The following is a 144179-nucleotide window of genomic DNA, read 5'->3' as shown; positions in this document are numbered from 1 at the left end:
GTGAGAGACCCCGGGGGCAGAAGCAGAGCTCTCTGTTTTTCACACAGGTCCGGACTCACAGGCAGAGCAGCCAAGGGCCACTTCCAGTCAGGAGTCCCTTTGCTCTGCCCAGTGGACATCCCTGCTCTGCCGCCTCGCCTCCCATTTCACTTCTTCCTGTGTCAGGACACGCAAGTCCTTTGTGCAGTACGCCTTCTCCAGGCCATGAGGAGAAAGTGAAAATGAGGTCCATTCTAGAACCAAATCCTGGATGCATGTTATTAGTGGTTACGTCCAGCCTCTTAGCCAAAATTGTCTCGACCTTCCCTTCTTACAGGGAAGCAGAAAAACATGTCCCAGCTTTCAGTGACATTTACATTTCTACACAAGATGGCACCGCATGACTCATTCGATTCTGAGGTTGTTTTCATCGGAAGGGGAATTGCGCTTGGATAGGGTTGCACAGTAACAAGCCAAGGTGCACAGAGGAGACCTTTTCTAGATACGAAGACTCTAGGGCCGCTTGGATGCTCAAACAAGTTTTAGAAATGAAGTTTATGCGTCTTTTCAATCACACAAGGTGGAGCACATTGTCATTTCTTCACCAGTCTTGGGATCACTGCTAGAAGTAGAGGGGAAAAAATGAAGTATCTGTTGAAACTATTTAGTTACTTCATTAGTCTTCCACATGTATAAGGCTGTCCCAATTTTTGCGGTGAAGTAGAAAACAATGGTATCACTAAGTCTGGCTCTAGGATCACACTTTCGTTTGGGCTTGACAGTTCTCCAACCTGGAAATTCACCTCTATTCGGAACCCCTGTCACTTGGTGCTGAGGAGAACATCTGGAGAGTGGGTACCAAAATGCAGCCTGGGTTTTTCTCTATGATTTGAGCAAGAGTTTTTCTGCCTGTTGTTTGAACAGCATGATTCATTAAGAGGAATGAAAATATTTATTTTCTTCTCTAGGAAAGGGAAACTAATACTTTTGCTTCTAAGACTTGGGACTCCAGTGGATGGGGTATTGATTTCTTCCCTTTAACCACATTTATAGTAGTCTCAGTGAGTTGTACATGGTGCTTTCAAATTGTCCTGTCCAAATATACCTACATTATACCTTGACCAGACTCATCCTCTCCATCACTCTCTAGAAAATTCTTCCTAATGGCCGGTAAAGACAAGATTATATACATGGGATTCTCTCTTTCAAGATCTAAAAAGGAAGACAGAAGCCAGGCAATGGCGGGGGGGGGGGGGGGGGGTGGAGAGAGAGAGAGAGAGAGAGAGAGAGAGAGAGAGAGAGAGAGAGAGAGAAGAGTATAATGGGCACTGTTAAGTAGCAAGCTTTCAATTTATTCTAAGGCTGCCACAATAGATTGGGTGGCTTAAATGACAGCACTTTATTTTTCTGAGTTCTGCCAGATCTAGGTGCCTGGGGGCTCTTCCTAATAGGGTAGTAGGGTGTTTCTCTGTCTCACAGGTGGCCGCCTTCTTTCTACTGTGTCTTCACATGCATTTACTCTATCTTGTGCATTCCTGGGCTGCCTCCTTGTCCTCCTCTTCCCACCTCCTCCACTTCTTCCTCTTCCCCTTCTCTTCTTCCTCCTCCTTGTTCCTAAGTGACCATCCCTATTAAATCAGGGCTCCTCCTCTTTCTCCTTCCCCCCTCCTCCTTTTCCTCTTGCTCCTCCTTTCCCTCCTCCTCTTCCTTCTCTTCCTACTTTCCCTCCTCCTCCTTCTTTTTAAGTGACTGTCCCTATTGGATCAGGGCTCCTCTTCTTCCTCCACTCCCTACCTCCTCTGCTTCCTCCTCCTTGTTCCTAAGAGACCACTACTATTGGATCAGGGCTCCTGGCTTAAAGCTTCATTCTGACCTCATTTTCTAAAAGGTCTTATTTCTAATAGTCATACCGGGGATTCGGACGTCAACATGTGATTTGGAGAGGGACCCAATTCTCAGCATGACAGCACTGCAGGAGAAAGCAAGAATCCCAAAGACAGGATCTTCTCACAGTCATTCCCCCAGCTCAGGAAACACCAGGGTCAGCAGGACCAATATGCAAGGCACTGGGTCAAGTGTTCTATGGCGCGGGAGGTAAAGGAGTGTTAGAGGTGACGTCAGCTGTTTGCTGAATGGACAGTATTACCATGATGCCCTTCCACAGCGCAGGCATGGTGCGGGTGGAATCAACTCTGAGTACTCTGGGGTCCTTGTAGGCCAAATCATGTAGGCACCTAGGTTAGATTCCCTGTGTAGAACTGAGGGGCAGTTATGCAGCAATGCTCTGTACCTGTTCCATTATACAGTGACGCTCTGTACCTGTTCCATTATACGATGTTCTCTGTACCTGTTCCGTTATGAAACGATGTTCTCTGTACCTGTTCCGTTAGGCAGCGTGCTCTGTACCTGTTACGTTATGCAGCTATGCTCTGTACCTGTTATGTTATGCAGCTATACTCTGTACCTGAACCATGGAAGCACAAGGCAGAGATGAGGCGTGGGACACTGTGGGGATGGGAGAGGTACTTCTTCAGCTGGGGGAAATGGGAAGGACATCCTTGCATCTTCCACCTGACGTTCTTCCATCCTGGTGTTCCGTGTTCCCCATGGAGCACAGTCGCCTCAGTCTACACAAAATCACTCGCATTAAACTCAAAGAAGAGAGAGTGGGTTTAAGTGCTGAACGTATTTTTGTTCAGGTCCTTAAAAATGCAATCTTTGTGACTAAATTGCAAAATCGTTTAGAAGAATGATCTGTTATTCTGTCATAATTTAGATGTTAGTGGAAATTAGCTCTATAAAATATGTTTTCTAGTGTAGGTACTTTAATATGTGTGTGTTTTTTTGATACATTTCACAATAGCTATGCAGGCTAAACACATTCGGTATTTGCATATATGTTTCATTCCACCTGGTGGCCAATATGAATGACTTTATCTTCTCTAATGGCAGTAACCAGCGGCAATGTTGTAGCCTCTGAAAAGGATAAATTCTGTTTCATTATGCTTGGTTACCACCTCAACCATGGCTCAATCTTCAATGCGTAACACTGAGTCATTAGATCCATAATACCGGTTTGTGATTTCACTTAGAAATCATCTCATATATATATATATATATATATATATATATATATATATATATATATATATATATATATATATATATACACACACACACAAATATTATTCAACCATAAAAAAAAATAACACATTATTTGCACGAAAATATATGCTACTAGACATCATGTTAAGAAAAATGAGCCAGATTCCGAAGGACAAATATCACCTGTTTTCTCTCATATGAAAATTTTTTAGACCTAATAAAAGAATAAAAATAATAAAAAAAAGAATAAAAGAATATAAAGAATAAAAAAGAATATAGTTATGTTTGTGGGAGGGGGGTGGACTAGTGAGAGGAGGAACAGCAAAAATGGTGGACTGTAGAATATAATCAATGTGTTTTATGTACATGTATTACTATAGAATAATGACAGTGTAATGTGTGCATGTGTCAGAATAGAATGGTGGTGCCTATTAAAATTGTATAAAAGGAGATAGAATCTAGATATGTCACAATGAAACTTCATTAAAGAATTATAATATACTAATACTAATACTATACTAATACTATACTAATAATATACTAATAACATAAATGGAGAAAAAAAAGGAAGGAAGGAAGAAGAGGAGAATGAGGAGGAGGAGGTAGAGGAGGAGGAGGAGGAGAAGAAGAGGGAGAAAGGAAAAGAAGAAGAGGAAGAGGAGAGGGAAGAGGAGGAGGAGGAAGTAGAAGAAGAGGAAGAGGGAGAAAGAAAAAGAAGAAGAGGAGAAGAAGGAAGTAGAAGAAGAGGAAGAGGGAGAAGAAGGAAGAAGAAATGCAAGAAGTAAAGAAAGAGAAAAAGAGTGGAGGAGAAAAGATGACTGGCATGGAGAGAATCTAGACAGGTAGGAGTGGACAAAGTCATGCGTGCACCACTTCTGCTGTGGAATTTATCTGAACAGACTTTCGCCTGGTTTCCGTAGATCCAGTAGATGGGCCTTTTCTCTGTGAACCACTGACAGATCCTGTCTCACCAATTTGAGCCCATGAGGCTGAGCAACCACTCTTTGTATCCATGTGCACTCGGTTCTCATCAGGTCTCTCTATCCAGAGCCAGTTACTGTTTGGTTGCTTTGAAACTTAGTGAAGCTACTTGAATTGGCTTGTGATTGAGCCACAACACAGCACAGTGCAAAATGATGAATGTTGAGTACAGAAAGAGCATCACGGTTAAGAAAACGACTTTTAACTTGTTGCAATGCTTCTGTAAAAGTTTAGTACTAAAACGTTTGCCATCAACCAATTATAGTTATGCTGACCGAAGAGTCACCCAGGTTAGAAAGATCTTGCATGAAGTCACTCTCACGAGTGTCTCTGTGACCCTGCTTCACTTTAACGGAATAAAAATGTGCCAGTCGGGGGTGATGTATTACAGGAAGTTCTAAGTCTGCGAAGACACTGAATTTCAACCAGAGGATGGAGATTCAGAAAATAGGTTTGGTCCTGAATTCATGAACTGGAAAGTAAGGATTCATTTGCATGATTTTAGCTAACATGTTTGGAATATGCATGTGTCATTGTCATCTTACAGTTGCCAATCATGACTTAGCAGTGTTTCATCTATATGAAACAGTCTTGTATTTAGTCAGGAGTGAGCATTTGTGTGGTAGAAGACAACTGTATTGTTAGTATGGGCTGATTGATCCAGTCTCCAAACTTAATAAGGTTATAAAATATGGCATGACCATAAAATATTAAAAAAAAGCTTTCTATCTTTCTCTCCCTCCCTCTCTCCCTCCCTCCCTCCCTCTCTTCCTTCCTCCCTCCCTCCCTTCCTCCCTTCCTTCCTTCCTTCCTTCCTTTCCTTCCTTCTCTCTTCTTTCTTTCTTACTTTCTTTCTCCTTCCTTCCTTCCTTTCTTTCTCTCTCTCTCTCCTTCCTTCCTTCCTTCCTTCCTTCCTTCCTTCCTTCCTTCCTTCCTTCCTTCCTTCCTTCCTTTCTTTCTTTCTTTCTTTCTTTCTTTCTTTCCTTCTTTCTTTCCTTCTTTCTTTCTTTCTTTCTTTCTTCCTTCCTTCCTTTCTTTCTTTCCTTTCTTTCTTTCTTTCTTTCTTTCTTTCTTTCTTTCTTTCTTTCTTTCTTTCTTTCTTTCTTTCTTTCTTTCTTTCTTTCTTTCTTTCTTTCTTTCTTTCTGTCCTTCTTTTTCTGCCAGGGAAATGGGATCCTGGGTCCATATGAGTTATGAACTATGAGGTTCAAAGAGTCTCGGGACATAAAAAGTCAGATTGTATTGGCCATGAGTGAGATAATTTATAGATTGTTCTGTAGGAGGTATAGATGATTCAGTAGTAGATAGGTTAAAGACATTCTTCATGAATATTAAAAGGCTGAGTTCAAGTCATCTAAAGAGAATATGAATCCTCCACGAAGGTTGTTTGTGAAAATCAGCTTTCTGATGAGATAGATACTCAGACATTAAATGTTCCAGATCAGTAGTTTTCTGCATAGGTCCCTTTTGATATATTTGTTTCAAAGTAACATTTTAAATAGAGTAATAAACTAGTTCACATTTCAATGAAAAAGAAATAATTTACAGGTGGTTCTGAAAATAATGAAGAAAGGACACCTCTTTGTCATAGCAGTTTATGTATTCCATGGAAAACAGACTATATGAAGGCTTAAAAGGACTTGTGTTTGCTGAGCACATTGTCTATGCCCAGGCACCTGATAGGAAAATACGGGCAGCTTCCATTGATGGTGAACCATTAGGAATGGCTATTACTGCTGTAATTCTTGCTTGAATTCATCATTGATGGAAATGAAAAAGAAGTTGTAATGCAATTCTTTTCCATGAGGTTTTATGGATTTCCTGAATTTTTATCCATTCCTAGGAATTATGAAGGGCTTCTATGATTCAGTGAAATATGCAGAATGTTTTGAGTGACAGTGGCTAATTGTAGGTGTTTAGCAGATTCATTAATGTGGAACTAATCAGATTGCAATGTTCCTCCTAGATTTTAGGGGTCCCTGGGCAGATATATTTATGTTTATGAGAGCTTTCTTTCCCTGTATTCCCAAGTATTGTTATTATTGTCATTATTATTAAAAAGAAAATAATGTGTGCAAAAAATAAAAATATATTTTTGAAGTAGGAGACACACACACACACAGAGAGAGAGAGAGAGAGAGAGAGAGGGTACCTTTTCATCAATAGTGAGCATCATTAACTGGATCACAATATCCCTCACCTACAGAATACTAAATGTGTTTGATCAGATTCTGTTTTGTGGAACTATAAAAGAACTTTTAATGATGTATAAATATTCATTGAGCACTACACTTGAGATTTTTGTACTTTATCTTATGTAGGTTATACCATATTTTTTAAAGTTAAAAATAAACAGACTTTGACATTATTTTGAAATAATTTCATAAGAGAACCACCAGGAGATAGAAATGATGTTACAATGTAAATGAGGGTAGAAAGGGAGGGAGAAGTTTTCTTAGAAGAGCAAATTAATTAGGGGGTCACAGGACTGTTTTGGGGAGGGGCTGATCCGGTGTCATGGAGCAGTGGTTGAAGACCTGGGCACACACACTGCTGTGCAGGCTTGACACTATGCATCCCATTGGTTTTCTGCTAAAAGAATGGTAACATAAACTAACCAGAGATTCATGTTTATTCTTACTTCCCTATTCCAGCACAGAAAGAAAACCATTGCACTTCTTATGGGAATAAGAAGGAGCATGCTCTGCTGTCATCTGTGGTCCTGGTCTGCCTTTCTTAACCACACAATTAGAAGGCTGGAACTCTCCAGCATCTATTCCTCGACCTTGGGCCAGCCAATAACCAAGGGCCAATTGTTCAGTCAATCATCCCTACATACGTCTATAAAGCCCTAAATGATGTTTTGGAAAGCCCCTATGTTGGGGAAGACATCAAAGTCCTGGAAGAGGGGTGGGCTCAGAGGAAGTGGGGAAACCTTTCACCCCTTTCCCACATACCTTCTCCTGTGCATCTCTTCTTCGTTATTTCTGAGTAGTATTTTTCACGATAAACTGCTAATCATAAGGTGAATGTTTTCCTGAGTTCAGGGAGCTACTTATAGGAGATGATCAACTTGAAGACAAGTTTTAGGAGCCCCTGACTTTATGTCAGACATCAGAAGTACGGGGAGTCCAGCCTTGAGATTGGCAATGATAATCAACAACAGAACTGCATCACTGGGTACCAAGATGGCATTCAAAGAGTCAGAGAATTGTTGGTGTGGGAAACTTGATTATATTTGATGTCAGATATGTTGTGAGGATAACCTTGCCAATTATTGAAGGAGAGACAGAGGCTAGGAGCCAGAGTTTTCCCAACATCCTCTCAGAGGTGGAAATTTACTAGCATCCTGGCAGGCTCTAGTTCTTTGGTGACTGGTGTGGGCAGAAGCACGTGCAGGGTACCAGGCCCTGGTTTCCCCAAATCTCCAGTGTAATTTCCTAGTCCCAGGCTGACGTGCAAAAGAACATCTTATGGACACATCTCTGATGCTCAGGCTTATGAAGGAGTCAACAGTGCTTGTCTAAATCTAAACACCTTGTAGACAGTTGTATTTGAACAAGTGTGTGTTAAAATGTGACTATGAAACCAGTCTTTAAATGCTGAAAAAAGTCATTCAGCATCATACATTGAGGAATTGCCCAACATTTGAACATCTAATTTTAATAATTGATTGTAATCCAGTGGTATCCTCAGAATAACCTACAATGCATTTTAACAGAAGACTAGAAATGTTAGATGAATTTTAATGTCAGCAGAGAACTTCCCATATTTTAGGTTGGAGATGCAAAAATTGGGCATCCAGTTGTTTTTTCTTTTTTTTGGTGTACTATGTAGGTGAGTTTTGTCAATCTGTGGAAAAGTCTCTATAATAAAATGTCCAATCAAAGATGGAATTAATTTGTCACCTGAGATGAAACAATTGCCTCAGATTTCTATTGACTTGATGATAGTTCTAGGTATCAACATGATCTACTTGGCTAGACAGTGATAGAAAATAACATACAGCTTTGGATGTTCATTCCTGCCGGTTTTAGTGGTTTGCCCATTCTTCTCCTTAGGTAAGAGCTGGGAACTGTTTCCACAGGCATGCTTAGATGGTATCAACGTCAAGCTGAAGAGTGAGGTCACAATACCAAGAATCCAGGTTTGTCAGATGGGAAATGGCTGGAACGTGGTCCTCTCCTCAGAGGACCAGATTTGCAATGCAATTTGATGTCACCGAGTGACTTGCAAAGTCACAAGCTGGATTCCGACTATAAAAGAGACATCTGATCAGATTGTCACGCTCTGTGTTTAATGGAGTGTTGTAAGGACTTTGACACAAACCATTACCCACTATTTACTTATTCAAAGCAGAAACCTACTGGAAAATCGAGTGAAATTATCCATACTTTTAACAGCTTTGAACAGACTGCCTTATGATCAAAATTTATAAAACATACCCTTCTGGACACATAGGTATTAAATGCTACTGAGTTCTATAGCATTTTAATCATTATGTCTTACAAGGTGGCTTCTATCTAGAGAATATGAAGTAACATTTCCCAGTTGTTGGCGAATTTCATACCAACTCTTGGATCTGCAGCTCCTCAGAGGCTAGTTCTTGGATGGATGCTCATGCACAGAAACTAGGTTAATTGTCACACTTCATCTCTCCACAGTCCTGTTTTCTTTCCAAATTTCCAACACTTGTTCTTAATTTGGGTTTCTTGGACAGAGTTTCACAGTAAACCAAACATGAACTTTTCTGTGTTTGAGGCTAATTGAATGATAGCTTTTCAAATAGGATACAACAGTACTCTGAAATCCAGTGAACTATTGGGTACTATTTTATTTTCTAAATCAGTTGTTGACATTATCTGGGAATGTGTTTTGCCCCTGGCTATTGGTACTATTGATAATTAACTGGAGCTATGAGTAAAAATTATTTTAATACCCTGAACAATTATAATGAACAATTGAAATCAGGGAAAATTAAGAAATATTAGTGTGATGTTGAAAGAGGAGATGTGAAAAAAAAACATATCTGAAATCACTATTTAGCCAAATGAACCGAACTGGTTTATTGATGAATGTTTTATGTTATATTATTCTTTCATTAGTGATTATAATGTAGCAGATTTTTGATGATTTTTTTCCCTAAGTTTTTAAAATTTGATGTATAATTTTCTTGGTGTTAAATTATTTCCAATGAAGAGTTTGAAAGAAGAACCACTTATAAAAGAGAACTTCTGATGATCTAAAATTTATTCACAAATTCCATGATCTTTGTCCCAGAACAATCCTTTGATTCTGGTTTTCTTATTACTTGAAAGGCTGGCACACATTGTAAGACACAACGAATTTTTCATCATATACTCCTGTGACAGCAAGACAGAACCTGAGGTTAATTATATCAGTCAAATACCCAACATGAGAAAAATTCGACTGTAAAGCTCTTCAAATATCAGCAATGACATTTGAAGTAATTGCAAAGCTTGAGCACCAATTTAAATGAAAAGCCACCCCCTCTGCCTGTCCTTTATCCACTGTTGAATATTATAATGTTAAAAGCATCAAAGTACCTGAACATTGAATTAATAATGTGGAATTTTATTGATCGCCTATATATTCATTGACGGATTCTATTTTCAGCTAAGAGATTTATCTGTAAATGCCCATTTCTAAATACATAGCATACAAAGTTCCAAATGCCGTTGCTTAAAAAATAAAATTTCACCCAAAGGACAGTAGATTTTGAAGGGCCCTCATGTCTCATTTGAACCATATATTCTGGTTCTAAAATAATAGTCAAAACAAAATACCTCAGACAATGTCACTGAACAAGTCTTTCTGTGGTCATTATAGCCAGATTGTGATTTCATGATCAAGTAGAGTCTCTCGATAGGTGATAAAGGCCTGATTATGAATAAATAAGAAGGAGCTAATTGAACTATGACTTAATATTGCCACCACAGTAAGATTTTCTTTTCACATGAAACAATTTGATAGTTATGACAGAGACAGGACTTTGGATAAAACTATGACCAAATAAACAACTTTTGTATCTTCATAGTCTTCAGTTAAGAATGGCATATAATTTGATGTATTGTTTTTGTGAGAATAATACACAGATAAAGAAAGAACCATTGGCTTAGAGAAGAAGCAAAACAGGAGGAAGAATGCTTTCAAGCTGAGCTGGGTAAATACGTACCTGTCACCTTCACCATATCTTGCATTCCTATCTTAGTCAGAGCTGGGAAAACACCCTCTCATTTAAGGTCTGCTGAGGCGCCACCTTGTTGTTGGTGCTTGCCTGGTGTTGAAATGATAATGTGAGAACTACTTTTACTTTAGAAATAATGTGTGTCTTATTTTCTGATTAGAAAAGCATCTATGCCGGGAATGGAGGAAAATGAAATTGAATCATAATGGAAACCACCAAGGGTTTTATCATGCAATGATTTACATATGTAAATTTGTGTCAGGTGTTTCTTTCAATAATGTCTTTTGATTTGGGGTTACTGAGAAGTCTCACCTCTCTACAGCAGTAATGGGGCAGGGAAGGAACTTCAGTTCAGGCAGGGGCTTCCCATCTGGTTACTGTGGTCTCTAAAGAGGCAGGAATCCTCTGGAAAATATGGAGCTGCCTTCTATTTACCATACTTGTGCAGGTCTCCTCAGATACAAGCCTGGGTGGAAGAGGACTAAGCAAAGATTATTTCTACAGGTGGAGGGAGCCAGCAGTCATCTCCAGCTTCTCAGTATGTGGAGTCCTGCGACATCACCAGAAACTTCCATAACTGGAGTTCCTGGGAGTGTAGAGGAAATTCTCCTGGGGGGGGGGGGGTTGTGCTCCATCAGGGAGTGATGCTTCCCTGGGAAGGTGCCCCCATAGTCCCTTCTTACATTGATGGGGTACTAATCATCACGTGAAAATGGGCAGCCATACTTGGCTTAGATCACTGTACCCAAGGAGTATTAGGAAACACACTTTTTCTAGCCATTTGAATTTCCTTAAACCAGGGTGAGGGAGGAAAGAGAACTTGACAGAGAACTGGCAGCACCCACCATAGGTTAGAAAATAAAGTACTAAAAAAAAAAATCAGAACACAAAATGCATCATGCAGACAGTGTAGAGTTGTTTGGAGCAGGCCAAGCTTCACATTTCTTAAAAAATTCTTGGCTAGCAATCCCCATGGATGACCACAGAGCACACTCTCTCTGTCCTGGACCTCACCCCAGGTGACAGTCATAGAATTACCATTATTTGAAACCCCTTTCAAGGCAGGTTTAATATTAGTGCCACCGCATCCTCACAATGGGAGCATGTTTGAAAGAGAAACAAAGCCACAAATTCGCCAGGACTAATTGGAGCCATTCTCAGTGATGCATGACCATAAGGGCTCCTCCAGGATAAGATGGTGTCACTTTATTGGGAACAGTGTTCCTTAGTCTGCTACCCTACTCCCCACAATGGCTACAGTCTTTTCATAGAAGTATAGTAATGTCTGCACTGGTGGCTCACACCAGTAGCTATTCGGGAGAGAGAGAACCAGAGGGAAATCATAGAAAGTTCTTAAAATTTCATCTTAATTGATAAAAAGCTGAGGATAGTAGCATGTGGCCTGCCAACCCAGCTTTGTGAGAAACATAAATAGGAGGATCTTGGTTGGGCAAAATCCCAAGAACCTATCTGAAAAGTAACAACAAATACAAAAAAGGGTTGCAAGTATGGTCTAGGTAGTGTGAGACCCTGAGTTCAAAATTCTCTAGAAAGAAAGAAATAAGGAAAGAAAGAAAGAAAGGAAGGAAGGAAGGAAGGAAGGAAGGAAAGAAGGAAGGAAGGAAGGAAGAGGGCTGGGAAGGTGGCTCAGTGGTAGAGTGCTTGTCTTGCATGCATGAGGCCCTGGGTTCGATTCCTCAGCACCACATAAGCAGAAAAAAAAAAGCCGAAAGTGGCGCTGTGGCTCAAGTGGTAGAGCGCTAGCCTTGAGCTGAAGAGCTGAGGGACAGCGCCCAGGCTCAGAGTTCGGCCTCACAACCCAAAAAAAAAAAGAAAGAGAGAGAGAGAGAGAAAAAGAGAGGGAGAGAGGGAGAGAGAGAGGGAGGGAAATGAAGGAAGGAAGGAAGGAAAGAAGGGAAGGAAGGAAGGAAGGAAGGAAAGAAGGGAAGGAAGGAGGGAGGGAAGGAGGGAAAAAAGGAAAAGAAGAAAGGAGGGAAGGAAAAGAGAGAAAAGAAAAGAAAGCAAGTTTTGTCATGAAGGGCCAGATGAGCTTGTCATGCCCGTCAGCTCTTTTCTCTCCCCTTTCTCCTGGCTATGTCTGCTATTCATGGATTCTGCCACAAACCCTACACAGAAACACAGAGCTCAGGGACCACTGGTTAGCCCTTGACATTCATGTTTTGTTTTTTTTAATTTTCTAGCAAGTCATATTCTTGGCCATCTTTTAACATAATCTACCCATTCTTCGTCTTCAGCAACACCATACCCTTTACCTTCTCTCTCTCTCTCCAATCATGTTTTTCCTTAGGTTTATCTTCAAATTCTCACTGGCACTGTTCAACACATCAAAGGGGCAGGACAACCTGGTAGTTAAGACCCCAGATCCAGAGCAGGTCAAGTGTGTCCGATTGTTGACCTTGCCACTGGCTTTCGGGGTCTCCTTGGGCAAAACACATCACTTATCAATTTCTCTGCCTGTCAAACAGGTGCTAAGGTATACCTATCTGATAGGTTTCCTGTGAAGGCTGACAACTGAAAATACAGGAAGCTCAGGTAACTATTAATCTGAGGACCAGACAAGCAAGAGTGTGTGCCTGAGCTCTCGTTCTTTGATGCTATTCTCTGGGATCACTCCTCTCCTGGCTCTTATCCACCACTTACCTAGGCCTCCACAGCTTCGATCCAGCACCTAGCTCTCTCCTCAGCCACAGACGCTTCAAGATGCTTTCTCCACTCATCTTGTTTGCTGTCCATTCAAAATGAGCTCATTGCCTTCCCTGCCAGACCTCTACCCTTTCTTCATTTTTGTGATTGACAAGCTGGAATCCTGGGAGTTCTCATTCTTCCTCCTCCCCAATGGAGTTAGTCAGCAAGCCCTGCCAAGTTTCCTGCCACGAAATCTCTGGTGCCTCTCTCCTCCCTCCACTCCCCTAGCCCCTCCTGAGTGTGAATGGTCACTCTGCTATGCCTGGATCACTCCCCACTTATCTTCTGGAGTCTGATTGCATTCCTCTATGCTCTACTCTTCAAGGAGCTACTGCAGGGATGGGACTCAATCAGATTACTCCCAGACTTCAGGTGATTCATAGATTCCTGGAAGTCTTTGGGATAAAGCCTGAAGCCTTCAGCATGGCTCACCTGATCCTTCAGAATCTCTAGCTCCACTCTTCTCCATAGCTTCAGTGTTCACACTCTTCCACGGTGACGTGCATGCCCAGCTCATGTACATATGGGATTCATAAGTTCTAGCTGCTCAAGCTAACCTGGAGATGAGTGTCTATCAAGGGCATGCTTCTCTTCCGGATACTGCAAACCTACTGCTTGTCTGCATGTTCTTGTAGCTCGATGGAATTGCACAGTTTTATTTTGCACTCTTAAACTTTAATTGAAATAATTTTATGAAGGAATTAGTGTGATAAAAACTGGTTCTTCAGGCTGTTTTTATGTATGTTTGAATTTTTGATTCAATTCAATTTTTGATTACAGGAAATATATATACAATTTCATAAAGCTAAAGATTTTAATTTAGTTTCTTTTCCTTTGATAAAGTTAACATAGTACTCATCTCTTCTATAATTCTGTTATTTTCCTGGAAAAAAATTGGAGATGAAAAGTTTAGCATGCATAGATTTGCTTGTTATAACTTACTTTTTTTATTAATTTACTTTATTGTTATTATAGAGGTGATGTACAGAGGGATTACAATTACATGCATCAGGTAATGAGTACATTTCCTTTCATACAGTGTCTTCTGTTTCCTCCTTCTCTCCCAGTCTCTTTCTCCTGTTTCTACCCACAAGTTGCATAGTTCACTTTTATCAGTGTCCAGTGAGCTCCATTGATGCACTATTTCACCCCTTTTTCCTTGAGTTCCCCCTCGCAACCCTTCTGAAGTTGTACACTAGAATACACCATGCACAAGGTAAAGAAGACAAAATCATCAAAAACTAAAAATTAAAAAAGAAAGGGAGTTCCCTTGTTTCCATATCTTGCAGGTCATATCAGTATGTATATTATTTTATAGAAGTATGAACAGGTTCTTAGGGATTGTGCCCTTGTTTATCTCTCCTAGGAGTATCCTCTTTTGGTCCCACCCTGTGTTAGCATCTAGACTAGTGTACAATTCATCATATCCCAGTTCATTTTAGATCTCATTTCCACATATCGGAGAGAACATACACTTTTTGTCTCTCTGAGCTTTCTTACCTCACTTAATATAATTTGTTCTAGCTCCATCCATGTCCCCACAAATGACATTATTTTATTCTTTCTTGTGGCTGTGTAAAATTCCATTATGTGTAGGTTGCACATTTTTTGGATCCACCCATCTACTGTGAGGAGTCTGGGCTGTTTCCATATTGTAACTTTCAATAGAGTATTATTTCTTTTGATTAGTTCCATGAAAAACCTGATTCCATTCAGATTCATCGTATTCCAGGGAATGTAATAAACAATTATTTCAGGTATTTTAGGATTGTTCAGAAGGGTAAGAATGGTGTATTATGTGGACAATCTCATTTTTTCTTAATTTTTTTCCCCTGTGCTGGGAATTGAACACAGGACCTCTACTACTGAGCCTGAGCCTCATTCCCAGCCTTGACAATCAATTTATCTTGTAGATGTCTTATAGTTTTGCTGATCACATACTTGTAGTCAATGTTTTGGAGTGTTTAAAATGACAGCATCACAGCATAATACTAATCAGAAAGAGTGGTGTGGGATAATGGGCTTAGATGACTGGCCTGGGTGCCTGAACATGTTATGTCCTTGCCATCCCATTTATTCTCATGGAAAACCTGTCTAGTATTCAGGACCCAGTCAAGGGTGGTGAGTGAAACCTAGTTCAAATAAGAGTGAGCAACAACAGATGCTAAAACTCTTTTCTCACAGTATTTGTGAGGAAAATTTCAAGAAATGTTTACAATGGGCTCACCTTGGGTCCTGTGTTCATTCCCGACCAATCCACTGTGGTCTAGATCTTGAGGACTTGTGATTGGCCAGTACACCTCTGAGAGTGGGAAGTGAGAGGGGCAGCTGTGGGGATCTCAGATCAGCTGACAGAGTAAAGAAAAGTCCTGTGCTTGGAATGATGGTAGGAGGGCTGGAGGGAGGGTAACAGTATGTCACATGTGCTGGCCACCACTCTCTCTGGCTCCCCAGACTCCCCCCGCCACCCACCCATTCTCCATGGCTATTAAGTCGAATTCTATGCTTATTTTCAAACTCAATGGTCTCTCATATCAGATAGGTTAATGATGGGGAAAATGTCTTGCTCACTTTGGTTTACCTGACGCTCCAGAGAGCATAAGTCATCAGTAATGTTTGTGGAGCGAGTGAATAAAGTTGGGTTAGTTTTGAAATTCTCTGTTTCATCTTAGTTTATGCCTGATCATGAAATCCTGAAAACATCAACCAACTCCACCTTTTTTTTTTTCATTCCAAGCTTATTTGGTTTATTTGCATTTAAGTTAAAGGCAAATTGTAACCCATATCAAAATGATTTAAGAAAGCCGGAAGAGAAATTTAAAAATAAAGACAAGCCCTACATTTGGTAACTTTTGAGCCTTTGAAAGAAAGTAAGAAAAGCAACAACTGAACAATACTTCCAAGAAGAGAGAACAAGAAATAAGTAATTTTTCTTTCCAGTTACTTGAAACGTTATGTACCATGGGGATATCATCTTTTTGAAAGATAGTCTAGCAAAATGTTAAGTTTGGGAAATGAATAGCGATATGTTATCACCAGGGTTGATAAAATGCAATGATTACCAGCCATGTAGACAGGGGTAGCATTTCTGCAGCCATTTTTAAGTCAGTGCCACACAGGAAGTGAAGCTTTGTATGGAAATCACAGATAAAGGAATAAACCTGCCAGGGTACAAGATTTACTATACTGCCAAGCAAGGAACTCAAAGGTCACTCCTGAATTAAGTTACCTTCGTATGACTTTTCTGTTCTGGGTGTGAAAATACACAGAATGGAGAAATCCATTAAACTGCGGCTGACAGTGAGAAGGGTTCATTAATTCAGAAGTGGGAGTAACTTTGCCTTTCTGCAGACGCCCCGTGGGAATTCTTTGGCATGGTTTGGTTCCTGGAGCCAAATGGAGCATTAAAATAGAAGATGGCTGTGGGAATAAACCAAGACACTAGAACCTCAGCCTAAAAATAGGCAATGCCTGAACAGGCTATGTAGTACCAAGGAGAAACCCCATTTGTCACAAGTTCATGGAGAATGGAACCAGTGACCATGTCCCAGCTCCACGGGAATGAGACCTGGATAAACGAAGCACAGTAGAAACTAGATGATTACCTGCAAGGATGCATGGGATTGAGGAAAGAGTGCCCCAAGCAAAGGGCAGTTCATTCTTCATTAAAGCCAGTGAGTGGATGGCACAAATCCTTCAAAATAGAGGAAGTCTGTCCAGCTTGCCACTCTTTGCTTTGTGTGTGTGTGTTTATCTAAGAGGTTATTAAGGCAATCACAGGTTATTGATTAGCTGCTGGTGTTGACAGTGTTGACTCAGGATGAGGAGACCTTGCTCGTGGGACATAGGCCACCTCAGAGGCAGATGAGGTAATCCTCTGTGCTGGTGGGACAAGCAAAGGGCTTGTCCTCTTCAGGCACCTTGTGAAGATCCAAGTCTCAATGCCTGGTTCTTCATGCACTGGGAGGGAAAGCTCATGTCATTCAGAACTTCACGCTTCTTACTCTGTTGGGATGACCCTGACCCTAGGAAATTGCAATAGGTGTGCTCATGTTCCCTCCCCACCCCTCAATTGCTTGGAGGAGGTAGCTGGAGAAATGGGGCTGGTGAAAACCTATATTCAGTAGGGTGACCAAGGAGACTCATGGGAAGAAGATACTTTAGTTACTTAATGTTTTGTGAATCAGCCAGACCTTTGAGTGGGGAAACTTTATCTGTAAATACACCCTTCAGCCAAGTGTTCCAGTTTCTAGTAGAGGAAGTGAACAAGAACAGAAGTACAAAGCAGTCCCTGTTGGATCTGCAGGGCCTCTGCTGGCCAGGCCTCTCCTCTGGGAGGCTTCTTTCCACAGGCCTTGGGGGCCCCTCCCAGGCCCAGCCAGCTATTCCCTGTAGACCTTGTGTCCTGTCCTCTTTTAATCTGGGCCAACCCCAGTGACTTCAGTACTTCCTGGCTCCTCTGGCTCTTTCTAGTCCAGCACTCAGATAAGTTCCTTACTTATGAAATTCTATCTGCTGCATAAAACGAAACTTCCAGGCTGTTGATACTTTCTTTGCTGACAGCCAGTGTGTGTGTGTGTGTGTATGTGTGTGTGTGTGTGTGTGTGTGTGGTGTTGGGATGTTGGGATGTCTTTTGAAATCCGGGAGGTAATCTTCAATTCTCTGCACACTCTAAAAGATACAAATCATATAAACATACATGCATCCTTTATCTTTCAATATCAAGGTTACTGTATATCCACTAGGCAGTATTTGGAGTGAATCCTTCTGGACTTTTCCTTTTGTTCATATAAACAAATGGATGTAGACATATATAAATGTTCACTTATTAAAAATATATGGAGGGCTGGAAAGGTGGTACAGTGGTACAGTGCTTGCCTTGCATGCATGAGGCCCTGGGTTCTATTCCTCAGCAGAAAAATCCAGAAGGCATTGTGGCTCAAGTGGTAGAGCACTAGCCTTGAGCTGAAGAGAGAGCTGAGGGACAGTACTTGGCTCTGATTTCAAGCCCCATGACTGACTATATATATATATTATATGTGTTATATACATATGGAATATTTTTAGTTGTTCCAATTACAGATGTTTCTTTTCTTCTTCTGGTACTATGGGCAGTGATTCCCAAGATTGCTTGTTCACAGCTGGCGATTAGAGCCATGCCTCTAACCTGGCCTTGTGCTAGTTACTTGGAGATGGAGATTTATGGACTTTTCTGTCTGGATTGGCTTTGAATCACAGTCTTCCAGGTCTCACTTTCCTGAGTACCTAGGATTACTATCATAAACCTGGTTTATAACTCTTTTTACTTTACAGTGAATCACGGATATCTTTCATATTAATAATATATTCTGAATCCCTTAAATAATCATACATATGGATATATCAATATATGTATTTACCAAATACATATGTATATTTACTAATATTGGTCAACAAAGCTGAAGGATCTTTGGAGCTTTATTTCAAATAATATGACATGAACATCTTTGTTTACAGATGTGCGAATATGGGTGTATTTGTGGATATACATAAATGTAAATATTTCTATTGGCCAGAGGCCTAGGGACAAAATGGTTAGCTGAGCAGGCATGTGAGTTAAACTTAGAAATACATGACTTGCTTTCCTTAGAAGTTATACAAGTTTTGTTTTCAGCATTAATTAATAAAGGTATTGATTTTCTCCAACATCCATTGGAAGTGGTAGATCAGTCACTTTAACTTTTGCCAGTTAGATGACAGAAAACAATTGCCTCCGTGTTTCAGTGTGTAACTTGCAAGCATCTTTTACTAGGCTTGCTTGTGGTTTATATCTGAATTTTTCATTTGAATTGTCCCTTGACATGACTGGCACATTATTTTGTTGAGTTTTCTTTTCCTTTAAAAAATTGATTTGTAGCAGCTTTCTATATGTTACTCATATTATTTTTTCTAGTATATAGACATATATATTTGTGTTTACATAGTACATAGGTAAATAGTATTTTCAACAATTTGTTGCTGGGTAGTAATAGCACAATAACACAAAACCAATCTTCAAAATGTCATCTCACACTGTATGAGGATAACTGGGAACCCAGAAGTTTTCTTCCAGTGAGAATCCAGTAGCCAGAACAGAGTTATCTGAAGGCTTCTGTGGGTTGAGTAGAGTTGAGTATACAGCAGGGATGACACGGCAGTGGGTGTGATGTATCTTTGGAAGCTTTTCTAGGATTTCATTGGAACTAGGAAGTTGACATCTCGTTCAGTCTCTCCATGGTAGCTGTTTTCTGAGAATAAGGGCTTCCAGAAACAAGAAACAAGCTCCCACTCTCTACAATCCTGGGTAGGGAAAGTGGCAGCGTATCACTTCTGCTATAATCTATTGCTTTGAGCATCCAAAAAAGTCAACCAGAGTTAATGGAGGAGATAAGAAAAATATGAATTTTTTGGCCTTCTTTAACCCACCCTCTTTAATCTAGCTCCTAACCACAAATTATTTACAGTTTTTTTTTTTACATGCAGCTTTCTACATACAAAATCCACTTGCTTGTTCCTTTTTGCTCTTTTTTATTCCCCACCCATCCCAACTCTCATGCCATTATGGCTTAAAGTTCAAGTTCAAGGTTCCTGGATTTATTATCTAAACCAGCTCCAGGTGTTTCTGAGTCTCCTTGGGTGTGGATAATCTCTGTTTGAAGACCTTGAACCAAAGAAAGAATTTATCCACATACACACACAAACACGTACACACAGTCGACTTACAATATTGGACAGGCATAGAAAAACCACAAATGACATTCCCATTCAAAAATGGAGAAAATGGGAGACACATGGCAGTCATCGGTCCGTGGAAATTATAAAAGTCATCTGGGCACACATTGCCAGTTCTTTGAATTATTCTCTTTCCTGGGAATGGTTCTCCATGGTTCTTGGCTTGGTGCCTTTGTTTCTTATTTCTCTCTTCAAGTCATCTCTCTTTTTACATAAAATATAGACTGCTCCCATCTGAATGTTTCCTCTGCCTACTTATTGCCTGTGGCAATTTGGGAGGTACTAAAACTTTTGTTCATTTTCTAGTATCCCTGATCCTCCAGTTCAAGAAGACATAATTATTTTAAAGACTTCATAAATTCCTTGTGTATCAAACAATCATGTGCTTCTTTAGACAAGAGGCTTACTCCATCTTACTCATATAAAAGTTATTTTGTTGTTGTTGATTTATGATATATGATTGACTGACTTGCTTGCTTTGGGTTTGGTTCTTGAGGTAGTACTGGGGTTTGAATTTAGGTTCTTGTACTTGCTTGGGAAGCATTCTGCTTGATGCACTCTGTCAGATCTTTTGCATTGGTTATAATTAAGATGGAGTCCTGCTTTATGCTGCGGCTGCTGTTGGACCACAATCCTCCTATTGGTGTTTCCAGGAGTTGCTGGTGAAGCATGTTGTTGTGGCCCATGTTCTTTCATAGCTTGGATAACCGGCATTTACCATCACATACAGCCACAGGAAGAGATGAAATCTTGTGGACAATTTTTTAAAAAATTTGTCTTGACTGTCCTTGAATCATGATTTCTCAGCCAGAAAGCTAGGTTTACATACAGGCTTGGACCACTGTAACTAGCCTAATGTAAGTTTTATGATTTGAGCCAAGAGTCAAGGTTCTGTGGAACAATTCCAAACAATCCCCCCAAAGCTTCTTCGTGTAGTTGGAAGTGTCACTGAAGCTTGCATAGGATTCTTAGAGTATTTTTTTCTCTGATCTTTAATGACCTCTGGATTCTAAGTTTTCCTGAGCTTAACACGCTTAAGACTAAAACATTTTTAGGGTTCCTCACATGTTCACACAAGCACGGTCAGTCATTCCCCTGACGCCATTCCTTTTGTTCAATTTTTTGCCTTCTGGAACAAGTAGGTATAAGAAATATTTTTATGTTCTCAGTAAGAATTGCCTTAAATTTCTTCTGAAATTCAACTTTAAAACTAAACGATAATTTTCCCCCTTTGTTTTAGTTTTCTTTACCTCTTCTGTTATTCTCCCCATCTCCCTCAACCCTATTCAACCCCTCAGGTTACCTGGTACAATTTTGACATATGAATATTGAATATTGTAACTGTATTGGCCTATCCTTCCTCTCTCCATTCGTTTGCTCCCTCTTCTCGACCTCCACCTATCTGGATGACTTTGTTTTCCTTTAGAGCTCAACTATCTTTTTCATACACAAATAAATAAGTAAATAAATAAATAAGTTTAAACCAGTTGGCTCATTCAGTGTTTTAACCCTAAATGTCACTGGCCAAAAATCATCCAATCATTAGATTCCTTACTCCTTGCCCCTTCAATTACCATTGGTGATAGTGTTGCTCAACTTTCTGCTTCTGCATAGTAGGGGCCACCTTTCCCTAAGCTTTCAGTAGAATGTTTTCATTCTCAATCAATCATTCAACAACAGTCTCCTCCAAACTCTCCTATCTTCTATCCAGTAGGTCCCAAAGACAATGTGATCTGTTTTTTTTTTTGGGGGGGGGTCCGGTCGTGGGGCCTGAACTCTGGGCCTGGGTGCTGTCCCTCAGCTCTTCAGCTCAAGGCTAGTGCTCTACCACTTGAGCCCCAGCGCCATTTCCGGCTTTTTTCTTTTTGCTTATGTGGTGCTGAGGAATCGAACCCAGGGCCTCAGGCATGCAAGGCAAGAGCTCTACCACTGAGCCAACTTCCCAGCCCGACAATGTGATATGTTTAACAAATTGTTATGGCAGTAACTGGCTTCTATTGGGTCCTATTTATCTTTCCCATTAAAAGAAATCACTTTAAAATTTAGCAATTTAAGACCACATATTACTGTCACAACGCTGTGTGTTGTCTGGGCTCACAAGCCGTGCTCATGGTGGTCTTCCACGAGATTAATGTTGGCAGTGGCTGGACTTGGAGTTATTTGAAGGTCTGACTGTGCTGAATCCTGGGAAATGGCATAAGCCCATGCTGTTGGCTGTTGAAAGTTTTTTTAATAGGAATGTTGGCTAAAGTATGTACAAGTAGCTTCTCTATGTGGCCTGGGTTTCCATAAAGACTATTGGCTTAATTCCAATAGCAGCTGTCCAAAGATACAGGAAGTGGAAGCTGACATTCTTTTAAGGCTTAGACCTAAAACATGGCTTAACACATTCCAGAGTATTCTTTTTCAAAGTAATCACAGAACCTACCTAGACTCACAAAGAGAGAAAAGTGCAAATAACTGTGGTCTTCTTTAATCCACCACAGGTATTAATGTTACTTTAATCTTAGGGGAAATCATCAGAGAAATGACAAAGGATATATGTGCCAGAGTCTACAATGCTAACCTGAGAATAAAAAATAAACATGGAAGTACAAAAGAAGTTAGAGTAAGAAGAATTTGGGGTTAAATGTACTAATGTAACCATTCAAAGTCGACGTTCATTAATAAATTCATTACCCGCTTACAGAAAAAACCCCAAAAATAATAGAAAGGAAAAAAAGAACCATAACTTTATATCCTGACCCATACCTTATATTAATAACTTGATAGTGGTTATTTATTTTCTGATCTGTACACACAAATATATATTTATTGGAAAGACTCATGACCAAAGCTGATTCTTTTTTACTTTTTTTAACCTAAGTTTTACTTAGCATTGTATGGTGTATGTCCTTCTATGTTAATAAAAGTACACTCACATTCCTACCAACATAAACACATCATCATCATCATCATCATCAACATTTTTTATTATAAATTGCAACAATTGCCCTCTTATTTGACTGCCTTCCAACTTCTCATGTTTTGGGTCTGCCTCTGCTGGTCCTTTCGGCTCAGATCAAGCCAGCATGTTTTATTCATCCCTGTCTCCTCCTAAGTCCTGAGGGCCAGGCTTGACACATAATGGATTCCCAGCATTTCCTGCGGCGCGAAGGAGTGAATGGACAGATGAATGAGTGACTCCATCCATCAAAGCCCATTTTACTAAGCACACAGGGACTCCTGGGCCTTACGGACGATCATACATTTCTCTGTGGTTAGTTGTCCATCTGGAAGTTGAGAGTAGTAAATGCCACATCACAGGAAGTTTAAAAGGATGAAAGAGATAATATTTATAAAATACTTAACTTCTTTAGAAGGACAATCCCCGCCAAGTCCAATGTGTATACTATTATCACCGATTCCACCCAGCCCATCAATCACACAGGCTTCCCTGGCTGGAATTTTTTCTCTCTGCAGCTGAGCGTCTAACAGTTCCTCCAGGAAGTGAAGTAGAGTGCTATTCTGTGTGCATGTCACACCATTCTTACAATCCCAGAGTGTTCTATGCTAATTAAAAAGGTGATATTTTTTTAATCCTCTCTGCATCTCTCTGAGATAGGTGAGGGGAGTTATTATTACCCTAAATTGCAGCTGGGGAAACTGACACAGAGACATTCACTCCGTCAGCATTAGATGAAAGATAATGGAGGTAGAACTTGAATTTGAACCTTTTGGTTTCCATCTTGAAAGGTGATGGGCACTCAGGAAGTTGGCTTCAGAGAACAATGAACTTTTCAAGTCTGTGGAAAACAAAAACTTTCCCCCCAAAATGACATTAGGCATTAAAAATAAAATATTGACTATAAAGCTACTGGGCCAAAGAATTCATCAGTGAAATGGTATGGTTATAATGTCTTTTACAGAGAGCACATGGAAGATGAAGGTATAGCATCACCGTTGGGGTTTTTACCTTGGAGTTAAATCTCAAAGCATGTATAAAGCTCATGATTAATATGTAAACCTGTGATCACACAGTTCCAAAGGCTAGTCTGAAAACACTTTTCAACATTGGAAGTAATTTTGCTTTATTTTGCTCAGTGATTGAACCAAATTGCCTATGAAAAACAGACTAATCGGGTAGGCTGAGTTCTCCAGATATTTATTGGATGATGGAAATTCTGAGGCACACAAGAAAAGCTGAGGGCCCTCCTCCACGGAACCAGCCTTGCAGTAAGAATGGAAATGAGCAAATAACAGAAGGGATTGTTAAACACAGCCTCAGATTCCTAGAGTGACCTGTGCCATGAAGACAATGAAGTTGAGTAAGACTCGGGGAGTGACGGCTGGGAGTTAATAGAATAGTTTAGGAAATGGGCTCTTCTTTGGGAGGAGAAACGCCATTCCAGACCTGGGGAGAACATTCTAGGCCTCAGTGGTAAGCCAGGCCATTTCCCCTGCCTGAAGGGCTGTGCTTTTTCTCGTGCATTTTCCCTCCTTGGTGCTCCTTCAAAATGTCCATTCTTTCTCTTCAGTCTAGCCTCGTTTTAATTATTTATTGTGGACCTGTCCAGGCTGAGGGCCCTTCGGCCGCAAGGACCTGCCTGGGCAAGGGTTCAGGGCCTAATCACTGAGTCCATGATTCTTTTCCAGAAGCTGGTACTTATCAGCCACCCAGAAGCTCAAGAACCCACACTCAGATCTGTGGCCGAGCCCTCCACAGGCTTGTGGAGTCTGGAACCCGCTAGGTGCCGTGTGAATGGCTCTGTGATGTTGTGCTTTGGGGCTGGGAACTTCTGACCCAGTCAGGGAGGCTCCTTATCTTGTTTTATTTGCCTCGTTTCTGTTTGGCACCGAGTTGAGAATGGGATCCAGTCGACACCTTACCAAAACAATGATGTCTTCCTGAAACTGATGTCACTGATTTCTGGAACATGCTCTTGGCATCACTGGGGGGTCATTTCAATCCCCGGAGGGAGATAAATCATCTTTTACATCTTTAGGACCTCCCTCCCTCCGCCCCCTTTATGAGGGTCTCAGACAACTGAAAGAACGCGGAAGTTAAATGGTACTTGTCTTGCTGTATTCCACACAAACACCAGCTGCTGAACCACGCAGCCAGCCAGTTCTCCTGGAAGACTGTTTCTAATTTCGCCCCTCCACCTCTCTTTACCCTTCTGGTTTAGTTTGGAAAAGCAAAGAAAGTTTTAAAGTATTCTGAACCCTAGGGTCCCCGTGCCATGCTTGCATCTTCCCTCCTGTTGCTGAAACATTTAACAAGCAGCAACTGGCAATTGTTTGCTTGTGTAAGTCATTCTTTTCTATACATGGGGTGAGATGGTGTATAATCCGACACACCAGCCTTCTCCCAGCTTCTGTCATATTCTTTCTGATGGGAACTGCTTCGGATCGTCACACGAAACACCCATTTAAGCAGAGGCAGTTCAGATGGGTTATCTCAAAAAGGCTGAGAAAAGATGTGGCTGTAATGTGCAAGAGAGACAAGGTACAATTAGAAGCTCGCTCCTGTGCCTCCTACGTCCCTAATAAGGTATTCCTGGTAAATGATAATTAAGTCATGGCTTTGAGGCACTGTGGTGCGGCTCCCCAAACGGACCAACTCGTTTTGTCAAAATCCTATCCAAATGCCTCTTTGATCCCACCTGCAAGCCACACCTGTTGCTCTCTTCCTTCACGGCCTGCCTGGCCTGCCTGGAGCCTTCTTTCCCTCCTGACCTCCTTGTACACAGACACACGTCCACCTGCGGCTTCAGCCCAGGTCCCCTGGCTTTGATCTCGAGGCATTGTGGAAACCATCAGCTGTGACAGAATTTTGGTTAGGCCTCATTGCCTTGGAATTCACGTCGCAAGAGTTCTGCCCCTGGAAATCTGATACCACGTGGGACACATTCCAGGCGGGGAAGCTGGCAGGTTGTGTGGTTTCAAAGACACTCTTCCATGTGGCCATCCTTCTGGGGAACCAGGCAGTGGTAATGAGTAGCCCATAGCTCTAGAGATGGGAGAATCTTCCAGAGAACCGCAGTGCCTCATTCCCATGCTCAGGTGCATTACCTTCTGTATGCACACAGCGTGCATGGCCGCTTGGTGACTCCACCCTTGGGAGGTTCTCTTTCTGAATGCTCACCTCCCTCTCTGCCAGCACATGGGAAGCTCCACACAAGGCTACAGGCCCTGGAAGGGGCTGGAAATATTTGTACAAGAAGAAAAACAACTCAGTGGACCTTACTTAAATTGAATCTCACTTGACGTAGAAGACGACTGCTTTTTAATTTTTTCTAAGGGGCCACCTAAATTGTAAGAGTTGTTTGCCAAAAGCCACATCTGACTCAAATAAGCAAATCTGTGGTATATAGCCTGTGCGTGTAAAACAAAATCCAAATGCAAATATGCAGGCTTTTATGTTTCCACGACAGCAATCGTATCTTATTTGGGTGTATCTTTGATGTGTATTATGTTATATGTCATCTGAAGTGATTACATTGCTTTTATTTAACAAAAGTTTTTTCAAGTTGTTTTAAGTCTCTGAATAAAATGACAAAAGAAAGAAGAAAAAGAAGAAGAGCTGAGTTCTTATTTTCTGCATCTCAGCTTTTATGTTGGAAGCCGTTTATGCTGAAGTTCTTAGTCTAAACAATTTACAGTTTTCTGGATTAAGATCATGTGAGAGAAAGATGAAAATCTTAAGAGCCGCATTATATAAATGTTCTGCTGCTCCTGAGTAAATTAGACATTCGTAAACCCTCACTGCTGGGAGCACAGGAGCTTTCTGAAGTGGGTGGAAGGTGACAGTCTTTTGGGGGAGCTACTAGAGGCAAGAAGATTAAATCTGCTCTTCAAACCTGAATGCCTGCGAATGCAAATAGGACTAGCCACAAAAACACCGAGACAGGGCAAATCTTTCAAGTTGGTGCAGGGAAAACAAACTCGTTTAGTGCCTATCTGCTGATAGAGAAGGTAGGAAGGGCCGGGGTGCTGACCAAGCGGTTCTCCCATGACTTCGACTATTATTTCAGCTTTCTATCTTTTCCTCTTTGGTAGGAAGATATTAAAAAATAAGCTTCTGGCCAAAAGTCCAGAGAAAATAGAGTCTCTGCAATTGCAACTAGTACAAATTCCAAGCCAAAATTCTGTTTTTTTTTTTTTTTAAATTCTTTTGTACTTTTTATCACTGAGTAGTTTGCAGAATCTACTCTCTGTATCTCTAACTCTGTATATACTAGAAATTCTAGACTTTTGTAGAATGTTCAGAAATAGAAGGCTGGGCACTGACAAACCTATGAGATGATTTCTGGGTTTTATGCCTAGAACCAGAGATTGCTGTGCACATCTGAAAGTGATCTTTTGCATTTTATACTAGTTGAGAAATATCAGCATACTGGTAGATATTTCTAGTAGGATTTACAGATTCCCTTCTTGCTTGTTTCCCCCTTCTTTTACAAGTCTCATCTATTAGAAATTGGTTCATTTCCACATGAAGGTAAGTCAACAGTTTACTAACTTGAATTGACATGGTACCACATATTACCACTAAAGAATCACAGTTAAAATTTTCCTCCCACCAAAATGTTCCATAGATCAGGACTTCATTTAGAGTCTGAGGCAGCATACAGAAATGCTGGAGGTGCTCAACAGTCACATTTGCCAGGGGTTAAAATCAGGCATCAGCAGTTCCTACGATGAAACATGATGGATAGAACTATGGCTTGTTGCTTGTGAGGCCTTTGTTTAATCAGCAACATTCAGCCCTTCGAAGTTCTTCCCAGAGTGACAGAAACTGCTTCCTAACAGCTCCTCCTCTTTCATTTAACTGTTCCTTTGAAAACATCTTCAGCCATCATTACTGTGATTTTGTTACAAGCCGTGTCTGGTTAAGGTATATTTTTGAAAGGAGAAAATCTACAGTGATGTCTTGTCCCCAGGCCTCAGGAATAAATTGACTTGGCTGTTTCTGGGAGCTTTATTGAGACCTCCCCACCTGAAGAGTTTTTCCTTCCTGAGTTGCTGCCCCATCCCCCACCTTACTGGACCACTTCAGGAAAGATGCCTGGGACGAGCCTCTTGGCCGCACCGACTCCTCAGGCTCTTTCAGGTCTCAGCCAAGGAGATACTCCATGTCATCCTGCCTGCAGCCAAGGCCCTGCTCCTGCATCCAGGAAGCCATCCCTGACTTCCACCTGGACTGGACCTCTTGCAGAAAGAAGTGCAAGCGCCAGCTTGCTTCTCCAGGCCCTGCACTCCTGTAGAAAGTCGCCAGGAGCAGGGACTAGTGACTTCTGTCATTCATCTCTGGCAGGGGGGCAGAGCAGGGGCTCTGATGAGGAGATGGAGAGATATTTGAATAGAGATATGTGCCTCATCTTTCAAGAATCCGAGTTGTTAACAGTTGTATGCACGTCGTTAAGTCACACATCAAAATAAGGAGCAGGGTGGTTGGCAAGAGCGAAGCCATGTTTGAAATGTGTGCACGCTCATGGGATTCAGCTCCCTCTGCAAGGAGACTGCTGCAGTAATTCTGGGATTGTCTAGGCTCTGAAGGCGGGGGTGGAAGAGGGTCTGTGTAGGGGAACTAGAACGTTCTGTGAAGATTCACACACTGTATCTGCCCTGTGGGGTCTGCACAGGTGGCATGGGAATGGGTGACAGGCCTTACTCTCTTGACTGACTGGGGGCTTAAACTCTGGATCCTGGACGTTTGCTGCAAACCTGCTCTTGAGCGTGTGTGAAGTGTTTGTAAAGTGGGGCTAGACTCTAACAAGATGTCACACATAGAGGTGCCATGAGACCCCCAACGTGTGGGACCCACACAGTAGCTTGCTCTCTGATGCACAGTGAGCACTCAGCAAAGGATGGATGTCACTAGCACTGAAGGTCATCCTTCAGGCACTGCCTTGGAGGGCATGTCTATACCTGGGAGCGTGGAGTGCCTTCTTCACCCATCTCTGATGCTGCCCATCCACCACACCCAGCATGGAGGCCACATGGCCACTTAGCAATGCCAGTTTGGGGTATGGAACATTTTCAATCGTGCTGAGTCAAAGGTAAATGAGAAAAGAATGAGATTAAGTGATGTGATTTGGGGGGCTTTCTACTGAAATATGAATTCAGGCTTTGCTCAGGAGCAAATTGCAGAACTCACAGGCTCAAAAGAAAAAAAAAAGCCAAGTCAGTGTCATAGAGAGTTCTTCTTCTTTTTTTAAATCCATCAACATGTAACCAGCCTGGAAATACTGGAATAAAATCTGAAGTATAAGATTGACCATGGGTTTCCACTCTCATTTTCTCAAGGGTGTATTAATGGTTCTGAGAAGCTCCCACGGGAGACATTCCCCAAGGGGACACCAGATGACACTCCTTGACGAGGCATATTGTTTCCGCAGAAGGCTGACTGCTCTAATGCGCTCCCCACAGGGGTCTCTACATATTGTTGAATTATTCATCAAGGCGGCCAGGCAGAAGCAGAGAGTAAAACAGGACCAGAGTGCATTTGAAGAGGTTCCTTTGGAAGACGTTTCCCCTTCGCCAAGTTCCAGGAAATGTGGTGCGATTAGGTTGCGATTGAGAAAACCAGCTTTGGTTTAGAAGTTTGAAAAGAGAAAGAGCTAGTTGCAGAAATTAGTATGTGTATCTTTTCCAGAACATCGTCCTCAAGTTCTGATGTGGGAAAGTCATAATTGCTCGGGTGACGAGTTTGAATCTTTCCCAGACTAGCGAGGTGCCATGCAATCCCCTGTGTCAGGGGCCACAAGATGGGAAAGGAAGCACTGAGTCTACTGTGGCCCACGGTGCTGAGCTGGGGTGAGCAATGTTAGGCTCATTACATGTGTCTTCTGGCATGTGATATTTTCAGTATGCTATGGGTTTTCCAGAGACTTTTTACTCACAGTGAGCCAAGGAACATCTCTGTGTATATACGACTTAACATGAGATGTGTGTGAGGTTTATACATCTTGATATATGCACTGTCTGTGAGATTTAAAAAGACATGACCGGATACTGAAAGCGGTTCTCAGGACGATACACCTCATTTGTCTCACAGAAACACAAACGCTTAAATGAACCGGAGACGAAGAAGAACACAGTGTGGAAGGAGGTGTCCAGTGGGCAGGAAACAGGAGCAACTGTGGCTATGGCTGCCCATGAGGGTCATAATCCCAGGGGAACCTCATCCACGTTATCTTTGATGACCCAGATGACCCCAACAGGACTGAAGGACAGGTGAGCCAGCGTCTCCACGGAATGCAGGCAAGGGCCAACAGCAACAGTTCGTGGGACGGAGAACCCAGGAACCCCGGGCCCAGGAAAGCAGCGGGAAGAAGCCTTTGGTGCTATATCATTGGAGACTTGCACACGCTGCTCTGTAAACTAATTTATAACCCAGACAGTTCAGTTAGTGGCAGAGAAGACAGTCAGATTTGGAGAGAAGCCTACGCGAACTCAACTGCCCTTCCCACGGAATCCACTTCTTCTCTTAGCAAATATTTATCGAGTCGGTCCCCAATGCCAGGCTCTGAGCTGGTCACTAGGAAACTGACAACGACCCCTTCAGACACTGAGTTTGTGGACCAGTGGGAGACAGGGACTGTGGCGGGTAAAGATTTAGTGCCTGCACGGGATTTTGTCGGGGAGGTCATAAGGCCAAGAGAGTGGCTAGGGATGCTGGCGTTTGCAGCAGGGAAGTGACTGGCACTGGGGAGGGGCAAGGCCAGGGCAGTCAGAACTGAGATTGGGACTTGGTGAGTTGGAAGTGTCTTGGACAGGTGAGAGCTGTGTTTCTGGCAAGCTCAGGGGATGGCCAGCTGGAGTTGGAAACCTAGGACTGTTTGGTGTCTAGGTAGGAAGGGAAGGTGTGCTGGAGAGGAGGGCATGCTGGAAAGCACCGTGGAAGGAGAACAAAGGGGCTTTTGACATTTCACTTCGATATCTAAACTCCATGTTGAAGAAGAAGAATAAAGCAAGAACCAAAACAAGTGTTCAGGGGCTGGGAAGGTGGCTCAGTGGTAGAGCGATTGCCTTGCATGCCTGAGGCCCTGGGTTCGATTCCTCAGCACCACATAAGAAAAAAGCCAGAAGTGACGCTGTGGCTCAAGTGGTAGAGTGCTAGCCTTGAGCTGAAAAGCTGAGGGACAGCGCACAGGCCCAGAGTTCAGGCCCTACGACCGGACCAAACAACAACAACAACAAAAACAAACAAACAAGTGTTCAGAGAAATATATAGAGAGAGGGTGAGGGGGAGAGGGGGATGAAGGCAGGGAGGCCAGGATTATTTCAGAATCCCAGTGGGAAATGTATTCCACAAATGACAGGAAAATTAACACTATTGAAATATAGAAAAGGCTGACCTACTTCATGACAGGAGGCTTTCTGGTCATCTCAGAGAAAACTGTGTGCTATGCTTGGGCTTAGGGGAATGTCAAATTTCTAGAACTCATTACTGTTCTGTCTTGGGATTTCTAGATGACTGAGTGGGCAGGTCAAAGTTCAGAGCACCTGTCCGTGCGGAACATGGTACAGGTGTTGAGCTTAAAGGAAAGGCTAAGTCCACGAATGTGGCTTCCAACTAGTGGTGTACCTAAAACAGTTGTTTTCTATAGAATGATGATGGCTTGGTGTTGCTTTTAACGAAGCTGTTGTTTCAGATGCCTTTGCTTATTCATCTGATCGTAACGTGTTTAATATTTTCTTAGGAGCAAGTAGAAATGTACTATTGTGAGCAGATAGCTTGAATCATCATCCCCTTCCAATTTATAGGTAAAGTATTATGTTGTCTTACAGAAAAATAGCTGCTCCACCATGTATGTGAATAGCAGACATACAAAGCGAGTGAGAGGAAAACCAACAAAATTAACAAAAGATGCTAAATATAAATTAGTTAGGCTGATAATTATTATCGCTTTTCTTCTCTCACTTAAGAAGCTTCTAAAGCTTACCAATCAACCCACAGTCATGACACCTAGAGGTGGGTCCATGGACTCTGGCCTTGTCACCTCTCAAGCCTGTGAGCCTTGGGCAATCTGCTTTCATTTTCTGTGCCTCCATTTCCACATCTATAATAAACTCTCCTAATAAAGCGTATGTTTTAGGATTGTTATTAGGAATAAATGAGATAAGCTACGTGCATTAGGGGAGTTTGCATACAGGGTGTGCATCATAAATATAGATATTAACATTTTTGTCACGATTGTTCTGGTTTCAGTGTATTTTCATACATCTCTGTCGACTTAAATAGATTTCCAGTGATGGAAGCACTAAGTCGAAGGACAAAAGTATCATTTTGTTCTTTGTGGTTTTTGCAACCTACTTTTTTAAACCGAAAGACAATTGAATGGATTTCAGTCCGCATACAGGAAGTCAGCCCTGATCTGCCTCTAAACAGCTCTGTGCTGGCTTATGAGGCCTGTGGCCTTCCTCCGCCAGGGAGCCCTGGACTTTACCCTTCTCGGCCTGTGCAGCCTGTATATGTTCTGATTGGCCAAGGCCACACCAAGTCATTAATTACTTGGATTCTAATATATATTCTGGCCAATAATGACACACTGTTTATTTTTCAGTCAATTGTCAGCAGCGTTGTTTGTCACAATTATCCAAAATGACTCTGCTTATTAGCTAAATAATAGACAGATGTTTTGCCAATCGTTTCTCATTTCTTGGATTATTAGTGAACTGGATATTTGCTTACATAGGTCTACCTATTATTTACATTTTCTTCTTTAGAATATTTATACATGTACTTTGGACTATTTTTTTTCCATGAGAGGTTTTATTTATTTTTTTAATCTAAATGAATAATGTAGAATAAAAAGAATTGAAAATTTTAATTTATTTTTATTGCCATCTAACAAAGTAGTTTATGAATGCAGTGTATCTTGATCAATATCCCCCCTTCCAACATTCTCATCAAGCCTACCCCTCTTGTCACACTTCTTAATTATGTAGGATATACACTGGATCCTTGACTTCATTCTCCTCTTTTTCTTTTCTTCAAATTCAAGACATTAGCCAATTTCATATACACACTGATTGGGAATGTAGATTCTAGTTTCTTTGACTTTTAAATTTTTTGAAAGTTTACTTTAAAATGTCAAAATTTGAAAATGTATGCCATTGCTTTGTGCTAAAAAAGCTTTCCCTTTCTCCGATGGAGGTAAAATACTATGAAATCACGTCTTCTGATGCTTTTTATATTTTCGCTTATGTAGAGTGTGCATGGTCTCCCCAATTCCATTCTTCTTGATGCCTCATTTACTTTACATGGCTTTTGGCTTATAAGTCTACTTTTTTTTTTTTTTTAGGGAAAGGGAGACTGTCCTGTGTTTTTGACTCCCTCCCCATGTTAGAGGGTATTTAGTGTTTCTAGATTGTGAAAATTTGCTAGGTCAATGTCATTGCCGAGCAGATGAGCTGGAGGAAAAGTTCAGGTACAGAATTGTTCTTTTAGAGCTGGATCTGAGCAGAGCTCCTCTGTGCTTTCTGAAATAGCACATTTGGCAGAACTCTGTGTTACAGCCTTTTGAATTGGGACCGGAATACCTTCCTAGAGAAAATGAGGTGAGAAGATTTATTCATCAACTCTGACTTCACAGACATTTTGAAGGACAGAGCCCAATCTGGAGTATAAAATTGTGCTTTTATAAAGTAAATTTACCAAAAAAAAAAGAAAAGGAGTTTATGAATTTTCAAGGATTTATTTTTCATGGGATTCATAAAAGAAAAGACTCTCTGAATGAAAGGGGTTTGGGGATCAAAAAAGAAATTCAATTACTTCTTCAAGCTCTAATGACAGTACTTTTCTGTAATTTTAAAAATACTTTGGGTGAAGGTTCCTTTTTGTTTCAGTACTGAAATGAGTGCAGGTAGCAGAGATAGTCCAGGGGGAGAAACAAGGATTGCTTTGTTTCTTTGTGGACCCCTGAGTAATTCTAGGTTAACCATTTCTACATTTATATGATTCCCTACATCACATCATTCCCTCCGCAGACTGCACCAACCCCAAACTATGTATTAGTATTTACTGATTGTTTAACATATCATCAGACCCTGCAAGGCTCCCATGAAGCCTTTGTCTTCCTCCCCCATCCCAGCATGCCTCTCCAGCTGAGACAGAAGTCATGAGCGTATTTCAAACAAATAGCGGTATTCTTTACCAAAAGAACATGCAAAATCAACGCATACAGAGAGATGTAGAGACTTAATTTCATAACAAGAACCATCCAAACTCATCAGAACTCTGTCTGAATACAATTTATAATTACTTTAAGATTCAATCTCACAGGGTAACACAGTATGTATCAGCTAGATGGAGACTTGGCATGGGTGTCTCAGGAAATTTAAAACACATAAAATCAGTGCATATGAAAATTAAAGATTTCATAAATATCACAAGAACTTTATCACCATGGAACTTGAAGGTACACTAAGGTGACATAATACTTCATATCTCACAAGGTGATGCATTATTAGAACACCCAACATTTTCAGGGCCCAAAGACTCACCCCCCAAAAAATAACCCTTCATTTCCTAAGCTTTTAGTATGAGAAGAATTAATAACGGCTCAGCTCATGACTTATTTCCTACCTTCTGTATATAAAGCTTAACGGAATTTAAATTTCAAACTTTATTTTATCATTGATTGTAAATTATGCTATGCTGTTGACATGTCACAGGTATTTTTTCTTGTAGTATGGTTTTTCTTGGCCTATCATTTTTAAAGACATCTCAAGCAAATAGCATTTACAGCTAATACATAAATCTGCCAGGATCTTTAAAAACTGTTACAGTGTTTCAAAGAGAAAAGCATCATTCTTTACCTTTCTGATAGAGCAATGAAAGTAGTCCAAGTTGATTGAATACATTTCTCCATAGCAGCACTGTCATATCACCAATGCTAAAAAGCCTTTCATTTACATTCTCAGGGAAAAAAATTGTAGGTTTAAGTATCTTTGAGCTAGCAAGACTGTTCATTACAGAAAGTTATTATTTTGACCAGGCTGTTGCTTTCTGAAGTCTCTTGGCAAGAATACAAAAACAGCTTTCCCTTGTTAATAAAGAACAATCTGGAAAAACAAATTAGAAATGTGTTAAGGACAAAATAAACAGACATTTTGTTTTTTAAACTTGGGGGCCTCCAAATTTCACAGACTTCTGGAATCTGGGGAGCTCCACCCAAATGCTGCACATTTTATTACCCTGTTACAGGTTTGGCATGAGAGAACTGATTTTCCAACCGTTCAAACAATGTGGATTCACATTTTTCCAGAAGGGAAAGGAAAAAAAATACCTCTCTATCTTTCATATTAAATTCCAAATAAAGAAACAGTGTCTGTATCACTCTTACAGTTTCATGATGGAATTTGAGAGCTAAGAGAAAAATTACATATATGAAAATGGTATCTCTCTGCATCGTGGAAACTTCCATCTGGTGAAAGGATTTTTAAATCAGTGTAGAAAAGTCAATTCACAGAGCTAAGCCCCCTGTTGTGAAACCCCACTTATAACAGTCACTGGAGGCTGGTCACCTGGGATTTGTTGAAATAACTCCTGTCTACTTCTAACACTTACATATTATCCACGCATTGCTGGCTGCTAAAGAGAGCTTGTGTGGCGTTGCTGAGAAATAGTTCTCTGAATACGTGCTGGGTCTAACAGTTCTTTTCAGGTGATTAGAAATTCATATTGACTTAATTACTATTGCAGCCAAGACACCTGCTTGTGTGTGTGTGTGTGTGTGTGTGTGTGTGTGTGTGTGTGTGTGTGTGTGTGTGTGTGTGTGTGTGGTGGGTTGTTGATGTTCCAGCTTTTTAAAAAGTTAGGAGATTACAATTATTCAGACCAAGGATGATATACATCCCCAAGCAAGCCATGAGCTGGTGGTTTATGCCTGTAATCTTAGCTACTTTGGAGTCTGAGATGATGATGATGGTTCAAAGCCAATCCATTCAGGAAAGTCCTTGAGACTCTTATCTCTAGTTATCTAGTAAAAAGCCAAAAGTGAGCTGGCACCGATGACTCATGCCTGTAATCCTAGTTACTCAGGAGGTCGAGATCTAAGGATTGCAGTTGGAAACTATCCCCAGCAGGAAAAGTGGGTGAGACTCTTATCTCCAATAAATGACTCCAAAAAAGCCAGAAGTGGAGCTGTGGCACAAGTGGTAGAGCATGAGCCATGATCCAAAAAGCTCAGGGATAGCACTGAGGTCTTGAGCGTAAGCCCCAGGACTGTTTAAATAAATAAGTAAATAAGTAAACCCACACAATGGCAAGTATTGATCCCATGCTTTCTCTGTATACCACAGAATCAGGTAGAGAAACTATCCATGGCTGTTCAAGATTATAGAATGAACCAGTTTTCCCAAATAGGCTTTAATTGCAGTGTCAGGTCCTATAAGTAAAAGTGGACATCTTTGCCCTCTTAAATTGAAGATGGGACTGGAGTGAAATGGGGTGCAGGTGGGAGGAACAGCTCCCGTTCACCTGGTGAGCTGGTGGCATTGCGGCACCACGATGCACAGCACGGAGCAGTGAGAGCCTGTAAGAAAAGTGCCTGCATCATTCTGGAAAGTTCTTATCTCTCTTGCTCAGACGTGGGCCCGCTTTGCTCCTTTGATGGGGGCCCTGGCGTTCACATCCAGGGATGACACGCTTGTTGGAACATGAGTCCAGAACCCTGTGTTTGTTCTGGCCCGACCCCTCCCTTCCTGATGGCAGCCTTTCTCTCTCTGTGCTGACTTTACCTCCCTTCTGTCTCTGTCTGCTTCCTTCCTTCTGTCCCCCCAGAAGGCCTGCTGCTGTACCGGCGGGCGGCCTCCCTCCTGGTCCTCTCCCTGGCCCAGCTGAGCTGGCATTCTGCAGCTGTCACCTGTGGGTGGGGAAGAGGACAGGGCTGCCCCCATGGAGGCTGCGTGGTGCTCAGAACCATGACCGGGGGTTGTGTAGGAAGTAGAGTGAGCTGTCCAGGGGTGGGAATGCAGGGAGGAGAGGTGGAAAGAGCAAACACCACGGATACTAAGCCAGGGTCTCCTGACCCCACGGGGTCCCATGACAGCGCTCAAGTGAGGAAGGAGCCATAATGGGCAAACCACCGGCAGAGGAGCATGTGAACTAAAGTCAGTGGCATTGATGCGTTCAACCTCCCAGCACCTTCTGACCCTACTCACAACCCCAGGCGCCTATGCGCAGCCCCCAGTTCTGCCAGGGACATTCACCTACATGGGAGTCGGAGGCTTACATTACATGGGGTACTATACAATGATTGGCCAACTTGGTGACTAAGTCACAAGGCATGGGAGTTGTTTGGAATATGTCCCAGACCCTACAACCAGTCTGCTTCCTCTTCTCACCTGCCATGTTTTCTATCTCTCCCTCCCCAGTCCCTATGTGAGAATCTTAATGGAAGACTGAGCTGAAGAAGAAAGGAGTTGGGATGCGAAGTGTTCGGGTGGGCAAACTGACTGTATAAGAGGAGCTCAGGCAGTAGAACAGAAACAGGAGGCACCGACCACATAGGGATGAGGTCGATGGCAACTTTCTTGAACTAATGTGGCAAGGATCATCCATCACTAATGTATGAGAGAGCATGGGAAGATCATTATTTTTAAATTTTTTGAAGTATAATTATCTGAAAGATAATAATTATGTATCTTTATGGGATATACTGTGAAGTTTTGGTACAGTGTATAAATAGGTTATCCATTATCTTAAACACTTTTCTTTCTGAGGAGAATATACTACTCTCTTTTCTTTCTCCTTCCTTCCTTCCTTCCTTCCTTCCTTCCTTCCTTCCTTCCTTCCTTCCTTCCTTCCTTCCTTCCTTCCTTCTTCCCTTCCCTTCCCTTCCTTTCCTTCCTTTCCTTCCTTTCCCTCCCTCCCTCCCTCCCTCCCTTTCTTCCTTCCTTCCTTCCTTCCTTTCTCTCTTTCTTTCTTTGGAGAATATATTACTCTCTTTTCTTTCTCCTTCCTTCCTTCCTTCGTTCCTTCCTTCCTTCCTTCGTTCCTTCCTTCCTTTTTGCTTTCTTTCTTCTTTCTTTCTTTCCTTCTTTCACCATAATCCCCTCTGCGTCATGGCATGCTAGGAATATGTGTCTTGTCTGGATTTGACTTTGTACCCATTAGCTAATCTTTCTCCATCCTCTTCTCCCTGCCCTCTGTTTCTGTAATCACCACTCTTTTTCTCTTGATTTGTAGTAAAAGTGGAGGAACAAACCACTGGGATGAAATATAGAACATTACACAAAAAGTTAGTTTACAGTTTGTCAGCAAAAAACAAAAAACAACCCAAAAAACTGGAACGGAGATAATTTTGATGGGGATAAATGCTGAACTCTGCTGATAAAAGAATTTTTTTCAGGTGAAATATCAAGTGTGTTCTACAGGTAGTTACATCAGGAGATTTAGCAGAAGAGGTTTTATTGACACCGAAAGATATAAAAATTAAATTCAGACTAACAGTCAATGAGTAGAGCCAGGAGGAGAGATGGGAGGGAAAGGTAAGGGGTAAAACTTGAGGAGCAGCCAGAATTCATAGCTTTAATCTTTGAGTGACAGCCTAGGTTGCAGAGAAGTCCTTCAGCTTCTGCTCTTTCTACCGCTCATCCATGAGATAGTATAAGAAGTATTCACACCATTCTCAGGTGTAAGGCAAGTATTCACACCACTGTTCTCACTGGAATCAAGCTTTGAAAGAAGAAGCAAAGTGTCACTTTCCTGTGTGGAGGAAAATAATGAGACTGGATAGCACAATGCCGCTCTCAGCAACTAAAGGTTTTACTAATGCTGGTCCCTATTCATCCAGAAGCCAACGCCCTCACTGCTACGGGGCCTCTTGTGTCTTGCTGGGGGATTTTTTTTTTTAAATTATTGAGCACTGGTTTAGCTGAGCAAATGTGTTGTATAACAGTTGTTTCATGGTTATTCTTTACTATTCTTCTGAATAGCCTCACGCTGTCTTGGTCCAGCCCTCTAAATATATGAACTTCTGCTTGCTCAAACACAGAGCCACTCTTCCCAAAAGCCCCTGTTGAAATTTTTGGCAGAGCTACTGTTTAATGTTAGCAAAGTTAAATTTTAGAAGCCATTGTGGTCAGAGAAAGGGCAGATAACTTAGCTGTCTCTTGCCTTTTTAAGATTACTACGGCAGTGGGTTTGTAAGGAAAGAGAATTCCTGTGCAATTAAAGTCTGTGTCTGAAGATTTCTCTTTATTCCAAACTGAAAAAGAAGTTGTTAAAAGGAAAAGGAAAATATAGCTTGGCTCTGGTGGCTCACATCTGTAATCCTTGCTACTTAGGAGGCTGAGATCTGGCCAGAAGTGGTGTTGTAGCTCAAGTGGTAGAGTTCTAGCCTTGAGCACCAAGAGGCTCAGGGGCAGTGTCCAGTCCCTGAGTTCAAGCCCCAGGACTGGCAAAAGAAAGAAAGAAAGAAAGAAAGAAAGAAAGAAAGAAAGAAAGAAAGAAAGAAAGAAAGAAAGAAAGGAAGGAAGGAAGGATGGAAGGAAGGATGGAAGGAAGGAAGGAAAGAAAACACAGGCATAAAAAGAGTGATTGCAATTACTTATTGTGAGACTATGATTGCGATTATTGCAGGACTATTTATTAAAAAGAATATATATGGCTTAGTGGTAGATTGCTTGCCCACCATGCATGAAGCCCTGGGTTTGATTCCTCAGTATCATATGAACAGAAAAAGCTGGAAGAGGCAGTGTAGCTCAAGTGTAGAGTGTTAACCTTGAGCAAAAAAAGCTTGGGGACAGTGCGCAGGCCCTGAGTTCAAGTCTCAGGACTGGCAAAAATAAATCAATAAATAAAATAAGAAGAATATATAAAAAAGATTTGGGAACCAGATATTGTATACAAAAGGAAATAAACTAAACTAGTTGATGCCTTTTAGCTCTATTTTCAGCATTTACAATGCAGATCACATTTATGGCATGACAACTTCTTTAAAAAATTGCTTCAGTTAATTATTCCATGTTGAAGGAATAAAGCGAGTGTCTTCGGCTTGAAAATTAAGTCGCAGGAAAATTTATTAGGTTAACCAAACATGGTACTGATTTTTAATTCACATCTTCAAGAGGAAACTCTACGTGTGCTTGCAGCAAGCACTAGCGTTGGGTGGGAAGTGGTGTATTCTGGGGCTCAGGACTTGTGACATTGAAAGCTAGATTGGACTACATTCAGGAACTTTCCATGGGGAAGCTCTTGTGACAGACAGGAGCTTAACTGCCTGAACTGCCTTCTGACCCCAAAAAAATTCAATACGTATGTGTGAGGCCAAGCATACATTTCAAGAGATGTTCCAATCAATCACCCCCAAATAGTGTTCTAAAAACAAAAGAAAGGAGGGCAGAGAGGGGGATAAGATTGATTCCCAACCATTGATTATCAAGAAACAATGCTAAGAGACAATTTTATTGGGGGAGATTTCATTTCATTTTTGTTAGATGTCATTTCAAATCTTATGGTACTCCCTCTTCCCAAATCAAAGTGGAAAGAACTGATCTTATATGGACCTTGAAGTATTTTGCTCAAGGTACTAGTCAAGGATCGGGCACTCATGAGAAATATCTAAATAATTATTTCCTCTAGGGCTGCATTTGAGGAATTCCAACCCCCCCACTCTAAATTCCTGCTTTTAACTCAAAACCCAATTGAAAATTGCATTGGCCTGATACTCACTGCAGTGATGGTAATTCAGGACATCAATATTTCTATAGGGCTTCAGCAGAGCACATGCGTTTATGTGATACAGGATCAGACTCCCAGACATAGTTTCTCCTCAGTGCTACCCTCATTACTGCTAGGAGCAGAATCTGAGGATTTATCTTCTAGTTTCTTACCGTAGCACTATCTTATCCCTCTCTACATCCCCACCCGCAAACCATCTTACCTTGTTGGGAAAAAAGTGCTCTCAGCTCCAGGAAATTGCAGGAGTGTAGTTATAAAAGAAAGAGAAAGGGGGTGGTGGGGCGGGGGGGGAAGAAGTCAGGCAGCTTCATTCAAAATGTTTAGGGCTCTTAGTAGGATACACTGCTTTTATATCTTTGAGTACTGCTCACAGATTTCTGTGAAGTACTGTGCAATTTCCCCTAAGTGCATGGAGACACTCGGACGCTCCTCTCTCTCCTGCCTTCCCTCCCTCCCTCTCTCTTTCAGTCTTACCACTCCTACAAGCAGCAGATGTGCTCTCTCTTTGATCTGAGCTGCTCTGAACAGAGGGCAGGGTGTTGGGTGGGAGGAAGCAGATCATGGAAGGGGAGAGCTGTGGGCTGTGGGCTGTGGGCTGCAGGCAGCCATTGCTTGCTGGGGCTCTGCAATACTGCACCCTTTCACCCTGGGCTGCAATGCCTTCCATTCTGGTGAAGGTTGTGTTTGTGCTGCCCCATGGCTGTCAGGTTTTCCTTGCTTGAACTTGGGAAATGTTGTTCCTCTCCCCTCAAAATAATAGTTTCAAATAATAACACTTTCAAAGAATTGTTTTTCTTGATGACAGGAACATGAGAATTCTTGTGCGATCATTCCGATATTGAGACTGTATGTGGAGTTACACTGGAGGGATTGGGCATCTCTTCTGAGTTTTGGGTATTTGGAAGAAATTTGAAATGAAATCCATTTTGGAAGATTTTGCATAAGGATGATCAACCTTAGATACTTCCCCAAACATCCAAAGCCTTTACTCAACAAGCAGAAGGATCAAATTCATACCGGTCCCTTCCTTCTGTACCATACTCAGGCAGCTTTTGGTTTTGCACAGAAAATGTCTTGTTTCATTAGCCTGTAAATTAGAGTCAGAATTCTCAAATAGGGTTTTCTTTACTATTTCTCTCTATATATATATATTTGGGGAATGTGGTGTTTCCTTGGGGAATCATGTATAAAATGGCCTAGAATTTTACAGAACCGATGTATCTTCCTATATATAATTTCAGTCATTTTAGATGGTCACTGATACCTTCTATAATGTGACTACCATGTAAATAATTATGATTGGGTGCTTCTTGGAAACAAGAGAAAGGATTGTACATGTTTGGTACAGTCACTAAGTTTTTCTTGAGGTGAGGTGTGTGTGTGTGTGTGTGTGTGTGTGTGTGTGTGAGAGAGAGAGAGAGAGAGAGAGAGGGAGGGAGGGAGGGAGGGAGGGAGGGAGGGAGGGAGAGATTTCTACAATGTTTGTGGGGCTCGATGGAAGATACATTTTTTTCTTATTTTGTGTTGAGGACACATACTGACAAGACTGCTCAGCATCCCCTTTCACCCTAGCAGGGCTGAGCACACACATATCTGGTGCATTACTTGGACAGTTGCTCCACCATACACAGCCAGCCAATCAATCAATTTGTTCAGCAAACAATGACAGTAAATCTCTCTGGATGTCATCAGCCTCTCAGGACTCAGTCCTCAGACTTCTTTTCTCATCCTTATTTATCCCTTGGTGACCTTGTCCAGCTAGCGCTCTCGCTTGCTGTTGATATGCTAAGATTCCAGAGCCTAGCTTTCTCTTTGGAACTATATTCTGTTGTCTATGCTGTCCTTATTAAAAAGCTTAATTGATGCTAACTTGCAGCAAATCCAACTTCTGCTCTGCTGCTCCCTGCTATTGGGAGAGCACTCTGAAAACCCAGGTGCCACTGTGAGCTCCTTCTGCCTGTATCTGAACCCCCCCCCCCCCCCCCATGCTGTATTTCTCTGGTCACTGCAGGCTCTGTCTTCAAAATATGCCTGGAACATAGCAGTCCTCTGCTCAGGCCCTTGCAGCTGTTCTTCAGAGGTGAAGCTACCCTGGCTGTGGGGTTACTCAGAAACTCTGGGATCTGCCTCTCCGCCTTCATCTCCTCACTACTTTGTTACAAGGGGGCTTGGAGTGCTACCACCTCTGCCCCATGCTTTCCTATTGCTCCTTTGGTCTTCCTGAGAACCAGTTCCCTCCCCTCTCTGCCTTGGCCAGTCTCCTGGTCAGGGTGCTCTTTCCTCAGTTCCTTCTTACAAATGCAACAGAGTCGACTCCACGTTCTCCACAACCTGGCCCGCTGTCTTTTCTCTTCCCAACTGTCTAATCCGTCATTAACTGTTTTATTCTGATGTATTCCAGATGCCTGGAACAGAGCTAGCACATAAAAGATGTTTAATGCTTATTTATTGAATGAGTAAAAGAATCTCAAATGTGGAGTTAAAGAAACCTTGTAGAAAACAGTGTCTGTTCCCGTAAAGGGATCCAAGGAGGAAGGCGGAAGGAAATCCAAGTGAAATATCCCAAGATCAAACCGCATCCAACTTCTCATGAAACAGAAAAGCACAAAGATCTATGAAATACTAAGGGAGGAATGGAGAATGAATAGGGTTGGAGAAGACCTGAGATGCGTTTAACCTTGTGTCCTTGGTTGGCACGTGTCCAGCCCTACCCATGCCAGGCAAAAGCAGCGTCCTGGAGAGGAGAAGGCACGCTAAGTCCTGGTGCAGGGGTGAGCTCCAGGCACAGTCAGGCAGCATCCTCTCTGGTGCTCCGATCTCCGAGCCGTCCTGTGACCTGTCCCCTCTCTTTAACTTGGCCCAGGGACAAGCTTCATCCCCAGGGCTTCTTCCTCAACTTCTGCCTCTCCCATTGTGTTGGCCTCCATTGCATGGAGCTCCTGGAGCACCTCGTTTTACTTTCTCATCAGACCAGCTCTCCTCTCGACTGGGTTGTGAAGTCCTCAGGGAAGGGAGGATCTTTGTCTTGTTCCCAGCTGGAATTCTGACTCTCAGCCAACTTGCAATGTTTGTGGGAAGACTCTAGTCATCCGCACCCTGATCTAGATGCTATTAGCAATTATTGACATAGAATGTGGATTTCATGTGGACGAGGCCTCTAGTCCCAGTCAGGGTGGCCCCCAGTCCTGCCATACCAATGCCTTTATCTGTAGAGGAATGACTCTCAGGAACTGTTTTGAAGAAGAGAAGGGAGGAAGATAAAAAATGAACAACTTCTTAAGTTACATTTTTCTTCATTCATTTGGCACAGGTTGAGGATGGGGTGTGGAATCACAAAAGTCTTTTCATAGTGGAAGAAAAATGAGCAAAAATCATTTAGCATACTGGACCAGGTAATGTCACCAGGATGCGTTAACATGGCTACAGCGATGTCTGCCTGGGCACAGAGACTCCCAGGCTGGACAGGACAGGCACCATAGCAGATGAATGAAAATGGTCATGTCCTGAAAACAGGGAGGGCAAAGGATAGGCCCTGGGCCAAATCTGGCTTCCAGCACTCACTCCCAGTTTTGTGTGGCTTGGACACAAAAGAGAAAAATCATCTTTCCTGACACATGAAAAGTATACAGAATGCAAATTTCAGCATTCCCAATTGTATTGGAACACAGACTCAACAAAAAGGTTGTGCAACAGAAACTGTATCATTTAGCATCTGGCAGTATTACTACTTGTCCTTTGGCAAGAAAATATTTGCTGATCACTTTGTTACAGGACTGGCAGAATTCACTCCATTTGACTGGAAAATGCATGTGTGTGCACGTGTGTGTGTGTGTATTAGGAGGAAATATGAGGATTTATCTATATTATATATAAAAAGAGATGAACAGAAAGACAGACACAGAGACAGAGGAAAGAAAGATACAGACAGAAACAGAATGAGGTGGGAGAGTGTATGCCTTTGAGTGTTTCCATGAGGAAGACACCCCATTTAAACTATAAAGCAGTTGCAATTGGCAATCTTGTTTTTTTTTTGTTTGTTCCTGCAGTAATTTGCCCCGAGTACACCCAGCCTATTATCTTGGAACAATTTTTCCCCATCTTCCTTCAAAGACCATTGACTTCAAAGACGACTACCGTGGATGGATGGCAGGAGAAATCAGCCCCAGATGAGTACGTTATCAGCATCACGGGTTTGCATCTCTGCAAATGTTCACATTGCAAATTGCATTTAGCAGGCTCTGGCCACCTTTTGGGGCCACGCTTTGAGGTATATCGTTCAACTATTCGTTCCCAACTTCAAAGAGAGTACATTTCATTCATTTCATTCTGCCGCCACAGAATATTTAAAACATCGTTACTAACACTGTGGTCTCCTCTGGCTTTATCTTTAAAATAACGAAAGTCAAATGTCATCCTGCAGTGTTGAATAGTGAGGGCAGCAGCTTTTCTGGAAGACCGTATTTGGTCTGTTTTGTCTAGGTGCAGCTTCCCCTTGCTTTTCAATTATATTTATAAGGTTTGACTTTGTTGTCATTAAGGACAGCCTTTATGCTTACAGAGAAAAGATTATATACAAATACTGGTATCTCTGAAAGAGGGGAAATAGGGGTGGAAATAATATTAATTTCTTTTTGCTTGGGTATAAAGAACAATGTGGCCACGTGGCCTTGAACAGTAACAAAACAATCGAACAATGTAAGTTGGATAATGGCAACAGTCCTTGACATTTTCATACCGTTCAAAGCTTCTATTTACAGCAATTACGGCGAAGAAGTAAAACTGAAATGATGTACTAGGAATTCATAGTAGGTTTACTACTCAAGACTCTTTTGGGTAGAAATGACAAGGAATGTAATTCCAATTGATTTGCTGGAAAAGGAAAGCCACATGCTCACAGAGATGACTGTTAGTAAAGACCTCAAAAGACACAATCAGGCTTCAGCCCTTTCTTCAGTCCTTCATTTCTTTCCTGTGGTGACAAGATGCTGGCCACCAGGTTCTATAGTAGGTTACAGGGCTCCCTCTTCACACGGAAGGGCTGAAGAACCTTCCATCGAGTACTTCTACCTACTTTTTCTCGCTGCTTGTCTGAGCTTCTGTCAGCAGGAGGCAGATTGCTGGCCGGAACATGGCTGACCCCAGGATCCACACAACCCAAGGGGGCTCTTCATGAACGAAGTGGACAGAGGGTCTGGGCAGGAGAAGTCCAGGGGGAAGTAAAGGGAGTCCCTTGGGCTCCCAGAGGAGCCCACAAGCACTGAAGTATGGACTTGAGATTTTTGACAACCTTCAATCTGAGGCTCATTCACCTGGAAGTTAGAGTTAGGGTTCAATGTGTCTTAGCACCCAGTGCCATACCCTGGCCTTTGAGGAAAAGTAGCAGCAGCAGCAGCAGCAGCAGGAAGATCTCTCTTACCTTCCCTTACTTTTCTTCTTTCCATAAAGAATCTCTTAAAGTAGATCACATGACCCCTGTTCCAGAGGAGTCCTCCTCATACCAAGACGGAGAAACCAAGAGTCTGAGCCTCTGAGCCCTGCTAACAGCCCCCTTCTTGTTCCCACTAACTTGCAATTCCTATGTAACCACACTCCTCCCTTGCTAGAAGGCTGTCACCTGCGATGCCAATCTGACAGCAACATGCATATGTTTGCGAACTTCTTCAGAGTCTTTATTTCTGATGGTTCATGTATTGTTGAATGAATTTATATTAAATGCAATTTTATGCCTTTCTCTTGCACTCTATTCCTCAGTCAGGAAACCCAAGAGAAATGACTTCCCCTCACCCCATGCTGAGGGCATCCAGAATTCTCCCTAGAGGAAGTTAGCATTGACCCGACTACCTCCTCCATCTCACCGGTGGATTCCTTAGATTTTATGCTTGTTGTATACAGTTTTCAACTTCCCAGGAATCATTTCTGCCTGAGGAAACACAGTGGGGGAGCTTCTGAAGACCTGTGGAGTCAGGGGGAGGGAGAAGGAAGGTGGGAAGGGATACCATGGATTCCTATGCAGAGCAGAGAGGGGAGTAGGGCCGGAGACCCAGACAGTCATGAGGAGCCCCTGCTGGAAGAGACTCGCATTGGCCTAATGCTTTATCGACACTATCTTAAAATACGGAATGATGTTCTTTTTCTTTATTTGAAGTACTGGAGATGGAACCCCAGGTCTCTGGGTTTGGGGGGGGGGGTAGCATTTTATCACCTGAACCTTACCCTCCTTCCTTTTGCTTTAGAGATGGGGTCTTGGTGGCCTGGCCTAGGCTGGCTGCCTAGAACTTGTGATCCTTCTGTCTTTGCTCCGCCTCCAAGTTCTTCAATTCTTTTTTTATTCATAACAGGAAGATCCACCTAGTCATTGTACACTAGGCAGTGTGAGCTATGGAGCCAGTCTTCACGAAAGGCCTCAGAGGCCGTGAGGACAGGAAGGTGGAGGTAAACCAGAAAGCAGAACTGAGGCGAAGGCCATCATCCCCGGAAAGAAACTCTTTCTGTTCCATAGTTTTAAAATTGGCATCAATTAGTTCATGTTGACACATCCATATATGCAAACAAAGGACCCACAAACAAAGGACAGCCACATGTACAATGTTTTCATCAGAATGATCCTTTTGCTTACTCCCACTTTCCTCTGCTCCCTAACCTCTCATATCCAATAGCTTTCAGTATGCTTCTTCTTGCCATTTTTATTCACAGACACAATGGGTTTAGTATTGTTCACTGTTAAATACTTCCTTTTCCTCCATTTTTCATCAGATACCCTTAAACAGTCCCACAATTATAATTTGATGTAAGGTAAATTAAATAGGTAGGTTTCATTAGGTAGCTGATAAAGAGAATACCACGCGGTATTCAGGCAGGAAGAGAAGTTTTGTTATTACCCAACTGCTGCCCCGCCACGCATGGTAGAGGCTCACAGTCTGAAAGGGGTGAGCTGAGGTCCTGCCTGGGTTTATGTAGGGGAGGGTCTGGGAGGAGGTGAGGGAAGGTGTGACCTTAGGGCCTAGGACCCTCCTCTGGTCTGATGGGATGTGTGACCAGGGGCAGCCCAGGATGTGACCTTGGAAGATGGGAGGATGACTTCCTCTAGGTTGCCAGGTACCTGGGTGATCCAAGGCAGAGTCTTATATATGAGGTGGGGGTAGGGTGGGGGGCCAGGTCTGCATGGCCACGGCAGACCTTACAATTTGCACTTACAATTACAAACATGTCTTATATGCACGCAAATACATGTATGTACATCATATATCCACTATATATGATGTGTGTAATATCTGCATGTACTATATACATACATGTACATATATACATACCTGTATGTGCACATAGGACCTAGGAGAGAAATACTTAACTCCATGTGAAGTTCAGAATTTTGACAACGCTGGTGTGGACAATGAAACTGCTGCATTAGAACTACTGTTCTGGGACCTGTCCATACATTGTGAATGGGCCATCAGAGACAGGACAGCCCTCACAACCCGCCCTTCTACTTCTTAGTAACAAAGAAGCTAGACAATCTTTTCTCATAAATCAGGTTAGTAATTTTGCAAGATGGTATCTCTCTTGAATTTATCTTTAAAACAAGAACTTAAGAAGCTTTCAAAAATTTATGAACTCCATTAAAATAACTTGTATGTTAATTGGTTAGGGGGAAAAAAAACTAGGAAGCTGTTGTCTATAGAAGTCTCCATTCATAACCACCCGTGGTGCTTGGCATTTGGTAATCATGTGAAAGGTGAAACCATGCCTTGGACTTAAACTAGAGCAATGCTTCCACTGGTGATAATTGAATCTCAGTTGTGGTAGCTTATCCTATCAAGGTCAAACCAATGTTGTTAAAGGGAGGAAATTAAATGCACCAACAAGAAAGTCTCAGAGTGCAGCCCAGAGTACATAAGGTTGTGACAGAAACTAATACTAAGGAAATTCACAGTTGAGGCTGACCTCCCATCCGAAGACTCAAAGGGACACAGAAAGGAAGTGCTGGTATACCCCATGTGGAGCCCAGGTATTGGAAGTCAGCCTGAGCTATAAATTTCCTTGTTTTTATTAGCTGGGGTTACAAACTGAGCATTTTTCCAATGCCCTTTTAGGCCAGGGAGCTCCCTTGGCTTTTCTTACTGCTTCTATGGTGAGTGAGAGAATGGCTGTAATCAGGGGTCTCTCACTCCTGTTCTGTTTTGATTTCGGGCAATTTCACAATGAAAGGCAAACTTACTCAAGATCTCATAATTATCTTGTCTAGCACCCCAGTACTTTCTTGGTGTCATAAAACATTCTTCTAAGGACCTGGTGAAACGGGTTAAGCAAGTTCTTCTCTAGCAAAAACCATGGAAGCCCACAAATGGAATCCCAAGACTTATTTTCTCATCTGTGCACATTTATTAAACATATAACCATATTATAGTACAAACAGAAGCAGCAAACCATTTTTCATATATATGTAAATATACATATATATTTGTATGTAATATTATATATGTGTATATTTTCAACTATTTGTTGCTGGATAACAAATTACCTGAACACTTAGAAGCCAAATTCAAACATGAAATTAATGGCTGGGGCAAAATGAACAATATCCAAACACCTACAGCATTCTGTGATCAGTCCAAACAAGGAACATACTGCGGGTGGATTTCATAACTGACTCCATTTGTGATTTCTGGAGAGTGAACCCATTTTGATGGCAACCTTGCAGTGGCCCTGTGAACAGAAGAGCTAGAGGCCCTGGTGCTGCTTCATCATGAAAGCAATCCAAAGGACCCCGCCCTTTGAAAATTAGTTTGCATTACTAAATTCATGTGTTGAGTAAATACTGAAATTACCAGGTTTCTTTCTTTAATGACCTATGTGAGCATGCATTCCATTCCATTTTGCCTTCTCTGAGAAGGAAATGTAGCCCTTGCCACAGTGTTCGACTTTAAAATACTTTTTCCTATTTAAATGAAAAACAACAGCAGCTAGGTAAAAAGTAAAACACTTCAGGTAAACTTCCTTGGCTCCTTTTCCCATATGATAACATTTGATCCATATAACTGCCAGCTAGGCTTTCCCAGAAAGCAGTCTCTCTGGAGTGAGTGGCTGTTTTCTTCATAACGTGTTTAGGAAAAAAATCATATGCTATGACAAGGATAAACTTCTAGTTCCCCAATGTTTTCTTATGCAAAAAAATTGCATTTCATTGTCCATGTACACGCTCAACTTCTTGGTATCAATATATGTTTTCATGATTCCTTTTCACACTTTTTATAAAAATAGCAGTAAGAATAACCTCTACATGATGAGTACTTACAATTATGCCCAGCTTTTACACATGAATGATAAAAATCTGAAGAGTTTAGATAAAAAGTAGCTTTAATTTTTTTCCCCTATCCTTAGCTTCATATCCCAAATTTCCCAGGATCTTTTCATGTGGTAGCTGGGGAGAAACTGCTTGAGACGCAGGATGGAAGATGAAGATGGACCATTCTGGTGGAATATGATGGTGTCCTTTTCCTTTGCAGTTGAGTCATATTGAGTCAGATTTGTGAATATTCTAACATTGGGTACAAGGGGGGGTGGGGGCGGAGGTCACAGGCTAAAGAGCATATCACATCACCTATTTCTGAGTGAGTGTCATGCCACAAGACATTTATGGAAGATTTACCTGAATACTTGCTTTAACAAGCAGTCAAGGGTAACCGTCATTTCCAAGACTACATGGATTGTTTTCCTTTTCCTCCCTCCCAAGGAGGAGAGTTTCTATAATACCTTGTCACTCCTCCCTCAGAATAATTTTCTTTTTAGTTCTTGGTGCCCCTCAGTTGAATGACCAAAGTGAAGTACAAACCACCATAAATGCTTTTGCTCAAGCCTCAGAGAGATAGTCAGAGAAACTATAAATGAGGGATCGAACAATTCTGGACTCATTTTGGACACAATTTTCCCACTATATGTTCTTCAAAATTCTTCCCTTTACTGGAAAAAAAAAGAGAGAGAGAAACCGCTCTCCTGGTCTTGTGCCCTTCCTCGGCGTGCTGTGCGAGGAAGCTCACCCTGCCTAGCATGTGCTTCCCGGCCACATACACCGTGCCAGGTATTTTGCTAGAATCATCATCTAGACATGAGAGCTGGCACTATATTTACTCCTTCAGGCTCTGAGGCTGTTAGAGCAAAGCGCCAGACCCCAGGTGACTTATACAGAACAGACAGGAGTACGAGAAGTCCAAGATGAAGGCACACACAGGTTCAGGGCCGAGTACCCACCCCTTGGTCCATGGGAGCCTCCTCCCAGCTGGTATCTCAAGACACAAGTCATGAGGACTAAGCCAAGTGACCTCATTCCTTTCTAGGGCCTCCCCTTCTTGCTCTGTTTTCTTTTTGGGCACTGGAGTTTCAACTCTGGGTCCTAATGGTTTCCAATCACTCGCTGACACTTGAGCCACAGCTCAAGAGCTTTTTTTGTTTTGTTACTTTTTTTTTGGGGGGGGGGGAGTCTAGTCGTGGGCCTGAACTCTGGGCCTGGGCGCTGTCCCTCAGCTCTTAAGCTCAAGGCTAGTGCTCTACCACTTGAGCCACAGTGCCACTCCCGGCTTTTTTTTCCTGCTTATGTGGTGTTGAGGAATCAACCCAGGGCCTCATGCATGCAAGGAAAGCGCTCTACCACTGAGCCACCTTCCCAGCCCTGTTTTGTTACTTTTGGAATAGGGTCTTGCATTTTTCCTAGGCCAAGTCCCAGGCTGAGATCCTTCCATTCATGTTTCCCATGTATGCCCAGATGGCAGTTCTGCACCATTACACCAGCTCTTGATCAACTGAGATAGGATCTTGTGAGCCTATTGTGCAGGTGGGCCTGAAACTGCCATCCTCCTTATTTCAGGCTCCTGAGATCTAAGATTACGGGTGTGAGGCACAGCACGCAATTCTTCGTTTGTGTTTCATGTTTTTGTGGCGTGCAGCCTCAGAGTTGTTTCTCTTACTCCTGCCTCCAATGTAGCTAGGATAACACGCACATAGTTCTGTGCTTAGCTTGGTTTTGAGAAGAGGTCTTGTTCACTTAATGTCTGATCTTGTTCAGACTTAAAACCTTCTATCTTCACATCCTGTATACATGGGATGACAGGGACAAGCTGCTGCTCCCAACCCAAGGCTACAATTCTCAACACTGACACTTTGAGAGTTAGAATTTTAATTTGAGAGTTAGATTTTAAGGTTATACAACAATCAGACCATAGCAAATTATGCACATATAACTTTAGATACCATGATCAGCTTTGACTCCCGACCTTGCGAATGCTGTCAAATACCTCCGTACATTTTAATAGTGGGCAGTAGAGAGGTAACTCAGGGGTAACTTTATGTAGTGGTACTTATACATAAGGGAGTGAATTTTAAAGAGTGGAAGATAAAGTCATAGCTGTAATGATGAATTAAAGAAAAAAAGTCTTCCCCAAAAATATAAAAGAGAGAATTTCTAAGCAGCCCTGAACAACCAAAATGGTTTCTGGGTGGGATTCAGTTGTATATTGAGGGCACTGAAATTGTGATCAACATTGCCAGTGAGGATAAATCCACACTCCCATTTCTTAATATACCACCGAAAAATGTATCCATCATCATTTACTGACACCTGTCAGCCCTCTTGAATTTTCTTGTATTAGGAGTAAGTATAACTGCAAGCTTAGTGACCATCTATTGATTTAGTGTCATTGAAAGTGAAGCTGATTGGTGTGTAGGGCAAGTCAGTATAGAGAGGCCCAGGGGGTAGAGGCATATATCCAAAATAAAGCTGTGCATCTCAGGAATTCTGTGTTGGCCTCCTTTGGTAGGGAGAAGCTGTGTTGGTATTTCTCTGTATAAAATGGATGTGATATTCTAGTGACCTTAACTAGATCTTATTAGGATGTGTAATGTCAGAGACATGGTTTCAAAGGAATGACAATTGTCTCACAGATCCATCCCCACAAGCTTTGTGATTTGAGCACCTGTGTAATTCCAAAAGTTGTAGGCTGGAACTTAACCCTTATGTCTCCTGCATTGTGAGGTATTCTGGGAGCTGGGGAAAGTTTGTGTGAATAGAGGCTTATATGATGAGCCCCATAGTGAAAGGGTTTAAGGGATGAGACTGACCTTTTTGGGTTCTTCTGCCATTTGGGGATACATTGTTCATATCCTATGAAAGACAGCTCTGAGCTGGCAGCAGAGTACCCCTAAGCAGACACTTGGATCTGCTTCAGCTTTGACTTTTGGATTTTCCAGGACCCAGGAGTGAAAAAACAACAACAAAACAATTTCTGTTAAAATTACACCAGTTACTGTAATTTTTTTTATAGTAGCAAAAATGGACTATGACAGAAAATAATGACATTAATGCCTCTTGTTTTTATTGAGGTCTTACAAGGGTTGTATTTTAAAAGTAGAGCCTTTATCATTATTCACGACTGCATACAGCCATACATGGTTGGCATAATTATTTATAGTTAACAGATTAAAGACTGGCGTTTCAGAGAGGCCAAGTAATTTGTCTAAAACTCCATAGACCAAGAGTGCCAGAATTGGTGCTAAAATCCAGATGTGTCTTTAAAAGTTTGTGTTCTCCCATCCTCCTTCATCACAAACTCCATGGCTGGGGCATTTTAGACCTAGAGCATTCTAGTTCTGGTATTTCCTTCTATTCAGACAAACCTCAGTAGTAACCATAGGCTGCTTCACAGTGTTATCTGGGGTCCATGATGCTGCAGGAGATTATTATTCATGGGTGCCCGTAGAGATTCTGCTGGTGCATTCACATCTAGGAAATTTTGTGGCAGACTAAGGGTAGACCAATTTGTTATCATGGAATTGTTGAGCAAAAGGAGCCTCTGAGAGAGCAGAGGTGAGACTTGTGAGCAAAGGCCTGTAGCTATTTATCTGCTGCTCCTCTACATTTGTCAAAGGCTCCGTCCTGAGTCTGTGATTTCTTGAAGATAACCCAGAACTGCTGTAAAAATGCTTTCAGAGCCAGAGATAAAAGGACAGTGTCAGACGATAATAGAAGAGCTGCATTTGAAGTTATAAACACTGTTACTTTTTTTTTCTATTATTGTCCCTTCCTTGATACTTTGGGGATTTAATTTTTGTCACCATCGCCTTTGGATAATGTTTACTAAGGATTGATATATTAGTTATTAAGTTTTTATTGGCACATAAAAATCCCATTTACTCAAGAGAGAGACAGCACATAAATCAGAAGTGAATAAAATAATAGTTTTAGTGTATGTAATTTATTAGTATTATGTTTTTAATTAACTTGTTCATAATAATGAGGATGTGATTTGCCCATGGTTTTCCCTGACAAATATATTACTCAGTGTTTTCTCACCTTGAACATGTTCAATAAATATCAACAATCCCAACCCAGTGAGCCCTGGCTCCTCTCTATCCCGACAAAATCAAATTATATGCAGGATGATTTTAAATTAAGTTTACCTATGAAACGTAAGAGAAACACGTTAGACTTTATTACATGGTTTGTAGTATGATTTCCTTTTACACTTCGATTGAACTAATTTTAAATCCAGTGAAGTTAACCTATTTTAAGGACTTGTAGATATGCACAGTTGGATAAATTTTGCTAATTGATATAATTGTGTAGCTGCCTTCAACACAGACACATAGAACATTTCATTTCTACCATCCCCAAACATTTCCTATGGTCCCAGCCCCAGGGGAAGCCACTGAGGTTTTCCATCATCACCACTTCTGAACTTTATAGAAATAGGATTGAATGGTAAGCAGCCTGTATTAGTCCAGGAAAATAGGGTTAGTAGGAAACGTGTGTGTGTGTGTGTGTGTGTGTGTGTGTGTGTGCGTGCGTGCGTGCGCATGCATGCACACACGTATGTATATGTCTATACCTGTATCTTTCCACCTATTCTTCATCTGTCTGTTCTATCTGTCTATCTGTCTGTCTGTCTGTCTGTTTGTCTATTATCTACTTATCCATAAGTCAATGGACAGATTGATCCATCTGTCTACTCATTCATTGTCTCATCTATTTATACACAATCTATGCTTATCTATATTGGTCTGTATCTATGTTTTTACAGAATGAACTCTTTTTGATTATAAGGCTTGATAAACCTAAATCCAGAAAGCAGGACAACAGGTTGAAGGTTCTGACGAGTGATGTTGATCTAACTTGAGGCCAAAGGCTATGTGAGAATGGAGGCAGAACTTCTTTTGTGAGGACATTCATCTTTTCTCCGAAGATTCGTGAACACTTGGATGAATCTTCCCACATTCTAGTTTATAGTCTTCTTTATCTCAAAGTCCACAGATTTAAGTAGTAACCACATGTAAAAATTTCCATCCTAGCAACATATAGACTGGTACACGATGAATCATCTGTGCATTACAGCCTAGCCCAGATGACACATACTCGGACCCATTGCTACCTTCAGACTTCATCTCCTCAACGCAATGAGCATGAGCTGTAGCCATGCACTTGCATAGATGATCATTCCTTTATCTTGTTGTGTCTTATGCCATAGCATGACTGTGAAGCAATTACCTATTCACTTACAGTTCCTAAGTCCCTGGCTTTTTTTCCCAGTTATTAATCTGTTCATGAGAAATGCTACTATTAACTATGATAATAAGGCTTTTAAAATGAATTTTTAGCAGGGTGTGGCGAGACATGCCTATAATCATAGCTCTCGGGAGGCTGAGACAGTAGGATAGTGACATTAAAGCCAGCCTCCGCTCAATAACAAGTTCCTGGCAAGCCTGGGTTACAGAGGGAGGCCCTGTCTCCACAGCAACATGGTCCAAGACTAGTTCCTGCAAAAAATGAGACATTCTCTGGAAAATAAACAAAGAAACAATGAATGAGTGACATGGCACAAATGGCGGAGCACTTGCCTAACAAGCAACAGGCTCGGTGTTTGAATCCCAGCACTGCCAGAAAGAAAAACACAATGTGAGGTTTTACTGTTCATCCTGTTATGGGCAAATAGCTATTAGTTATATTGCCTTTAGAAATTGGAGAGTGTGCTTGTATTTCTTTCCTCACTTAATTTCCACCATTGAATTATTGAACTAATCATAAATATGCAAAAGAGTACTTTTAAACACTTTTTTTATATCTGCTATCTCATTTAGTGCATATATAATTCCACAACTTAGGCAGTTTTAACTCTATTTTGTAGGTAGAATATTTGGGATTTAAGGCTATGTAGGGACTCATGTCAAATGTCTACCACAGGAAGTCACAGAATGGATTTTGCGCTGAACTCCTTTGGTGCCAAGCTTGATTAGTTCTATTCACTGGTGATAGCTAAGGATGTACCCAGAAATTGATGAAAGATCAATAAAAGCTGCAAAGAAACATGATCACAAATCCTCAGAAAAGCCTCGGAAAGATAACTTCCCCAGCTTAGAAAGCACTGTTTTAACAAACCATGCCAATTGGAAAAGTGGTGAGCTTCAACACTGTCTTCTGATGAGGGAGTAAAACAGAATGGTTGCTTCTTCATACATTGTTGGTAGAAATCATTTTCTTCAAGATCACTCTGGGCTGACTTAAAATGATCTAAGTCAGTCAAAAGATTGTCAATTATGTCCTGGTATTTCCTGCAGGTCAGGGGAACTTTCAGTTAATCCTGTGATTCTTCTTGTCTGTTAGTCCTACAAACCAGTCCTTCAGTAGAGAGAGGCACTATAAGAGTGACAAAACCTGGAGTGTTTCTGTGCTCAATCCATATGCTGAGAAAGACCTGAAGAGTTCACTTCCAATGTTCCAGCACAGTACATATTTCCATCATTGGCGTGATTGCATTTCATGACTTAAAAGTCCAGATTGCTCATTCAACCAAACATTTTATTGAGCATCTGCTACCATGAAGCTTCATGCTAGGAGCGTCCCCCGGCTTATATTTAATACTTTGATGTGCTTAATAGAATTAATTGTAAACAACATAGACTGTGAATGTGGTGCCATTGGTCCCAATTTGATAGACACTTCAGGTACTGTGTTTTAGCTTTCAATCTCTGTGACACAGGGGCTAAGACCTGCATTTTGCAGTCAGGAAAGTGAGGCCCGTTGAAATGAAAGCCTTGGTTCTGGACAGCATAGCTCAAAATGGGGAGAGAATCGATTGGAAGTAATGTCTTCCTGCCTCCACAGTGAATGCTCTGACCCAGAGCTCAGCCAACTGTTGCTGCAAAGGAGCAAGGAACAAGCATTCTAGGCTTTGAAGTGTGTGGAACAACATCGAAGGCAGTATATTGGGGACTGGGTATTGTACTGTCTCTGCGTCTAGCATGAAAGGAAACAGAAATAAGCTATCAACACGGATGGGGCTTTACTTATATAGACAATTCTGGCCCTTAAATTGCCAAGTCTAACGCTAAACCGCACTTTACTATTCCTTTTACTTGGAGGGGGTGTGGGAGGTGTATGTGTGGAAGGCATCTTTTAGCATTTTTGTTATGGAAAGCTTTAAAATAAAGGCTCATCCAGGAAGTCTGATGAAATGTCGTTGACTACAATTCCATCTTAAGCACCCTATGTTTATGGGAGTGTGAGAAGATGGGAAAATTGCCAGCTTAGGTAATGTGGGTAGATCTGAGATCTCAGAATATTGAGCTAACTGAACACAGACAATGAATGTTATACCATGAAAAGAAAAGCTAGGCCATGTGAAAATTCTCTAAAGAAGACAACATTTCCGTCTCTAGAAATCTCATTTGTATTTTCATTCTGTGAGCTGTCATCTTGCCAATTGTTTTAATTTCTTGATGTTGCAGGGATAAGTTGTGGGAAAGTAAGTAAGCGATCGAGTGGAGCAGACATGGGAGGAAGGCCAGGAGAGGTGGAGGGAGGGGGAAAACAGGGAGTGACAACTAATGAATATAGTCTGTGTTTGGAGTGATGAGAATATATTTCAAATGATTGTGGTGTTGGCTGTTTAACAACAACAACAAAACCCCTACTAGATGTGCTTTTCAATAGTAAGTAATATAACCAGTGAGTTCTAGTTCAATAGAACTATATTTTTCAAACTATGCAGGCATTGTCTCCCAGTTCTGGTGGTCAGAAGTCTCAACAGGACTTTGTGTCTCTTGGAGACCAGAGGCTCCACAGGAGTTGCTCTCTCCTCGACTTTCAGCTCCAGCGGTGGTCTGAATCTCTTGGGCTCATGGCTGCTTCCTGTCATGGTTCCCTTTCCTCTGGCTTTGCATTCCTGCCTTTGTAGTTACATTAGGCCCTGCTGGTGATCTTGGGTATTTATCCCATCTCAAAATCTGTGCCTATAAAATCTGCTGGGTCAGGTGACTAGGTGGGGACTAGGGCATCGTGGGGGAGGGGTAGTATCCTGCTATCCTCCCCCCCTCCCCCATGCCTCAAGGATGGAGAGTAATGACATGGCAGTGTGGTACTTGCTGTAGGGGCACAGAACATACTATGGGGTGGGAGAGTCTGCTTTCTAAGCAGACTCTGTCTGTCCATGCAGACATACATTTTCACAGGGAAAAAAAGTGCAAGCAATCCTGAGGCCTGGCCACCAGCGCCGGCTGTGCACAAGGAAAGACATAGCCCACCCATGAAGGAGTTTGTGGGATTTGTGAGTTTATCAGTGTGCTGGCATCTCCCTTTTCTCTTTAGCCAGAGTAATTTGTACCATTCAGAATGCAGCTATTGTTACGAAAATGATTTAAAGATGATTCACATGTTGATGGTATTTAACAACGACTGAAAGGATTTGCTAAATTTTGCTTCTTTGCAGGACTGCATGGAAGTGTGCAAGAGCTCCCTTTTAAAGGGATTTATATAAAACCTGCCTTAAGTGATTAAGGGTGTACAACCAGGCTCTACCGGATGGCATTTGTTTGCACGCACGATCGTTAAGTGACACTGCCCTGTTAGCTTGTAGATACTAGCTCCTTCATGTTGTGGAAGAACTCCAGGTAAGGGCAGTGTCATGACTGCAAATAACCTCCTGAGAGAGAAACTTACCCTGGGATGATACCATGAAGGCAAACAGAAAGACCTTCTTTGCACCAGGTCATTGAGATGAACTGAGAGCAAAGGGAGGTCCTGTGAACATTCTGGTGACGTTTACCATGACCAGGCATACTCAGTAGAATGCTACTGATGAAGACTCCTTTGGAAGCTTCTAGTTTCTGACTCCTCTGTGCCCTCGCCCTCCCCCCCAACCCCACCATGACTCCCTGACTCTGGAAAGGTATTCTGTGCTGCAGTGCAGAAATCCCCTCTCTGAGTCACCCTGGCAGAGTCCAGATCAGTGTGACAGGCCTCAGCTAGATTGCACAAACCCAAATAAGTTACAATCATATCTTGTGGCTATGTCTCTAGTTAGAGAATGTGTGAATAATGACATGATATTTTTGAAAGCATCAGGCATCGGCTATTTCCGTGTGCAGTTAATTGCTGGCATGAATACCTAGCTGATGAGTAACTCTCAGCCTTCAAATTCCTTTCAGAAAGGATATTCCTCAAGTTAAACGCCAGGAAACAGGACTTAAGGTTAGATTTAAGAGTTGGCTGATTGTTAGGGCTATTAAATACTAAAAGCAGCTGTTGAAGGAGATGGGGAAGTTGTCTCTGGAGGTCTTCGGCAATGGTGTGGATATTGTCTTTAATAAGTTGCTTTTTTGTAATATTATGGAATTCAGGCAGTCTTTCAGAAGTCCTCATTTACACCTGTAGTAAAATAGATTTATGGGTCTTTATCTCTCTCTTTGCCTCCTCTGTCGAAAGCTGGTCAGCACTCTTCTAATGTGAGACTCTTCGAAATTCTGTCTTGTGTGGAGGAATTAGAAGAAAAGAAATAAAGTCCATTTTAGACCTTTCAGGGTGATTGAGTTACCAAATCCAAAACTGGGGGGTGGGCAAGGATATTCAGAAATCCCTCAAGACTTACCCTGTAGGCCAGCTCCGCCATGAGGCCCATCCTTGCTGAGTGCTTCACTGCTGACTGTAGAAACCTGTTAGGGGCAGTGAGTGTGGGTCCTCTTAGCAAAACCCCATCTCAGGCGTCTCTATAGCACTTGAGGGAAGCGTGTGACTGTGGTGGAAAGTTGGGCAAACAACAAATATGTCGTTCTTGAGCCTTAACGTACTTACTGACCCACTGCCTGTCACCCTGGGTGAAGGGAGCCGCGCCTCCCAAAGAAAACAGTAGCACTCACTGGGGCCTTGCTCCTGGGAAAAGGAGGCTGCCCTGGTTTGGGAGATTCTTCCTTTTATTCTTCAGGACTTGCAGTGTTTGGGGGGCATTCTTTTGCTTGCTCTTGCAGAATGGCCAGCTGCTTGTCTCTGAGGCTTCATTTGTCTTTGGAGACTGTGGGTGTTTCTTTTTCTTACCAGGGCACACGCATGAAGCCAGGTACTGGTCCACATGCTAGAAGCCAGGTATACTAGTCCACATCCTAACAGGTATGCCTACTTCTGTGAACTACCAAAGAAAAAGCTGTGAGAAAGCTACATATCTGAGACGGAAAGGTGTATAAATACATACTGACAGATCAGAAGCAAAAAGATGAAATGTAATGGCATTCAATGTATGGTTTTATGATTCAATTCAAAAGATGAAGTTGCCTGGTCTAAGAATCTCATTCCAATTTATTCTGGAGAGATCCATGCTATAAGCTTGAAACAGAGAACGGAGGACCACAGAGGACAATGCCAGGTACATGGTACTTGATGGTTAGTGGGTGTTCTGTGAGGGCATAGATAAAGAAAAGTGTGCAGCTGGGTGTGGTGGCTCACACCTGTAATCCTAGCTACTAAGGAGGCTGAGATCTGAGGATCATGGTTCAAAGCCAGCCTGGGCAGGGAAGTCTGTAAGACTTTCATCTCCAATAAATTACTCAGCTAAAGAAGCTCAGGGGCAGATCCCAGGTGCATAGTTCAAGCCGCAGGACCAGCAAAAAAAGAAAAGAAAAGAAACAAAGGAAGAAAGGGAGAAAGAAAGAAAGAAAGAAAGAGAGAAAGAAAGGAAGGAAGGAAGGAAGGAAAGAAGGAAGGAAGGAAGGAAGGAAGAAGGAAAGAAAGAAAGAAAGAAAAAAGAGAAAAAAGTGTGTAATGCTAATGGGGTATCCTGACACTTCTTTAATTCTGTGTACACTGTAGGGAAGTTTTTGAACGCAGAATCTTCCTTTGACCTTTTGGGCTTTGTGTATTTTTCAACTTTATAGGCATGCAACGCATACATGGAGTTCCTGCTCTTTCTTTTTATCTCCTTTGTCATTAAATAAATAACACACAGTTCAACTCTTCTGTCCTCCTTCCACAGTCCCACCCTCTGAGAAATAATCTCCCCTGAGGAAAAACTTTCTAGACTTAATTTTACTTTGATTACTCACAATTTTCTTTAGCACATATGTGATCATAATTTCACTTTACAAATAGTTGACATCAATAAAAATTGCATTTAGTTTCTAAATTGCACTGTAATATTTTGCATTTGTTGATATGTCATTTTAGAACTACTTTGTGCTATATACTTGACTTTGAAAGTAATAAAATGTGATACTCTGATTTCTCTCCAGATCTCATAAATCTGCCTTTTACTAAAATATTGAATAGTTATATTTGGAAGAATATAAAACTAACATTATCATTAATGTTAATTATTCATATTCTTCACATTTTATTAATTCATTCATTAGTAATGAATTGAGTTCAGTGAAGTATTACAATATAGGCAAGGAAGAAAGAATAATCTCTGAGTGGATCATATGTTTAACATAATTTTCTGAAACTTGCTAACATGACTTTGTTTCTACAAAATTAGCCTTCAATGATCACCATCTTGGCAGATTACAAAACTTGGCACAAGTGTGATAATTATAAAAGAAATGAGTTGGTTTGTACAAATAATACATTATAATCACTGTAACTCTTTCTAGACCAGCACTGGCATGCTAATAAATAAACAAAGCACATCGTACTAGAACTCTTCCCTAAAGGCTTAGAAACTGTATCGCTTAGTCAACTAAATGTAGATGTAAATAAATATTGACTGTACGAAGAGATTGCCAAACTGCTCTCTAGGTTATTGCTGGGAATCTTCAGAGAATATGAGAAGTTAGTCTTCTTTTGAAGATAAATCATTTGAAATATAAATCATGGCATAAAAGAAAGAGAAAGAAGTTGAGGGGGGGGGAAATGTTTAGAAAAATGGAAAAGCAAGAAGAGAGTTAGACTGATTGTGACAGATGTCAGAGCCAAGGTGAAGCCACAATTTAGTGCTGCAGCCTGGAATGGATTTAACTGGCTAGGTCTGTTTGGAAGCCATAAGAATTTGTTAGATACAAGGAATTGTTGCTGTGGGTGTAGACATAAATGAAATGAACATGGGCTTAGTCAATGCTCAGTACCGGGGCCATGAGAAGGCTAGGCATGGAGAGCTCATTGGAATACAGAAATGGGACCACTCACCTCAGGATTCCCAGAGAAGGCAGTGAGGGGTGTGACGGTTGAATCCTAAAGAGAAGTAGAGGCCTGTCAAAGAATGGGGATGGAGTGGGGCTGTGTAAGAGAGAATATGCTCTAGTACTAGGTTGTAAAACAACTTAGGCATGGACAAAAGGAGGAACGTTCATGTAAAGTTAAGGTACAAATTGTGTGGTTAGAAGAATCATGGCCATACAAAAATCCGTGAACATGGTTAGGTGAAATGGTGTTATGGCTCCAGCCTGAGATGTCTCCCTCCTTCAAGCTGCTGTGTTGAATGCCAGGTGATTGGTGGTGGAAGATCTAAGAGGAATACAGATCAGCCAACGTGTGTTTTGAGGGCTGTTGAGTCCCCGTTATCTTCTGGTCTCGTTCTGTCTGCTTCCTGTCCACCATGAGGTTAGCTCTATGGCTATGCTCCAGTGATGGTCAGCCTTCCTTCCCACAGCTCAGCACCAACGGAACCAGCCAGCCATACACCAAAGTGTCTGGAACCCAGACATCGAAGCAACTTTTCCCATCCTTATTGACTTCATAGGGTGTTTGTCACAGGAATGCAACCTCTGCCTAATACCCACGGCACAGGGAGTTTCAGATTTCAGGTGGCTTAAAGTAACTAATCAGCTGGACTGAAGGTGGGAACTTGGATTAATCATGTGGGAGTAGTGCCTCACAAAGGACCCTAAACTAATTACTTGAGAGAAGAGAAAGGCAGTTTCTTGAATCTCTGGAAATTTGATGTTCTAAATCAAGATGCTGGCAGAGAGGGCTCTCTCTGAAACACCCAGGGGAACCCTGCTTCTTCCCTCCCCCTCTCTTTCAGCCGGTCTTGCTGCATGTCCTTACTACCGATTCACTTCCATCTCTGCCTCCATCTTCACAGGGCGCCATTCCTGCTGCAGTTCAGGAGATCTTCCTTCACCTTTCCCTAAGATTATAAACAGTCTAGTCATTGGATAAGGGTCTACCCTAACCAAGTAATAACTTGATCAAGACTTGCATCTAAATTACCCCGGTGAAGTTGCTCTCTACAAATAAGGTCACATCCTTAGGAACCAGTCATTAAAACTTGAACATAACATATTTTTTTTTCTCGATAATTGTATATATCACTCACCAGATTATAAACTTAGGGGGAGCAGAAAACACACACATCTTCAGTGTTTCCAGGGGCTAACTCCATACCTGGCACAAAGATGGAACTTGAAAAGTAATTCATTCTCAGTAGAGCAAAAAGAGAAGACTGTACTTCCACAGAAGTGGATGCCTGTGACATCAAATACTTCAAATACTCTGAAGAGTTAAAAAAAAAAAAGATGGGGCTGAATCTGTAAAACCTCTATGAAGTTAAGCAGCTAGCAGAGGGCTTGGTACTTGGTGACTGTTACCTCCATAAAAGGAGCAGAGCACAAGAGGGAGAAAATGAAGAAAAGACAATCACAGGCCACTCAGGGGTGCTCCTCATGGGGGCAGGAGAAGGATCCACTGCTCAGAGGAGAGTTGGGGTGAAGAAAAATATTGGAGTGCTTTTAAATACAAAGCTATGATTTCTGAAGAGAACTTCATGAATTCAAAGGAAGAAGGAAATGGATGAACAACTAGTTAGAAGGTCTCGCTCTTAAGGGTGTGGTCCTTCTAGACTCAGTGCTGGCTTTTCTTTCCTTGATCATCTGGTCTGAAGTCACCAAGGACAATGCCTTGCTGAGACTTTCGCCTCCTTTCTTTTCCTGCGGTTGTGAAGTGGGGTAGGAATGAGATGGCATTGTTTCTCTATTCTCTCTCTCTCTCTCCATCCATTCATATGATTCACATTTAATGTTTTAAAAAATCAAATACTTTATATATTGTGGCTTGAAACAAATTTTTTCTCATTAGATTCTTCTCCACCCTATATTCTCATTCTCTCTTTTTCTTTTCGTCTTTATTATACGATAAACCACTGAAATAATTTCATCTGGAATATTGTCCAGTGTTGAGAAAAACAGCAACAATAACCAACATATAATATTATATCTTTGTGGAGACAGGCTTGGGACGCTGTCTCACGACCCTAAACCTGTCACGGTATCAGCCACACACTTATAACTCAGGTCCACGAGTAGGTACATTTGTCCTCCTTCAAATCTTCTGTGTAACCTCAGAATTGGTCGGGGTGAGTGGTTGGGGTGAGACTGTGACCACAGAGGCCCGGTGGTGGCTCTGCAGTATCACTTTCTATACTCTTGGGTGGACTGGTCAATCTTTCTTTTCAATTTGATTGGATAGGAAAGTTCCCAGAAAGACTAGTAAAGCATACTTCTGGGTGTGTCTGTGGGAGCCTTTCTAGACAGGATTAACTAAGGGGATAAGACACATCCTGATTGTGGATAGCTTTATCCTGGAGTCTGGCTATATGGATGGAATGAAAAAAGGGAACAGAGCTGGTGCCCATAGCTCATGACTATAATCCTAGCTACTCAGGAGGCTAGGATCTGAGGATTGTGGTTCAAAGCCAGACCAGAGAGGAAAGTCTGTGAGACTCCTATCTCCCTTCAATTACAGAAAAAACCAGAAGTGGGGCTGTGGGTCAAGCGGTAGAGCACTAGCCATAAGCAAAGGAGCCTAGACACAGCACCCAGGCCAAGAGTTCAAGTCCCAGGACTAGCTATAAAAAAATTAAAAATAACAAAAACCAGAAAACCCAAAAAGGAATGGAGAAAATCAGCTGGTACAGATATTCTCTTTCTGCTTCCTGGACAGTATGATGGTGAACTTCTCCATGACTGAAAGTGCTGGAATTGTGAGCTGAACCAAGTCCTTCTCCCTTTACAAGGTTGTTTCAGGTACTGGGTCACGGGTGCAGAGTTTCCTGGAGACTCAGAGGACAGTTTGAACTTGGACGTTTGAACAGGGCAGAAACAGTTACTACAACAAGAATTCTTGGCGATGGACTCAATTCATTTTGCAGTAGGAGAGATCCGCAAGCCTTGAATGTAGAATATGGCCCCTGGGTTTATGGGCTTGCTAGTCGTCTGGCGGTCCTGTTTTGGGAGATTCCAAAAACTTCAGGAAGTTGTCCTTGGCTGGAGGCTGCATGTCACTAGAAGAGTGTTTTGAATGGCTACCCTTTGTCCATGGTTCTTTCCCTCCTCTCTCTTGTTTGCTCTCTCTGTTTCCCATTTGATGTACAGAGAGCAACCAATTGTCCCCACCAACGTATTCTGCTACACTGTCATTGGCCCAGAATAAATGCATTAGAAACTAGTCATTGAAACCTCTGAAGTCATGAGCTTCTCTGAAGTTGTCTATATGAAGCATTTTATCACAGGGATGCAAAAATCATGAACATGCCTGGTGCTGGTAATCACATACCAGCCAATGATAACTCATTCTATTTTTAGATGGCTCTAATCCCTAGCAATTTCTCTCTTATACTGAGTTTAAACAACGTACCTCCCTATCATTTTCACAAAGTGGTTTGATTTCTCGAGCAACATGGAGAGTTTAATCCTTCTTAAATCTGATAACCCTTCAGTGTTTGAAGGCAGTGAGCATGCATCTTACTAAATCCCTTGTTCCCAAAGGCACACAATTTTGATTTTTCAACACCACCAGTTTTCAACTGTTCTTCACATATCAGGTTTTCTTCCTTCTGCAGTCTTGGCTGAATTTCTCTAAAGGCACCATATGTTGTCACATTTTTCAGAAAGTAGGAGGACTGAAGTTGGAACAAAACTCTGCAGGTATTGTTTGGTTAAAAAAAAGTAGAACAAAATATCATCTCCATTTTCTATAATCAGAGAAAATTGCTAGCAATTATACTGCTAGGACACTCTTATCAACTGCTCTTACCATCCTCAGCTCATATCTCAATTGTATTGTCCAGATCAATTCCTTCATCCAATACATCTAGTAGGCAGGATCTGACTTTCAGGTACTCGGATGCATACTGGACTAAAAGAATTGAATATGTCTACCTCCGCTGTGAAGGTGAGCAGCATCTAGTTGGAGTAAAACATAAACAATCAATGTCGAAGGGATAGATTGATTAGAAGGAGTACTTACTGGAGGAAGGAAATATATGATAATAGGAATTGAGGGCACTGATATTGATAAATTCATTTATTCATTCAGTGAATACAGAACTTATTGCTAGTGATTCTAAACACTGGAGGCTTAATACAAATTGAAGTGCATGCCTTTGTAGACTGGAATTTTCAACTTGCAATGGTGAGAGATGGGAAGAGAAAAACAAAACCCAGCTTAGGCAACAAGAAGGCATGAAATAACCTTTATGTATAACAGAGTTCTGTAAGTGGTGGCCTATTGACCAAATTTAGTTGGTCAATCTAACGTTTGGACAAGAAGGTGGGAAGTATGCAAATAAATCTAGATGCAGAGATGGATCTAAGGCACAAAGTAGTGAAATCACTCAAGGGATGAGCTGGATGGAAGAGACAGGGCTGAATGTTGGTACACCTACCATTTAGAAAAGGGTGAGGAAGACTGAGCAGAGGATAGGGAAGAGTAGGATCCTATGAAATGATCCCAGGAACAATTCAGTAGCTAGAGGAAGTTGTGAAAGAATAAGAGTTTTGTCTCTTTCTAGATGGGTATCACCACCACAGTGCATTGTTCTGTCATGGCATAATAGCAAACAGAAGTGAAGAGAGGAAAAACTTTGGAGGATGTCCCTGAGTGGGAGAGAGGGGTGGGTTTTGGGGCCTAGGTAGAAGTGTTGGCCTTACACAGCACTAGGTAGCTGATCCACTGTAACAGAAAGGAAGGCACCCCTTATGTGCAAGTAAGGTCGATTGTCAATGGTGGAGAATGAGTAGAAGCTCCCTGGTGGTTGCCTTGTTTACTCATTGAAAGAGAAATTCAGGGCTCCCTAGCATGAGGGCAGAAGAAGTGAGGAGAAGATGAGAAATGGCCTTCAGGCGATGGAGCAGGAAATGGTGGGTATGCGGACATCATGGTGATCATAGGAGCTCACTTGCTGACCATGGGTGAACAATGGATCCATCACCGCACTGTTTTCCCCATGTGTGTGTTTTTCACCATCCTGGCTCAGAATACAGGCTTGGGTAGAACCAGGGCTGGAGTTGTGCCAACGAGTGTGAAAAAGGAGAACAGGGAGACCATTGTTGGGCTGAGACAAGGGAGAGGTGAGGACTGCAGTGACTGGCAGAGAGTGACATGCAATGGTGGTGGTGGTAATGGTGATGGTGGTGGTAGTGGTGGTGATGGTGGTGTTGGTGGTGGTGATAATGTTGTTGTTGTTGGTGGTGATAATGATGGTGGCGATGGTGGTAATAATGGTGGTGTTGGTGGTGGTGATGGTGGTGGTAGTAGCGGTAGTGATAATGATGGTGATGGTGGTGGTGATAATGATGGTGGTGATGGTGGTAATAATGGTGGTGGTGGTGGTGGTGGTGATGGTGGTGGTAGTAGCGGTAGTGATAATGATGGTGATGGTGGTGGTGATAATGATGGTGGTGATGGTGGTAATAATGGTGGTGGTGGTGGTGGTGGTGATGGTGGTGGTAGTAGCGGTAGTGATAATGATGGTGATGGTGGTGGTGATAATGATAGTGGTGATGGTGGTAATAATGGTGGTGGTGGTGGTAGTGGTGATGGTGGTGATAATGATGGTGATGGTGGTATTGGTGGTGGTGATAATGTTGGTGGTGGTGGTTGTGGTGGAGGGAATGTCAGTAGACATAGCGGTGAAAGATGAGGTCACTGCTCAGATGGTGGGTTCCTCAGTTTCAGCTGCATTCAGAATATCATGCTCAGGTCACAAGCACACTAATGGTGTTCTAAATGCTGTAGTGTGATGGTGGCCTCACAGAAAAGGCTACCGGGGTCAGGGACACTTGTAGGTTCAGTGGGTGATTGGAACATGCTCTGAAAAGCTTCTCGATGGAGTTTACTGAGTGGGCCTCAGGAATAACTTTCTAATATTCATTTGATCATGAAAATCTTGGCTCATGCTACTTGCTTTTGAAATGTACACAGTTAAAAGTCTATGTTTTATTTTAACTTCATGTTTTCATTGTATCAAGCAAGACATTTGACTATTTCTATCCATTTAAAGACCTTATTGTATGGTTCAGATTTGCTTCAGATCCTTTCTTTAATTGACCACATCCTAACTTGCAGACTTTTGCAGGTCATAGCAGCCAGGATCCTACCTACTAATGGGTTAGGAGTAGTAAGGAGTGCATGCTTATAATCCCAGCTCTGTCAGTGACAGAACTGGGAGAATCAAGGTCCAACAACCCTTGGGGACCAAAGTGTGAGACCCTATCTGAACCATGAAAGGAACCAACACTGGCATGTCTCAAGATCTTGAGTTCACTCCCCAGTACTGCAAGAAAGGGAAAAAAATCCAATTTATTTGAATAAGATTTAACATGTCATTTACAGCACTTTTTAAGGTGACATTATGATCACAACATGGTAAAAGGAGATCATTGTTTAATAGATAAATAGTATGCATTTAAAAGAAGAGGCTTGAATGTCCCTCATACTTGAACGATGGATGACATTTGATGGACAGGGCCCTCTGCAAGTGTGAAAGCCCAATAATGACCACTTGGATCTTGTCTAAGTCATGTCTCACTAAGGTCAAAATTCAAGAGTTTAGAATTATGGTGCCCCATGAAGCCACGTAGAACTTCACCTCATAAAGCTTTCAGTTGAGTAACTGGGTGAGCATGTGAGAGGGCCGCATGGATTAGTAGGCTAATCTAGTTTAGAAAACATAAAAGGCTGTTATTATTGACTACAGTGAATAAAGACCAGGGGTAAGGTTCAATAAATACCCATTTATAACCAATTACTTGTGGGTTTTAATTTAATTTGGTTCTTTGCTTGAAGCCAAACCTTGTCCTAAACTAATGGCTAGATACTTTACTGGTGAAACTTTTAATTACTTGGTAGTTCTCCTAAAAAGAATCAAGCTCATGTTTCTCTGCCTCTCATCATAATCCCTGGATAAAGGGAAGCAGGATCCTTTTGAGAAATGAGGCTTTTGAAGGAACAGGCAGATGTAATTGGTTGTGTAGTTTGGATGAGGAGGAAAGAAATTTAAAATTGGTGGGCTTCATCGAAGATTTAAGATGCAAATTTTAATCAAGCACAGATCTTACAAAGCACAAGGGTCATGGCCGGTGACTGGTTGTAATGTAGCTCAGAGGGGGTATTTCAAGTGTGATACATTATTTGGAATGCCTTACTTTAGCCAGATTTAATGCAACTTAATGCAGTGAAAACATCAGTTGAAACATGATCCATTCAGGGAAGGTGTTCTTTCCTTTGCATAAAAATAGCCACGACATATTGAAATATCCTGAGTCCAATTGCTTATTTTCCCACTAAAATAAAAAACACACTTTCATAAAGCAACGTTCCTTATTGTTATTAGTTTATACAATGAATATTGTCTTCTTTAGAACAGACCGTCTGAGTCACCTTCTGCAAACCCACTAAGATAGCACGGCTCCTTTATTCCTTTCATGAATCTACAATACCATGCAGAAAGAATGACCTATTGGTAGTTATTCTAAAGAGCTATTTCAGGACTTACATTCTCACCTAGCTTCTTCTTAAGGCAGAGAACCTCTCCTCCTCCCCAGTATGTTCAATCATCATCTCACACTAAGCCCACACTAAGTGCTGGTATGCCCATCCATGGCATGAGGATGGCCAGGTTTGCAAAGAGTAGCCTACAGTCTGCGGTGATTAATTACCTCAGGGACATCTGACCCTGAGTGTTGATCCTCACAACAAGAAGGGAGGGATCGTTTATGGCCTCAGTGGGGTGAGGTCAGCAATTGTGCAATTTCCCATAATGCACAGGTCAGCCTCACTCCCACTCCACAGCAGAGAATTATCCAGTCTTGATCCCATCAGCAGGTCTAAGAAGAGTGCATATTTTGACACTGACAAATAACATACACAGCACAGCTATCGTGTGTCACGTGTTCTCCACTCAGAAGAGGCCACTTCAGATTACAAAGATGGTGCATGGAGCCGCAGCTGTGTGGGAGAGACTTCTGGAACAAACCGTCCTCTTCCTTGAGGTTTCAATGCTGAAGAGGGTTCACTTGACAGATAGAGAGCATGTTTTCTAGCGGGGGAAGCTAGCTCCCTTTGTGACTTTCTACAAAACAACATAGCCAGAGGTGTCCTGGAATGGCACCGTGACAGTGGAACGGGGAAGAAGCACAGATAGCTTTGAGTGCAGGCTAGCGTGGGAGTTGTATAAGAGCCTGGAGTTCCCAGTGGGAGGCGGGACTTCCTCCTCAGGAAGTGAGGGCAAGGAAGTCCCATGATCATGCTCTGTCCTCAGGCCTTGGCACAGTGCTTGGCATGGAGTATGGCAAGAACCATCACTTTAGAACTTATTTTCTCAAGCCAGTGACAGACGAGGTGGATGAGGATGAGGCTGAGGCGGCAGCAATGGCAGATCTTTGTGACAAACTTGCTGCACTGGTGAGGAGGAAGGGAGTCGGAGCCAGTGTTGAAGCATTTGGCCTAAATACTGAGTGGGTAGCAGTGCTATTTTACGAGCAGATTTGGCTCTGCGGAAAGATGATGAACTTGGGTATGGACTTGGTGTTGCTGGTGGAACACTAAAAGTGGAAAGAGTTCTAGAAAGGACACCCCAGTGCTTTTGTGAAGTACACAGGGTAGATGTACAAATTCCAGAAGAAAGACACCCAGTGGTAAGACATCCCATGGAATTCAGACTCCAGAGGCAACGCAAGACAGGCAGGCACAGAGTTCCACAGAGGGAACTGGGAGCTGACCCAGAGAGGAGGGAGGACGGAGGAGAGAAAGAGCCATCTGGGGGAGCCCATGGAAGGGCAGTTTTGGGGAAGAGAGTCTCATCACAGTCAAAGAAATACACCAGAGAACCTGCTCAATTCCACTCGGCGGACAACAGAAGCCAGTGGGCCTCTCTGAGAGACCACTTGGGGTTAGCCCTGCCAGATTGCAACAGAAAAGGAGGCGATTTGGGGAGGCCGAGGACAAGACACAGAGCAGTGTCGTACTTCAGGAGATGTGGCCCGCACAGGAGCTCGGAGCGTCGGAGGAGCAGCATGGGGCTTTGCGTGGGTCTGCCAATCTGTGAGCCAGCCCTGTTATATGACCAACTTTGTTTTAAATTAATGGTCGTTGCTATTGTTATTTGGGGGATGATAATTGTTACTAAGACGGGGCTAAACCATCAACCTCCGCTAGACAAAATACTCAGATCATGAAAGGATGTAGTTTTGATGGAAAACATTCAACGTTTCCATTTCTTCACCACAAAAGCAACATTCCTTTTCGATGAGCTGACCCTTGGGTGGGAAAGTCCTTCATGGTCACAGCCAAGCAGCTGTGTGCGGATGTGTGTGGATGGTCTTTTCGCCCGGGGAAGGGACCCAGAACAAAGAGGTAAACTCTGAATTGCACAGCAGGTGGCAGATGAAGAGAACTTGTTTTAAGCCTAGCAAAGGACCAGAATGAAAAGCAAGAGCAGGGCCAAGACAAGAACTTCCTGCCTGGGCATGTGAAAAACATTTAATTGGGACCTTTGGTTGATGATGGGGATGCAGGCAAGAAGAGCTTCTGCTGAAGGCCCTCCTCTAGAATGGGAGATTAATGGGGCAATGAGGTTGTGTGATCATATGCTACCCCTGTAGACTTTCCACAGCTCCCTGGGTGACCCACGGAGAAGGCCTTCCTTAGCCTCTAGGAGATGTGTCTCCTAGGAGCCCCTAGGGTGTGGTGTTGCTCATTCTGTGTGTTAAACCTTTGCAGACTCTCCCTCACCAGTTTGTTTAGATTCTAAAAGCGCATGTAGTGTTTTCTACACTCGGATCACTTTTTTAGTCTCAGTGGTAACCAACAAAGAGCTTGATAGAACAGAGGCAACCAGCAACATATATTGGAATAGAATTGACAAAAGTTCACTGGAAGACAGAATGTAGGGAGAGGTCTAGAAATGATTTTTTTAAAAAACTACATTCATGGTTGTATAATTTAATTAAAAACCTATAGTGAGCAAAACAGACATGTTTGTATAGTTCAGCTCGAGTGTAATTAAGTGCTTCTGGAGAATCAGCGTTGGTTGCTCGGGAGTGATCACAATGCTCCACAGGAGAGAGAAAACTGGGCTCAGGGGAACACAGTACTGGGTTTAAGGAGTCATTCTTGGACTCTTACTCACAACCTCTCTGGTAACAAGTTATATCTCAATGGACATACTAATATTTCTTTGACATAAAATGGTGCAAAATTTAAATCAGCGTTACTGTTTGGGTCCTTCTGCTGAAGTGAGGGATGTGGGCGGCGGCTGCTGCCGCTGCTGCTGCCGCTGCCGCTGCTGCTGCTGCTGCTGCTCCTTCTCCTTCTCCTTCTCCTTCTCCTTCTCCTTCTCCTTCTTCTTCTTCTTCTTCTTCTTCTTCTTCTTCTTCTTCTTCTTCTTCTTCTTCTTCTATAAAGTGTTATTATAGAAACCTATACTGCTAGAGTGAGGGAACGTTGCTGATCATTTGTCATTCTCCATATTTGGTAAATTAGAAACTTCAATCGTTCTCTACCGTTATTGGTTTAAAAATAATAGTTGATAGATTGACCTCAGATAGACCCTATTGTTTTTTTTTTTTCATTGAAATTATTACATTTGAAAGTCAGGAAACTAGAATATTCATGATTTCAGTTGATTCGGCCCAATATGGAAGCCACATTCAAGGAAGAAGCAAGTTTCGTTAGGCGTGCCAAAGTTCAGGCAGAAGTGGTGGCCGGCATGCATTCCACTGCATACCACAGTCATGGGCAGCTGGATCTCAACACAGATGTCCATATTTTTCTGTTGCTTTGAAGCACTTGACAGAGTTTATGCTAGAACAATACTAATCCTTTCATCAATGGGAAAGTAGGGGGGATTTTTTTTTAACATGAAGCTAAAGACAGGTAAGATGAATATATTTCAGAATATACCAGAGAAATCTTAGGCATTGTATAACTGTCTTCATTCAAAACCATGGTGACATTTATTTGGAACTTGGAATTGGCTCTCATGGTGATGTTTGTTAAAAAAAAAAAAAAAGCAAAAAAGAAGTTTGAAAAAGGCCTTATCTTAGTAGACACTGCCTCCTTTGAGAAATACTATTATCTTTTATTCATTCTAAACAGAACAAATCAAGTTCCAGATACCATATTGAAATCGCTGTGCTTTTGTTGTTTTTTTTATTACAAGAATAAAAGAGTCTAGTCCGTCTTTCACTTTGCCTTTGAGTGTTGTTTTATAGAGGAAGCCAGGCATTATTTTGTTTATAATTAAAGACTACACACTTAAGTCCAATTTGAATAAGCAACTTTAATTAATCAGGAAAAAAACCCCAACAACCTTCTACACCCATATTTCTGTTTCTAAGAATGAGTGTAAAGGGGTTTCTTTTTTTCCCTTCTGAGGTTAGAAGCAGGTCAGGTCAGTAATTGGAGCTGGCTAGTCATCAGCTGGTTTGACCTGCTAGACTAGAATTTTCTTTACTACGGGAAAGTGTAATCAGAAAACCAGATGTATCCCCATCTTGAGACTGGAGTGTAATGAAAAGCAGGCAGTTCATTTATTTTCTCCAAGCCTTTCAGATCTTCATTCAGCCATTTGGGGCTTGACTTTGCACCCGGCCAAGGAACTACAGTACAAGGCACTATTTAACTGGATCATAGTCCAGCGATGTAGAAATTGAGATCCAATCTTTTGCTTGTCTTAGATCTCCTATTTCCTTCAAAAGTTGGTAGTTATTATGCTTTTGTCTGAAAACAAGGGGAAAAACAAGAGATTTCAACTGAATATGGCATGGAAGCGGCCCATTATAAGCTTATTCTGTTTTAAGAGCCTTCTTCCCAGGCCCTAGAGATTATGTATCAGGGCTGGTAGGTATCAGGGTGGGAGAGTACACTCTCTCAGGGTGGGGCTAGTGTCATACACAGTCTGAACAAACACATTTACCATGACTCTGGTTTTCATAGCACAGACTACTTCTTTCTTCATTCTGCTACTTTTGCCCTAAAGTTTCTCATGTGCTTCCTGACTTTTTAATTTTACTCTTAAAGTTCACCTGCTTTATCTTAGTAACCAATCAAAAAGAGGTCACATAACATTTATTATATTTTATTTTTATCCAAAGTTTTGTAGAGGTAGGATTGCCTGTCATGATAGTGTTGAAATAGTTCTGAAACAGGATTGAACTGATTTGGGGGACATTAAATGTTCAAAGGCCTTCTAACTAAAATAGTAAGGATTATAGCTATTGGACACATAGATGAATACAGAAAAGAATTTAATTTGCAAAGCCATCGGCCTTCAGGAGGATAGTTTGAAGGTCACAAGGAGAACTCCTCACCAGGAGCTGCGAAGGAGTCTCTTCCTCTCCCTTCTGAAGGCCTTTGTCAGGTGGGGTGAAGGGTCGGTGTTCTGCTTTTATCTCCCATGAGTCATTTTCAAGGACATTAGTTCAGAAGATGATCTGGAAGCATGGAGATGCTTAAATATTTCAGAAATATCTGAATCAAGGTAGGAATACCACCTAGAGGGCAAGAGGAGTGTTTAGCTTCGTCTTCAGGGTTCTTTTAACTTGGACTTTTCATTCAGTGAAGGTGTTGAAGGAAGTAAGTAGATCCTCATGGAATTTGTTCTTTTATGTGGCTTGGATATATTTGAAAGAATCAGGAGAGGAAGATGGGATAGAGAAATAAATACAAATTAGAGGGCCATGAAAATTGTTACCAAAAGCATGTTATATGAGTGGGGATATATCACAGAACTTGGCTGTGTTAGGGAGAGGGCTACTTTTAGTATTGAAAATGAGTTTTTTGTTTGTGCCTATGGTAGGTATCTCAAAAAGGATCAGAGGATTTATCTCACCTTTTCAAGTATCTTGTCCCCAGAATTGTTCATGGCAATATAGAAAAGACATCTGGCTCACCTGGATGGCCCATGACTATAATCCCAGCTACTCAGGAGGTGGAGGTAGGAAGATCATAGTCTGAGACTCATCCAGGCAAAAGGATGAAATTTTATCTCAAAAGCAAACTAAAAGGCAGAAAAAGGTCATGCTTCAAGTACTACTTGCCTAGTGAGCATAAGACCCCAAATTCAATTCCCAATATGGCAACAAACAAACCGAGGATGGGCTGAAACACCATTTTCTCAAACCAGAGGATGGAGTCTTCTCCCAGAAGAAAGGAACTATTACCCAGAATAAAATTATTTGAATTTTCTTACATGAAGCACTGGTTTGATGGGTGAGCAAATGTTTAGGCCTATCAAAGGACAGAAAAAATAGCAAAACTAGCAATGAACAAAGAAAAGGAGGAAGCAAAAAGATAGCAGAGGGCTGGGAAGGTGGCTCAGTGGTAGAGCGCTTGCCTTGCATGCATGAGGCCCTGGATTCGATTCCTCAGCACCACATAAGCAAAAAGAAAAAAGCCGGAAGTGGCGCTGTGGCTCAAGTGGTAGAGCTCTAGCCTTGAGCTGAAGAGCTGAGGGACAGTGCCCAGGCCCAGAGTTCAGGCCCCATGACCAGACCCCCCCCCCCCCAAAAAAAAAGATAGCAAAATAGTAAAACTAGCCCTAAAAAATGTTGACGTTGGAATGAGCATCCTGAATATAATTTCCATCTTTTCTTTTAGCTCTCTCTCAGGTTCGCTCCCTTTCATGCAGCCTGTCTGTTCGTGGAGTGGCCTTCAGAGAGATGGTCATTAGATGACATTGGTCTCCAACTCTATCACTGTTTCTTGTGTAAGAGCCCTTCTCCTTTTCTTTTCTCTGGATACAAAAATCCACAGATTTCCTATTTCTTTATTTCCTTCATCCTCATCAATTAGACACCTTTCCTGGGTAATATTCTCTCAAGACTTGCTTCCTGAAACCTGGTGAAGTAATTTAGATAATGTGATCATGGAGAATTAGGTTCTGAATTAAGCCTGACTCGAAGAATCTCATAAGGAAAGACATTTCCTGCTCTGTAAAGTAGGAAGGAAAATGATTGTAACTTGGCCCACGGTGGGCTACTCTTCAGATTCACCCCTGAGATTGCTAACTTGGGCTGCCATAACTTTAATTCACTTGGTCTCTTAAATATATTTCTTTTTCTTAAGAAAATGTCTTTACTACTTAATTCCATTAGAGTCCACTTTTGTAGCAAATACCTTGAACAACAAAACTAAATCACATAAAAATCCCTCTCTCCTTTTTTTTTTTTTTTTTGGCCAGGCACATGTTTTAACTTTAATTTTCAAAAAAAAATATTAGTGGGTAGTTTTACAAAGAAGCTACAATTTCATAAGTCAGGTTATGAGTACAATGCATCTTGATCATTGTCACCCCTTCCATCATTCTCCCATTCCCCCCATCTCTAACCTCAAAAGGGTTCAATAGTTCAATTTCCACATAGCATACATTGACTATAATGACTACAATAGTCCAATTTCCACATCGTATAAATTGAATACAATAACTACACTTGCTTACTCTTCCTCTCCATGGATGGTTCCCCTCATTTCCCTCTACATCCTCCCCCAAATTCCCATTTTTAAGTTCATATCCTACTTAATATAAAGTTGGTGTCTCTAACAAAATAAAAAATAGCACATGTGCCGATTAGAATTTTTTTTATTGTGAAAATACTGTACAGAGGGATTACAATTACATGAGCAAGGTAAACATTTCTTACCAAGCATTGTTGCCTCCTCCTTTGTTTCCCCTTACTATCCCTTCTCATCTCCCCACTCCCCCTTCCGGTCTCTCCCCCCACGCCAAAGTTGTAAAGTTCGTTTTCTGATTAAAAATTTGAAGTGAAACCTATAACATTCTTTTTGGGGAAAGAATAAATGAATGAATGAATTACACTGAGTCACAAATCAAAGCAAGCTAGACCGTTCAGCTTACCTACTCAAAAACGTTTCACCTACCTACAAATTATATGTTTTATCTTCACTGGAAATATATTTCTGACTGACATTGAGTCAATCTGAGTGTAATTCTTCTTAAAGATGGGAATTCTGTTGTTAGGCTTTTTTGAAAAAAAAAAAAAAAAAACAACCTTCATTTACTTTATTTTTTCATTAATTCTGTAGTCCATGGAATTAGGACAGAGCAATGTCTTGGAAAATAAGTATAATAAATTTAAAAGATTGCCAAGTAGAAATAAAGATGGTGATAAAACGATTACAGATTATAATAATAAGTGGCTAGATTAGCCATCAAGTAAAAAGATTACATATTATAATAATAATTGTCTGAATTAACCATGTAGAATTAATTCTTTTTTAGTTTATGAAAAAAACAATTGGAAAAGTAACATATATAACTTTATGGTACATACCTATACAAAGCTCTATACAATTATCTTTCATACATACAATTTTGGTTGATATATAGAGAAAAGTGTCACATACATATGCAAAAACATAGTACTTATTCTTATTCTTCAGGGCCTTTTGCTTACTCAGCTTGCTTTCTGATGGTGTGCTCTATCCCATGAGCCAAAACTCCAGCCCTACTTTTTTGCTGATTATTTTGGAGATGTGTTCTAGTTAGTTTTTCTTGCTGGGCTGGCCTTGGATGATAGTCCTTCAGATCTCAGATTTCTTTTTTTGGGGGGGTCCGGTCATGGTCCGGTCATGGGGCCTGAACTCTGGGCCTGGGCACTGTCCCTCAGCTCTTCAGCTCAAGGCTAGAGCTCTACCACTTGAGCCACAGCGCCACTTCCGGCTTTTTTTCTTTTTGCTTATGTGGTGCTGAGGAATTGAACCCAGGGCCTCATGCATGCAAGGCAAGCGCTCTACCACTGAGCCACCTTCCCAGCCCAGATCTCAGATTTCTTAATCTCTAGGATTGCAAGCATGAGCCGCCATCACTTACCAAAGAGGAGCTTCTTGACTTCATAGTGGACAAGAAGAAAGAAGAAAAGACCAGGGGCTCAATAAAACCTTGAAAGGCGTGCCCCCAGGGCTCCTCTTCACCTAGGGAGGCCCTACCTACTGAAGTTTCCAGAACTTCTCAAAACAGTGAAAATTGAGGACTAAGAATTTTACACATGAATCTTTGGGGGACGTTTCATATTCAAACCATAACAGGAGACTACCAACGAATGGGCTGAAAATAAAAATTCAAGATACGATATGTATTTTTCCATAGCAATATAGATAGAATTTATGTAAATACTTTTCTTAAAATAGCCTCTTTATGACCTAATGATTGGTTAATGATTGACATTGCCCAAGTATGGGCACAACTTCTTTTAGAATTGCTTTCAGTTTATAAACTAAAATTATACCCATCTATTTCTTTTTAAGGTACAGCATGTTTTTTGACAGAAACAAACAAACAAACAAAAAAACAACCTGTGTGGCTTGATTACTCACCTCTGTTTATCAGACTTGGCTCTGCATAGCCTTATCTAGAAATAAAAGCGCTATTCAAAGTGTGAAGATTGACTATCACTGATAGCCAATCTTTGAGATTGGACTTCCCAATCTGGGTAAGGCTTTGAGCAATGGTGGCCTTGCTGGAAGCCTGTCATCAGGAAGCTAGGTGTGGATGGGCGGGCCCTCTGCAGGCCAGGTCCTCCATGTGAGTTCTCCAAGGGCTCAGGTATTTCTACAAGGGCTCAGGGCACAGGCACAGAGAGAGGTTCAGGGGTCACTTCACATGGCTCCCGTGTCCAGAGTCCAGGCATCATGAACGTCCTGATGTCAGATTTCAAAACTGGGAATCTTCAGAAGGTGCTTCATATTGGATGGCGTTAAGCTGGAGTGCGGAAACCCCTGCAGTGGTGTGGGGAGGGCCCTGGATGCAAGGCTGGCACTGGCAGGAGATGTGGTTTCAGATCCGGACGCAGGCCTTACACCAGTTTTGGAGACTGGCTCACTTCCCCCATGTTCTCCGAAGGCCAGAGTTGACACACTGATGTGGTTCTGAGAGTCACTTTGTAGGGGGTTTGATTGTAAAGTCAAGTCTATTATTCAGGGGCCAGTCGATTGAGTGCAAAGTTCTGAATCTAATTACACCCAGCTCTGTGACTTTGAACACGTTATTTTGCCCGCCCCAGTCACTGTCGCTTAATTTGTAAGGCAACAAAATGACCTCAGATAATGTTTCTGTTTGGAATGTCATTATATCTCTGTGTATGATTAAGTACCTAAAGAGTCTTTATACTGTTACTCATTATTTTGGAAACCCATATAAGAAGGGGGGGATAAACTTTAATTAGCATCTTCTAAGTTTATGACAGCATCTAAGACATCATTTACTTACTCAACATTAACCCAGCACAGGTGAGAACAGCCAGTATAAATGAAGACATATTTATTGCTCTTCATTATGGTAGCCAGTTACGCCACCCATGATCTTTTACTCTGTTTTGTTTTTAAATGCATTCCTATCTCATAATCCCTTTTGGTTATCCTCATCATCACAGATGGACTTGATTCCTGGAAGTGTCCGTTGGGCCCCAGCATTCACAGGCACAGCATAACATGACATGTCTTCTCCGGGTAGCAAGGCTTGGTTTCCAAGATTTGATTTTAATAAGTCTTTTGTGGCTCTCGCTTTGTATGCAGCAACTTTCTCCACACGTCATGTAGATTGGTATTTCTTTTCTTAAAATATGCTCGGATTGTACACCCTGACATGCTTTTAAACCAAACGCAGAAACAGCACTGCTGAAATAATTATTTCATGCACAACATCCGCAACTTATTTCCACTGTTTAACCTCACACACATTGTTCTCATTTCCACTCTTCACAAGACATTTGTTCCTTTCTCTGCTCTCGACTTTAAGTGGCTGAGGTTCATCTGGTTTGTTGATGTTATGAAATATGGAATTCTCATAGTAATGGTCCTGAAATCATCTGGGAATACTTTACACCGTGTCTTTGCCGTGATACAGCATTACCTTGTATCATGCAGAATGAGTTAACATGAGATTAAATTACTCCTTTATATGTCATTCACATTCTTTATTTTCTGAGGACCTTTGTCTTACTTCCTTCCTACCAAGCAGGCAGCAATGACACCCAGAAAGAAAATCGCACAGCATTTATTTAGAGTTTATCCTTTGTATAAAATTATGTCCACGAGGGTGGTATAACCAAGTAAAGAGAGAAAGGATACTGAAAAGTGGCATTTGAGGAAGCTTTTTAAAAAAAACTTGATTGATCAAGTTGGATAAAACAGGTCAATAGTTTTAACAAGGATCACATCAGAAAAAGAGTGAGAATCTTTGAATTATTGTCAGCTGATTTTTGTTCTTGATTTTTCTAAGATCCTGTGGCTCAGGAATTCCTTAAGTGACAATAAGTAGCTGATCTGTAAATTCTTATTTTAATGAACTATAGCTTAGTGTACTTAAACTTCATCTAAGAGCCAAATTATTATTGGAAAACTGCCTCATTTTATTTTTCCTCATTCCCTGCAAAGTCATTATATTCAGTAAAGAAGGAAAAGCAAAGCAGTGTGGTCTGGAACAGACTGCTGGTTCCACTGGAGCCTCAAACCCCTTGGGTGCTGGGTGGGGTGGAGACTGCATTTGCTCATTTTCTGCAGCTCTTGGTGGGCAGGTGCTGGTCCTACAGCCTGCTACTCTGGAAACCAGGAACACCAAAGAAGGGCAGAATACAAGAATTCACCCCCCCACCATGACGTTTCTGCTATCCATGCACCTTAAAGACAGATGCATCCAAAGCTAAAGTGAAAATGAAGAGTCTGCATGTAAAAATCAGAGGCTCTGGAGAAGAGGCTGCTGGGCCTCAGGGCTGACCCTGCACTGGAGAAGCCCACACTGGGCTCTCTGCTTGGGGAAGAGCTATGAGCACACACAGAGCCAGCCTCCTCAGAAAGCAAACTGGGTCTGACTTCAGAGGATGGAAAACCCGGCCGGGCATCCTCAGCTCTGAGCCTCGGCTCCTGCAATTAGTCTTGAGAAATTAAGGGGGCACTGTGAGATGCTCAACTGGTCTTAGGAAGGAGTTGAGTGTGTCATTTGCACACTCGTCTGTATGAAGCCCGGCCCAGATCTGGGGAATAGTGACCCGCCAGCCCTGAGGCTGTGGGCCTGAAGTACAACAGTGCTCTTGTCCACATCTGGAGAAGGGAGCTCTCCTAGCAGGCTGCTGAGGGCCACCAAGGGAGCTCTCCTCTGGGCACGGGTACAGCTTCCCTCCAGAACAGAGGTGTCTTGCTCACTGAGGGGTTTGTGAGTGTCTGTTTCTAGACACTGGCTCAGGCCCAGTGGCGCTGAGGAGCGCCTAGCCATCAGCCTGTGGGTTGCGGTCCTTGCAGAAGAAGCTAGCCAAGCAGTAAAATGGCCATCGCAGCTCATCTTTACCTGGTTCCATTCAGTTGCACAGTACTTTGAACTCTCTAGGTGTTAGCCTGTGCAGATGAATGTTCTGACAGTGGTCTGCCTTGCTGTGGGTAGGCCTGCCCAATTTTGAGTATCAGAATACTCTAATTTCCTGCAGCAAGCAGAGCATTCTCATAGTTAATGAATAAGTGGGCTCATGACAGAGTTGGCTACCGGCTCTATTGGACCTTTCACCCAGTCGTACTTGCTATCTCCATAAAGAGGCTATAGAATGTGGTTGGGTTTTTCCTACAGCTTAACCTTAGGGACAGAATGTGTTGGCGATGCTCTGTCTCCGTGGCAGGCTTATTTTTCTGAGACTATTAAACTGGCATACTTTCCTTCTATTCCTTCTACTTGATTCTAAGGAGCTTGGAAAATGTGTTCCTGCCCATGAGTAGCAGCTTGTAAAGTAGAGGGCTAGGCCTCAGACATGGTAGATTCTCGACTTCCCAATGCTGCTGCATGGGAGCTGGGCTGCTGGCCTGATTCTGGGTAGGAATAACCCATCATCATGGTGCTGTGAGACACAGTATTTAGTTTCCTACTTAAGACTGGTGGTTGTCACAGGAAAAATTACTTAACTTCCCTGGGAGGCTCAGATAATGGGTCTGGTGTCTGTTCAGACTTGAAATTTAATAAACTTCATAATGTACTACAGATTTGGGGTAAAAATAATTTCAAGAGAGAATGCCCAAATTTAACACACCATAGCTTTCTGTAGACAGGCGACTTACACTTACTGGCTATTCACACTTGTGTTTGCTGCCACTGTTCCCTCTTCATTTGCCAAAGCATTTCTTCTGCCATTACTATGCCAGGACTCTACTCTCTGTCTCCATCTCCTCTCGCCATGAGAACAAGGCTGTGGGAACTGGACCCATCCAGATACACAAAGGCCCATTCTCAGAGAGCCTAGGCTATGCTTGACTATCTATTGTTACAGCTGAGAAATTCTCTTTTCTTATCTCAGGGCCTCACACTTGCTTGGGAGGTATTCTACCACATGAGCCCCATATCCAGCCTCTTTTGCCATTGGTTATTTCCAATCTTCCTACTTGTGTTTCCCCGTATCCTTGGGGATGATGACAGACCCATGTACCAACACATTCAACCATTGCCTGGGCTGGAGTCTGCCTATTTCTATACCTATTGACCTTGAACTAGCCTTGACCCATGACTCCTCAATCTCTGCTTCCCAATGTGTTGGACCTGCCATGTCTGCCTAAGAAATTCTTAATATTTATTTATTTATTTTTGTGAAAGACTTCACTGGAAGTTCCAAACGGCCTCTTATGACTTGAAAATTACAATTTAGATTTTAATGGTGCCCCTTGGCTCCAGGATACATGAGTACGACTATGCCCAGGGCATGATGGTTACCGCTATGACTGGAAGCAGCTCAGACGTCATTTCTCAACTCCAGGACAGGAGCCCACCCCCTTCGAGGGTTCAGACCAGGAATTTTGCCAGTTCCCTTTTCCCTCTTTCTGCCCAGACATTCTCACTGGGTCCCAAAACGTGACCTCCTAATGAACGTCTGCCACAGGCCTCTCTGGTTCTTCCCCCAGGGCATGGAAGATGGTTTTCTGGTTTTCTTCCAGATGCTTCTTGCTGCTGGTGTTGTATTTCCTCTGTCTATGCTCCACCTGCTCAAGGACTTAAGGTTAGTTATGGAGAAAATACTCTATGCAAATGCACTGATTGCTAGTGTAATACACTTCAACAGTCCTTCAGCTATTCAACAAATATCTGCTGACCAGTGCTGTGTGCCAGCACTGTTTTAGGTCCTAGCTACTGAACAGACTACAGGCCCACCAAGGACATGTGCTGTGGGCAGAAGCTTAGAGTCTGGAAAGTGACCAATCATATCAGAATGTAAGTACAATTCAAATAAGCGATGCAAGTATATGCTGGCATATATGGGTCTGTTCTGACCCAAAAATCCTGAGTAGCCAACCGTCTGCCAACAGGAAAATGATTCCATCAGTGTATCCCCTATGAATCCTCAGTGCCTCAAACTAGTGCTGGAACTAGAGGTCATTGAATTAAACTTCTTAGACAAAATGAATAGAAGAAGAAGCTTTGAAAGTCCTAAGACTTTTCCATGTGTTCTTGGAGCATTTGGTATCACGAAACCATTCTGTATAATACAAAGACAGAGCAGAGCAGAGATTAACTGAGATGAACCCTCAGAAGGGGGTGAAGAATGGATTCGCCAGGGAGACCCAGGTCATGGAAGCTGTGGTAAGCTGAGGAGACAGGTCTTGGGTGAGGGAGAGGGGGGGGAAGGGTGAGGAGGAGCCAAGGCTTACCAGAGCAAACACCTGCGGTCTGGTTCTGTGGGCTGACCCAGGAGACTGAGATGGAAATGCCAGCATGGCTGAGGACAAAGTCAACACGTGGGCAGAGGGCCAGGCCGAGGCAGATCCCCTTCCTGGAGATGCTGAGTGGGGCAACCAAGAGCACTTGCCTGGAAGCCAGGCTGCAGACACACTGTGTGTCTGTTCTGTGGCTTCCAGAAGGGCCATGCTTTCTATCATGGGCACTGCTAGGGGCTGGAGGGTGCTCATCCCCCCTTGGGGGGAGTGCTTAATTTTAATGCTATCCCTGGCCTGACCCATCCACATCTCTTACCTGTCCTCAGACACCTGGTCAAGGGACACAGGTTTTGTCCTGTCAGGCAGGTGTTAATTATAGTCTGGTGAGAGAAGAAGGCAAGGACACACACCTGTACTAATATGTACTAATATGCTTGCAACTGGCACACACAGGACAAGTCAAAGGTCTACGGTCTTGAAAGGAAGGTCTACAGATTTGAGAGAGAGGCAGAGGTTGGCTGGAGATACACCACTAGATACAGAGATATCAGAATGGAAGATGCATAGAATTTTATTCCTTTGGGAGAAGGATGAGGAACTAGGTGCAATCGAGAACAAACCTGAGAGAGAGAGTGGATTATCTGATTTTCCCATATGATCCTCAGGTCCACAGGATCATTAAGAGTTATACATACTAATGAACCTCATTTACCTAAGCAGGCTAGGCTCTTAAAATAGACCATGGCATAGTGCCTGGTACAAAGAGATGTTCTGTGCCATCTGGAGGGCATCTGAAAACTTTCTACTGAATGGTCTCGGATGGTAGAGGAGGCCATGCGCCAGCCCTTCCTTTCCACAGACATAGCGTACCTTCCCTGCGTGAGGACATATGTGTGCAGCACCATGGGCAAAATGAATCACAGTCCAATGGGGCAGAAGCTACAGCTCCAAAGAATGAATGTGCAAAATATAACTGTGGGTGGTAAAATGCTTTGCTAGAACTCTCAGTGTATAGACTCAAGGTGTATCAGAAGGAAAGGGTGTGTTTCCCCCACTAAGAACTAACTTAAAAGGTATTTTAAGGGCTGTCCTGCAGTAAGGAAGGGCCAGATGGACCTTGATGCTTCTGGATGTCCCTCTCACCCTCCTGCAGCTGCGTCCAGGGGGTGGGCGAGAGTCCGGACACCGGAGGTGGAGGCCTTGAGGCCTTGTTTCACCCATCTTCTTCCAAGGCAACTCTCCTGAGGAGCACAGTGCCCACAGGATAGGACCAGCAGACTTGGAGTTTTCAGGCCCTGCTTGGTCTGCCATGGCCCATCTGCATATCCTGCAACTTGAGCTGCTCCCAGCTTTCCCCCGGCTCAGCTCTCCCTGGTGTCCTAAGGTCCAGGGACAGGAGCTATCTGGATTCACCAGCCTCAACCAACCTGGCAGGCCTCTGTATGTGGTCTCCTAGCTACTCAAGAAGCTGATATCGGAGGATCATGGTTTGATGCCAGCCAGAGCAGCAAAGTCCTTGAGACTCTTCTCTTACACACACACACACACACACACACACACACACACACACACACACACACACACACACACACACACACACACACACACACCTCATAAATGTTGCAATTTTGTTTTTTCCCCAAATCTTCCAGGAAGCTGTATCAGTTCTTCCTGTGGCTTTGACCTTCTGATATACAAATAAATCAACTTCATTTAGTTTACAAATATCTACAGAGCACCCTTTCCATGTGTGGGCCATTGACACCACACTGGGCAGGCTCTCTGAATAGAGTAGGGAAGGGCAGAGGCTGGGTGGAAGATGAGGTGGCCTTTGATCCATTTCTGCTCATTCGAAGGACTTTGAGGCTGAGCAGCAACTAAATATGACCTTCTTCACTGGTTGTGGGTTTTTGTTTTTGTTTTTTTTTAAACCAGATAATTAGAGTTTGAGCAGCATGGCAATTATTTGGTCACCCACCATTAGTAATAAAACGAAGTAGAAAGGGGTCAGATCGTAGGCCATTTTTAAAAAGATGTCCCTCTTGTGCGTGTTCTTTCCTTCCCCTCCTTCCTTCCTTCCTTCCCTTCCCCCCCTCCCCTTTTCTCTCCACCCCCTACAAGTCCCTTGTGAAATGATAACTGATTCCCTTGGTGAACTCCCAGAGACTTACCTTTCTGTTCTTTCCTTCATCCCAGCCCTGTGGCTGGTGGCTGGGCACTTTCTTCAGTTTCCCTTGGGTAGTGTTTGCTAAGCACTATGTTATTGCTCTATGTGGCTAGTGTCTCAACTGCGGCTTGAAATTGTTTTTTAAAACAAAAGTTCCCAAATACAAAAATACCACACTCTAGGTGTGTACCTTTTATGCCCACGAACAGGGCTTTCACAGTAGAAATCTCAGGAAACATTCATCTCTGTCCTGGAGTGGAGCAATACGGTATAGCCCTTGGGAGGGGAGGTGGGGGGGTCTGACTAACCTGTAACTGAATGTGACTGGTTGTCATAGCAACAGCCAAGGAATCCCCACCCAGGGTGTGTGCTGTCCACAAACAAAAGTGCTACCCAGAGACCTCAGGGGAAAGACTGGCCTTTTATCTCAGAATTCCCCAGGTCCTAGGAAGAGGAAACAAAGGTAGGGGAGCCCGCCTATTCTGGGCTTACCCTGAAGCCTCAGAAGGGGTGCAGATCCCGTTCCTTCCATGGTCTCACTGTGTCACATTTACTCCTCCCTGGCTAGGAGGGCACCCCCAAGTCTCCCTCTGTGTGTTTTGAGGGGGCCCTGGATTTCTGGATGACAGTCCTCCCTTGCTGCCAGTTCAGGGGCTGAGCTGGACAGGAATCTAGCTACTCTGTTTGCTAGGAAAGCCAGGTCTTCCATGCCTGGCTCTCTCCGCTAAAGACAGAGACCCCCCCTTCCCCCCCGCCCCTGTCTGGGACAAGGTTCCTGGGCTTATTTTTCAGTGAAAGGGAGCAAGCTCTTAGAAGATGAGCACTGGGGTGGGGGGGAAAGGGGGACATAAATAATACAATCATTAAACGTTGCAGTTGAAATCATGTCGAGTTTTTGATTCTGACATTTGTCTTCACTACTGAGCTTTCTTTAAGGGCTCAAATTCAGAGTGTATCATCCTAAAAAATATCTGTTTTGAATATTACCAAAAAAATCTAGCATTTATTCCTTAAGCAGGATGCCTGATTTTATCTCAGGGCAAGGCTCAGACAAACAATGGCCAATGGCCATTGTTTGACCTCTGCTCCCCTAGGGCCTCCTCTTCCTCCTCCTCCTCTTCCTCCTCCTCTTCCTCCTTCTCCTCTTCCTCCTCCTCCACCTCTCTGCTGTCTGGCTGCCTTCCACATGCAGAGCATACTGCCTTGTCATAGACTGCTGGAATGCACAACGATGAAAATTAATGCTATTATTAAAGGATTTTTCAATTAAATGTGCAGTTTAGGGCCAGATGCTGCTTTCTTAAAAGGAAGAGAAGTTTAAGTAAAAAAGTCTGACAGATATTCGTTCCATCTAGCGTGGCAGAATTTATAGTAGATTACAGCCTTTGATTTCTGTGGGCCAGGGTTGTCAAGTCCACTTGCAAATGGGCTGTGGGAAAGAATTGCACTCTTGTAATTTGGAAACATCTGGGGCATATGGTAGATATTACACCCATAACTGCTTCGAAGTCCTGCTTCCTTTGAGGCCCTTTCTCTTTTGCTTCTACCCTCCAGTGGGTTATTTGCAAGAATCCCATTACTTTCCAGCTCTATTTTCCCTTGAAAAACAACTTGCTTCATTCGGATGCTCTAGAATCCCAGAATTCCAGTGCTTATTTTCCTTGATGTATAAAAACATAATATTCTATAATCGCTGATCTTGTCTCGAGCTAATACTGCATTCAAAGATATGGGTTTATTAAAAGTGAGTTTGTGTGTTGTGTTTCATCTCTGAGTTCACCCTCTCCTCATATCACTATTTGGATCAAGTAAATAGATACTTTCATGTTCTTATACTAAGTGTCTGTGTGTGTGTACACACATATACACACATACACACAGACAAGTGGAAGTCTCAGGATTTAGGAAAAGAAATAATAATAATAATCAGGAATTAGATAACTACTTTACTGAGTGCCAAATCCTATGTGCCATGAGAGATCATAGTCTATTAGAATTATCAAGAGGAATAATCATGGTTAGGTGACACATTTGGAATATGTCCATTAAGGATATTGTACAAGGTAAAGATGGATGACCCCAGAAAGATTTCTCTTGGAAAGGACTAGGTGAATTTGTTTGTAGGCTGCTCTGTGGATTCTACTGTTGGATGGTCTGCTGCAGAATCCCCAGGTTGGGGTGGTCAGCAGTGGTCCCAGATGGGCTTGTTGGCATGCGAAAGTGTAGCTTACCAATGGATGAAGCAAAAGGCATAGTAGGACGTCTTTTCTTCAGTCTCTAAATACATTACTTAGGGGAATAGCCTGGGGATGCACATGTGCAAGAGGCTCTCTGGCTGGCTCTATTGGTTAGCTTTGAGAACCATTGGGACGAAAGGGTACTATAATCAGGAGAATGATCCATATTCCCTAAGTGAAGCTTATGCTCTGCTCCAGCCTGGGGTATCAGGCTAGCATCCTCTGTGAGCTTTCTCTAGTATTAGCTGCCTTATCTGCCTGTGTAACTCAATCCTGTTTTTTCTACATTGTACACAAGGGATCCACATACATCCATGTAGTTTCCTGGATTAAGATATTTCAGAAGTTCCCCATTGCTCCAAGGGAAAAAGTGTCTAACCATGACCAAGGCACACAAGGGCCACAGGAAGACGTCCTCATCCATTTTCCCTTTTATTTGGTTTTTCTTCTCCTTCTACTACAGCTACACTGAAGCTTCTACCTTCTGAATGCTGAGCATTGAGGCTGATCTTCTGGTTTCTGTTCATCCCCATGACTCTTCCTCCATGTGTCCCCAGGGTCCGTGTCCTGCCCCTAGTGTCACAATCTGCCCAGAAGCTGGCCCTCTGTGACCTCAGAGAAACTGATATGCTTTTAAAAGAATTGTTTATTTGTCTGTCACCTCCTAGTCAAAGATCTTTGTTAAAACAGGAGTCAGGGAATCTCCCTTAGTCCATTCTTGCAGGACCCAAGGGTTGTGTCTACATGGGGTGCCCCGTAGAAACAGTGTTGAAAGGAGGATTAAATGAATGAGTACGTCAACCAGGAAATTGAATCCATGTCCCTTGATGCCCTACCATAAAGAATAACTGAGGAACACATTTGATAAACGATACAAAGACAGAGATTCGGTCAGGATTCTCCCGCTGTGGCTAGGATATACTTTAACTTTTAGGAAAAATTTGCTGATAAGGTTGTAACCGAGTGATGTCACAGAATGTTATCTTCAAATGAGTTTTAGTACTGATCTTTTCACATATTTAACATGTCCACTGGATTCAAAAGACTACATCTGATAAGTGATAATCTAATCATATTCTTAAAACTTAAGATCTGTATTTCTTTAACCTTCCTCTGGAGATAATTTAGTTATCTAAATAGCTAAGATGATATGTGAGAAGCTAAGTAGGCATACTGGCTTTAAAATGTTATGTGTTTATAATACAAAATGTTAAAAAAAAATTGCTCCCTGAACTTTCCAAAATTTTAGTGGCAAAGTAAGGCCTGTTCTCACTAGTTTCTTAGAAGATACCTAAATGGTGCTAACTACTTAAAATCTTATGTGCTTAGATTTTTGTAGCCACTTTGTCAGGGCTAAATTACTTTTGAGATTTTGTTTGCATTTCATTTGTAGAAACTATAAATATTTTCCAACTTTCAGAATGTGGAAGCTGGAATTCATTGATTTCTTATTTGTCAGGTCAGTAGGGTTCAGGAGAAATGTTTGCGAACCTTGTGCAGTTGTAGGTAAATGTTATTGCAATTTACTTATATGCCTTTGCTTAAAGCGGCTGTCTGTAAATGAGATGAGATTGAGACCTGGGTCTTAACTCACATATTTTTACATAAAACATCTGACCATAGAGCAAATAATATGTGACCAGGAAATGAGTACAATAAAAGTGACTAAGTCTGCAAACAAAAGTATGGAAGGGCAGGTTTCATTGCTTCTAATGGCCTGGGTGTGGTAAGGACAGGCATCCAACTTGCCACCACAAAGCAGGCAGATATGGGTTCATCCATCGAATCTGTAAGCGTGTCCTCTTGTGAGACCCTTTGGTAGCACCGTGTGCAATAGAAGCATATTAAGATGGCGGTGCCAGCTCTCAGGGAGTCTACGCACATATGTGTGCATACCTATAATTGGTCTTTTCAAGAAGACTGGCTGGGGACGGGGGCTGGTGGTATGTGAAGCAAAATGCTCTAGGAGCACTCAGGAACTGGGAAATTGGGAAGACCTACTAGAAAAGCTGGAATTGTAAGTGATTCTTGACTAACGGAGGAAGGAAAAAGAAGAAGAGAAGCACCAAAGACAAAGAAACCAGCTGGATGAAGTGGAAGGTGAAGAGCTCAGGGGTTTTGGACCAGAAGAGCATCACGCAGACCTGGAGCTCTGGTGAGCCGCACACAATGACACAGTACTGGGCTGATAGGAGCGGTGCCATCTGTGTTCATGTATGCATGGATTAACACTACCAGAACCTTCTTTAGGTGGTGGCTTTGACAGTGGTATGTGGGATAGTCTGGGAAAGTCTACAGTGTAGGAGACTGGGAGACATTATTGGATGGGCCATGGTGCTAAGCTTTATGGGAGGTGACTCATGTAATGGGAAGAGACTGGGTATGTTGGCACAGTGGGTTTGGCTAGAGTTCATGTACGATCAGAAGTTGTATAGGAATAAATAGATAGAGCAAAGATGATCATCAAGTGTAATTTCCTGGTAAGCTAATGATGATGTTAGTGAAACTGTGAATGGAGTCTAATGGAAAAAAAGTAGAGGAGTTGTGCTGAGACACAAAGCCTGTGGTTTAGGCCTCCTGTGCAAAAACAGACTCCAAAGCTGGAAATGTGAGTGTATGAAGACAGGGCCCTGTCATTAGCGAAGTGGTGATAGCTGAGTCACAGAAGGTACAAAACTTGAAAGAAGAGGTCAGGTGGTAGGAAAGGAGTGTGGCCAGAGAGCTGGAGGTAGACAGGCATTGAAGGCTTGATTGGAACGTTCCAGAAGTGAAGACCAGCACACTGACTTCATGGAGGCCAGAGTGGCCAGGGAGTGAGAGTATAGAGGTGAGGACCATGAATTAGTCTTCTTAGGTTTGGTGGAGAGGAGAAAAATGGACCCATGAGAAGATAAATGTCCTGCAGGGTAAGAAAGGAGAGGTGACAAACATGTTTGAGGCAGGTGGAAAAAACTTGCAAAAGAGCTGTTGAAAATGACTCAGAAAGGACTTGCACACACAGTCCAGCAGGAACAAGGAAAGACAAGGAAAAGCGAGCTAGGAGAAGGCGAATTACTTCAAAGAGCAAGTGCTGAAACTCCTTGTAGGCTCTGCACCTCTTCGGGAAGAACTCTTCTATTTGAACTTGACAACAAGCAACTTCATTGCAAAACAACGACTGGTTCAAATTCCACAAACGTTGGAAGATCAGATTTTGTTGAGTGCAAAGAAAAACATCAAGTTGGGTTTGATTGACACAAGCAGCTACTTAGTGAGGTTAGTCTTCAGCATTTGTGTTTTGTAGACTGGGCTCAAAGAAATCTACTGCTTTTCTTGTCTTTTTTTCTTTTCTTCTTCTAAAAAAGGTGTTTTGGATACAAAATATTTGTGCAGCTTAAAGGTAAAAGCTCTGGCATGATTTTTATGAATAAACCATGAATCAAGTCTGTACTCCGAACACCACCTGTTAGAGAAGCAAAACGTTCCTGGAAGTGCAGTGCTTGTTTCTATAAACAAATGTCATTGCGTTTAATACAGCACCCTTCCATGCGGACATGTGAGGCCTCTGTGGACACTGATAATTTATTCTAAAACAGAAAAGGAAGGCAGCCCCCATGCTGTGGTGACTTTTATTTGCCAGCTGATAGCCCTCAAATCTGACACTACCAGGAACAAAAGAAAATTTGTAATTTATGAATCTTAATTTAACCTGACAATTGATTTTCTGCCTTTATCCTAAAAAAGCAAATCTCTTCTGTCCAAAGTGGTAAGGGTATACAAAAATACAGTTTAGAGGACTGAAATGAGAGTTATTGTTTATGTGATCTAATCGACTGTGTGTTTTATCCTAGATAATGTACAGCTTGGTTTCAGATGGGAAAACTAAAACCTGAGCTTCTGCAAGGTCACATGAAGAGGCTGCAGGGTAGAGGCTGCTAAGTCTTTTAGTTTGTTCCAGGTTCCAAGGACAGATTTGTGGATTTCTAGAAGCTGGGTGGGTGCTTGGTAAAGCTAGCCATTGGTAAAATTTAACTATTACCTCATCATTAAGTTTCAAAAGGATTGTAAAGCACTCAGAATTCTCCACTTCCTATTTCTTGCAATAGTATGATTATCTGTGGTTTTGAAACTTGTGATTTACTTGTGTGGTGCCAATCCTGGCCGATGTGTACACCTGCTCCCGGCTCTCTAGCCCTACAATTAGTGCTAGAGAGTCAGCGGCTGGCACTCAGCTGTGATGCACATATTAATGCCCCCAAATTTGGACAAATCAAGGCCTTTCCCCCCAAGGAGCCAGTTGTTACACCTTTTCTGGCTCACCACTGGATTTGCACATCCTTCTGACTGTACAGAGTCTGCACCTTGCTAGCAGAGAGCGGAAAGAATACACACTCTGGTACCCAGTCTGGCCTGGTTTTGGACATGCTGGTACATAGAGAGTGCTACCTAAAGTTGTATGGAGCTTCAGAATAGGAAGACCTGATTCTGGGACAGATTCTGGGATGGTTTGATGGAGGAGAGAACATTCATTCTCTGGGGCTGTTTGGGGCCTTCAAGGGTGGTTGGCTTGAGAGCCATGAAGCTGCTTGGCAGGATGGGGTGGAGGAGTGAGGTAGAGGGAAGAGCAGGGAGGAAGAGGAGGAGGGGAGGACAGCAGGAGGGGGTGGGGGGGGGGCAGGCAGATAGCAAGAAGTTTGGCCTGGAGGAAGCATGGTCTTTTAGAAGAGGAGCCCTGGAAAGGGGAAGGAGGCCCAGCCCATACATGTAAGCCCCCTATGTATATGTAAGGACCATTTCTAGTATTACAGAAGAAATTTAAGGAGGGTCCCAAATCCTTGGTTGTTGTGGATACCAGGAGGCAAATAAGACTCCCTTAAGTGTGGTGACTTGCGACTTGGAGAATCTGTAAAGGAGGTTTATTGAAGATGACTCCAAATTTAGCATCTGGGAAGTTTATGCCACAACCTGTCAACCTCCTGGTGAAACGCTTCCTCTCACACACAGCTTGCTGCCTGGTTTTAGAAGTTGGAAACTGTCCCTTACAGCAATCCCAAGAAACCAGGCCATCTTAGCAGCTGCTCAGCATTCCAAGGAAGGAAATGACTATTTATAAGATGCCCTCAGAATTCGTGTCTTTGAATTGGAGGCTTTCAAACAGCAGTAACTGATCAGGAACTGGCTACTGGTGTTCTTCCAGTTTGCTGTTTTTGTTTGTTTGTTTGTTTTGGCCGGGTTTACATGACTTCTTTTCACTCTCCAATCTTACATTTACTTGTTTGTTTTATTAGGAATTGTAAATAGAGCATGGACTAAAAGCAGCCTTCTGAGAAGATGTGCTTCCTAATTTAGTCAGACGGTGGAAAATGAGGCCATTGTGTACCAATCTTCATACATTGCACATCTGATCATGTACCAGAAGTATAAGCATTGTACATTTAGTACACTTTGATATAATGTGTTAATTTATTCCTCTCTGGAGCTTGGATTTGGAATCATAGAATCTGGATTGGCCACAACTCTGCAAACTTCTTGTTTTGAAATCTGGAATATGTAATAGTTTGAGAGTCAGTGAGATTGTCTGGAGACTGTTGGGGCAGGGGAAGGGAAATAGTAAAAGTTCTGACTTCCCAGTATTTGTGAAGCAGTAAAAGGAATTTTATATATAAAATATTTCCCACCTATTTCAACGTGTTATAAAGAAGTGCTAACTATTGAGAGCAGTTTCATTGTAAGGCCAGGATAGTGCTGAAATGTATTTCTGAGTTATGATAACAAGTGAGACATTTTCAAAGCTTCATGTGACACGTCCTTCCTAGGTTTGTCGAATGTCTTTGTCTTCTTATGTGCAAGTCTGTGGACAAGATTGTTTTTGTGTTAAGGCCTCACTAGAAAAGTCACACTGCCCTTTCTTCCTCAACTCTAGGGCTCCCTTTAAAATAGCTTGGGAGTAGGAAGCAGAGCACTGTGAACCAACTGATGGAGGAAGCATAATTCTGTCTTTAAATGGCTGCCTGCAGCGGCTCCAAGCTCTACCTAGCCACGCCCCTCCCCAGAGCTGGAGGAGCACGTGGCATTTTGACACAAGCTGGGATTAATTTAGGATCAAAGTTGTCCTCCCATCTGCGTCTATGCAGTGATTCAGTATGGCTTGGTAGCACTTTGTTGGTTCATAGTTATACATTTGGTTCCACATCTCCCCTTGCAGAGGAGTGCTTTGGTTCTAATGAGAATGACACTGTTCCTGAGGATAATGCTGGAGGCATCCTGTCACCCTCCTGGCTTGCAAAGTCAGAGGTGGCTTCCTTCCCTCTGTAGCCTTCATAATGAAGACGCATTTGGGGGGATGCCATGTGGATCTGAGGGTAGCATCTGCTCCCCAGACTTTAATTGATGTCCTTCCTGCCTGCCAGACTAATACATGCTACTTTACTCACTACGGTTAAATGATTCTCCAAAATGGAATGCTTCAACTACTCTAAAATTTGAAATCCCCTTACATGATGGATTTCTCCTTTCCTTTCTGAAATATGCTCTTTTTTTTGGAAATATGGCTGATGTCTTTGTTATTTCTCTTATTGTTAAGCTGCATTTTAGCTGCTAATATATTTTCTTGAGGCAAGCAATTGCCAAGCAACTGAAAGCATAAAGGGAAATTTGTACTATGTAAATGAGGGACTTAATGCATTAATGAGATGGGTTGGAACATTGTATTTCCATGTGTTTCATGCCTTAATTTCTCAAGCTGAGGGTGGGAACTGCTTGGGGGGCGGGGGCTATGATGGAGTTCCAAGTGGATTTTGGAACACTAGAGGTTTGAAAAGCTGTGTGATCATGGCCAGAGCCAAATGAAGTAGGAAAGAGTGATGGATTCTTTTTTAAAACCATGTTAGGCTATAATGAGACAGTGTCGTAGAGTTCTGCAGTACTGTTTGGTAGACATCATCTCTAATAAATGAAAACTCTGTTTATTTCACTTTCTACAGTGGTAGGATGGACCTACAACCCTTTCCCTCTTCTCTGTCAGAGGCAAGACCAGAATCAAAAGAATTTAATCAGAGCTGGCACCCTGAACCTGGCACAGATCCTTCTGCAGAGCAAAGACAGCAGCTAATGACAGCCCCCAAGGGTTCCTTGTCCCATAGCCAAGCTTGTTCCAGGGTAAGAAATAGCCAGTGTTCCTTCCACGGCCCGGACTCTGTCACTAGGGGAGGAAGTTGGAATAGCCGGAGTTCCTTCCACGGCCCGGACTCTGTCACTAGGTGGGAAGCTGCTCAGGGAACAGTATTCTCTAAACATTAGAGCCAAACTCCTGGTAATAGGAGATATTCATTTTTGCCCCTCATTGTGTACACAAAAGTTTTATAGTTATGAACTATAGGCAAAGTTTAGACACCGCTTTGTGGCTTTGAGGCTTCAAGTATAATATCAATAATACAAGAGGTTTTTTCCTTTGTCACTGTTGTTTTTAATGTGTGATGTGATTTTTTTTTTTGTTTCTTTTGTACGTTCCTCCTTCATGGTATAACCCCTGTTGTCATTGTATTTGATTCCTGTGCCCTGTGTCTTGTGGTTGAATGTACAGCTACACAATGCAAGATTTACTTTCACAGTCTGGCTGGGAAAGTGAGCAGGAGCAGAACTGAAGCATGGAGTGATGTCCAGAGACAAGAAGGTGGCAGGTGCTTAGCTGAGCTCATGCAGAGGGATCAGCAAACGAATGACAGTCAGTGACGTTGGGCACCCGAGGCAGGAGACAGCACGTCATTCATTGTCCTGCTGTGTGGGAGCTTCCTTGCTATGTTCTTCATGCATTAGCACCTGCTGAAGGCCTCCTTGGCTCCCCACGGGCCTTTCAGACACAATAGTCCCTAATGCTGCACTTCCACGAGTGCTCTTCTATTGTTGGCTGGTGTCATCGTCATCGTCTGTCCCTTGGGAGAATATCTGGGCCTTGGGTTGTATGAGATCACCCATGATGACACAGACCTGAATGCTGCTTGTCAGCCATCTGCCCGTATAGACATTTTGGTATGTCCCGTGAATGGGGTGGTGGATGATGGAAGGGAAGATACCTCACCCTGCTGGACACAGAGAGCCCAGGAGGCACGGACTGCGGGGTCCACACTTCCTGCATCTGGGGATCTCTTCAGTGCGCTTGTCTTCCAAAGTTTACAATTTTAAAAGAATAAAGCCAGTTATTTCTGGCCAAGTTTCTTTTTTAGATAAACTGTCATTGTCAAGGTGATGTACAGAGGGGTTGCAATTACACAAGTCAGGTAAAGAGTGTCTTTCCGTTTGGACACTGTCATTCCTTCCAAATCAGCATTTTCAGAAAAGCAAATAGTAAATAGTTTACAGAATGGTGTCTTGGTTTATAATCAAGTTAATTTTGTGTAGATTACTGTCAGAATGTATCTCTGAGAAAAATCCATTTGAAAGCACCAAATAAGCCTACAACACTACCATAGAAACATGCTCCAAGTTTTTGGTAAATTGAAGCCTGGTGGGCTGTCCATTCCTTAATTCTCTTAATTTTTAAATTGTTCTCTCTCCCCCTCTTCCCTCCACACTGCTTGCATGATTTTCTTCAAGTTACTAGAGATGGTAAAATTATCAATGAAACAAACTTCTCTGGGTGTACCGCTTATCTTCATTCAAGGGATTTTTATAAAGAGAGCTCAGTGTTGGCAAACTGAATCTTTGGTTCAAAGCATAGGCATGAAAGGCTTTGTTTCTGAATGCTTAATTCCCATTTAATCATTTTGTTAAGAAGAATCTTTGCCTAGGGTGGTGTCCCATTACTGCTCACATTGTAAGCTAAAATGAGCCTCTATTTCATGGACATTGAGTGGTAAATCCAAATCATGCTTGGCAGTCTACCATATTGAGTGGTATGATGCTGTTTTAAAGTCATCGAATTTGAGGACATCAAGAATCCTGAGGAGAGTATATCCATTTTAATCTTTCTCAAGCTCCATGCAAGCATTCTGGTCCTAGCCATCACCAAGGCCATTGGCCAAACACTGTCAAGTAGACAGCAGAGGCCGGTGCCATTGCTGCCATACACACAAACAATTGGGAGCCACATCCTTTGACTATGTTAACGTATAGCATGTTATTTACATTGATAATTCCAATTATAAGTGAGCAGAAAACATTGAGTCTTTGATGATGAAGTCTATTTGAACAATTTGTGATACTGCTCTGGAGCTAGCGTCAATAGTCATAAAAATGGATGGATTGAGGAATGTAGTTCATTAGAACTATTTTTTCAGCATACACATTTCATGTGTTGGAGAACTTGGTGTTCTGCAAAGTGTGATCCTCAGCAAGTATGAAACACAGATTTAGCAATACCAAACAAGCCATCTTCTCTGAATGGTGAAATTGTAGCCATGAGAAACATAAAGTGTGGCATTACTTATTCATGCTCAGGATGATGATACCACAGCTTGTCCGAAGGGTCAGGGACTGCTGCTCTTCCAAGACATCCTTTCAGATTTCAGATTCCACATGTCCTTCTTATCATCTGCCTGTTTCCTAGATCAGACATGTGGTTCATCCCTGTTTAGATAAATGAAACTTTACTTCCTCAAATAAGTGAAGCGGAGAGAGGGGGGAAGAGAGAGAAGAATCATATGCCCTTCTTGGGAATAACTAAATTTAGGGAATTCAAAGCAGACTTGAGAATCAAGACCTCAGAAATCCGGCATGAGAATTTTATGTCATTTTCTTTTTGGCATATGACCAACGTACTTTTTAAAATGGCATTGGAGTATTATATTTTGTGTTACAAGTTCAGTAATGAACACAAATGCTTTTCTCCTCCAAATCTGTCATTGTTGTTTTGAAACAATGCCAGAACCGATCTATTCAGCAAGTGAATGAATGAATGAATGACTAAATAAATAAGCTATTATTTTGCTCTGGGTTAAGGAGGAATAAAACATTGTTTGACATTTTTCTTTGAATTATGCTGCTGTCATGAAGACAGAATGTGAAGGTCACCTTTGTGGGTTTTTGGTGAGGAGAAAGGAATGCTGCTGAGAGGAAGCATATGTTGACATCTTTTGTCACATTTTGTTCTACCTGAATTAATGCACACTTCAGAGGAGTGAAAGAGTTAGCTCATGTTCATTTTAGCTGATCTCTATGGCTGCAGTGGGTTTGCTGGTTTGCTGAATACAAATGGTTTGTAAAATATTGTTAATTGAATGTGTGCTAACTCTTGCTTCCATGATGTACTGTAAACTCCAAGGATCTAATTTGGTCAATGATAAAGGTAGATTCCTTGTTTTAAATTTTATTTTATTGTAAAGATGTTGTACAGAGGGGTTACAGTTACATGAGTAAATTAATGAATACATTTCTTGTTGGGCATTGTTTTGAGAAGAGCAACCACCAGATTTGTAAAAATCTCTTTATTTACCCAGAATCAATATGCAAATGTTAATTCACATTAATATGTGAATCTGAGTAGATCCTGTGAGTAAATTCTTCATGAAGGTGAATTTCTTCATAGAAATTTTTGTTTTGTTTCTTTCTTCCTCCTTTCCCTCTTCCTTCCTTCTTTCCTTCTTCCTTCTTTTCATCCCCCCTTTCTTCCTTCCTCTTCTTCTTTTCCCTCTTTCTTTCTTTCTTTCTTTCTTTCTTTCTTTCTTTCTTTCTTTCTTTCTTTCTTTCTTTCTTTTTCTTTCTCTCTTTCTTTCTTTCTCTCTTTCTCTCTTCGTCTTTCTTTTTTCCTTTCTCTCTCCTCTCTTTCTTTTTTCCTTGTTTCTTTTTTTCTCTTTTTCTCCCTTCCCTCCTTCCTTCCTTTCTTCCTTCCCTCCATCCTTTCTTCTATCTCTCCCTTCCCTCCCCTTTCCTTCTTTCCTTCCTTCCTTCCTTCCTTCCTTCTTTCCTTCCCTCCTTCCTTCCTTCCTTCCCTTTTTCTTCCTTTTCCCTTCCTTTCCCTTTCTTTCTCTTCCTTTCCCTCCCCTCCCTTCCCCTTCTCCTTCCCTTCTCTTTCCTTTCCTTTCCTTTCCTTCTATCCTCCCCCCTTTCTAGAATTAAAAGCAAAAGATTCCCTTGTTATGTTTGAAACTATGTGTGTAGGATAGTTGCTAAATATGTGGCCTCCTACAGTCTACCCAGCCCAGATCATGACAATCTTGGGATGAGGGCTTTGGACTGCATTGAAAGTTAGTTCTCCAACAAAATATGGTCCCACAAAATTTTGGGAGCACCAGTTCACAGTAACAATGTCAGAGCTAGCTGTCAAAATAGTCCTAGGGAGCAATGCTCCAGTAAGCAGGACTCCAAGTTGAAAGACAATTCAAATATCTCATGAACATACAGTGTGAACTCAATTCCATTTTTACTCTACATAACTCTGACCAATTGAGAAAGCTCCAAGAAGAATCTCTGAGCACTTGTCCCGACTGCTGGCTCCTTCTTCTGCCCCTTGCTCCTCTGCCCTGGTAACTGCCTGCCCCACCCAGGGGTGGGCACTTCCTATCTGCCACTTTCCTTCTCTATATTCCAAAGTTCAAGATAAGGGTGCAGATTCATCTAGGCCTTTTGATTCTCAGGGTGTTGATTTCTGGGCAAAAGGTCAGAGAGGCATTTCCTTGGTGTCTCTGTGCCAAACTTATACCCTAGGTTATAGGACTTTGTGTGCTGTGCTAGCAGAGATCTTTCTGATTCTCAAACCCAGACTAGGGATGGTTGTGCAAGAGAAATAATTCCAGCCTCTCCATTTATTTCCCCTCTTTTATCTTTAACAGTTCTACCTTTACCAAAACTCTTTATCACCATAATGGGAGCTCAACATATATGTATATGCTTATGTGTGTTGGGTGTTTGTATGTGTGTATGTGTGTGTGTGTGTAATTTCTTACAAGCAGATTACAAGTAAGGTTGTAAGGAGAAAGTGAGAACCAGGCACTTTTACTGTCTTGGTAGAGATAAGTTGTTAAATCCTGAAGTCCTAGTCCTCATGGGCTCTTTCTTCCTGAAAGTGTTGAGAAAGTCTAGGCGGTGACTAACTGGAGCCAGGCTATCACTTGGCCTTATCAAGGACAGAGAACAAAGGCCTGTGAGGTGCTGAAGAAGCGGAACTGAGGGCAGAGTGCAGACCAGAAGGAAGTTGCCAAAGGTCCTTTATAAAAAGTCAGGGGTGTGCTGTGAATAGCTACCCACCAGCCCCACCCATGACGATAACTCCCTGTGCCTGGCATCTGCCAGTTTCTGACGAATCAACATTTTCACCATGGTGGATTGAAAAGATCCACATGACTTCATTTAGCTGGCAGAATTCCCAAGTATTTAACAACAGCCTATGGGTAACCAGAAAGGAAGCCACCAGAGTTGGAAGGAAAGGAAATTGGAAAGAATTGGAGGTAAGTGTCCACGCGTCAAGCTCCAGGCCTGGACACAACTGGCTGATTTCCAAAGACACCTTGGGGTCCAAGTGGAGAACTTCCCTCAATGCCTGTGGTCTTGATGGGACAGGACTGCCCCCTAGGGGACGCCTCCTCCAGGGATGAGAGTGGGGGCAGGTTTGTCACCCAGTGAAGGGACTGTTGGATGTGGCTTAAGGACACCATGCATCCTGTAAGGGTCAGAGCTGCGCCTCACAGAAAATCATGCTGCACTGAATTTTAGGTATACCTCTAAAGCCTCACGGGGTGAAATTTCTCAATTTAAAAACTGGGAGACAATGACTTTAATGTATCAGAACACTGGAAATCAGCATAGGTATTGATATATAACAGTTTTATGATGGATTTTGCAGGAGTGCAAATATTGTGAAATATTTACATTTTGGTTCATTCAAAATCCTACACAGAGCTGCTAGGGCAGAAGCAGAATTTGACTCTAATAAAATTCACCTGGATCAGATGGTTTTTGTTCATTTGTTTATTTTGTTTTGATTTTTTTACACTGGAACTCAGGCTTGTACCCAGGGCCTCGGTGCTGTCCTTTAGCTTTTCCATTCAAAGCTGGTGCTGTATCACTTGAGCCATGGTTCCATTAATGGCTTGTTGCTGCTTATGTGGAGATAAAAGTCTCTTGGATTTTCCTGACTGAGTTGGTTTCTAAGTGTGATCCTCAGATCTCAGCCTCCTGAGTAGGTAGGATTAAAGACACAAGCCCTCAGCATCTGGCTTGATTTCTACTTCTATTCTTTACAAGTACAACACATTAGAAAGATTTGTGGAATGATCTTCCCATACTCAAGTGCAAGGATTCCTGTAGTTTATCTGTACACAGATGAGAAAACTAATTTGCTGGGCTTGTAGAATAAAAAACTATTGAATGCTAATATCACACTGTGCTCCATTAGCTTATTCTAAACTCTGCTTCTAGCAAGACTTCCAGTGTTCCTATTGGTCCTTATAAATCTAAACTGTATATTGTTTGACTTCATAAATGTTATATTCTAAAGGGCATAACATAGTATCTTACATTTTGATGATGGTGATGAAGTAGAGAATCTTTTCACCTGGTTTTGAACCATTTGTCTGAATGGCTGTTCATGTTTATTGCCATTATTTTTATAGAACTATCTGTGGTCATTTTGTTTGTTTGTTTGTTTTCAAGTAGTATCTACAACTCTGCTATGATCTGAATATTTATATCTCCCCAATGTTCTTATGTAGAAACTTAGAAAAACACACACAAATATGTACAGGTAGGGCCTTTAGGAGGTGATCAGAAATCTCAGGCCCAGAATGAGTGTCTTAGACACGAGCTCTGAGCAATCTGTGGGTTCTTTTCTGCCAGGTGAAGAAGATGAGGGAGCACAGATCGACCAGACGTGGGATGTGCTGGCACTTCATTGACATAAACTTTTCCATAAAGCAAAATGAAAACAAAATACATGAAGACTATTTAGGCGAGATGTTTTTTTCTTGTAGGAAACTTTAAAATCATTGATGAAAGTTTCAAAATAAAGAATCCTTAGGCTTTCTAGTGGCCCTCAAATCTGCTTTGAAAATTTCTGTTTTTCTAGGAACTTATTCATTGAGTCTTTTTTTCCCTGATACATTGACCTAGGTTTGCTGATAATATTCTCTTTATGCTCAGACAGCGATATCTGCCATCTCTTCCCTTCACTCATGGCGTGGAGTGTTTATACCTGAGCTGTATTTGTGGTTACCATGACAACCAGAACACTATCTGTTAGATTAGTTTTGAGTTTGTTGATTTTCTGTATTGTGCATTTGTTTCTATTTTCAACAAATTCTATATTGTCTCCTTTCCTTCCTTCTTATTTCTTTGGGTTGATTCTGTTGTAGATTGTCATTTGTTAGAGAAAGCATCTCTCTCACCAATTCTAAGGTTTAAATTTTTTTTGAAGAATTTCTTTACTGATCTCCACAAGTGTTATTCTTTATTTTCATTACTGTTGAGTTTTTTTCCATTCATTTCTATTGTCTTCTTTTTTTAAAATCACTATTTAGAGGTTTTAAAGATTTTTCATATGGGAATTTAAATTTAGTTTTTTTGGTTACTATTTAGTATTTTTTTTAAAAATCAAACAGTACATTTTTATTTATTCATCAATTTACTGTGCTGGAGACTGAAGCTCTTGTTTGATTCTTCTCCCGGAGCTAGCTTTTTGCTGGTTAGCTGGAGTCTTAAAGCTTATTCTTCCAGGGATGGCTTTGAACTGTGATCTCAGATCTCAGACTCTTGAGTGGCTAACATTATCAGTGTGAGCCACTGATTCCTGGCATAACATAGTATAATTTTCTTTTTACCATACATTGACTATTGTACAAAGCGTGACTCAGCAGTACAGGGTTTAGTCAACTCTGAGTTCAATCCTCCAGACTGACAAAAGCCTAAAAGAGAGAAAGAAAATGACATTTCTTTTCCCCTATGACATAAATCCCTAAAATAAATTAGATTGTTTTTGAAAAGAGACTTAAAAATGACAAAAAAAAAAAATCCCATGGGTGCCTGAGAAATACAGGCTCTCTGCATTCTCTGTTCATTGCTCAGCCTTTCATTTTGCTTTCCCAGGTTTTCCTATCTTTACGAATATTTTTGTTCTCCTGATCTTTCAACATTTGAGATCTCCACATAGAGAATTTCTCAGTGTCTCAGCGCCCACTCTTTCCTGTGTCCCCACTTATTTTTCTTAACCTTGGCTAGAGGCATGACATCTTTACTGACTGGCGTGGCAGGCATGAGCTATTCCTTTGTCACCTCTGTCTTTCCCTGGGTGGCAGCTGCTGAATGAACCAATGAATACATGGGTGTTCAGGGATTTATGAATCTGACGTGTTGTACAGAATGGAATAACACCATCGCAGGATAATCTGGAGGACTGTATGGCAATGGCTTATGCCTCACAAAGCTTACTTGCCATTTGTGATGGTTTCACAAAGGGCCTGGGATCCTGGACGTTGGTGCAGGCCCTTGCCTCACCTCCTGTTGACTGTCCTCCAGGGTAGGGTTTCAGATGAAAGCAGTGGGAGTTCCAGAGTTTGGAGTTATGCCTGTTAGTTAAGTGAAAGGCATTTCACACATTTGCTTTTATCAGTCTGTTCATGCTGATAGGTGCGTTGAGAAGGAGTTCACAGCTCTTGAAAGGGTTTGAATGAAAGGACTCACTGAACAAAGTCTTCTGTTTATCTGTAGAATGTGCCTTCTGAATGGCTATCAGCAGCCTCACAAATTTCTCCTGAGTGTTTAAACACATAAACAGAGGCAGAGCAACCAAGGGTAGTGTGTATGTATGTGTGTGTGTGTGTATAAACTGAGTTCATTAGATTAAATCACTATCTGGTCTGCATACTGCTTCACGGCATTGTGTATAAACTGAGTTCATTAGATTAAATCACTTTCTGGTCTGCATACTGCTTCACGGCATGGATTGAATACTTTGGCTTATTTTTATTAGAAAGCTAATGAGCCTTTAATTTATTCAAGTGTGTTTTAAAATTTTCAAAGTTACAGTCTAAACTCTGCTCTAATTGAAAAATCTTTGGAATTCTAAACATGCTCCCCGTAAAGGACTCAACTCAGTATCATGACTACTTGAGAAAGGAGATACTGAGCTGTCTTTACCATCCTTCCTTAGCATATTTGTATGGTGACCCCACACAATATGAAGTGCGATGATGCTCTTGAAGAATTCCTCAGTTCACATTCTTCTTGGCTCCTAGCTCAGTGATGATTTTGTCAGATACCCTCTATCCAAACTCCCAAACCCCCAGATCTTCTCTGTATTCTTTGTTTTATTAACTTTAAGTAGTAGTTCAAAGGAGTTGTCATTCAATAAAGCAGTACAGTGCCTCTGTTCATTCTCACCCCTTCCAACATTCTCACTTTTCTTAATTTTATTACATTCTCCCCACTTCGCTTCATTCTTCTACTCTCCTTTGTCTGTATTCTTGAGTTGAAAGGAAAGTTGTTTTAGACACTGACATAAATGTGGTAGGGATAGATTTTTAATTACCATCTTTAAGTTGTACAAGGAGTTACCAGTCAAGGTCTTAGATTTATGAAGCTCCATTTTTAAATAAGAAACAAGTAACAGAATAGAACTCAACTTTTTCTTTAATTTCTTCCTGACTCTTCTCCCTGAAAATATATACCAGAATCCCAAGAATTTCCCCTCTCATTTTTTCTGCTTAATTTTTATAATGTTCTAGAAAGAGTGAAAGGTTTGCTTATTTGTGGAAAATCCTGACACTTCTGCTGGTTCTAATCCTATTTTTTCAAGAACACTCAATTATGTTTGCATGAGATTTTATTTCTCCAGACATTATATACCATATTCATTGCAGTTTTGTATATCATGAGGGCTTTTTCATAGAAATAATGGTATTTTTGGTTTTCTTCTGTAATATATTTTAAATGTCTTCAGTTATTATTTGAGAAAAGAAAGTAGAATTAGAAAGGCTATCTCCTGAAAGGGAAATAGGAACCAGATACACTTTTATGTGATTTAGTAATAATGTAGTTCTAAATAATTCAAATATTTAAAAAAATTGGACATCTATTGTCTATGAATGCTATTGTATAATTGTTAAACATGCTATGCTAAAATATAATTGAGGAGAAAAAGAAAATTCTCTTAAAAACTTTAATTTTAATCCTGAAATAAATGATAGTAAATACATATAATAACCACAAGGTAATACTACTATAATTACTCACATTCTTTTACTTAGATATGTCAAGTGTTTTCCCATTGTCATACTTTTTCAAAGTACCATTTCTGAAGATAGTTGGAGACATTTTCTACAATAATTAACAACCAAGGTATATGAATTATATACTATAAATGACTTATTCTGGCTTGTTTTAATCTTTTTGAAGATTATATTTTTCTAAGGATACAAACTAACAATCTGGGAAAGCTAAAGGAAGTTAAAGTAAGTTCCTCAAGTTTTTATATATGAACATAGTCTCTTGAAGACTCCAAGTTTTCCCATACTTTCCATCTATAGGAATATGCATCTCCTAAATCTCATACCTCTGTTTTACCAGAGTTAGGGTGTTACTGACTCCTAGGTCCTATTTGATTTCAGATCTGTTTTTGCAGTTTCGCTGTGGGGCTTGGAACTAACTCCTGGGGAGGGAGCTGACTTTTAATCTTTGTTTCTTCCTACCCAGTGTTGACCTCTCTTCCCCTCTCCACATGGAAGACGATCTTTACCTCCACCCACTACCACACTTTCTCTTCTCCAATCTTTGATCTTCCAATTTCCTCTCTTAATTGCTTTCAGCCATCTCATGCCACCACCCAGCTTTGATTAGGTGTCGTGTGTCTCTTCTCACACTCTATTTTACTTCTCAGAGTTATGAGCAGATTTTTAAGCTGTGACAACATCAGCGTTAAGGCCGGCTGTCAGAGACGTCAGGCTTCATGTGATTTTTCAATCTTCACCATCGTATTTCTTCATGCATTTATTCCTTTTATTTTCTGCTGAGTTGTTTTTGAAAAAATCCGTGTCTACTGTTTCCAGGAATATTTCCTTTAGTCTATAAGCAGTCTCCCACTTAAATAATGATAGACCTTTAAGCGTATTTTCATGTATTGGGAACCCTCGCTCTGAATTCCTTTCTTATTTTTGTTAATATGGAGGTTATTAAAGTCATCTCTGGAGAATCAGATTCATGTCGTCATCCCTCATTTTCCACGGGTGAATTCGGAGTGGATTAAAATCATCATCCTAGGCGACGGCACACCTCCCTCTTCCTCCTTCTCATATCAATGTGTGCAAGCAGGGCAGAGTGTTCCAATCACACCTACTTCAAGGCAGCACTGTGTCCAGACCTGACCTAGAATACCCAACTATGACCTAATGGTCATAATTGAGTAGAAATATTGAAAGAAGGAAGCCAATCAGAGTAGGTAAAGCAAACCAAAAGAGCAGAAGACATTTTATTCCAGTGGCCAGGGCAGCTCCGGCTTACACCAAGTGTGAACATGGGGCCTGGACAAATATCGATGGGTTCCCTTGTCAGGAGCAGAGCGGGATCTCAGGGAGAGATGGTCTGTGAATCAATTCTCTGGTGTTTTCTCTGAGTGATACACCCTCCCTATAATCTTAAAGTCACTAGCTAGCTTCTGCGGACTTCTCTGTTTTATTCTTGCTCCTTCTGAATACGGCCAGAGGGAAGTGCTCCCGACTGCTGCTCAGGCCAGAGAGACATCAAAAGTCACAGCGCATAAGAAGCAGGGTCAGGATGCTTAAGAGACAACAGAGCAACAGGTAAAGCCATCTTACAGACTCTGCTGGCCTCCAGTGCCCTAACCTGCGCAGGGAGCCAAGCGAAGCTGCCTGAGATCAGAGAGCAGGAAGATTGAGAAAGTTGGCCAGTCCAGAAGTGGTCTCCACCAGACCTGTGCTCATGCACAGAACCCGGGGATCTCAGCAAATCCCTGAGGGAAGCCACCAGGAATAACTTCATGCTAAGATGAGTCAGTTTCCGCCAGTGAGCTCAGACCGGAGTTCAGAGTCCAGTATTAAGTTTACTTAAGAGAAAAGTGAAACAAGTGGGATTTTTTTCTTCTTCTTGGAAGATGATTTATCGATGAATAAAATGTATTCATTTAACTTATACATTCCAGTGTGTCCTCTTTGCATGACCAGCCTCTGCCTTAGACATAAACTTCTTCCACTAGCCATATGCCATGATTTACCAGACAGACATGCCAGAAGCCATTGGTATGTTTCCCAAAACATTCACCCTGGGGCTTCTTTTCATCAAATATTTAGGGTGAGGTTATTATTGTTTTTTTCTTGCTCGGTAGAAATACAGCATAAGGAAGGAACTTGGTTAAGTTACCATTGTCTAGTTCTGTGTGCCAGTCCCAGTTGATTTTGTTAGGTTGGATGTATCTGTTTAGATGATCCTGTGTAATCTCTAAAGGGCTCTTCTGGTCTGGGACATAGCTAATAGACCTGTAGATAATAAACCCATCCTATGGCATAGGAGCACTATGCCATGCAGGATTAACATCCTGAAGGGTAACAGGACAACTCCTGGGTACCACAGTTGTGTGGCTGAGCCCAATGCTCTCTCTGAGGGGACCTTCTGCATGATACTGCTCAGGGACCATCACCGTTAAGTTTTCCTTCTCAGATTCTCTTCTTAGTATCAAGCCAATTTCAAAACGCTCTCCATCTCTCAGTCCAACACTTCATCTTAGAGTCAGTATTGACTCTAACATTCCCACATAGGCAGTAGAGGTGGTAGAAGACAGCAGGTAAAGATGAGATGCATCCAGGCATATGCTTGTCTGTGGAGCACCGCAATCTCCCACAGAAGCAGAGAAGACACCGTCATGTTCCACTTCCCGGTTCATGGCCTTTCTCTCTTCTGTTCTTTTAAAAACACCCAGGAATGCACTCAGGGAGGGAGAGGGGGCAGGGATTTTTGTTGTTGCTTTTACTTTTTGCAACTTTTAACCTTTACCGTATAAACTGCTCGTCGGTTTGAAACTCATTTTAATTTTTTTTTCTCATTTCGACAGATGTCTTGAACGATCCTTATCACTGCTCAGAAAAGCCTGAATGAAGATTCTGCTTGCAGGCCTGGGATGCAGGCAGCCTAAGGGTAAGTTCAGGAAGTAGGGGAGGCTTCAGGGTTCCTTGCCTTAGAATAAGAAATCCGTAGTTTCTATTCATTCCTCTTACCAAGTGCACTGGACATGAATCATCAAGTAAATATTTAAAATATGCATCCATTTTTTTTTTCTTTAGCAGCCAGGTCATGTTGCATTATTCCCTACCTCTTCCCTGCACACACTTTTTTCCTGAATAGGATGTTTATACAATGACTGAATATGTTTATCCAAAATCTTGTGAAAATCTTCTTGAAGAACAGCCAAATTTGTCAACCTGTTATCGTCTTCAAAACCTGTACAAGCGATGGGGCTGTAGCTGAGTGGTAGAGTACCTGCCTAGAATACACAAGAACCCCAAGACTCCATTTCCGGCACCACAAAGCCAACACAATCCCTTTAAACCACAAACAAACAAAAGATGTCAAGACAGTCTTTAACCAACAAATGGCTAAATCTCTTCAGAGGGCTCTTTAGAAATGATTTCCTCTGGAAATAGTGTGTCTGCTGATGTGGGTTCGGGCCTGCTTCCCGTGGAGAAGCCTCCGTGGGGGTGAATACTTGAACCTCTGTTGCAGGTGGCCAGGGGCGCTTGCTGGGTCTGGAGCTCCTCCTCTTCTGCTCTTCTCTGAGCCACCACAGACCCAAGTGTCCATCCCAGAAATCACTCTTGCTTGTTCCAGAGCAGAGGGTGGCGTCGGGTGAGGATAAAGAAGAGGGATGACAGAGAAGAGGAAAAGGCCACAAAACTAACAGTCCATTTCTTAGTGTGTTTTCTCAGCTACTGTTTTAATGACCACAGTTCTGTCTGCCATTTTCTTTTCTTGTCTTTAATATAAAGGGACATATGTTTCAGTTTTGACCTGAATTACCTGTGTAGCTCCAGATCCAGACAATAAGTCACTCTTCCTTCTGGGATAGGTGCCCATTGTCACCTTTTCTCTTTAGAACAATTTCTCCTTCCTTTACCCCTCTCCTCTCTTCCCACCTTCCCCCCCTCCTCCTCCCCCTCCTATTCCTCCCCCTCCTATTCCTCCCTCTCCTATTCCTCCCTTTTCTCTTCCTCCCCCTCTTCTTCCTCCCCCTCCTCTTCCTCTTCTTCCCCTTCCTCTACCTCTCCCTCCTTCACACAGGGTCTCTTGCTTTCCTTTCCCACTTAAAGCTGCTTCTCTACCACTTCTAGCTTTTTGCTAGTTAATTAGAAATACAAGTCTCATGGACTTTTCTACCCAGGCTGGCTACAAGTCATGATCCTCTGAACTTAGCCACCTGAGTAGCTAGGATGACAGGGGTGAGCCACTACCGCCTGACTCCTGTGGAAAGTCTTTGACTTATTTGTCCCCTTGTTTGCTTTCCTTGAACTTCCTGACATACATGGGAGTCTAGGGCCTCTTTGCTCAGGTACCATTTTTATTTTTCTGAGTGGAACAGAGCAGAGTCACTTTCCTCAGATTTTCTTAAGTTTCTGCTTTTTTTTTTTTTTTTTTAGAGAGCAGTGCTACCTGCGTGGTGTTGGCTCTTTTCATTGGTGGTTGTGGCTTTCACAGTTCTGGAATTGAGAGGCGGCATCTCCCCCACAGAGCAAAGCATGGATGGCTTGGGGGCTGCTCATTGGCTACTTTCCCCTGGATGTAATTGACAGAATCCAGACAGAGACACAGTGTGGATGAAAAGGACATACCATAAGGCAGCACTTGGAAAATAGTTCAACTGAACTTTTTTTTTTTTTAAACACAAGTCTTTGTAGTGTCTTTTCTTATAACAAACAGTGGAATCTTAAATACAGATTTATTTTGCTTGAAGCTGATAGGAAGCTAGGGCCAGAGAAAGTCCTTGGCCCAGAGCATATATTTAGACAACAATGGGTTCCGGGGAGTTTGTTTCTCTCAGCTTTGGGAACTTTCCTGACTCTTCGGATAAAACCCGGATGGGCCATTGTCCCCCTTGAGCTGGTAGCTAGGGAGATGGATTTCTGTGTGTTTATATTCAGGGAGGAAATGCTAAACTTTTCCTTTCTTTAAATATCTCTCTTGATGTGAATATTTATGTAAAGAAAACAAGAAAAGAGGTTTGGGAAGGAAATAGGCAAAGCCCAGGTATTTAAAAATACTTAGAATGTTTTTATTTTCTCCTCATTTCCAACAGAAAAACATTACAGGTATTACTAGGTGCCTAAGATAAAATTGCTTGGTACAACTACTTAAAGGTAATAAAAAATATTCAAAAGGAAAGCAAAGAAAAGACTTGGAAAAGTAAGGAGCATACCCGCTCTAGAGGTAAAGTGGGCATGGCTTTGCCTTTGATTCTCTGTTAACGTCTGGTGGAATGGTGGGCTTCATCCAGCCTCTGCCCTGCTTTGTTCTCTCCAGTTGTTCTCTCCTCTTTGTCTCTGCACTAGTCTTTGAGGCTGATGTTCAATAGAAGAGTCTGGTGAAGCTGTGGTTCGGCTTAGGGAAGCAGCTCCCGCAGACACCTGTCACCTCTGTCACTGTGAAATTTTTGTTTCCAATTAGAATGATTCTCCACATAATTGAAAAGAACAATAATTAGATCTGGGTTTATTTTTTCACTTGCTGCGTGTGGTCTTCCTATCCCATAGTCTTCTAATTTAATCAAGTTACGTGATTTCTAAGCTCCTAATTTGTAATTTAGACAGAACCGCTGATGCTTTATTGCCCAAATTCTGTAACATTTGCCATGCCCAGCCTATCCACCTTAAAAGTTTTTTCGTTTGGTCCTATCATCCTTTCTGCACAGCTGTCTCCAGACCACCCATTCAGAGGGAAGCTTTCTGATCTGTTCCATAACACCTTGGGAGCTGGATTGCACATTTAATTGATAAGTTGCAGGGTTTGAAGCTTGTCTTATTAATCAATCAGTTTTAAATATACTTCAGTGACCCCTAGCATGACCCTCCCTGTCCGCTAAGAATTAGTAAATATTTGATTATTTTGTACCTGTCAGTGGGAATTCATAGAGGAAGAATTACAGTTGGTTGGATCTGATTCGTGAAAAGGTCTATCTCAAGGCAACACTGCATGAAAGACATAGTCAAACTATCTAGAAAACCTTACCTCTGACGGTGGACGGGGTCATGGGTGAGCCCATGTGTACACTGAAGTCTATCAGTTTAGGCTCTTCGTGTTTCTTCTGTTGAATATTGTGCTGGTAGATATGGAAACAGTATTTCTTTATATGTGTGAAAAAGTAATGATAACATCTACGTTCCTTAGCAGACAGGTTTTAAATAAACCCAAATAAAGACTAGTATATAAAATTTCATGTAACATATAAAATATATGTATGCATATGTATATTCATATATACATGTATATGTATGTGTCTATGCGCATGTGCTGGTAGTGGGGCTTGAACTCAGAACCTTGTGCTCTCACTTGGCTTATTCCATTTAAGGCTGGTGCTCTAGCAACTGAGTCACACCTCCATTTCTAGCTTTTTGCTAGTTAACTGGACATAAGAATGTCTTGGATTTGTCTGTCTGGCCTGGCTTTGAACCTCAATCCTCCTGAGTAGTTAGGGTTATGGATGTGAGCCCTGGTGTCCAGCTGTATAAAAAAGCAATAGTTTAACAGCCTTTTGGTGATTTACAGGATACACACCATACCTGTCGCCATTTAAAGTGCAAAATTCAACAATTTCAGTACATTTACAGATAAGCAAAATCAATCATTACCACCACAATCTGATTTTAGACCATTTTTGTGATTCCTAAAAGAAATCTAGTTCCCATTGGCATTTATATCAAGCGCCTACCACAGGTCCCTGGGGGTCACTGACCTCTGTATGGTTTTAGCTGTTCTCAAAAACTATCAGTGGACTCAAACAATATGTGGACTTTTAGAACTAGCTTTTGTCACTTAATGCTTCAAGTTTTGTACATGCTGTTGCCTGCAGCAACAGCTTGTCTCTTTTTAATTATAACAGATCATTAAATGACTAGTTATAATATCTTTAATTTTTTATTGGTTGGTGAATGTTTCAGGAATGGAAGCATTTTTGGCTACAGTGTTTTGATGTAGCATGAAGTAAGAAGTTAGCATTATTGAGGCATAACTAATTTACAGAAGACAAACATATATGATGTGTTTACAACTTGGTAAGGCAAGGCATAGTTATATGACCATGAAATCACCACTGTTGTCAAAGGAATTAACAGGGACAGGTAGAATGGAGCATGTCCATACTTCCTGCTACTTAGGAGGTGGAAATAGAAGGATCATGATTTGAGGCCATCTGAGAAAAGTTAGCATGTGATCTTATCTGAAAGACAGATTAAAAGCAAAAATCCTGGAGACAGGCTCAAGTGATAGAGCCAGTTGAGTGAGTACCATTACTCTTCAGAAGAAAGAGGAAAGGAAAGGAAAAAAGAGAGAAAGAAAGACAGAAAGTAATGAATACATCTACCGTCAACACTTTCTTTCTGCCCTTCCAAAATTCTTCTCTCTCCACTTCCTGTTCTCAGCCAACACTATTCTACTTTCTATAATGAGACATTGATTTGCATTTGACATAATTTTGTATAATGAGATGTTGGAATTTACATGCATTTGTTATTGTCTGATTTCATTTTGCAAATATAATTGTTTTTAAGGAAATGAATATTGCTTATTTAATGATCATATATCTTCAAGGAAGTCTCTTTTAGGTGCATTAGTATATATGAATTGAGTTTTCTTATTACATTTTAAGAATTCATTACACATTTTAGATAGAACTTTTATATCATTTCCAAGTATCTTTTTCCAGTTTTTCCATTCTCATATCAATACCTTTTAAAGACCCGAAGTTAATTTCAATGGCAATTGGTCAGTTTGTTTTTATAGGTTGTGAGTCATAATCAGAGATTACAGATTTATTTTCAGCTGCTTTTCCTATGGGTTTTATAGCTTAGTTTGGTTATGTTGCTCTCTAATGCATTTGAGTTGGTTTTCTTATATGATATGAAGTATGGGTTAAAATTATTTTTAAATATAGATGTTATTATAATCTTATTCTTTTTTGGTTGTTTTATTTTTTGGGTAGTCATGGGCCCTGAACTCTGAGCCTGGACATTGTCCCTCAGCTCTTCAGCTCAAGGATTAGCCCTCTACCACTTGAGCCACAGTGCCACTTCTGGCCTTTTCTGCTCATGTGGTGTTAAGGAATCGAACCCAGGGCCTCATGCATGCAAGGCAAGCACTCTACCACTGAGCCTCCTTCCCAGGCCAATCTTATTCATTTTGAGAACAAACAAGCCATTAAATAGGCCTGACATTGGTGACTCACACCTGTAATCAGGAGGTTGATATCTTGAGGATTGCTGTTCAAGGCCCACCTAGTCAGAGAAAACCAGGAGGCTCTTATCTCCAAATGGCCAGAAGTGGAGACTTGGCTCAAGTAGCAGAGCCCCACCTTGAGAGAATATTCAGGGACAGTGTTTAGGCTCCGAGTTCAAGCCCAGTCCTGGAGCAAATATACAAAAACAAAAGAGAACAAAAGAACTTATCTATACTTTACTGAAGTATTGCAACTTTTAGTTGAAAATCATTTGTCAATGGAACTGTACTTGTATTAATAACCTCTCAACTCTATTCTCTAATCTATTTCTTTATTTTGTAACCAAAGCTTCATTGTCTTCATTTCCATAGCTACATGCCAAGTCTTCACTCAGACAGCAACTGTCTTACTAATTGTACTTCATTTTTCCAAGTTGTTTAAGCTCTTCTAGCATACTGCTTTTGTACGTGAGTGTTAAAATCAGCCAATACCCACTAAAAAACAAAGCCTATAATAGCATAATAGCATCCTTCACTTCAGTGCACAATAATTCTGCTCAGCCTCTATGCTGGAATCTCAGTCTATAAATCTTCTACATCTTTGGCAGATTTATGCTAAAACACTTCGTATTGTTTGGTAATATTGTAAATATTATTGCTCATTCACATATCAATTTCTAGCTATTGTTATGAGGTAAAACTCTTGATTGTTTTTTCCTTGATCTTCTGTCCTGTGATGTTGATCTCACTCAGGAGAGCAAGGTAGCCGGCTGCAGATGACACGGCATCTCCCACAGAAGCATATCTTCTGTGGATGAACACAGTTTTACTTTTTCTTCATAATTTGCATTCATTTTTCCTTTATTGCCACATCTTATTGCTGTAGCTAGAAGCTTAGGTAAATAGCTTGAATAGGTATGATAATATTAGATTTTTTTTCTGCTTCTGATCTTAGAGGGAAAACAGGAAGCATTGTTGCCCTCTCTCTTTCCTGCCTCTTCTCTTTCTCCTCTTCCCTTATCTTCCTCTTCCTCTTCCTCCTTCTTTTCCTTTCTCCTCCTCCTCCTCCCCTTCCTCTCCTTTGACCTTCTCTTTTTCTTTATGTCAGGAAGACAAAGTTCTCCTTTACTTCTTGCTTTTGCTGTATTGTAGTTGGCATTGGACTTTGTTAAGTGTCCTTTTGCGTCTTTCAAAATAACAACATGATACGTCTCTGGCCTTTGTTTAATCTGGTGAATTATACGAAGTGGTTTTTAAATGTTACATTAACTAGCATTCCCAGAATAAAATCCATTTGGAATTGGCATTAGCTTTCTGTTCTTGACTGCAAACACTGGCTTAAGACGACACTCACCCACTGCCCTTCAATCCTAAGGTTGGAACGTGGACACGGGACATGTGGGTTCTGTGGTCAGCCTGGTAGGCTGACCTCTCCCTCCAGCTCATCAGGTTGCTGAATGGGGAATTCTACTTGTTAGAACTGGGTTTAGAATTTAAGCGTGTGTATTCATAAACATTGTTGGTAGGTACTTTTGTTTGTTTGTTTTTCATGTTTATTTGAAAAAAAATAATTGTTACTATAAAGGCAATGTCCAGAAGGGCTACAGTTATACAAGCCAGCTAAATAGTACCTTTCTTTTTGGATACTGTCACCCTTTCCCTCACTCTCTCCAAACTTTCCCTCCTACCCACAAGCTGCGTCGTTCATTTTTCACATGGTGTCCAGTGGGTACCATTGTTGTAGGTACTTTTGTTTTTGTAGAATATTTTTTAATTATTTTGTTATCAGGGCAACTCTAGACAGAGTAGTTTTACATGCATAGACTTACCCTATTTGCTTCCTGTCTCTGAGGAGTCATCATTTTTTTTCTTAACTAATATCTATTGTTTTCCCAATTATTTTTCATGTGTATTCTGTTTATTGCTGCTAGTGTTTCAGAGAGGAGAGCAAGTCATGCTTGCGATTTAGTGCATCATGGCTGGATGTGAAAGACATCACCTTAGGACTAAGTTTAATTCAATCGTGGAAGCTTCTTATTATTTTGTTTTGCAGCCATTTCCCTTTTGTAAGTCCATCAGAATCTTAATTTTAATATTTTGCAAATGTAAGCTTAGGGCAACATTCCTATTTGTAGCAACTTAATCAGAAGTTAAGTCTATGCATAATTATCATGGATATGTCTAGACTTACCTCCGTTGATAGCTTTGGTTACTACTTTGCCTGTATAAATGTTTGATGAACTCCTTTTACAGACTTGGAATTTTATACTGGATGATAGAAAGCTTCTCCTTTCTGACAGTTTGATGGCACAACAACAAATATCACCAGCTTACGTCTGTTTACAGTCAACAATGAACTCATATCTCCAGAGCTCAGATCTGATTAGAGTGACTTACAAGATTCATTTCTCTATTTCATTATCAATTTTTCAAGTAGCAATTGAATGCTATCATGTTTTCTTATCTGAAAGGCATAATTCTTTCAGTGGAGAGAATCAGTTTCTAGTTACTCGGTTCAAAAAGTAAGTTTATTTGACTATATCTTAGGACAGTTCCCTCAATGTCCCAAGGGCCTAACTCTCTTCCAAGAATCCAGGAACAATCAAGGTTTGAACTGCCAAGTGAAAACCCTTCTTCTAATAAATACAACATTCCTCGAAAATATCACAGGTTGGAAACGACTCTTGCTATCCTAACCTACAGAACACCCTAGCTCAGCTACATAGTACATTGAAGAGGACAGGATATTTGTCCTGTGACTAACATTGAAAGAGAGCATCGTTCTATATACTACTTGCCTGAAAGAAGATGAAAATCTGAAATATAGTTTCCATTGACTGCACATCTGTTTCATGCATTATAAAGTAAAAAGTTTGTAAGTGGAACCATTGTAAATTAGGGACTGACTGTATATGTATAAACCTCCCCTTACAACATAGCTTTATCTTTTGTATATGTGTACATATTATATGTGTGTATATATATATGACCTATAGGAAAATACACACACACAATCATATGAAGTGTGCTATAAAAGTATATTTAAAAAAAGAAAGAACTTTAAACCGCAAAGCAAGTAATACTTTTCTCTACAAATATACTACTGACATAATCAAATTAAAATCTTTATTCATTTTTTCCTTATATTTGAAATGCTCCTGTGCCTTTTCTCTGTTCTACCCAGTGAATCCGATGCTATTGATGGCAGCTACTAACCCATGGAAGATAACTACAAGTAGATATCTGAGTGGAATATTATGACATTTACGAAAATAGTAGGGAAGCCAGTTCCAGCCACTTTGTGTGTGTGTGTGTGTGTGTGTGTGTGTGTGTGTGTGTGTGTGTGTGAGTCACATGACCAGACTTTTAGTTGAGGTTCAGTCTTTCCTTTTTGAAATGGTTTGTTGATCATGACCATTCTCTTCTGTGCCACAGATACTCCCCCACCCAATGACAAAGATTTATATTACTGTACACGTGAAAAGAAGCAAGGGAGTCAAGAACATGTAAAGCTTATTACTAGCATTTATACTAGCAGTCTACCACTTGAGACATAGCTCCACTTCTGGTTTCTTGGTGGTTCATTGGCAATAAGAACTCCTGCCAGAGTTGACTTTGATCTGCACTTTTAAACGCTCAGTGTCTGAGTAGCTGGGATTACAGATGTGAGCCATTGGAACCTGGCTAAAGTTATTCTTTATCCTGGCTAATGGAGGCTGGGATAGAACCTTTAAAAAAACCACAATGAGTTAAGAACTCAAATCAGCATAGCTATTTCCTTTTTACTTTGTGAGAAAATGGATTATTTTTCCCTTAATTTTAACTACATTTTCAAGCTATAATTTCAATGTGAAATATAGATTTAAATTTAATTCAGATTACACACACAATAGTTATTTTTTTCTGTATGGTACACTAGGGAAATATCTTAGATGCAAATCACTATAAAATCTGTAAAATTTTCTTTTTATGACAATAAAGATTAGAATTTGTCAAGTAGTTGAGCAAAAATAAGAATCAAATTTAGCGATGACACAGAAATAACAGAAACATTATAAGGAATTGCTTGGAGGTGATTAGAGAATGTCTGTAGCTCATAGGAACATTTCATGATTTATTTGTCACTTCTAGGATAAAGGAACTAATCTAAAGCCATTTAAAATTATATTTATAAACTGAGATGAATGTATATTTAGGAGAATCAATCTGTGCATACATAGAGATATAATCAATCTAATTACCCATCATCTAATCACTACATTGGAAAAATATTTATCTTAATAAGGTCAAGTACATTTTTATGTCATCTGTAATAACTCTGTCAGTGAGTATATATGGCAATTTTTCATGGTTAACATCTTATTCTCAAAATGTATCTGTATGTTTAATCTGACTTTAGTGTTCTTTTAACTTAGAAGATAATGCTGTTCAAATGTTATTTTCAATAGTAACAATTGAATATAATAACAATTTATTATCCTGTTCCATGGAAGCCACATAATATACAGACTAAAAGCTGGGTGCCCGTGGTTCATGTCTGTCATTCTAGCTGCTCAGGAGGCTGAGATCTGAATATCATGATTTGAAGCAAGCTTGGGCAGAAAAGTCTATGAGATTCATATCTCCAATTACACTACCAAAATATTAGAAGAAGAGCTGTGACTCGAGTGGTAGAGTATTAACCTTGAGCAAAAACCCTGGGGTACAGAGCTCAGGCCCTGAGTTCAAACTACAGGACCAGTACACACATACACACACACGCATATAATAATCTTATGATTAATATATACTATATATTTCTTGATTCATAATTCTAATAAAGGACAAACATTAGTTAATCTCTTCCTGGTTCATGTCAGGACACAAAAATAATATAGATGCTACAATGATGCTCATGACAAGTATTTTTGACTCTTGGGTTACAAATTGCATGTGTGTATGTCTGAGTGTGTATGATATAGGGAACAGAAGGGAGAAGAAAGATGATGAATAATGGCGGTAGTAGATAGAATGGTGTATGCTGAAATAAGGACTTCTTGAAAATTTTACCAATGGTTGAAAATAGTGGCTGAAAAAGATCCACTGGCCATCACAGTCTCCCTGAATTTTTGCCCCTGACATCTAACAGCTTTGCAAATACACACAGAAGGAATATTAATATAAGAGGAATGTTAGTGAACTGTCAAGAGTAATTGTACAGTGAGTTGATCAACAGTGTGGAGCATTAACAATTCAAACCACTGAGTCTTATCATACAGACACCATTACAACCATCTATCAATGGTGCTGTTGTTAGCATGTACCGTGTGATTTGGCATCACATTTCTTTCTTTTGAAACATCTTTTAAAAATCATGGTAGTTTTGTTAACAATAAAGTATATAAAGGGTTGAAATGTTTGAAAAAGACAGCAGAAACAAATTGTAGGTGAGGGAGCATTTGTTATTTTAAATAGAAATTTCCCACCCAGTGGAGTCAAGATCAGAGAAAGAATACTACCTCTCTCTATGACAATTAATGGCATGATGCGTTCATCCTTAAACCTTGTTAGACACTTGCTGAGTTTGTAATCTCACTACCTATTCTGAGGTCTCCATAGCCTATGGAGAAAAAAGTTCTCCTTGGTACAACCCTTTAGTGTACAAAGCAGTTGCCGTTTTAAAATTTTTTGATAATATAGCAATAAGGAATGTCTATACCAAGTTATATTTACCTAACTGCATCAACTGTTGAAGTACTCCTGTTTGTCTTTCTTTCTATAAGAACTCTCTATTTTTTCTTCTTTTTTTTTTAATTGTGAAAGTACTGTACAGAGAGGTTACAATTACATGAGCAAGGTAATAAGTACATTTCTTATCAAGCATTGTTGCCTCCTCCCTTTGTTTCCCCTTCCCATCCCTTCCCATCTCCCCCTACCCCCACCCCCAGTACCAAAGTTGTAAAGTTTGTTTTTCGACATAATGTCTTGTACATCTCATTGTTGCAATGGGTCCACCTGTATCCCTATTTAAACAATTTGTTTTTCCCCTTCCCCTCCACAAATTATACCAACATCAAATACAGTGAAAACAGGGGTTATACAGTGGGGGAGGGACATACAAATCAACAAAGAACTATCTTATAAATATGTTGGACAATAATAAGAAAGAAAAAAAATATTAGAGTCCTTATCTTGAGGTTCATTCCCCTAACATCAACTTATCTGACCGTTTCTGCTTGTCTCAGACATATACTAGCTATTGCAAATAAGGGAAACCATGGGACCTATGTTTCTTTGGGCCTGGCTTACTTTACTTAATATAATTTTTTCCAAGTCTTTCTATTTCCTAACAAATGGGGCAATGTAATTCTTTCTGATTGAGGCATAGAATTCCATTTTCCTATTTTTGATCTACATTTTAATCAGTAATGTTTATTAAATTTTCTAAAGATTCTCATGTTTATTTTGATGTCATTATACATTTTAACAGTAATTTTCTATCAACATATTATTTTTATTGTTTACTATTGTTACTATTATTTACTATTTTTTCTTCTTTTCATGTTTAATTGTTTTTGTCTTTAAACTTCAGGTAAAGTTTAGGGAAATATTGTGTTTCATAGAACATGAGCAAGCTCAAGAACCTATAAGAGTAATCAGGATCAATGTAGAATTTCTATTTTTTGCACCAGGCCCTCAACTAGATTTCACATCAGATGATGTGAAATCTATAAGGAAACTTACTCAGTTTCATGAATTTCATTTTGTTTTGAAAGGCAGAGCAGGGATAGAGACTTCTTGGCTTACAAATGGATGCTATCTGCTCAAGGTAACCTTAGAATGTCAATGCATTCACTTTTTTTGGTACATTTTTTATTGTAAAAATACTGTACAGAGGGATTACAGTTACATGAACAAGGTAATGAGTACATTTATTTTAATTTATTGTGAAAATACTGTATAGAGGGCTTACAATTATATGGGCAAGATAATGAGTACATTTCTTATCAAGCATTGTTGCCTCCTCCTTTGTTTCCCCTTCCCTTCCCATCCACCTCCTCCCCTTCCCCAAGTTTTAAAGTTCGACATAAGACTTGTACATCTCTTTGTTGCAATGGGTCCACTTGCATCTCTACTTAAACGATTTGTTTTTTCCCTTCCCCTCCATGAGTACATTTCCTATTGAACATTGTTGCCTCCTTCTTTGTTTTTCCCCTACCATCCCTTCCCTCCCAATGCATTCACTTTTGATCTGGGTAGTTAAGTAGCATTTCAAGTTCACAGAGTGCTGCCAGGTTTGTGTCCTTTATACTGAGAAGCCACGCCTTCAAGAATGTCACAGTTTCCTCCTGCATCCTGGGCTGTTAGCCACTCACTGAAGCTTTGGTGAGGAGCAAGATGCCACCCCGCTCTTCAAGCCCATGACTCTCTCTCTGGGACAAGCCAGAGTGGTATTTTAAAAAGATGGAGCTCTAACTGCAGGCAGCTAGAAGCCAAAGACATGCATTAATCGCAGAAGAGATCTGCTGGGTGTCTTTCATCAGTGGTCATTAGCCCATAGAAAGGATTCTGTGTGGGGCAATGTGAAGAAGGATTACGAGCATCTGTGGTGGAAGCAGATACATCAGAGCAGACCCATTGTTGCGATTAAAAAAGAAAACAGAAATGCTGAGATAACTCATGGCTAAAACAAGAGGGGAAGAGATGCATACTGAGAAATGAAGGATGTGCAATTAAAAGACATACCAGACAGGGAAATCGAGTAGATGAAGGGTGAAGAAGTCAATGGGCTTCAGGAAACAATGGCAGAATAAGCTCAGGAAGGGGTCACTGTTGCCATGACAATCTCTTGGGCTTTGCTTTTCTTTCTCTGGTGATGGCAGAGGCTCTGCTCTGCTCTCTTTCTTCCACATCTGCTCAGTGATTCAGGCTTGCTCTGGGTCAGCCCTGGGCTACTTGAGTCAGATCATTTGATCCTCAGCAAAGTTCTACCAGTAGACTTCAATGGCTTCCATGTTAAAGAGAGAAAAACGAGGATTTCAGTAAACTCCCCTCTGTCAGGCAACGTAGAGCAAGGAGAGCTTATCGTGTACTTTGCCTTGCCCAGCAGTGAGAGTCTCCCACAGACCCAAACTGAGGACCGGCTGCTCCATCCAGGGACTGCGCTCAGAGGTGCTGTGGTCCTTCTCTGCTGCTGCTGCCTTTCGTTTCGGATGTGTTAAAGCCGAGGCGTCTGCGGTTCATTCTGGTGAGGCATTTTCAGAAAAGCCCTGAGGGACAGGAGAAGTTGACAGCAAAGGAAGCAGGGTCAGAGTTGCACGTGAAACCCCTCAGGGAAATTGTAGTCTGCTGGAAGAGACGGACTGGTCCCGTAGCCAACCTCAAATGTGACTGTACAGGGCAATCACTATGCCCAGGCTTCACTCTTGACCAGGTTTCCTTGATAATTTAGATTCAAAAACCTTAGATTCTGTACCTATCTATGAGAATGATCATGTAATCCTTGTGTGTTTGTCCAGAAAATTAAATGAAGGAACAGGTATGGAGGTGCCTCAGTGAAGTTTCCTTTTCATTCATTGTCTGGTCTCCATTAACCTCTCCTGGTTGGTCCCTCTCACACTGGACGCCTCCTGACAACCCTATGGGTTAGGTACTGCTCCCTTTCCCATCCCTGACTTACAAGAGACAGCCTTGGGGCTTAGGCATTCCCTCATATCCCTCTCTGTGTCACAGACCTTGGCTTTGAGCCCCTCTGTCTGCAGCACGGATCTTTGCTTGTTTGTTTGTTTGTTTTCTACCACAGTGCTTTGAAACACCACTTGCATTGGCTTGGAATAAACAACCTGGAGAGCAGACCTATGAAGCAGATAAACATTTTTTTTTCCCCTTTCCACTTAGCGCTGTGCTCTCCAAGTCCTAGGCAGATAAGAAGTTGATTGTTCTAGAGTTTATGGTCTCTTCTGCTTTTCTAAATGTCTCTAGAAGCGTCAGCAAGTAGCTGATGAAAAACTATAAAGGCCAGCAGCTGGCAAGCGATCAGGGCATCACAGTTCACGGCAGGCCGCAGGGGGACCCGGTGCCAGCCGGGGCCATGCAGGCTCATCCTGTGTGTTGGCCAGGATTTGGAGGATGCCAGCCAATCTCCCTCCTGCTGAGATTTCTTTCTATGGGGAGGTTTTGCAGGAAATAACTGATTCCCCACCATGTGCTGAAGTTAAGGCATCTTGGTGTTTATAAAAATCACTCCCAGAAGCACATGTGCTCTCCTCAAGTGGAGATTTAGTTCAAAGCTGTTGATTAATGAACACCTTAGAATCTGTGTATGTATAGCAGTCATGTAAACGCTCTCGGGGCGAACGAGACAGTCATTAATTTGGGGATAAATTTTCCTTCTTAGTCAAACTTTCCAATGTTCCTTAAACATGCTGTTTATGTAAAATTTATTTATAGCGGATTTTTACCCGCACTCAGTAATCACTGAAGATGTATATACACATATACATGTATATGAAATGTCTCCTTCTAATTCCAGCTAACACCTTTGTTATTTATACCAGCATGTGTAAGTCTCTCTTTATGACATAACATCTGTTGCTGGAAGAATGGTTTTGTTGGCAGAAATGAGCAGTATATTTTGAACCAAACAGAAGAGGAGATCAATCATGAAAGGAAAAAAAAATAATCTTGTTCCTTATGTTGAATATGCTGCAGGCGAAGTTATCCACTTGTACACATATTGACACAGCGATCCATAGTCCTTCTTTTGTTGTTCAGAGATGGAAACCTGAGATGAGGATTTGGGCTTTATATTCTTCCTTAGAGTTGATCTTATAAGCTTGTAGGGATTCTAGAATTTATCCCATTTTTGATGAGGGTATTTCTACTGTGAGCCTTTCCTATAGATATGGCATTTCATATTTGTCCTTATTCTTTGTATCTCTTAAAGTTGTCAAGATTTGGTGTGAAATTAAATTTTACCTTGTTTGCTATTGTTTTTATTATTAATAATATTATTATTACTATCTTCTTTAAGTAGCTGGACCAGAGTTTCAATCAGCATGCCAGTTTACGAGTAAAATGAATCTTGATCAATGTCATCACTGCCATTTTTCTCTATCCATCTTCTATGTTTCTTTCACCTCTTCAAACTTCACCCATCCCCTCAAGTTACCTGTTAATCTATCTTTCTGTCTGTCTGTCTGTCTGTCAGTCTATCATCTATCTATCCATCTATCATCTATTTATTAATTTACTTTTGTGCTGGTACTGGAGCTTGGCTCAGGGCCTAGTCACTGTCCCTTAGCTTTTTGGTCCAAGGCTGAGTTCTCTACCATTTGACCCTCAGCTCCACTTCTGATTCTTTTGCTGGTTAAGCAGAGATAAGAACCTCAGAGACTTTCTTGTTTGGGCTGGCTCCAAACCTCAGTCCTCATATCTCAGCCTCCTGAAGAGCTAAGGCTACAGACATGAGCCACTGGTACCCAGAAACTATATCTTGGGATTTGTTGTATTTAAGGAATTATGAATTGCTGGGTGTTGACGGCTCATATCTGCATTAGCCATTGACCACTGAGTTGTGAAAAGATGTGCCCGCTTGGCTTTGAAAGGCTGGCATAGACTAACCACAGGACACTCAGTGATGCTTCTGAAAGTAATTGTGAACAATGGGAAGGAAGTGATGTGTGCCTTTGATAAATGACAGTTGATATAAAGGGTACATAAGTAGCTAAATGAAATATTATAGACATAATCAGTGTAAGCTTGTTGCATCCATCGAAGAGTCCTATTTAGGTTCTACAGGGTGGCAATGAGAAAGTCAGTGTTAATTTCCTCAAAAGAGTTCAGAAATATATCTCATAGCTTTTGTAGAATCTCTAGAAATAGAGTGAATAACCAAACAAGGAGATGGATGAGTAGCTCATCAAGTCAGTTCTTATGGAGTGCTGAACAGATGACTGGAACAGAGACACTAGGGTGGAAGATCTCTCATGACATGCCACCGGCCTCAGTCTTTTGATTCTTTTAAAATTGTGTAGTATAATGATAACTTTTGCTATTATTAATGCACGGAGGACTAGCTATTATAAAGAATGACAAAGTTGGATTAAAATAAATGTTGACAAATTGAAATAATGGATCACCATAACAACAGGAAAGCAGGATCCTTGGCTCCTGCATTTAAGTTAAAATAAAAACAAAAAAAAAACATCTCATTGACAGAAATTCAAATGGGACTCAGCTTGACAATATTTGTTAAAAGGGAGATGTACAGGTTTTAGTTGACTGCAAACTCAATATAAAGCAATAGAGGATATGATTACTACTACAGGCTGAAGCACTCTCCAGGCGAATTTAATGGAAATCCAGAGTTGAGCAAGCTCTGCACCTCCAGTCCTGGCTGGTCCGCCAGCGAGGAGAACAGATCCGCCAGCAGGAGAGAATGCAGAGGGCGAGAAGACCTGCCACCTCCTATCATTTGCCCAACTGCGTGCGTTGACCTGCCTGGTCCCGTAGGCCTAGGCTGGTCTTCTCTTTATTCTCCTCTGTGACAACTCTATGTACACTAGCAGTTTTTTATTGGTGACAGAGATGATGTCTGCTACTGGAGTTAGTCTTTTCATGACCATCAGGCTGACGAGGAGAGGAAATTGATTTAACTCATAGGAGCATAATGTAAATGTGATAAAAGATCTCAACTTAAAGGAAGTCTAGGGTTTTGAGGGCCGGGTCGGTGCTCGTTGGAATTGCGTTCTTGACCTTGGTTTCTCACAAGGGCCAATTCAAGCACTCACACCTGAGTCAGGCACTGTGTTAGACTGTCAAGACCCACGACTTTTCCCTGCCTTTGAATTGTCAGGCCCATACACATAATTTGTTGCCCTTGAATTTTTCTAGAGTAAAATAATCCATCATAAATTATGGAGTGCCATATAATTTATGCTACAAACAACTGAAATAACAAAGCAGCTCTGTATTTTTGGTGACTGGTAATGACAAAATCAGTCAGGAATCCTCAGCTCTGCCTAGTCATTCCGTGTCGCCTTCTACTTTTCAAGTTATGCCAAAGAAAATCATGGCCTGGGTGAAGATGGTGTGTTCACAAGGATAGTTTCCATTTCCAGGCAGCCCAGAAACAACAGATTCTATTTCTTACACTGTTGGGGCTGGAGTTCCAAGTTCAAGACACTGGTGTACACCATGTCTGATGAGGAAGGACCTGACTTCTGGTTTTAGATGGCACCATTTTATTCTGTCTTCATATGGGGAAAGGGTGATGGGCACAGCAACCACGGCCTCTTTTATAAGACACTGATCTTCTTTATTTGGACCCTGCTCTTTTTTTTTTTAACTTGAGGCATGAGAATTGCTTTTTGTAATTTAAATTTAAATTTCATTGTCAAGGTGATGTACAGAGGGGTTACAGTTGAATAAGTAAGGTAGAGGGTACATTTTTTATCGAACTTGTTACCCCCCTCCCTCGTTTTTTTCCTACTTCCCTCCCCTCCAAATTGACATTGGTTCCCCCTTGTCCTTTGTCTCACCACTTTTTGTTCCCCTTCCCTTCCCTAATTCAGATAAATGTATGTACAATACCCAGGATATCAAAATTAAATACAGTGACAACTAGGGATAAACCATAAGGGGAAAAACACAAAAGAAAGAAGAAATCACATAGAATATAAAAAAAAGACAACAAAGTAAAACCTTGTGTGTCCATGTCTTGGAGTTCATTTTGCTTAGCATCACTTCACATGGTCATATGTACATAGCTATTGAGCTATGCTGCTCAGCTGCTAAGACTATCCTAGATGTATACTATTTATTTCTGTGTTTCTTTGGGTCTGGCTAACTTCACTTAATATATTTTTCCAAGTCTTTCCATTTCCTTACAAATGGGTTGGTGCCATTCTTTCTGATGGAAGCATAGAGTTCCCTTGTATATGTATACCACATTTTCCTGATCCATTCATTTGGGTTGATTTGGACCCTGCTCTTAAGACCTAATCCACTTACAAACGCTCTATCTCCAAATCCTGTTACGTTGGTGATGAGATTTTGGTGTAGGGGTTCAGAGAGAATCATAGCAGCAGCGCGGGCACATCCCAGGGCCAGCAAACACTGTGATGTGCCCAGAACTTGGGTTGTATAGATCCGTTTACTCTGTTCTGTTGAAAAGGACATAATGGACCGAAAAGGAGGAGAAAAAGAAAATAGTGAATTTATTCACTTTTCATTCACGATGATATCTCCATAAATGACACAGATGATTATGAAATGAAAATGACAATTTTGATACTACATTATTCACAGAGCAGTGGCCTATTTACTTGTGAACTGGTGACTGTGAATTTTGAGATCATTAGATGAATTGTTTCAAAAGGACAGCTAAAGGTAGGATTCTGTACTGAACAGAACACTACAAAGCAGAGAACAAGAAGGTGAAGTTAAAGCCTCCAAACTCTTATGTCAGATAGATGGTCTCTCTTTCTGTCGTGGCACCGTGCATATGCTAGCATGTGTCTTTATTTACATTATCTCTGTAACATTTGTTGTGTTGTTGATGGGACATTGTCAGAGGGACTTGTGCCAACTTAGCATGCAAAGAGTGACTTTTCTCAGGACCTGATCCAACTAGAAGGAAAGTAGTGAGTGGGCGCTGAGCAGGTGCTCAGCCTTTTCGTGTATCTTTTTCTCACTTTATAATGAGAGTTGGGATCACAGGACAGTTAAGACTTGGGAGCACTGCCTGCTGTGTGCTGTGGTGGAGGGTGTGACTCAGTGCGCATCTCTGATCTCAGTTTAGACGCCAGGGCTTGAAGAATCTGCTAATGTTGCATGCTTCCCATCCCCCACCGCCTGCTCGTGTACTTCAGTAACATTAGTCAAATGGGGGGAAATTATACTGGGGAAGAATGAAGAAGATTGAGGGACTATATCACTCTGAGTGCACAAAAAGGCAAGCTGGGAGGAGGGAAAAGAAGAATGGAACTTTGATTGTTAATAGATGCTTAAAGACTCTAGGATCATTGTTAAATCTGATTTAAGTTGCACGTGCAGTGTCTTCTTTAAGATCCTTTCAAGAGGAGTGTGTGTGTGTGTGTGTGTGTGTGTGTGTGTGTGTGTGCATGCATACAAGATATATGTGCAAGTTGGTTTATGTGTCCATCCCTGTAGCTTTTCTGGGTGTTTGGAATATCTTCATAAATCAAGCTGCTCTGTCAGTTGATTATGTAAACGGAACAATAAATATAAACACATCCAACTTCACTTAGTTTATTTTTTGTATTAAGGTAAAAGGTAATAAAAATTAACCTTAATTGAATCTGAAGGGCATAATTACAATTTTAGTTAGCAACCTGTGTTTATAAAACCCATAAGCATGCTTTCACAAAAAGCAGACAATTAGAACATTTTGCAAAACTGACTTAACTTTCACTGGCATGAAAAATTTGCGAGTTGCCAATATGAACCAGTTTGTCTCCACTTAAAATGGAGAATTGAGTTTAGCATGCTAAATGTTTAGTTTCGGGCTGAAAGCATTGCTCAAGCAATAGAGCACTGTCCAGGTTCAAACCCCAGTACTGCAAGAAAAGAAAGAAAAAAGAAAAGTTTAAATTTAAGGAGAATGGTGAGAAAAGTCAGTTCTGGTGAACGAATATACACACTCAAGCATATACCATAAAACTTCTAAAGTAGCAAGTTAATAGAAGTGCTGATAGAATTATTTACAGTCTAGGTTTGAAATATTTTTGAAAGAAACTAAACACATACAATATTATCTATAATAATAATTATGTATTATATAATGCTACATTGTATTTTCTATTCATTATATATTGCATAAACTATTATATAATATATGCCATATTGTATGGCACTGTATTATATTATTATACACAAATTATATGCTATGTTATCTATTATACATATTGCTATAGTGTTAATATTTTATTTTATCATTATTATTGTTTTGATTTTACTTTTTATTTTAGAGCATTCCCAACACAAATAGAAGTAGAGAAACCAGTGTTTTTTTCTCTTACAATCTCATTACCCATTGGGCTATTAATGCATAGAAATCCTTCACCTGCCCACCACCTGAATTGTTTTGAACTTTATTATTTAACTTGCAACTCGTCTGTACTTCTAAAAAGTAAGGACTATTTAGCAAAATAAATAATAATAATTGTGACTTCCCACTGTCACAATACTTTTACTTATTCCTTAAGTATAAACATTGACTCTTGGTTTTTGAGTTTGTTAGTAATTTAACACAGATAGATTTATTATATCAGTGACTAATAGTAATGTAAGTTGTCAGAAATTAAAGTCCTTGTAGAAAATGTAAGTGGGTTGTAGTATGTTACAATCATAGGGTAATAATAATAGGTACTCCATAATAAGGTACTAATTTATCTTGGCCTTAAATATTATGTTTTATATGCAAATTGGCCTGCAGGGAGTTATTATTGGCATGCCATTGGTAAGATCATTATTGGTTTGTAATTTGAAGTGGCATTCCAATATACTAGGTGAGGCTTATAGAAAAACATTGCTTCCTCATGGAAGAGAAATGTATTTGGGGTGACGTTTTGCATATCATTATTTTAATTTAATGGCAAACAAAAAGACACTGGTTGGACTGCGAACCCAAGTCTTTCACACAGGTGAAAGAGAATAGAAATCTGTGGCACACTGATATAATTAAAAACTTTATTCATTGTTAATTATGTGTTTCATATACTCATAGCAGAAGCTGTTTCAATCATACCTACGTTTGCAAAATATCCCAATGCCAGCTTTTGCTGGTACATTGAATTTTTAATTTTCTTTCTTACACATAATTAATCTAAAAAAACCCAAACAACTACAGGTAAAATGGTCTTATTGGCCTAGCTGGGCAACAGAGCTGGAAGCTATGGGCAAGCTGAAGTTTCTCTACAGACGCCTTGAGTACTGAGGTAGGAATAGAACAATGGAATCCTTACACTAACTTAAGTTAGTAAGAAATAATAATAGAGCTAATAGAACTCATAATAACAAGACAAACAGGTAATAGTGGAGAAAATAGCCTGTCAGTGTTGAGTTTCTAAGTTTTCAGTTGGATTCACTCTCTCCTTGGGTGATTCTTTTAAGTCATGATGACCAAAATATAAAAAATAAAGAACAAAGTGAAACTGACTATTGTCAAAATCAACCTTGTACATTTCCTAAAATCTAGTAGGATTTCTCGGTGCCCAGGGGGCACAGCACAGCTTCCCCTCCCGAGCTGGAGCTGCAGAAGAGGAAAGTCAGTTGGGACTGGCTTTAGGACCATTGGGACCGAAACCACTGCTTGTGATGGTAGAGCATGGGGCTTTCCTGAAAGGTGATTTCTGCTGGATTTCCCTGAAGCACTAGCTTCACACTACACCCAGATATGCAGGAGATCATGAAAGCTTTCCAATACCCATTGTAAAGCAACTCATTCAAAGCGGTTTCCTTGGCTTTTTTTTTTTATTTTACAAAACACAGTAGTTTTCTTTCTTTTTACATAATACTTATTTTACTTAATTTGTATTGCTAAAGGTAATATATAGAAGTATACATGGTATACATTAATGTCTACCTGTGTACAGTTATAGATAATGAGTACATTTCTTTTTGAACAAGGCACCCCTTCCCTTACTTTCTCCCTTTTCCCTCTCATCCTCACCCACATGTTGTATAGCTCACTTTCAACATAGTATCCAGTGAGTACCATGGCTGCATGTGTTCACCTTTTGTCTCTCCATTTCTATGCCCCCTTTACCCTCCCAAAGGCAGATAAATGAACAAACAAGGCAAAAGGAAAAGAAAAGCAAAATAGCAACAAAGAAAAAAAATCTCATTTCTATTTCCTGGAGTTCATTTTGATAAATATTATTTTGTATGACCAGGTGTGCATAGCTATTACACCTAGGTGCTCCTTTCCTATAATTATGCTCTGTTGGTGTCACTCAATACAGTAGTTTTCATTATTAATTTAGTTATCAATTCATGAAATTCCTTTACTATATCTAAGACTACTATTGGTACTAAAAACTTACATGGAGATAATGTGCAGCCAAACAAAATGTCACTCTTCATAAGTATGCTTATATTTCACTCTGCTAACATCTTTCCTTGTTCCGCACAAGCCCGTGGCCAGGCAAACATACCCTGCTTAATGTATGTTGAAGTTCACTTAGGGAAGGCGTGTGGGATGCTCTTAGCCAATGGTCAGGGTGAGGAGTTCAGGAGGGTAATTGATTTGAAGAATAAATCAGCAAGTTCACACTGGAGCTGGAAAACAAAGCCTCCCTCAGTGTTTTAATAGATAGACAATCATTAATTTTACCCTAAATTACAAGCATGCTTATAATGTTTCAGCAGCTGGTGATGAATGGTGGAGCAGCAATAATGGGAGGATGAGAAAACCTTGTTGATGGGAAGTTCACAGGGGTCATCACATGTATGTGGAACACAGCTGTCCCTTCTAACCTCCTGTGGAACTGGCAGACCCCAGCTCTGCCTTGAACTTGCTCTTTTGGATTATAGGTACATTTTTTCTCTCTGTCTTTTTCTAACGAATTTGCTGACTAACTACTATAGAATTTCATATAAAAATGTGAACACACTTGAAACTTATTAGGATTGTTCAAAGTCTATGCAATGATTATATCCATTTAAGTTTCTTAAGCAAACTATCTGAGTTCCTGAAGGTTTGTCTGGGTTTGCTAGCTGCTCACACCACCAATAAGAAGGGTGTGCTACTTTTTTTAGACTGATATTATCTAGACATGTACCTTCTCTGAGCCATTGGTTCTTATCCCTAAAATGTGAATAATAATCTTTACTTTGTCATGGTATTGTACTAAGTGAAGATGAAAACATATATGAAAGACTGCTTCATTAAAGACATGCAAGAACTATTCTTCTTTTCCTTTCCTTGCCATTACAAACAGAAGGAAGACTCAAATCAATTCGTTTCAGTTGTAAAGTAAGTTAAATGATATTTATATTTTATTTCTCAGTTTTATCCCCTCTTTATCTACATGCCATTCTGGACATAATTTGAAGCTCATTCTAAATAGCCCATGGCAAAGTCTAGAAGTACCTTATTATAGGTGTTTTTACAAGACTATGTATATTCATGTGTTCATGGCTTAGGATTCTTTCCCTATAACAGAGTTTGGCCTGTAGCTAATGTTTCTGATTGTGATGAACAACATTATCATGGCGATGTCCTTAGGACTATTGGTGGGAGTAACTTCTATTTTCTGTGGACAGCTGAGACATTCGGAGGTAGCATATATCATAGATACCTTTGAACCTTAAGCCACAGGGACAAAATATGGTTTCCTTGTATATTCAAAGCTACAACTGTCTTGATGAAAAGCTGCTTGACTCTCCTTTCCAACATGGCTCCTTTATAATGGAGGTACAGAAGAGTCAATCTCTACCGATCACAATTAACTTTCTTTGTAGGTGGGTGTGAAGTTGGGAGCCAGGACTCACAGGTAATCATAATTGCTGCCACCATGACCTTCCACAAGATATATTTCCTAGCACCAGCAGAGTCAATACGCCATTTTTGAACTTTTAGAGTTGAGTCAGTTTTTAGGAGATGATACTAGTAAATAAAACAACAACGCTGCATATAGAAAAGATGCAAATGTAAGCTCTCAGCTTATTCAGAAACTGGCAGCAATAAAGGGATTGATTTTTTCCAATGCCTTGTCTTAGATGCCCTGGCACCTTGGCTCCTACTGGAGCAGTTCAGCTGGCTTAGAGCAGAAGTTTTGCCTTTAAGAAACCATTGCCTGGTTCTGGGACCCATAGTGGTGGCAATACTGCATGGTTCTCACTATACAGTTTGGCCTGCACAACCTTATTAGGGGCCTACCAGAGACTTGAGGAGTTGCTTGGATCCTTTCGCCTGATTTCTTTTCTCTTCTATTTTTTAGAAATGTTTTAAATTTAAGGACAAGAGATTTCCTGTAACAGGCTTCAATTAAGATGAAGCCATTTTCATAGCACAAAATACATTTTTCACATTTGACAGATTCTAGAATACAGCCCCAATGACAGTGCATTAACTAATGACATTACTTGGGCTGCTGCATTATTTCTTAATAAATCTCATATTTCTGGGGGGTAGGAATGGTGATTTTTTTTTAACATAATACACACTCAGTAAAGACACTGAATGGATTTCTAGATCTTTTTGGGGGGGAGGGATACTCCAGCAAAGAAAGCTCTGAGGTCCCTTAATAGGTTTTCCTCTTCTTTGCAGAACTGGAGGAAATGACCTCTTCTCCCCTTTATTCTCAACTCTTCCTTGATTGGCTTTCTTGAACTAACAAGTTTTTTCCCACAACTTCAATTTTGTTTCCAGAATCAGTTCTTACCTAGTTTTCCCAGGCAGTGACACACTAGTACTTGTATCTGTGACATACTAGTACTTGTACCTGTGACACACTAGTATTTGTATCCATCTTCCACTCAGGTGGGGTTGTGCATTTCTGAATTTGTTTATTGGGTCATTACTATGCTCAACGAGAGGCCAACTCCCACAGGGAGTTGGACAATCTCCAGGTCTCTGCTGTAAAGAAAAGAAAAATAGCCTCCATTCAGATGAATATTAACGTTAATAGGTAATCTCATGGTAAGAGAAATAACAAAGTATCATAGCTATGGGGCGGAAGATGTCCTGGAAGGGCAAAGGCACATGTGTGTGAGTTAACATCTCACAGACATCCATTCCGTGGGGCCCTGCCTCTGTGGAAGGAATTAGCTGTGAAACAAGAGGAAGAGCTCAGACACTCCAGGTAGACAGAACCATGCGTGTGAAAGGTCTGAACCAGCACATGGCTTGAGCAACAGAAAATATTCTTGGAGGAGGCAGGGCAGTAAGTGAGTGGTGTGGAATGGAAGATGATGAGTTTATAGCACCAGGCTGGGCTCATGGGTTGCAAGTTCTGATTTTATCACATCTTCTTTCTAACTTATAATCGTTGAAATGCAAAGACAGAGACAAGACTGACATGTTTCAAACACCTTTAAAAACATGACAAAAAAATCTCAGTTCTAAATTGCTGGATGATGAGAGTCACTTCAAGGCAGCCAGCTGAGGGAAATGGCTTCGGATCTGGAACTGACAGGAAACGTGGCAAGGCAAGGGACAAAGCAGAGACACGTTCTTCTGTGGAATCGATGTTTCTAGATTAGACGGAGGGAAGATGAGAAAAGAAAGTAGCCTAGCATCATCTCAATTCTCAGTGTGCACTACCAGATGTAGTGCATGTCTCTCCTTCCAGCTCTTGAGAAACCGAGGCGGGAGAATCGCCAAGCAAGGACAGCTTGGGTTACCAAAAAAAAAAAAAAAAAAAAGCATGCCACAGAAATGTAAGAGGTGCTAGTGAGATGGGATAGAAAGGCTGTGGGTGAAAAGACGCATTTCCCTAACAGTCAGCAGCAACCTGAGTGAGATACCAATGCAGAGCACAAGGATTCTGAGCTGGAGGCAGAAGCGAGGGAGTTTGTGGCAGAGATCTGGTACCTACGGCCACGCTACAAAGGAAAGAAGTTATGCATTTTGAGTGTCTTTGCTGCGTTTGTACACTTTCTGGGTCTTAGCATGAGTGAAAAATACCCTCCATGGCAGGTCGGGGCAGTAGATACAGAGTCACCCGTCTCTACTGCCGAAGTTCAGGGCTCTGCCAATCCAGTCCTCCCACCCCCCTTCCCTGGGGCTGTGACCCAGAGGGGCTGCTGGGGGAGCTGCTGCTCCTGACTGCGATCATCACTTGCCCTGGTTGTGGGGTTGATTTGTGGTGCAGCATGACAGGAAGCGACAGCAGCAGCTGAGCCCCATGCGCAGGGAGAGAGAATTGGTACTTATGTTCTGTCAGGGCAGCTCTTGACAGAATTTTGCCTGCTGGGCGTCTCTGGGTGTGGGGCTGCTCCGGTGGCTGAGCCTCCAATTTGGATCTTTGTCTCTTCCAACAATTTGGTGAGCATCCCCGAATTATTTAAATTAATCAACCAATTAATCTATCTGTCTGTCTGTCTTCTATCATCTATCTGTCTCTAATTCAATGGAAGTCTTTTTTTTTTTTTTGTGATTCGCTACTGAGAATCTTATCCACCTACACGAGAATGAAATGTCCAAGGCGGAATCCTGAGTACACTCCACATTTCCAGCTCTTACACAGGAGAAATGGTATCAGAGCAAGCACTTGCAGGATGGTAGATGGTGTGCTGAAGGCAAAAGGCAGGAGAACAAAGCATTGCAAGGAAGACAGAATAGTCCTGCGCCAAGGCTCGGGTCACCCCTTGACAAATACACACTGCAGTAAGGGTCTGATAGGTGAACCTGGCAAGCCATTGGCTAAGCCTTCTCTGGTGACTCCACCAGCGAGTGGCCCATTTTACAGCTGAAGCCTTCCATCTTGTGCCCTGGGCCAGGGACTGTCCACCTGTTCTGTATGGTCAGGGACAGGGCCATTCATCCTGTAGCCTGAGCTGGTCCCTTCTAGGCGTTTCCTGCCTGCCTTCTCTCGAGGCTCCTGTTGGCCCGTCAAGTCCCCTTGGCAAGTTCTTGTCTCTTGACATCTCTGCTCACCTTGGTGAATCCATGGCACATGGAGAGCCACGGAGGAAGCTAACACCTCCTAGGGGCAGTGTGTCCTCTCTGACTACTGCATCCTAGCTGTGAAACAAGTCACACTGCTGGATCAGAGCAGCTCCAGGCCAGGACGTTTAATTTTTGTTTTAAAATCAAACCAACTATAATTTTGTTTATCTAAAATTAGTACATATTCATGGCAATCTGTGAACACTATAGAATGTTATTTTCTAAATAAATTAGGTATCATTTGAAATTCCATCTCCTTAAAATAACCATTCTTTTGGCATGCATTACTCTAAATGTCTGCCTAGCCCCATGTAATTGTATATAAGCGGTCGTTTTAAATTCCGGAGTATCTTACACTTTCTATGAATGTTGACACTTCACATTTCAATAAATACATATTATACACATATATATCAATTCTAGTGGGCATAGTATACATATATATTTGAACTCACTTACCTAATGTTGAACCTGACATTTGTCTTCATTTCTTAATTTTCAAAAAACATTTTACTTAAGACGTCAATGAGCATCTTCATACAGATGTCCTTAAAAAAATTTTCAAAATTTTGATTGTGCATATCAAAAAAAATCATCTACTGAATTTCCACTTTTCCTGGTATGATTTTCCCTCATTCTTAATAATGCTGGTCAATATTTTTAATAGGTTTCTGTCTGGGTGGGAAATACATACTATTCTATTTTTACTATTTTCCACCCACTGACTAATTTTTTTCTTTTGCAGTTATTCTCTATTTCAATTTCTCTTTTTATTTTTCTAGCAAAATAACTTTTTTTCTGAAACTTTTCCCTCCCTCAGTGTTTAATTTTTCTTAGAAAATCACAACTATTTTTAAGATTATTTGGTAATTAATGTACATTGCACTTTCTTGTAATATAAAGTGTAAAATGCACATATTTTAAGTCTGCTGATAATTTATGCATGACTTAAGAGTTTACTAGTGTTTGTGCACAGCCAGGGTTGAATTTGACCTATTTTGTATCATTTCTTCCCAAAACAGTGGTTTGTAACTGAGCTTTCATTCACTGAGCATCTAGGGGAGAAGTCTTCAAGTGTATCTTCTTCTCTATCAGGCCACTTGAGTATGGCAATAGTTGGGAGAAATAAATCAAAGAAAAAAAAAACACAAGGAGACATTGGAAACCTGCCACGGTGAATATGGGAAGACCTTCTTTACCAACCTAGGAGTGGGTGAAGTAGGACCTTTTCTTACATACAAGAGACATTTCCCTCAAAGTTGACTGCATTGAAGTCAATGGGGCAAGGGGCCTGACTGCTGACACAATAACCAGCTTTCCCACTTTATACACATTATTTGACAATGACATTTCGTTGGGCACTGCTGGAGGGGTTACGTGATTTTTATAGCACTAGGAAAGGCCTATCCTTGAAGACCCTTAGCTTAGACCAAACATGTCTGCTCTCTTCTCTGTTCTGGGTCACTGCATATGAGCTGAAGGAGACAACATCATCAGTGACCCATGTTCTTGTTCTGCCTCTGCACTGGCTCATAAAGAAGTTAGAGATCTTACAGCGGTACGAGTGATGTTGATTTTTTTTTACAGCCAGGAAGTATCAGTGCTATTTTTTAATATGAATTATTTGATGAACTATGCTTTAGCTAAGTCTCTTGGCATGAATTATCTTAATCATAAATTCTCAGATAAGAAAATTGGAGATGGAAATAGGGGAATCTGGCTTCAATTCTCCTAACAACATTCATTGAAGAATGAAGGCTTTTTAAAAGTGTTTTTCTGGCACCCGAGTCTGCATTTCCCCACACCTTTGGAAAGTACCTTTAAAACCATACTATCTTTGAAAACCCAGAAAGAAATGGTCAAGAGTGAGCCGTGCTGAATTACCTGTGTCCTTGGGGATGTGTAGCAGCTGTAGTGCAATCTGAAAATCTCAGCATCAGAAAATTCACCAGAAGCCTGACACTATTTTCTAAATACTCAAAACTTTTGGCTACAAAATAGGAAATATTTCTCTAAAGCATAACACTTCAGAAAATGTGACATGCTATGAGAAAACTGCAGAATAGCAGTCACTAGATTACCCAAGGCATGGTAAGAACAGCTAATACTGACATATAACAGGTGCTTGTGAAAATGGAGTATATACTCTCTAGGAAATTGCACTCCCATAGAACATTTGGAGAATTGATATCTTTATCTGTGGCTATAGAGTACACACTTTTTGTTTCTTGTTTTAAAAAGGAAGAAAATTCTTCATTTGTAAAATGACTCATGGCTGTCTTTTCCACTCTTCATATTTCTTAGCTTTGCTATATCATGAAGACATCTGTATATACTTCCAATCCAGATTCATTGTACATTATAGAAGATGGATGGCTTTCTTTAGGAATTGTATGGGATTTCCAGATCTTCTAGTGTCTATTATTTCTGCAGAAGTAAATAGGGAGATAAAACATTGGGCCTACATTTAATTTTTTTCCATGGTGGTATTGAGATCTTGGATAAATGTTAATTTATGTTCAAATGTAATTGGTTACAATAGCTCTACTTAACTACAGATTGCTTTGTGTCACTTTAGGTTTTGTGTCTGTGTATATTTCCATAATTAAAAACTACTAGAAAAGATGAGAAACAAACAAACAAAAAATAGAAGCAACAAGTGTTTGAATTTTAAATTGAAAATATGTAAAATAACTCAGACTGCATTTTAGCAATTATGGTACAGCCAAAATCACACATTCTAACAATGTCAAATTAGAGGGTTTGCATTAATCAGTTTTTGTTACAGATTTCCACCTAGGAATTAATTGCCAGTTTGGATAAAGCCTGATCTTGGTTAGAATCAGCTCTGGCCAAAGTGGAGAAATGTATTATTAGTAAATAATAATTAATGCAAATGAAGCTCTGTCCCTAAAGTACCATATCTACTCAGAGACAAGTCACTGAGAAGCAAAAAGATAACTTGATGGACTTGTTCCAGAGAGAACTCTCAAGTCTGGGTCACTGTCACTAGTGACAGTGAGAAATGTCTCTAAAGCTCATTTTTTTTTTTTGACACCATAAGAACACTGTGAGCACCTTGAGCTGTTGGAGCACCATGACTGTCAATGAATTCCTTCCACTTCTATTCTCAACTCTGTGTTAAATCCTCGTGTTTGATCTGGATTTGATGAAGAAGGTGGATAGTAGTTTTTAAAGTTTCTTTTTGTACCTTCAGCTAGAATGTACACTTCTGTAAAGTAAAAATTCCATCTGTTTATTCTGTCATCTATTGATTGTTAATTACTGTTTTCCTTTTGTAGTAATAGCATAGTAAATCTCTATTATTATTCTCTTTTGAAACTTTCCTGAGTCTAGAAATTTGTCCTAAATGTAAACATTAAAAAGGAAATTGTAATGATAATTTTTTTCTTCTTAAAAATTCAAATAATGCTAGGGAAAGGTGATGGAGTATTTTTTTCTTTATTCTGTACACTTCTCTATCTCCCTGCTTCCCTCCTTTCCTTCCTCCCTCTCTCCCTTGCTCTTATTTGTCCTTCCTACCTTCTATTTGTCCTCCCTGGCTCCTTTCCTCTCTCCCTCCCTTCCTTGCTTCCATTCATGATTTGCAAATTTTCAAGAGAGCTGAGCCAGCTCCCACCAAGTGTCTTCTCTTGGCTCATTGTTCAGTTCCCAAAGTTAGCTGACCCTCAGTTGACAGGTTGGTATAACAGTTTCAGAGGATTCTACCAGGAACAACAACTGGGAATGTGATTAGGGAGAGTCAGAGTCCTCCCTGCCCCACGCTGGGCAGCACGGCACTGTATTTATTGATTCTTTGATCTGTCTGAGTTTGAAGTTTGAATGGAACAACAAGTACATTTATAAATCAATCCAGCTTGTTGTCTGTAGGAAGCCCGAAGCATTTCATGTCTAGCACACCAGACATATTCATCCAGGAATTTTTTAAAATCTGTCTTTAAAAAAAATTTCTCTAGAAATATTTCAAATGAAGACTTCTAAGACATTAAAAAGTCCTATGAATAATCTATGTCAATGCTGCTTTCCAAGAAATCCTCTTTTATTTAATGTTTGATCCCCATTTCAGTTTTTTTCTCCCCATCTGGCAGTTGTCACTTGGGCAGATGGCCCCCAGCTGGGAGGCAGCCTGCCTCTCTCCCTGGGCACCCCAGGCTCTGCAGAATCCGTGGAAAAGCACACGGAGTGACCCCTTGAGCTGGCCGGCAGCTCGGATACTGGCTTGTCACCACCCAAAGACTTCTGGAGAGAGCTCAGGACGAACGCATTTAGGTCCTCACCGTGCTGCATTTTTCTGATGTCATGGTACCCCGCACCGTCTTCATATAAGGTGGTGCAGCTAACATACCTACGTTGTGCAACGCTCCCAATTGCTGGGGCACATTCAAAAGCAATGAGACTCACATTAATTGGGGAAGGAAGGAGAGAGAAAATACAGAAATATATTCTAAGGTCTAGATGTAGTGTGATGTTTAGGGAGCGTACACTAATATTTAGAGAGTATTCTACACTAATGTATACTATCATAGATTTATGGACAGTTTTTTTTTTCCTCCAGAAAACATTTAAATAAGAAAATGTTCAACATATTTGAATATTTTAATAAGATCTCTTAAAAAGATTTTATTTAAATCTTAAAAAATAAGATTTTAAAACAGTCTTTATAAGCAATGAGCTTCATGACTATTACAGATAGACAATATGTCTAGGCTTCTATGAAAAGACTCCATGTTTTTTCCCAAGTCCTTTGTGACTCTAGAGCTCTTACTGCTAGTTTTCTACAAAAAAAAAAAATGCCTGGCATCACAGCTGCTCTGTGAGGTGCTGCTATCATACTCATCTCTGTCAGCTGAGACCCTGCAGAGAAGATGCCTTCTTTTCTCTTCTATTAAACACAAATGTTCGTGATCAGGGGAAATTAAAATAAAATTAAATGGCATATCAGTCATTGCTTATGTATTTGCATATTTCCATATGTACCTGTGACAGCACACATACACACACACAGACATACAAACTGGGCTTGTTCTCATATGTTTTCAAATCCAGACACATACAGTGTATGTGTGTTTGTGTGTGTGTGTGTGTGTATACTCACAATTAAATGTCATTTAATTAAATGTATTCATGTCATTTTGTTTCAGAAAGTGTAATTCTGCATGGTTGCATACATTCATTCAAGTTTGTAGGTAGCTCATGTTCATTTAGATTCTGGTGTTCAACCTTTGTTTGTGACTAGACACGAATTGTTCCTGGTTTTAAAAGTTATGAATTATAGTTAGAATAAATACTTTTTTAAAAGTTATTTTTTTGGTGTATATTTGAAAGTGTAATTCTTAGCTATGAAATTTCTGGATCCCAGGATGTGCACCACTAAGAGATAGGAAAATGTTTCAATCTTCCCATTTTTTTCCACAAAGGGCATTTTGACCGTCGGTGGCCAGGATTTGCTCTGTGCGACTCTGTGCTGTCTGCCGCTTCACTTACTTCCAGACTGGAGCACTGACACACGTTGTGACTGTTTGGGAGCGTCTGGAGCCTTTCTGTGTTCTTTCAGCTGTGATGTAAGTGTGCTTGGCTTATCACATTTGAGCTCTGCAGGACCCTCGGCCACTCTGGTCTGCACAGATTCAGTCCAGGATTTCCTAAGAATAGTTGCACAGATGGGAAAGTACTCATGGATAAAACAAATCCATTTTTTTTTATTAGTTTTGATCATGGCTGGTGAGGTTGATTTCAGGTGCATGTTGGCCTCTCTGAACTCCAATTTCCTTGCCAATGCAGGTTGGAAGAATCTTCCATAATGACATGTGTCTGTCTCCTTTACACCTGGCACACTGCAATTTTAGCCTTACTTGAGTTATTATTTGAGTAAGGACTGACTGAGATAGAAATTGTAGACTCCAGGGCTGGCTGAGAAATGTCTGGTCTTCTATTCCATGCCACCCCTGGCACCTAACACAGTATAATAGCTGGTGTTCAGTCATGGCTTTGTTCCTATGTGAATAAATCCATGGCTTCCTGCCTTGTAAGAATTGGGTGAAATGAAGGGGTTTGAAAGCACTTTAAGGAACAGAAATGACTCTGAAGCAGTGACTGTGTCATCATCGGAGGCAGTGGTCCTTACACATCTGGTTTTGTGCATCTTCTGAAGTGGGAGACTTTGGTGACAATACAGGTGCCTCACACACACCTGGAGATTGTGATGCTGAGACCCTCTGATAGGAGGCTTTGATGCCCCACATTGCAAGCAATGCCCATGTCTGATGGCTATATGTTGAATTTGGACCACAGTTTCCATATATATATATATATATATATATATATGCTCCATATACATGTATATGTATATATATATATATATATATATATATATATATATATATACTTTTTACTTTAAAAGCTCAATGAAGACATACAAGTTACATGTAATCAAATCTACTTTCAATGGAGAAGCTCTGGCTGGAGAAGGGAAGTAATGTTTCCAAGGTCATCCAGAAATTGGGGCTAGAAATGGTAACTTTGTCCTACTAAAAAGACTTTCTCAATACCACAGCCTGTTCTGTCTCCTTTTATACTTTGATATAACTGATTCTTTCACAAATATCAGAAAGCCTAGCAATTGTAGCCATTTACCTACTAGATCACCTACTAGCTAATTGGTAAGTGAGCTCATTCAAGAAGTCACTGCATGTGGACATTTCAAGTGACTTCTGCTACATTTTCTGTCCATTTTCTGCATCCTAATTGTCCCATAGGCACAAGTTCTTATTATCTTCTTTTTCCCCAAACAAACTGACTTTGATCCTGTTCCAAGTATTCTATACTTTACCCTTCTTGTTCCTTTTTGGATATTGTCTATTCTTCATGGTTTTTCACTATAAAATCTACTTGTTGCTCTTTCACAAAGTATTTATTGATCACCATCAATTGGCTGTGTCATCCTGAGTATCCTAAATATGAATTAAATTTGTTTCATATCTTTCATGATGTTAACCTCTTATATGTATTCCTTGTTCAGGAAAGAGTCCCACAAATTAGACAAGGAATATCAGAGTGGAAGCCAGGGGAAGAAGGAGAGAGGGGAAGCTGGTAATATGGATTGTAGAATGACTAGAATCCGGGTGGGCATTTCCATCAGTCATCCAATTTGGAGATCCTGCCTGGTAGTGAAGTTTTAAAGATCATGAATGCCCATGGTAGGTGTAGCTGCAATGTTCTGTGACTTATGTGGCCTGTGTGACCTAAGAGAAATTAAGAATTATCATAGAGCTGTGGGGAGTACAGCAGAGGAAAAGAGATGGAGAGGTCTGTAGACAAGAAGTCTAGAAGAAAGACATGAAGCCCTACAGAGGATTGTCCAAGAGAGATGTGGAGAGATGATGGGTGGAGGAAGGGTGGACTGAGACTGGCCTCTCAGGAGAGCTGGCTGGTGAATTAGTGGTGGCCTCCCGCTGGCTTGCCCTAGGGAAGGGTAAGATCGAGTTAGGCAGGGCTGTAGGGTAATGAGTTTGGTCAGAGTTCATAAACATATTGCTCATGTAAATAAATGGTCAATTGTTACTTGTATATGTGCTTTTTTTTTAAAAAAAAAAAAAGGAGCAAAATCACTAGAAATCAGCAATTTTGGTTTTCTCCTTCTAGAATGTTACTTATAAAGCTGGAGTTTTCCAGTCCCAAAGCATGTTTCCTAGTATGTTTGTATCTTGCGGTACATCTCCCTAAATACTTGCTTTACTGTGAGAGCAAATTGTTCAAACATGGCATTATTTAATACAGACACCAATTTCAACCACAATGGAGACGATATCTTAGCATGAAGATAAACATGTTAGGGAAAACTTGTTTACTAAAGATTTAGATACAATGTTTAGATAAAATTGGTATAGAAATTATAGTTCTTTTTATATTTCTTGTATGTGGTTGGTAGCATGTTTCCAACCCATGTTTTTGGTGAAATTGCATTGTAAGTATTTGTACTCAGTGTTAAGAGAACCTAAGAGGATTTTAGTCACTGTCTCAGTAATAATCTAAAGCTTAAGCGGTGTGGCTTTCAGTCAGTAAATGGCTCACTCAGAGCTTGGAGTGAACAACTGGTTGGGTATGTCTTTGTTACTTATCGATATACTCTTGAAATTTACATAATTCATAAATGAAGTGTTGAAATATTATTTGTTATGAAAAACAAAAATGGCTTACACATTTTGTGATGAAGGGAATAAACAAATGACATTTTTGTAGTCACAGACTTCTATTTGCAGTTGTTAATCAATCTACATTTTTTTTGTGTATATGCATGCATGTATGCATGCCAGTAGTGGCCCTTCCAGTCTTGTTTAGAGATTTTTTTGCATAAGACTATGGCTTTACCACTTGAGTGGTAGTTAGTTAATTGGAGATAATATTCTCTCAGATTGTCTGCTTGGGAGATCTTAGGACCATATGCTCAGATCTCTGTCTCCTGAGTAGCTAGATCACAGGCATAAGCTACCAATGCTTGTCTTCAATCTACAGATATTTTTAAGTGTATCCTGGTGGATAAAATAACGATAATCTGGACTGGAATCGGGGTTTCACGCCTGTAATATAAGCTACTAAGAAGGCAGAGATAGGAGGATCGTAGTCTAAGGCCAGCCTGGGTGAAAGTGTGAGAACTTGTTTGAAAAATATAGAAAAAAAGAGTTGGGAGCTTGTCTCAAGAGAAAAAATGCTTGTGTATTAAGTGTGATACCATGAATTTAAACCTCAGTACCTACTAAAAAAGAAGAAGGAAGGATGAAAGGAGGAAAGCAAAAGTAGAATTCTACCAGGTAGATTGAGTTTCTTAGATTCTTGAGGCCTAAAATTATGTAGAAAAGGGACTTGTGAGAAACACAGCCCTTTCTAACTCTAGATGGAGCAGGCTAGGCTGGGCATATGCAGCTCTCCCTGCACAGTGTCCTCGCCCAGCTGTGGTTATTCCTGAAATTATACTGGAATGGATTCACCGAAAGGGTGTCAAATACCAAGACACCACACTTGATTTGTGCTTTGCAAAGCTTACAACTGTTACCATGTCAAGGTTGTGTTACTTGTGGTTCATTCTGACTCTCATAGAGAAACTATTATTTTTTTCTTCTTTCCTATTTTTGCTTAGAAGACTTACAGCTTTGCAAGTACGTGCAGGATGTGCAGGTTTACTCAATTTTTCAATTTGTTTCCGTGAAGGCTATCAAACTGGTAGGCACTTTCCTATATGGGGGT

Source organism: Dipodomys spectabilis, unplaced genomic scaffold (genome assembly GCF_019054845.1).
Source record: "Dipodomys spectabilis isolate Male_0828 unplaced genomic scaffold, ASM1905484v1 ptg000215l, whole genome shotgun sequence".
Taxonomy (NCBI): Eukaryota; Metazoa; Chordata; class Mammalia; order Rodentia; family Heteromyidae; genus Dipodomys; species Dipodomys spectabilis.
The sequence above is the reverse complement of the archived record's forward strand: the minus strand, read 5'-3'. Positions refer to the sequence as shown.